Source organism: Zea mays, chromosome 1, assembly GCF_902167145.1.
Source record: "Zea mays cultivar B73 chromosome 1, Zm-B73-REFERENCE-NAM-5.0, whole genome shotgun sequence".
In the NCBI taxonomy this organism is placed as follows: domain Eukaryota; kingdom Viridiplantae; phylum Streptophyta; class Magnoliopsida; order Poales; family Poaceae; genus Zea; species Zea mays.
Genome location: NC_050096.1, coordinates 258,471,447 through 258,615,625, shown reverse-complemented (window position 1 = coordinate 258,615,625; position 144,179 = coordinate 258,471,447). Strand labels below are relative to the sequence as shown.

Here is a 144,179-nt window from a genome sequence, read left to right as displayed (position 1 = left end):
AGCTTCGGAGTCAAACTGTGTTCCATTGTCCACAGTGATAGCCTTTGGCACCCCGAAACGACAAACAATATTTTGCCAGAAAAACTTTTGGACGGTAGCCGAAGTTATTGTGGCTAAAGGCTTCGCCTCAATCCATTTAGAAAAATATTCCACAGCTACTACAACATACCTCAGGTTCCCTTGGGCCGGTGGTAACGGACCTAACAAGTCAAGGCCCCACCTTTGCAATGGCCAAGTGGGTTGTAGGAGCTGTGTTAAGGACGAAGGTTGTTTTTGATCTCTTGCACATTTCTGACAACCTTCGCACTTTTGAACCAATTCTGCTGCATCCGAAGCTGCCTTCGGCCAGTAAAACCCTTGACGGAAAACTTTTCCAAGTAACGGCCTAGATCCGATGTGAGATCCACACAGGCCTGCATGTATTTCTTTCATTAACTCTATACCTTCGGTTCTGGATAAACATTTGAGCAGCGGAGCACAAACTCCATGTTTGTACAACTCCCCTTCTATCATGACATATGGACGAGCTCTTGCCTCTATCCTCTTGTTATAAGCTTCGTCATCTGAAAGAAATTTACCCTGAAGGTAAGAGATGATCTCGGTTCTCCAATCTTCGCTAAAAACAGGAGATATATTAAGAACTGCTCTTTCAAGAAGTTCCACCGAAGGTGCTTTTATTGTTTCGAAGAACACATCCGAAGGTAAAGGCAGCCCCTGTGCTGCTGACTTAGCTAGCAGATCAGCATGCTCATTTTGTCCTCGAGGGATATTCTTGACAGAAAACCCTTCGAAGGAAGCTTCGACTCTTCGAATCATATCCAGATATTTTTCAAGCTTCGGATCCTTAGCCTTACAACTTTTGTCAATATGACCCGAAACAACCTGGGAATCAGTTTTAAGTATGGCCCTTCTGATTCCCATTGCTTTTAACTTCCGAAGACCTAGAACCAATGCTTCGTACTCAGCAATGTTATTTGTGCAATTAAAATCAAGCTTTGCCGCATAACAAATTTTGACTTTGGAAGGTGAAACCAACACAGCAGCTGCTCCTGCTCCGAAGGTTCCCCAAGATCCATCACAAAACACTGTCCAGGCTTCGTTGTCTTTATTCGTTTCCTCCTCCTGAGTCCCTGGCGTCCAATCAGCAATAAAGTCTGCCAGCGCCTGTGACTGAATCGAAGATCTATGAACATATTCAATACAAAATTCATTGAGCTCTGCAGCCCATTTTCCAATCCTTCCAGTAGCTTCTCGATTCCTCATAATATCCTTCAGAGGTTGTGATGAAGGAACAATTATGTTGTAAGCTTGGAAATAGTGCCGAAGCTTCCTGGAGGCCATCAAGACAGCATACAATACCTTCTCCAGCTCTGTATAATTTTTCTTTGACAAACTAAGAACCTCGGATACAAAATATATTGGGGCCTGCCTCTTGACTTGACCATCAAGCTTCTCCTGGACAAGCGCTGCACTTACCGCTGAGTGCGAAGCTGCCACATACAATAACAAAGGAGCCCCTGGCATTGGTGGAGTCAATGTTGTTAGATCTATTAAATACTGTTTTAGCTCTTCAAAGGCCTTCTGTTGGATTGGTCCCCATTGAAAGACTTCGGCTGACTTCAGTACTTCGAAGAATGGTAAGTTTCTCTCTGCTGATCTGGATATGAATCTATTGAGAGATGCCAATCTTCCTGTCAATCTTTGAGCCCCCTTCTTTGTAGTTGGTGGCTCCATCCGAAGTATAGCTTCAATTTTACTTGGATTAGCTTCAATCCCCTTTGTTGAAACCAAGCATCCAAGAAATTTCCCCTTCTTCACTCCGAAGACGCATTTTTCTGGATTTAACTTTAAGCCAGCTTGCCTAAAACTGGCGAAGGTCTCCTGCAGATCAGCAATATGATTCTCCTGCTTCGTGCTTTTGACAATGATGTCATCAACATAAGTTAGCACGTTTCTACCTATTTGAGATTGGAGAACCTTCGCAGTCATTCGGCTGAAACTTCCTCCAGCGTTTTTGAGCCCCTCAGGCATCCGAAGATAGCAATATGTGCCACTTGGAGTTATGAAGCTAGTCTTCGGCTCATCTTCCTGCTTCATCCAAATTTGGTGATAGCCTGAATAACAGTCTAACAGACTCATGAGCTCTGAAGAAGCTGCTGCATCAACTAAAGAATCTATCCTTGGTAGTGGGAATTCATCCTTCGGGCAAGCTTTGTTAAGATCTGTAAAATCGATGCACATTCGCCACTTGCCATTGGCCTTTTTTACCATAACAGTGTTAGCCAGCCATTCTGGGTATTTCACTTCTCTGATAACTCCTGCACTGAGGAGTCTTTTGACTTCGTTGCGAGCACCTTCGGCCTTATCATCTGACATTTTCCGAAGCCTTTGCTTTCTGGGTCTGAAGGATGGATCGACATTGAGTGAGTGCTCGATAACATCTCTATTAACTCCGCAGAGATCATTAGCTGACCATGCAAAAACATCCTTGTTATTGAACAAAAACCTTATTAAGGTTTTCTCCTGCTCTTCGGATAACTGAGAGCCTAACAGCACCTTCTGCTCTGCTATGTCCTCACATAAGAGCATAGGCTTCGGCTGGTCTGCTGAAGCTGCTTTCTCCCTTCTGAATTTGTACTGTTCACAAGCTTCAGCTCCATCGATGTTATGGATTGCTTTTGAGTCGGTCCAATTACCTTCGGCCTTTCTTGCAGCTTCCTGACTCCCATGGATAGCGATGGGTCCCTGATCCGAAGGTATCTTCATGCAAAGATAGGCAGGATGAAGGATTGCTTCGAAGGCATTGAGAGTACCACGACCAATAATTGCATTGTAAGGGTATTCCATGTCGACAATGTCAAACACAACTTGCTCAGTTCTAGTGTTGTTGATGAACCCGAAGGTCACTGACATGGTGATCTTGCCCAATGCTACAATCTGTCTTCCTCCGAAGCCACAGAGAGGATGTGTAGCATCATGAATCTTATCTTCTGGCTCTTGCATTTGTCTGAAGGCCTTAGCAAATATGATGTCAGCTGCACTGCCTGTGTCAACCAAGACATTGTGGACCAGAAATCCTTTGATAACACAAGAGATAACCATGGCATCGTTGTGTGGGTAATCTTTGAGCTGAAGGTCCTCTTGGGAGAAGGTAATAGGAATGTGAGACCATCTTGACTTGATGAAGGGTCCTTGCACCCCAACATGCTGTACCCTTCTCTGTGCTTCCTTCTTCTGTTTCTTGTTAGCTGGCTCTGAGGACGAGCCACCTGTGATCGGGAGCACCAGCTTCGGGTCCGAAGCAGCTCCAGCTTGGTCGTTGAACGAAGCCATCAGCTTCAAAAGTGGAAGTGAGTTCACCGGAGGTGGGCGCCAATGTTGGGGACTTGTTCTCAAATGCTATGAGTTAAGAACAAGGCAACACAGAGAATGTTAAACGATAAAGTCCTTCGTCCTTTGAAGCATTATTTCCCTTAGGATATAACGATCTTCGGACGAAGGTCATGAAGGACGAACCTTCATCATTACAGTATACATTAATGAAAGACGAAGCATATGAAACATAAAAGATAGCATGAATAATCATATAACATTATCCATTTAATTTTATTATATCATCATAGAGAAATAGAAACAATATCGAATCATAAATGTACCTTCGGCTTGGAAGGAGATGAAAATACAAGTGTGACGCAAAAGCAAATGCCAGGTCCACGTGAACAGTACGGGGGTACTGTTCACCTATTTATAGGCACGGGGTACAACACATACAAAATTACATATATGCCCTTTACATTGGTGATAATTCTATAGCACTCTATCGAGGTCTAAATGGCCTTTTCATCTTTAAGTCGGTTCCCTTTTCTGCGAACATGCCGAAGCTTTCCTGCTTCACAGCTTCGGCGCTGTGTCAATCTTTGTAGCTTTTCCCTTTCTGATACGAGTCCGAAGATACCTGCTCACACATTTTAAGCCGCTTCTCCCTTGAAGACCTTCGGCGACGAAGCATAGACCCAACATCAGTAATGGCTTCAAAGTCGGAAAAGCCGATCCTACTCTCTTTACTAAAACTATTGCAAATGATTTGTTTGTATGCCAAATTTATGTTGATGATATCATATTTGGGTCTACTAACAAATCTACTTGTGAAGATTTTAGTAGGATCATGATTCAAAAATTTGAGATGTCAATGATGGGGGGTTGAAGTATTTCTTAGGATTTCAAGTGAAGCAACTCCAAGAGGGCACCTTCATCAGTCAAACTAAGTACATTCAAGACATACTCACCAAGTTTGGAATGAAGGATGCCAAGCCCATCAAGACACCCATGGGAACAAATGGGCATCTCGACCTCGACACGGGAGGTAAATTCGTAGATCAAAAGGTATACCGGTCGATGATAGGATCTCTACTCTATTTATGTGCATCTCGACCGAATATTATGCTTTCTGTATGCATGTGTGCAAGATTCCAAGCCGATCCTAAGGAAGTTCACCTTAGGGCCGTGAAAAGAATCTTGAGACATTTAGTTCACACACCTAAGTTTGGTCTTTGGTACCCCAAGGGATCCACTTTTGATTTAATAGGTTATTCAGATGTTGATTGGGCAGGGTGTAAAATTTATAGAAAGAGCACATCAGGGACTTGTCAGTTCTTGGGAAGATCCCTGGTGTCTTGGGCTTCAAAGAAACAAAATTCAGTAGCTCTTTCTACCGCCGAAGCCGAGTACATTATCGCAGGCCATTGTTGCACGCAATTGCTTTGGATGAGGCAAACCCTCAGGGACTATGGCTACAAATTAACCAAAGTCCCTCTCCTATGTGATAATGAGAGTGCAATCCGCATGGCGGATAATCCTGTTGAGCACAGCCGCACTAAGCACATAGCCATTCGGTATCACTTTTTGAGGAATCACCAACAAAGGGGGGATATAGAGATTGCTTATGTTAGCACCAAAGAACAATTAGCCGATATCTTTACCAAACCACTAGATGAGAAAACCTTTACCAAACTTAGGAATGAGCTAAACATTCTTGATTCTCAGAATTTTGAATGATATTTTGCACACATAGCTCATTTCTATACCTTTGATCATATCTCTTTCATGTGCTATGACTAATGTGGTTTTCAAGTATATTTCATGCTAAGTCATAGATTGAAAGGGAAATAGAGTCGTCGGTGAAGACAAGGCTTCCACTCCACTCTATTGATATCATTTAACCTTCGCCGTCACTCCGCATCGCTCTCCACATTGGTATAATCCTTCACTCATATTGTTTGCCAAAAGGGGAGAGAATTTAAAAAGAGCTCTAAAAACTTCGTTTTTAGCGATTAATGTCAAAGGGGGAGAGAGTATTAGCCCAAAGCAAAAGGACCGCACCACCACGCCAATTTCAAAAATTTTCCAAACAAAGTTGTTTTCAATTGATATATTTGAAATTAGTATTCCTCTAAGAAATTCTATCTCATTTGATATCTATATTTTAAGGAGGAGTTTTTCCAAATTAGTATCTAAGATATTTGATCCTCTTTCAAATTGTAAAAACCCTCTTGATCACTAAGTGGAGAATTTCATTAAGGGGGAGTTTTGTTTAGTCAAAGGAAAAGCATTTGAAACAGGGGGAGAAAAGTTCAAATCTTGAAAATGCTTCTCAAAATCTTATTCATATACCTTTGACTATTTGCAAAAAGACTTTGAAAAAGAATTACCAAAAACATTTGCAAAAACAAAACTAGTGGTGCAAGCGTGGTCCAAAATGTTAAAAGAAAGAAAGCAATCCATGCATATCTTATGAAAGTTTAAATTGGTTTAATTTCAAGAAACCTTTGCACTTATCTTAAGCAAACTAGTTCAATTCTGCACTTATATATTTGCTTTGGTTTGTGTTGGCATCAATCACCAAAAAGGGGGAGATTGAAAGGGAAATAGGGTCAAACCTTTTCCTAAATGATTTTGGTGTTGATATGCCCAGCACAAATAATTGGACTAACTACTTTGCTCTAGATTATAAGTTCTACAGGTGCCAAAGGTTCAACACAAACCAATATAAAGTCCAAGATAGGGTTCAAAAGAAAGGAGCAAAAGAAAACCGAAGGCTGCCCTGGTCTGGTGCACCGGACTGTCCGGTGTGCCATCGGACTGTGTCCGGTGCACCAGGGTGGATCAACTTTAACTCACCACCTTCGGGTTTCTGGGAAAGCCACTCCACTATAATTCCCCGGACTGTGTGGTGTGCCAGCGGAGCAACGGCTACAGCGCAACGGTCGACTCCAACGGAAACCTGTAAAAGCGCTACAGTACGCGGACAGTGCGCGTAGAGTCAGAGTAGGCGCCAGAAGGCGCACCGGATAGTGAACAGTGACTGTCCGGTGGCCCCAGCTGACAGAGCTCCAACGGTCGAACCCTAACGGTTGGGTGACATGGCTGGCGCACTGGACAGTGTCCGGTGCGCCCATCGACAGACAGCCTCCCCAACGGCCATTTTGGTGGTTGGGTCTATAAATACCACCCCCCAACCACCAAACTTTAAGGCATCCAAGTTTTTAGCCATTGCATTCAATACAAGAGCTCTAGACTTCACTCCAAGACACAAAACAAAAGATCAAATCCTCTCCAAGTCCCAATCTCATTCCAAAGACTTAGTGGCTTGTGAGAGAGAGGCATTTGTGTTCATTTGAGTTCTTGTCGCTTGGATCGCTTTTCTTCTTCCCCATTCTTGTTCTCAAGACATTTGTAATCAAGGCAAGAGACACCAAGTTGTGGTGGTCCTTGTAAAGGGTCTAAGTGACCCGTTGATTAAGGAGAAAAGCTCACTCGGTCTAGGTGACCATTTGAGAGAGGGAAAGGGTTGAAAGAGACCCGATCTTTGTGACCACCTCAACGGGGAGTAGGTTTGCAAGAACCGAACCTCGGTAAAACAAATCACCGTGTCACACTCTTCATTTGCTTGTGATTTGTTTTTGCCCTCTCTTTCGCACTCGACTTTATTTCTAACGCTAACCCCGGCTTGTAGTTGTGCTTAAAGTTTGTAAATTTCAGATTTGCCTATTCACCCCCCCTCTAGGCGACTTTCACCAACACCACAAGACGAAGAGTTGGATCAAGAGATCAGGGATCTAGAAGCTATTCATCAATAAGTGGAAAGAAGATGGGAGAAAATCCTTCGGTTGGCTGAGCTATAGAAAATATTGATGAAGCAGCCGAAGAGATGCGACACATCACACAAGACAATGAACAAAGGCATAAGCCACAACAGAGAGTGTTTCGCCAAGAAAGCCCTGGCCATGATGACATATGGTATGATGACTTTCATCATGATAACATTGCTTTTGATGATGCTTCCCCCTAGCTACAGAATTGCAGGCTACCCCATGGCCACTTTCATACAAACCACCCCAACTTTCCATGTATGACGGGCACTCGGACCCGATGCAATTTCTCATGAGCTATGAAGCAACCATATCATCATATGGTAGCAACACCGCTGTCATGGCAAAATCCTTCGTCATGGCAGTCAAAAGTGTTGCTCAAACCTGGTATTCTTCTCTTAAGCTAGGAATAATCACATCATAGCAGAAGTTGAAGGATATGTTAGTCACCAGCTTTCAGGGGTTTCAGACGAAGCAAGTGACCGATCAAGCCTTATTTCAATGCACACAAGACCACGAAGAGTATCTGCAGGCATACGTACGAAGGTTTCTACGTCTCAGAGCTTAAGCTCCAACGGTGCCAAATGAGATTGTCATTGAATCCATGATCAAGGGACTTCGTCCAGGACCAACAAAACAATATTTCGCTAGAAAGCCCCCACAAACCCTCGAGAAGCTTCTTTAGAAGATGGATGAGTACATCAGAGCCGACAACAATTTCCAGCAAAGAAGGGAGGAAGCTTACAGATATTCTGAGATGACCAGGGGCTTCGGAGGAAGGCTCCACCCAAGGCATGTCAGAACAATACACAATCCCAGTCAAAGTGAAGACAGAGGCAATCACAGCCAAGGGCACCAGCACAGTTCCCAGATAAGTGGGACGCAACAAAGTTCCTTCAGATCGCCAGCCCCAAGAGGCAGAGGGGGACGAAGCTTCAGAGGAAGATTCAACTCACAACCAAGAAGGTTATTTTGCTTGTTGTGGAGAGGATAAGGGGCACACAACTAGAACCTGCCAAGTTACAATACAGAAGCAAAAGAATATAGCTGAGGCCGAAGCACGACAGAACCAGCCGAAGCAAGTCCTACATATTGCTTTGTGTTATTCCCCGTACATTCTAGAGTATGTGGGCAATCAATAGACATTTTTATAACCCACAGTTTCAGTGGCTTCGACAAGTCACTCTCCAGCTGCGTGGGCCTTACCACAACCACAGGTACTAGCTCCAACTTTGTCCCACAACCAGCAGCCTGATGGACAGCGCCAAATTCAGCAGCAACGCGATGCAAGAGAAGAGTCCAAAGCTCGAACAGTTAACAGTACTGTTCCAGAGTCTAGGCACATTTACTGAAACTACAGAGGGGCTGGACTAAGAACTTCATATACACCTATTGTAATTTTCATTTCTCTTGCTTCATGTTCTTGCCTCATAAACAATTTGAGAAGGTGCAACCTTCAATATGTTGTAATAAATCCGTGGTTACACCATCAAGTGTAACAACAAAGGTAAAAAAACCACAAAGTCGTTCCTACGGGGATGCAGAGCTAAAATAACACCTAAGTAAAAGGTAGAGATGGCAATGGGTAAAAACTCGTTGGGTATTACTTGACCAAACCCATACCCGCGAAGAAAAAATACGCCCGCTAAAAAACCCATACCCATGACAGGTATAAAATTTTGCCCAAACCCATGTGTTAGCGGGTATGGGTAGTGGAAGAACAAACCCATGCCCACGTACCCATTGGGTTTCCATTTGAACCCATTAACAAACCCATGGGTAGAGAAATTGACCCAAACCCAGACCCTAATAGAGCAAAAACCCACCGGATTTCGGGTAGTGGGTACCCATTGCCATCTCTAGTAAAAGGTGAAGAAGCTCCAAAGTCGTTCCTAAGGAGATGCGGAGCTTAGCTCCAAAGTCGTTCCTACAGGGATGTAGAGCTTAAATGCCACCTAAGTAAAAGGTGAAGAGACTCCAAAGTCGTTCCTAAGGGGATGCAGAGTCTTATTTTTATGAAGTGTTTTATATTAACATTTCTCGCATCATGTCAACACATCATTCTGCATCATAACATCGCATCATTCATCATTTTGCATCATTCAAAGAGGGGAAAAGAAGAAAAATTGCTGCTTCGTCCGCAAATATGGTTGACCTACGAAGCTAAGTGTTTTTAGTAAAGGAATTATGAAAGGATATTACATCTCTGTCGGTTGCTATTAAACGGTACATAATTCCTTATATAAGACATGCGGCAAGACCTTCGAGTCTAATACTGTCACTTCGGCAATGATATTCCTTATGCAAGACCTGCGACAAGACCTTCGGGTCTAATAGTGTTGCTTCGGCAAAAAAGGGATTTTCTTTATTGTCAGAGAAGGAATTCTCCGGCCGGGTGGCGCAGTGCATCCACCCTAAATCCTAAGATGAGGAAGGGGCTTAAGCGTTTTGTCGGTCCTGCTAAGCAAACATCAAGCACATGAACACGCGAGAGTTTAGAGTGGTTCGGGCCACCGGAGCATAACACCCTACTCCACTGTGTGTTGGATTGTTGTGGAAACTTGAGGGTCTAAGCCTCCAGATTGAGCTTGTGTTGTAACGTTGCATGCCTCCCCTTTTATAGCTAAAGGGGGACATGTACAAGAGTACTGAGCCCCGACATGTGGGCCCAGGAACATAGCGGATGTAGCTACTAATATCTTCTGGTGGAGCAATCTTCTTGTGCCCTGACACCCGAGATCTGCATAGTCTCGGCGTGCAGGGGGAAGCTTCTCGCATAAGGGATGAGTACAGTGCACCACGCAGCACGGGCGTACTATTCTGGCGACGGACTGGACAGGTGTGCCGTCTGCAGGGTGGCCCTGGTGCCGCCTGCCAGCGGAATGGACATGACGCAATAAATGTCGTGGGGGCACATCACCTGTCAGAAGTGTGGACAGGCGGTGTGTTCCCTCCGTAATAAATGCGGAGGTCGTGTGGCTCAGAGCCCTTATGTCATGCTCCGCCCGCTGGCCTACGTCACGGACAATCAGCCATGAGACCTTCAGCCGAGCGGGGAGAGGAGGCGCTCTAGATAGAGCCTGGACACGTGTCAATACCGGACCTATGCCTATGTCACGGCATTTCTTCTCCCGGGACCTTGTTATGGGTGGTCCGGTGCCCACTTGATGGGGTCCGAACCCTATCCAATGGCTCTGGGCTGCTTTACTTTGGGGTCCGGGTTATGCGCATAGGGGTCCCGCGCCTTCTGGGCCTGACGGTGTTGTCTACAAGAGAGCCACCTTAACTGCTCACGAGATACCCCTAGGGTTGTTCTCTGCGCGGTTAAGGGTAGCCGCGCAGGCATCATGCCTTTATACCGTAGTAAGGGGTACCCCTAATCCAGGGTACTGACAGTGGCCCCCGGGCCCACCTCAGGGGAGGATGCGAGCCTACAGGTGGGGCCAGAGTTTGACTAGTGATCGGCTCGCTGCTCCTGCGCACCCGTTGATGCAGTTACTACCGGCCCACCTATGGTCACGCCGACTGCCATGCTTGCCCCTGCGATTGACTGGCCCGTGACCTCCGTACTTAATGTCTTTGTTGGGCCATGCGCGGGGTGCCTCGAGTCGCTGCATCGGTTTTGAAAATTTATCTCCTTAGCCTTCTGTGACGGCCTCGAGAAGGCACGGTATTGGCACGAGCGGCGGTGCGGTTTTCCTGCACCCAAGAACCGGCGCGCCGGATGTATGACATGTGGGCCCGGGCCCCCATGCCAGAGGTTGGGCCACCGGTTGCAGCGAAGCTGAGGGGGCGCGCAACCGCGGGGCGGTTGCATGCTTCTTGTGCGGCGGTTCATCTCCTTGACCGCTGGTTGTGGTGAAGATGGAAGGTCGAGTAACCGCAGGACGGTTGCGCGCTCCTTGTGCGGCGGTTCGCCTTCTTGACCGCTGGCTACGGCGAAGGTGGAAAGACGTGTAACCGCAGGGCGGTTGCACGCTCCCTGTGTGACGATTCGCCCTCTTCGCGCTTCGGGCCAGCGCCGGATGTATGACATGTGGGGCCTAGCCCCATGTCATAGAATGGGAACCCTGGCGCACGTCGGGGGAGACCTTGCCCGTGACGCTTCGGGGCACGAGCAAGGAAATCTGCCTTTAAAAAGGAGTTCATCCCTCGGTTAGTAGCCATGCCTCGCTTTCCTTGCATTCACCGTGCCCTTCCGCCTTCCGTGCCTCTGGATGGGGCGCGCCGGTGTTTGCTAGAGGGATCCGCGTCAGGGCCACCCCCCAGCGGTCTTTCCACCGGGGAGCTCGCGCTTCTCGTTTCCTGCGCGGTGGTGATGTCGATCTTGTCTTGTTCTTGCTGTTGTTGGAGGAGCACGACCTCATGGGAGTTGGCGCTCTTCTGCCATCGCTCGGCTTCAAGGATTTTCATCATGCAGCCCGGCTGCAATATCCTGCCAGTGGTCATCTACAAGGATGACCACCAGCCTCATGGTGGAGAGAAGCGAGCCGGGCTACGGCCTCCCCCCTGCCCTCATCTTCAAGGATGTTCATCATCCTCGCTGGGGTGGAAGGCAAGCCGAGTTGGGGTCCTGCTTTCCGCATGGGTTGGTGACTCGCTTCTTCCTCCAGCATTTTGGGGAGAAGGATGTTCACCAGCCTTGTGGAGGAGGCGAACTTCGGCTACGCGGGGTCGGCCAGCTGCGGGCGCCGTCAGCTGCCGCGTGCCTGGCTCCTTGGCTTGGATGGCTTTGGCGCCACCTCCAGTGCCACCTGCCACCGCCAAGCAGGGCGCAGTTGTTCGTCCACCGCACGGGCGACGGTCGCGCTGTGCGCAGGTCTGCCGCATCCGTGGCGCACTACTCTGACGCCGTCCGGAGGGTCGTACAAGACGTCGTACGCCATGGAGGTGGCGGCCACGTTCTTGGATGGTCTTGTCCTCACTCCGTAGGAGGGAGGGAGCAAGGACCTCTTCGTGCGCGGTGAGGCGGTCGCCGTCGCCGGTAAGCCACTGGTGTGGAGGTCGCTGTTGTCGGTGCTGAGGTGGTCGCCGCCGCTGGTGAGGCTACCCACTACAGAGGTGGTTGCCTCCGCTGGCGAGACCACCAGTGCCACTTGCCGTCGAGCCTCCAACTCTTTGGCTTTAATGGCCTTGTTGTCGCCCCCCGTAGGAGGACGGGGGCGAGGACCTCTTCGCAATGGTGCACGCATTGAGGCAGCCAACACTGTTGTCACGCCGTCTTGGAGGATCTACCAGGATAGTGGCCACGGGCTTTCTATCGCGACTCCATCGGCATCTAGTAGTTTATACCTGCAGAGTAGAGGTGGAACTAGGATTCCGCTTGAAGGCGGATGTAATACTTTTGCTTTTTGTAATGTACTTTTGAGTACTATTTATCAAGCAGTATTAGCACTTATCTGTGTACCACTTGTCCCTGTTGTGTGTGGTGTAACCGATTCTTCCTCGGTACCTAGCCCCCCTAGGGTGTAGGCTCGATTTGTCGAGGCTGCAGACCAGCATACCTGAGAAAGAGTTTGGCGGTGGCCCCCAGGAGGTAGCCTCGACTGGGACCCGGGCCTGCACACAGCTTCGGCTAGGGAGCATTAGTAGTACACCCACAGGACCCGTCATCTGACACTAGCCATCCTTTGATACATGCTCGGGACCTGCAGGGTCTAGTCTGGGAGGCCAAGTTGTGCGTCCGGACCCCCTGGATGGTGGTTCTAGGTACTAGCACATTTGTTGCAGAGTGGTGGAGTGTTTAGGCCCACGGTACGGAACCAGGCTGAGCGGCTACACGGGCTCCGGACCACCCCAGGAGACAAATGTCCATTCTCTAGTTCTGGACCCCAGGTTGTCGGACCCACAGGACTTATAGCTCCAAATACTAGGTACCCGTCACGGAGTGGTGGAGTGTGCAGGCTTTTGGGTATGGAACCAGGCTAAGCGGCCACATAGGCTCCGGACCACCCCATGGAACAGGGTCCCGTTCTCCAAAGCCGGCTCCCAGGCTGTCGGGCCATCCTGCTTTTGTAGAGAGGTCCTAGACTGCAATCCTGGTTGTTCAATTCAGAAGTCATTATGTCTGATGGAAAGGGAACTATTTGGGTGGGTTAGATAAAATAATATCTGAAAAACTGCAAGGTAGGACCATGGAGCAGTAAGATGAAACTATCATAGGAGCACATCTGAGGGGGTAATTCTTTTCCTTATAACTTATCATGCATGGGTGCAGACCAATAGGCCGGGTTTATGGGGACGGACCTTACCGGGTTGGCGTACACGTATGCATTACCTAGTTACAAAAAGGGAAACAAATTCGACCCCTCAGACTTGCTCCTATGGATAGAACTTACAGAGATGCTCCAGCACCAGGGCGAGGCACTCCTTCAGTCGTAGCTAGACGGTCACCCTCGGGTCAGCGTATTCCCGTTACCTTGAAGGGTCCTTCCCAGCTGGGGGAGAGTTGCGGAGCCCTTCTTGGTTCGGTACTTGCCGTAGGACTAGGTCCTGACCCTGGGTTCCCATCTGTGTTTGACGAGGGAGCCCTCGTCTTCGGCTGTGGCCATTTCTGCATGAACCTGTCGGAAGTCTGGACCCGTGGGGAGTCTAGAAGGGTTTCCCGAGGAAGGCAGGCTTCGGCCCCGTAGACCGGGGGCACGGGGTCCCCCTGGGGGTCCATCTAGTTATCTCCACCGGAGTAGGAGCCTCCGACGAAGACATCCTTTAGGTCCCCCTCGAGTTACTGATACCCGAGGTCCAGTTCAGCCGCGGCCACCTCGCCGTCGTTGGCCTTTTCTTTGCCAGGTCGGTGACGAGGTGGGGAGCCGTCCTTGGAAGACTGCTCGCGCCGCTCGCTAACGCGTTTTGCGAGGTCAATGATCTCGTGACACTCCACGGCGTTGTGGCGACCGTTGGGGTGCACAGGGCATGTACCGCTGTTACCCCTCTGCGGTCGTGGGCGTTTGTTGCGGTCGCCCCGGCCCCCGGTCGTGGCTGCAACGACTAGAGCGGTAGACCGCGCTTCTGGTAGTCACGGTCCTTCTTCTTTTTCTTCTTACCGTCCTGGGGGACGGCACCCGAGCCACCCGACTGGGCAGCCCCGGTTTGTGGGGCCGAGTGCCATGCGCGGCTCTCGGCGGCTCTGGCACATTTGTCGGCCAAAGCAAAGAGCGTGGGGACAGTCTCCACGTCATGCGTGGCCAACTTTTCCAACATTTTCTCATCACGTACTCCCTGATGGAAGGTCGTGATGATAGAAGCGTCGGAAATGCGAGGTATAGTACCTCGCACCTTGGTGAAGCGGGAGATGAACGTCTAGAGAGTCTCCCCGGGCTCCTGCCTCACTGCATGGAGGTGGGCCTCCACACCGTGCTGCTGGTAAGCACTAGCGAACTTCGCAACGAACTGCGCGCAGAGCTCTTCCCAGGAGTAGATTGATCCTGGGGCGAGGTTCATGAGACAAGTCCGGGCTGGCCCAAACAAGGCGACATGAAAATATGTCACCATCACAGCGGTGTTTCCACCTGCTGCTGTGATGGCGGTGACGTACACCTGCAGGAACTCTGACGGATTTGACGTTCCATCGTACTTTTCCGGTAGGTGTGGCCGAAACTTGGGTGGCCATGATGCCGCGCGGAGATGATCCGCGAGAGCGACGCAGCCCACGCCGGCCAAGGGGACACCCGCTTGGGATCGAGTGCCCATTGGGGCCTGCGGTGCTACCGCAGCGAAGTCTTGATCGAGGTTGCGGCCCTTGATGTTTTGGCGGCGCTCGCGCGCCCTTTCCAAAGAGATCCGGGCGTCCTCTCCCGCGTGCATGCGGTTGAGTTCGGCCCGGAGGTCGTTGGTCTGTGCGTCCCTTACTGAGGGTGAGCGCACAGACACCGACGCCTCATGTTGGCGCCGGGATGACCGTGACCTCGACTTGGTCGAGGTAGAATGCGCCATGCCGAGAAGTCGGTCGACGTCGTCTCGCCACTGCTTCATGGCCCCTGGTGAGGCCGTGGAGCTTGGAGGGTGTCGCAGCAACTCCCTGGCTGCTGACAATGCTCCCGGAGCCACCCTTGACGGTGTCCGAGATGTTTGTGCAGCTGTATGCTGCCGTGCTGCATGCACAGCAACAGTGCCCGGCACTGGGCGATTGGGAACCTGTGGCGTGGAAGAAACAGCTTCTTCCTCCACCAGGAAATCCGTGGAAGTCTCGGCACGGTGCTCAACGATTTGCACCATCATGCTGAGCGAGAAAACCGGCAAAAACCTAATGCCTAGCCCCCTACCTGGCGCGCCAAATGTCGGAGAGGAAATTCTCCAGCCGGGTGGCGGAGTGCACCCGCCCTAAATCCTAAGATGAGGAAGGGGCTTAAGCGTTTTGCCGGTCCTGCTAAGCAAACATCAAGCACATGAACACACGAGAGTTTAGAGTGGTTCGGGCCTCCGGAGCGTAACACCCTACTCCACTGTGTGTTGGATTGTTGTGGAAACTTGAGGGTCTAAGCCTCCAGATTGAGCTTGTGTTGTAACGTTGCATGCCTCCCCTTTTATAGCTAAAGGGGGACATGTACAAGAGTACTGAGCCCCGACATGTGGGCCTAGGAACATAGTGGATGTAGCTACTAATATCTTCTGCTGGAGCAATCTTCTTGCGCCCTGACACCCGAGATCTGCATAGTCTCGGCGTGCAGGGTTAAGCTTCTCACATAAGGGATGAGTACAGTGCACTGCGCAGCACGGGCGTACTGTTCTGGCGACGGACTGGACATGTGCGCCGTCTGCAGGGTGGCCCTGGCGCCGCCTGCCAGCGGAATGGACAGGACGCAATAAATGCCGTGGGGGCACATCACCTGTTAGAAGGGTGGACAGGCGGCGTGTTCCCTCCGCAATAAATGCGGAGGCCGCGCGGCTCAGAGCCCTTATGTCATGCTCCGCCCGCTGGCCTACGTCACGGACAGTCAACCATGAGACCTTCAGCCGAGCGGGGAGCGGAGGCGCTCTGGATAGAGCCTGGACACGCGTCAATACCGGACCTATGCCTATGTCACGACATTTCTTCTCTCGGGACCTTGTTATGGGTGGTCTGGTGCCTACTTGATGGGGTCCGAACCCTATCCAATGGCTCCGGGCTGCTTTACTTCGGGGGTCCGGGTTGTGCGCATAGGGGTCCCGCACCTTCTGGGCCTGACGGCGTTGTCTCCGATAGCACCACCTTAACTGCTCACGAGATACCCCTGGGGTTGTTCTCTACGTGGTTAAGGGTAGCCGTGCAGGCATCATGCCTTTATACCGTAGTAAGGGGTACCCCTAATCTAGGGTACTGACATTTATGAAGCGTGAAAAGAAGGGAAGGTGTTTTTTCGCCTTCGGCTCAAAAACGGTATGTATGACACTTTCACGCTACACAAAGAAATATATTACATAATGAATCACATAGTTTGCAATTGTTTCTTACATAAAGGCAGCATACAAATTTTACAAATGTTTTTTACATATAGTTTAATCATCATCCTTCAGGACTCTCTCAACAGCTTCGTTTTGCATTCACTATTTTGATTTCATCGAAGGTACCCTTTAGGGCTGGATCGGTGTTAGGATCGTATGCCTCCGGAGGAAGAGAAAGTTCAACTGAACCAAAATATAAGTTTTTGTCAGATACGAAGCTAAAGTATTTACGAAGCTAAAATATGACAAATGGCCTTCCGCGCTCTGTGGCTTCTTCAGCTTTTCTCGCTTCTTCTAAGGCAAGATGAGATTCTTCTTCGATTTGCGTGATAGCTTGGTTTGCTATCTCTCGGCCATTGTTCATCCACACTTTAGAATAAAATTTCCCACCAAGGGCGGTAGCTTCGGCTGAAGGTTCTTTAATGTCATTCACTAAAACTAAGAATTCTAGTTGAATTACAGCCTTCGCATGTTCACAGCCAGCTTTTTCAAGCAGCGACACAACCCCCGAGCGCCTACGCAGGCACAAAAATCCCCCTGAAAGTTAGAACTTCGTTAAATGCTTCGATTTCACCCTCAATTTATTTAACCACACCCTCGGGATCACCACGAATAAAATTTCGCTCAACCAAGAATGTGCCAACACTAGTATAAGTATTTTTTAGCTTGTGAGGGCATTGCATAGCAACGACGTAGCATTCCTCCTTCGTTTGACGAAGCTCTTCAACATTCTTTTGAACCCTGGACCGCTCAGTGTCGGATATCTCACGCTTCGATTGCTCAACATTGAAGTTTTTAGTAACTTCATCAAGTTTCTTTTCAGTCCTGCCACTTCAGATTTGTGCAATCCCACTTGGATAGATAAAGCATATTCTAGGTCAGCCATACGTTTTGCATCCGCTTCTTTTTCCTTCTCAAATTTGAAATCTTTTGGTCCACTTCAGAGAGTCTGGCCAAATTAGTTTTTCTCATCTTTAACCTTCGACTAAACAAAGCAGAATTTTATCTTTCTCAAGGGCCTCATTCCGAAGTGTTATAACCTCCGAGCGTAGATTCCCGAAGGCTATTTTAGTGCTCTCATCCTCACATTCTTTTTTGCCTTCAAAGCTTTACTTAAAATAAGACCCTAATAATAAAAGAAGTTTTTATTAAAATAATCAAATAATATACTCAAAATGATTATCAAAAGATCGAGGGAAAGAGTAAGCACAAACCTTCAAACTATTGTATGCCAAGCAGTCTGCCAAATGGTCCTTCGGCATTAAGGACACCCCGAGCTCAAGCTTCGGGTAACCCATGTTATCCATCATTTCTCGGGAGACATCAATTTCCTTGCTATCAGGAAGGCAGTATAGGAAATCATTTACTTCATCACCTTTGTACACTAGGGATCCTCGAGGATACTTCAGATCCTTAGCATAATGCTGAGCTTTGGCAATTTGCTTCTGTGTCAGTTGTTTTCTCGAAGCGTGACAAATGACGAATTCAAGATCTCCGATCGACACCGCTTCGGGAATCGGCAGTGATATTTTCTCTAACAGTCTCTCGTTTACTTACTCTGTTGGCCTAATTTCCGATGGTTTAGCCTTAGTGCAATCAGGAACAACACTTACGTTGATAGTTTTTTCCAATTCTCCAGCTTTGTCTTTGGAAATCCTATTAGGAGTAGGAGTAGACATTTTCGAAGGCCTCAGAACAGCGTCTAGAATGCTGGCCATCCTTCTCCCTTTCTTATGTGTTGTTATAAAAGTGGATGTTATCCTTGACAGCCCTTGCACCACCACAGAACTCTACAACTTCGGCTGCTGCTCGGTCATAGAACTCTCTGTTTTTTATTTCTCCAGTTGAATAGTGGGAACTTCGGCTGCTGCAGCGGGTGTTTTGATCATCTATTCAAAATTCCGAAAGCAGCATTAGATTAAATTTTCTTCAATTTAAAGCAAGGAAAAAGAAAAAGTATTACCTTTGAAGCTGAGAGGGTATCTTCGGCAGATTCAATAACTTCTGTCTTTGAAACCCCTGCAGCAGGCAGTATAGCAGCCCTTTCTAAAAATATGACTTCGGTCGTTGAGTTACAACTTTTGTTCTCTTTGGCTTCGGCGCGGCAGAAGAGGTCGTTGATGCAATTTTCCTTTTCGTCCCTTGTTTCCGAGCCAGAAACAGTAGTCAAGATAGACAAAACCAATAACATCAAATACTCTATTCAGTCTTTTCTTTCCACGGGCACCAAAGGCAATATTCATGGCTTCATCTTCAGCTTTCGTATAAGCCCCCAACAAATCATCACTAGTCGCTTCAATGGCCTCAAGTCATTCATCATCTGGCTCGCCGATCTGACTTTTGCAGCGGTATCTATACTTCAAATAAACCAGACCACCATCGCTTGAACTATCAGTGGTTTCCTTCGGCATTTCCCAATCATTAACAAGGGACCACACTTTGAAAGCTATGTGCTCTTGGACCAAGTCTCTGGTACCAATGTAGCTGCACATAGTGTTGAAGGCCACTAGGCATGCTTGAACCTTATCACTGTTCACGATAGAGGGCCTTCTGATGTTGAACCTTGATTTTATGGGGCGTTGATTTATATCTTTTACATCCTCCCTCTCAACCAAATCATTCTTAACATAGAACCATTGCCTCATCCAGGATCCTAGCCACTTCTTCCAAAATGTTGGGATAGGGTGTCTCGCATCAGAGCAGTATACGAAGGAATAACAACCAAAGTTGTTATGATATTGTTCCTTCCCAATTGCCTTCGCCTGTTAAGATAATTCGTGTATATTACAGAAGCAGTTGACATCTAGGTCCAGCCCTTGGCTCCTCATCGCCCAAATAAAAACCTCGATTCTAATTAAAGCTTTGGGAGTAAGCTGATGAAGGTATATCTCGAATCTTTTTAGCACTTCGACCAGCATCTTATGCAACGGAAACCGAAGACCAGCCTTCATAAAACCCTTGAATAGCACCACTCCGTCAGATTTAGGAAGAGGAGCGGTGTTCTCTCCTCCGGCCCTCACTATGGATATATCACGAAAATATTTACCCTTCATCGCTTCAATCTGCCCTTTTTTAACAGTGGACTTTCCCAATACAACATGACTCGGCCTCCACGGCCGATCTTCGGCATCATCATTATCACTCTCAATATCAAAATCTTCGTTGTCACCAGAATCTTCAGACAGTTCATCTAAAATATCATAAGTTATTTTTTCAACATTGTCCTCTCCATAGCTTCATAAAACCCAGCCAGTGCGGGATTTTCACTCTTTTTATCTTCGGCCATATCAGCTTTGGTTGAAGCAAAAAAATGAAGCTCGAAAGAAATCATGGTTACAGAATCAATAAGCTAAACAAAAAAACCAACACAAGCTTGATAGCACGAAAAATATTTTCATCGCAACCCTCATATATATACGCAAAGCACCACCGCACGATGGGCCCCATGATACAGAAGGTTTCGCTATTCTAGTGAAGGTAAGATGGTTTTTCGGACCTTCGGCTAAAGGCCTTCGTTCATTTCGCAATCTGAATTTGTTACAAAGAAACTGAAAGTCACCTAGAGGGGGTGAATAAGCGAAACTTGAAAATTAGAAACATTGAACATGCACTACACCCAGGGTTAGTGTTAGAATAATTCAGAGTGCGGAAGATAGTTCTTCTTGCTATGAGTTGCTCAATCAATGCAGATAACTTTGGGAGCAAACTCAAACCAATGTGAGCAAGAGAACTAGAGAGAGAGAGGAGAGGGAAGAAACAAATCAAATAGTGAAGATCAACACAAGTGAACACAGTGATTTGTTTCCAAAGGTTCGGTTCCAAAGAACCTACTCCCCGTTGAGGAGGTCACAAAGGCTAGGTCTATTTCAACCCTTTCCCTCTCTCATTCGGTCACTTAGACTAGTCGAGTGCTTCTTCTTAATCACATGGGTCACTAAGACCCCGCAAAGATCACCACATAATTAGGTGTCTCTTGCTAGCTTTACAAAGCACTTGGAAAGATTAGAGTGAGAAGAAGAAAGCAACCAAGCAACAAGAGCAACAAAAGAGACACAAATCACCCTCTCTCAAGTCACTAAGCACTTTTGAACACTTGACTTGATTTTGGAGCTTGGAGAGGATTTGATGCTTTGATTATGGTTTTGGAGTATATTCTTTTGCTCTAGTATTGAATTAAGAAGTTGGGAGGCTTTGGTTGCTTGAATGGTGGTGGTTGGGGGGTATTTATAGCCCCAACCACTATTCTAGCCGTTGGTTAACTTTGTTGTCGACGGGCACACCGGACAGCCTGGTGGTGCACCAGACACTCCACTATTCACTGTGCAGTGAGTGCCACGTCAGCCGACCGTTGGGGTTTGGAGTTGTCATTGAAGTCTTCTTGATGAGGACATCACTTCTATACATACAATGAATGGACCGATAACACGATCTCGTGCACGACAGCTAAATCTCCAGGTACATTCTACCCTAGTCAATTGTGTTTCAGAGCTTACGCTTGGGGCCATGGATGTTTTGATGATTAGGTACCTTGGAGAGGACCAGCAAGGACTTGGGAAAGGCCAAGGTGTTGAGGAGGAGCAGCAAGGGCGTCCACAACAGAAAGGAGATCAAGTCCGAGTCGGCTGCGACTCCATCTCGGGTTCCAGGACCAGTCTGCACTAAAATGGATGCCCAAGATGCATCCGGACTCCGATTGCAACGGACTGGATATGGTTGGAAAGATAACGAGATTCTAACCAACCCAACTGGTTCCACCCTAAAATTCATCCGGAGTCAACGGGAATCGTCGAAACAAGTCAGCGTTCAGATTCTGTTTTGGTGCTGCGACACCGTCTGTTGGGCCGTTGGGCCGTGTATCGCGTCGGAGCCCATTAGGGGCGAGTCCAGGGGTCATGCACGTCCTAATACACTATTTATTCAGCAGCCACCGCCACATTTAGGTTTGGGTTTTGCTTAGATCAATTCTGTCATCGAACAGTGTCGCCGTCATCGGTTTGTGAGACCCCATCCCGTAATCAATACAATTTTGGTTGCGTTTCTTTCCTGTTTTTGCTTGTGTTCTTGATTGCGCTTGCAGGGATAAGCCTTCGTGGTGAGGTCATTCGTGTGTCATGGGTGATAACCAACGGAGCCGTGGTGTAGTGATTGCGAGGAACCGTTCGCTCGGAGCCTTGGATCATCAACGTCGAGATCTCCACTCAATCAAGTTATCGTATCTCACGGAAGATCGGGTCGCGTCTACTATCAATTGGTATCAGATTTCCATGTTGCCCGTGAGGTATAATTCTACCTTTAGATTAGTTTTGTTTCGTCCCATAGTCCACAAAAAAGGCAAAAAAATACGATCAGTTTATTCCGACCTAAAACCATCGCCTTAGCCTTTGCACAATTCAGTTTTAGAGTTCGCATTTCAGAGTTCGTGTTCTAGTTGAGTTTGGTTGCTCGATTAAATTTGTCTGGGTTCAGTTTAATTCTGTCCATCCGCTTCCATCCTACAAAACCGACCCTATCTACAAAATAAATCCTATCTCTAAAACCGACCCTATCCACAAAACAGATCCTATCTCTAAAACCGACCCTATCCACAAAACAGATCCTATCTCTAAAACCGACCATATCCACAAAACAAATCCTATCTCTAAAACCGACCCTATCCACAAAATAGACATATCTCTACAACCGACCCTATCCACAAAATAGATCATATCTCTAAAACCCACCCTTTCCGCAAAACCGAACTCCCACCCTTCCAACACCTCGCCAGAAATCCTGATTCGGAGTCCAAACTTAAAACAGTCGTAACTTTCGCCTCGGAACTCGAATCGGGCCCATTTTTTTTCAAATCGCACAGAATTAAATTTCGTATCCGATTCTTTCCGGCTTTGCCGGATTCGCTGTTTTTAAAATTTCCAAATTCAGCTTGGAAATAGGACTTCTCATTTTCCAAACATTTATTTTGATTTTAGGGCAAACTTGTAGAAATTCCAGAGGACGCGTCATTGCACAAAAAAATATGAAACTTGGTGTGTTTTCTTCTTATGTGCTGCTGCAAAAGAGAAAAATATAAAAAAATTATTTGAAAAAAATCGCAAAAAATAGAGAGAAAAAAAAAGAAAAGAGTAGCACATAAACAGAAACGCCAGTGTTCTGTGCACCTCTGTGATTATTTTGCCCCAAGCCTATTTTCTTGATGCACCTAGATACTTGTACCTCCTTTCTTGTGCTTTGGTCCAACTGTTCTATTACATTTTCTAGGCCAGCAACTAGGACGAGTACTTGGAACACTTATTCAGCATTGCTATCTGTTGCTGGCTTGTGTGCCACATATATATAATTAGTCAGCCTTCCCATAGATCCAATTTCCTCTCGAGCAGAACAGGTACTCCTTTGCAATCACACTCACGCTCGTTGGACAGTCACACCGGTCACCGTTTGCCACCTGCAGTGCTGGTAAGAACATTGTAAGAGTGGGGTAAGACGCTTCATAATTTGTATTCCACCACCTCCACCACCACCCTAAGAGATAGTTGTAGGGTTCACATTGTTTGTTGCCTTTTTGTCTCTGTTTTGTGTTAACAATGACAGGACCAAAGAATCAAATGGACAAGGACAAGGGGCCTAAACTTAACGACAATGAGTGTGTCTCTCAGATGGAATTGAAGGAGATGATGCGCGCGATGACTGAAGCTTTTAAAAAATACCAGGACTCTGCCTCGACATCCTATGAGCAGCTTGATCGACGAGTTGATGAACTTGTTACACGCATGAACGTACTGGAGGCTCGTCCCCCACCACCAACTCCAGCCCCATCTCACTCTCCTGTGGACGATGACGACGATGACGACAATGTTTATGCACTGCTGCCACAACGCTTCGTACATAATCGACAAGGTATGAGAGGTAATGGTAGACGTCGTCATCATAATCCTCAACCAGACCATGATCCATTTGCTAAGATTAAGTTCTATATTCCACCGTTCATGGGTTCTTATGATGCTGAAGCTTACTTAGACTGGGAGATGACGGTAGAACAAAAATTTAATTCCCATCTTGTTCCTGAGCAGCATAGGGTTAGACAAGCCACTAGTGAATTTAGAGATTTTGCTATCATTTGGTGGAATGAACTAGTTAACACACGTGTTGCACCACAAACATGGAATGCGTTAAAAGAGGAGATGCGAGCTCGCTTTGTTCCCCCTTCTTATAGACGTGATCTTCGAAAAAAATTGCAACGCTTAGATCAGGAAGACATGTCAGTACAGGAATACTACCAAGAGCTTCAGAAAGGTATGCTACGATGTGGGGTAGTTGAGGATCCGGAGGATCAAATGGTTAGGTTTTATGGGGGATTGAGGCAGGAGATTCAGGATATTGTTGATTATAAAGAATATCATTCTATACAACGCTTGTTCCATCTTTCTATGTTGGCAGAAAAAGAATTGCAGGGTCGTCAACAACGGAGGAGCAGCACTTTCGCGCGACACCAGCCACCGGTGCCAGCCAAGGTGTCATCCTCTTCGGGCGTACGGACGTCCACATCTTCCTCCACCAGCAGCACACGCAGCACCGCACCTTCGGCATCACAGGGACACGACAACAACAAGTCCTTGGTGCCTTCGGGTGTTGCAGCAAAACCTGCTACGACCACCTCTTCCACAGGCCGCTCCTCCGACATCAAGTGCCATCGCTGCCAGGGACTTGGCCATATTCAGCGAGATTGCCCCAGCAAACGGGCATACATTGCTACTGGTGATGGTGGGTATGTTAGTGCTCCTGATGTTGAAGATGAAGATACTGTTGGAGCTAACATTGCAGAGACTTATGATGGTGATGAAGAGGTTCTTGGTACAACAGCGACCGAGATCTATAAGGCCCTGATTGTGCAACGAGCTTTGAGTGCCACGGCTAGTGACGACGACAACATACAGCGCCACAACCTCTTCAACATGTTCCTCATCGTCAAGGACTGCTGTGTACATACCATCATTGACGGTGGTAGCTGCAATAACTTGGTGAATGTTGAGTTGGTCAAGAAGCTTGGCTTGACCACACGAGAGCATCCCCACCCTTATCACATTCAATGGTTTAACAACAGCGGTAAGTTCAAGGTAACAAAAACAGCAAGGGTGCATTTTTCTATTGCCTTTTACCATGACTTTGTTGATTTCGATGAGGTGAGTATGGATGCATGCTCTCTTTTACTGGGACGTCCTTGGGAGTTTGATACTGATGCTATTCACCATGGTAGATCTAATAAATATACTTTTATGTATAAGGGAAATAAAATTGTGTTGCTCCCTATGACTCCCACTGAAATGGTCCACTTAGAACATGAGAAAAAGATTAATGCTAAGAAAAAAGGTGTTTTGAACTCTGAAAATCAGCAACCTATTAAGTTAAAAACTCCTACTTTGCTAGCCACTAAATCTGATCTTGATGAGCAACCTATTGCTAACCTTTTGCAAGAGTAAATGGATGTGTTTCCCTCTCAGATACCCCTTGGATTACCACCTGAGTTGCCTCCAGATTTTCGGGTTAGTTCCACCTTTAACATTTCAGATTTGAAGCCATATATGGGTGACGAAGATGAGATCGAGTCGAGGATGACTCCAATTCAAGAGGAGGAGGAGGAGGAGGAGGACATCACTTCTATACATACAATGAATGGACTGATAACATGATCTCGTGCACGACAGCTAAATCTCCAGGTACATTCTACCCTAGTCAATTGTGTTTCAGAGCTTACGCTTGGGGCCATGGATGTTTTGATGATTAGGTATCTTGGAGAGGACCAGCAAGGACTTGGGAAAGGCCAAGGTGTTGAGGAGGAGCAGCAAGGGCGTCCACAACAGGAAGGAGATCAAGTCCGAGTCGGCTGCGACTCCATCTCGGGTTCCAGGACCAGTCTGCACTAAAATGGACGCCCAAGATGCATCCGGACTCCGATTGTGACGGACTGGATATGGTTGGAAAGATAACGAGATTATCTAACCAACCCAACTGGTTCCACCCTAAAATTCATCTGGAGTCAACGGGAATCGTCGAAACAAGTCAGCGTTCAGATTCTATTTTGGTGCTGCGACACCGTCTGTTGGGCCGTTGGGCCGTGTATCGCGTCGGAGCCCATTAGGGGCGAGCCCAGGGGTCATGCATGCACTAATACACTATTTATTCAGCAGCCGCTGCCACATTTAGGTTTGAGTTTTGCTTAGATCAATTCTGTCATCGAACAGTGTCGCCGTCATCGGTTTGTGAGACCCTATCCCGTAATCAATACAATTTTGGTTGCGTTTCTTTCCTGTTCTTGCTTGTGTTCTTGATTGCGCTTGCAGGGATAAGCCTTCGTGGCGAGGTCATTCGTGTGTCACGGGTGATAACCAACGGAGCCGTGGTGTAGTGATTGCGAGGAACCGTTCGCTCGGAGCCTTGAATCATCAACGTCGAGATCTCCACTCAATCAAGTTATCGTATCTCATGGAAGATCGGGCCGCGTCTACTATCACTTCTGTCCTCTTGCGGCACTGGACCCGGTGCGACATGTCGTTGTAGACTGTCTTCTGACTTCTGGTACTGCAGACTGCACGCGCAGTCGTGCAGTCGACTGTTGGACGAAGTTGACCGTTGCTCTGTTGTCTCACTAGACAGTCCGGTGATTTTTAGTGGACGCGCGCTGAGAAATCCCGAGAGCGACCAGTTCGTGGAGAGCTCAGCCAGGGCACCGGATAGTGTCCGGTGCGCCACTGGCTACACCAAATCTTGTTTGCTCCAAACTTTGTAGAATTTCCCCAAGGTCATTTTCTTTGTATGTGTATGTGAACTTTATGCACCTGAGAAAATATTGACTAGGCAAACTAGTTAGTCCAAATGGTTTGTGATGGACGTCAAACACCAAAATGGATTATAGGAAATGTTGAGGTCATTTCCCTTTCAATCTCCCCCTTTTTGTGATTGATGTCAACACAAAGCAAAGCAAATATAAAGTGTAGAAATGTAACTAGTTTGCATTTTGTCAGATGTGCATAAGTTTCTTTGAAATGAAAGCATTTATAAGCATACATGGTTGTTTTGATATGTTTAATATTTTGGACCACATTTGTATGACTTAACTTGTTTTTGCAAATCTTTTGTAAAAGACTTTTTAAATTCTTTTGCAAATAGCCAATGGTATAAGAGTATTATTTCTAAAAGCATTTTCAAATTTGAAAATTCTCCCCTGTTTCAAATGCTTTTCCTTTGGCTAAATAAAAGGTCCCCCTGAAGAAATTCTCCCCTTACCTGTCAAGAGGGTTTTGCAAATGCCTATTAATTTTGTTGGTGCGGTCCTTTTGCTTTGGGCCTATATAAATTTCTCCCCCTTTGGCATTAAGCGCCAAAAATGAAGAATTAGAGGCCTTGATGAATTTTCCCCCTTTGAAAAAGATATGAATGAAAGTTCATGAGTAGGGCAAAGGATATATGATACCGACAGAGTCATAGTGGAAGCCTTGCCTTTGCCAAATACTTCATTTCCCTTTCAATCTAAGACTAAGCATAGAAATACTCTTGGAAACACATTAGTCTTAGCTGAGGCACAAGAAGAATAAGAAATATGCATTTGTACCAAATGAAAGAGACATGATCAAAGATATATAAATGAGCAATGTGTGCAAGATTTCAATCAAAGTTCCGAGAATCGAGGATATTGAGTTCATTCCTAAGCTTGCTAAAAGTCTTTTCATCTAGGGGCTTGGTGAAGATATCAGCTAATTGGTTGTGGGTGCTAACATAAGCAATTTTGATATCCCCCTTTTGTTGGTGATCTCTTAAAAAGTGATACCAGATATCTATGTGCTTAGTGCGCCTGTGTTCAACGGGATTATCCGCCATGCGGATTGCACTCTCATTATCACATAGGAGAGGGACTTTGCTCAACTTGTAGCCATAGTCCCTGAGGGTTTGCCTCATCTAGAGTAATTGTGCACAACAATGTACTGCAGCAATATACTTGGCTTCGGTGGTGGATAGAGCTACTAAGTTTTGATTCTTTGAAGCCCAAGACACCAGGGATCTCCCTAGAAACTGACAAGTCCCTAATGTGCTCTTCCTGTCAATTTTACACCCGGCATAACCGGCATCAGAATACCCGATTAGATCAAAGGTAGATCCCTTGGGGTACCATAGCCCAAACTTTGGAGTAAAAACTAAATATCTCATGATTCTTTTCATGGCCCTAAGGTGAACTTCCTTAGGATTTGCCTGGAACCTTGCACACATGCATACGGAAAGCATAATATCTAGTCGTGAAGCACATAAATAGAGTAAAGAATCTATCATCGACCGGTATACCTTTTGATCTACAGACTTACCTCCTGTGTCGAGGTCAAGATGCCCATTTGTTCCCATGGGTGTCTTGATGAGTTTGGCATTCTTCATTCCAAACTTCTTGCGTATATCTTGAATGTACTTTGTTTAGGAGATGAAGGTGTCGTCTTGGAGTTGCTTGATTTGGAATCCAAGGAAATACTTCAACTCCCCCATCATAGACATCTCGAATTTCGGTATCATAATTCTACTAAACTCTTCACAAGATGACTTGTTAGTAGACCCAAAGATAATATCATCAACATAAATTTGGCATATAAACAAGTCTTTATCAATTGTTTTAGTGAAGAGAGTAGGGTTAGCTTTTCCGACTTTACAACCATTAGTGAGAAGAAAGCCTCTTAGGCATTCATACCATGCTCTTGGGGCTTGTTTGAGCCCATAAAGCACCTTTGAGAGCTTATAAACATGTGTAGGATACTCACTATCTTTAAAGCTAGGAGGTTGCTCAACATACACCTCTTCCTTTATAGGACCATTGAGGAAGGCACTCTTCACGTCTATTTGATATAACTTGAAGCCATGGTAAGTAGCATAGGCAAGTAATATACGAATTGACTCAAGCCTTGCTACGGGTGCATAGGTTTCATCAAAATCCAAACCTTCAACTTCTGAATATTCTTTGGCAACAAGTCAGGCTTTGTTCCTAGTCACCACACCATGCTCATTTTGTTTGTTGCGGAATACCCACTTGGTACCTACAACATTTTGATTAGGACGTGGAACTAAATGCCATACCTCATTCCTCGTGAAGTTGTTGAGCTCCTCTTGCAATGCCACCACCCAGTCCGAATCCCTTAGTGCATCATCTATCCTGTATGGCTCAATATAAGACACAAAAGAGTAATGTTCACAAAAATGAGCAACACAAGATCGAGTGGTTACCCCCTTGTGGATGTCACCAAGAATGGAGTTGACGGGGTGATCTCTTTGAATTGCTTGGTGGACTCTTGGGTGCGGTAGTCTTTGATCTTGAATATCTTGATCATCTTCCCTGTCTTGTTCATCTTCATCTCCCCCTTGATCAATGTCCTCCTCTTGAGGTGTCTCTTCGTCTTGATCTTGATCTTCTTCCTCTTGAGCCATTTCCTCATCTTGAGTTGGTGGAGATGCTTGTATGGAAGATGATGGCTGATCTTATGCTTGTGAAGACTCTTCAGATTCTTTTGGACACACATCTCCAATGGACATGTTCCTTAGCGCAACGCATGGAGCCTCTTCATCATCTACTTCATCAAGATCAACTTGCTCCACTTGGGAGCCATTAGTCTCATCAAACACAATGTCACAAGAAACTTCAACTAATCCAGTGGACTTGTTGAAGACTCTATATGCCCTTGTGTTTGAGTCATAACCAAGTAAAAAGCCTTCTACTACTTTAGGATCAAAATTAGAATTTTTCTACCTCTTTTAATAAGAATAAAGCATTTGCTCCCAAAGACTCTAAAATAAGAAATATTGGGCTTTTACCAGTGAGGAGTTCATACGATGTTTTCTTGAGGATTCGGTGAAGGTAGAGACGGTTGATGGAGTAGCAGGCGGTGTTAATCGCCTCCGTCCAAAACCGATCTGGTGTCTTGTACTCGTCAAGCATGGTCCTCGCCATATCCAAGAGAGTTCTATTCTTTCTCTCCACAACACCGTTTTGTTGAGGTGTTTAGTGAGAAGAGAACACATGCTTGATGTCCTCCTCCTTAAGAAATCCTTCAATTTGAGAATTCCTGAACTTCGTTCCATTGTCACTTCTAATATTCTTGATTCTCAATCCAAACTCATTTTGAGCCCGTCTCAAGAATCTCTTTAAGGTCTCTTGGGTTTGAGATTTTTCCTGCAAAAAGAACACCCAAGTGAAGCTGGAATAATCGTCCACAATTGCAAGACAATACTTACTCCCGCCGATGCTTATGTAAGGAATCAGGCCGAATAGATCCATGTGGAGTAGCTCAAGTGGCCTCTCGGTCGTCATGATGTTCTTGTGTGGATGATGAACTCCAACCTTCTTCCCTGCTTGACATGCGCTACAAATCATGTCTTTCTCAAAATGAACATTTGTTAGTCCTAAAATATGCTCCCCCTTTAGAAGTTTGTGAAGATTCTACATCCTAACATGAGCAATTCAGCGATGCCAGATCCAGCCCATATTAGTCTTAGCAATTAAACAAGTGTCTAGTTCAGCATGGTTATCATTGAAATCAACTAAATATAGATGACCATATAACACTCCCTTAAAGACTATTGAATCATCACTTCTTCTAAAGACGGTAACACCAACATCAGTAAAAAGACAGTTGTAACCCATTTTGCTTAATTGAGAAACAGAAAGCAAGTTGTAATCTAAAGAATCTACATGTGAAACATTAGAAATTGAATGGCAGGAGATATAGCAATTTTACCCAAACCTTTGACCAAATCTTGATTTTCATCCCCGAATGTGATTGCTCTTTGGGGTATCATCATTTTTCTCATATAAGGAGAACATCCTTTTCTCCCCTGTCATGTGGTTTGTGCACCCGCTATCGATTATCCAACTTGTCCCACCGGATGCATAAACCTACAAAACAAATTTAGGCCTTGCCCTTTGGTACTTAAACGGTCTTGGGTCCTTTCACATTAGAAACAAGCACCTTGAGTACCCAAACACAAGTGTTTGGACTCTTGTGTTTGCCCCCAACATATTTGGCAACTACCTTGCCTGATTTGTTAGTAAGCACAAAAGATGCATCAAGAGTTTTGAATGAAATGCTATGTTCATTTGATGCATTAGCAATCTTCTTTTTAGGCATTTTGATCTGAGTTGTATGCCTAGAGCTAGAAGCCTCATTACTATATATATAAGCATGATGAGAAACAAAATGAGATTTTCTAGCATGAATTCTTCTAATTTTGTGCTCAGGATAGTTCTCATGGTATAAAATGTAACCTTCCCTATCTTGAACCATTGGAGCCTTTCCCTTAACAAAGTTAGAAAGTCTGTTCTTAGGGGCATTAAGCTTGATGTTGCTTTGGCTCCCTTGTTGGAAGCCAATGCCATCCTTCATGTCAGGGTGTCTCCCATTATAGAGCATACTATGAGCAAATTAAAAAATTCATTATCTAGCTCATGCTCGACAATTTTGGCATTTAATTTAGCTATATGATCATTTTGTTCTTTAATCATAGCAAGGTGATCATTCATAGCATCAATATTAACAGCTCTACATCTAGTGCAAATAGCGACATGCTCAACAGTAGATGTAGAAACATTGCAAGCATTCAATTCTTCAATCTTAGCAATTAAACTAGCATTTTTAGTTCTGAGACAAGAAATTGAATCATTGCAAATTTTAAGCTCTTTAGACAGGTTTTCACATTTTTCTACTTCAAGATCATAAGCATCTTTGAGCTTAACAAACTTCTTATTTTCCTTAACGAGCAAGTCCTCCTGGTTCCAAGATATCATCCTTCTCGTTAATGATTTCTATTAATTCATTAATTTTCTTCTTTTGCTCTTTGGTAAGGTTTGCAAAAAGAGAAGTCAAATCATCATCATTATCACTAGAGCTACCCTCATCATCAAAAGTAGTGTATTTGGGGGTATATCTAGAATGTACCTTCTTCTTTTGCCATCCTTAGCCATGAGGCATTTGTGGCCGATGTTGGGGAAGAGAAGGCCTTTGTTGACGACGATGTTGGCGGCGTCCTCATCGGAGGAGGAGTCGGTGGAGCTCTCGTCGGAGTCCCATTCCCGCCCCATGTGTGCCTCGCCGCCCTTCTTCTTGTTGTAGTATCTTTTCTTTTCCATCTTCTTCTTCCCTTTCTTGTCGTCGTCCCTATCACTATCACTTGTATATGGACATTTAGCGATAAAATGACCAGACTTACCATACCTGTAGTAAACCCTCTTGGAGTGGGGTTTGTAGTCCTTCCCCTTCCTTTGTTTGAGGATTTGTCGGAAGCTCTTGATAATAAGAGCCATCTCCTCGTTGTCGAGCTTGGAGGCGTCGATTGGGAGTCTATTTGTTAGTGTAGACTCTTCCTTCTTTTCTTCCGTTGCTTTGAATGCAACAGGTTGTACCTCGGGTGTGGAGGTGGCACATTGCTCCAAGTTGACAATATGTTTGGAGTCTTTGTTCATAAGTTCAAAGCTCATAAACTTGCCAATGACCTCCTCGGCAGACATATGTTTATATCTAGGATCTCCATGGATTAGTTGCATTTGAGTGGGATTACAAAAAACAAGAGATCTTAGAATAACATTGACCATTTCATGGTCATCCTACTTGGTGCTCCCGAGGTTGTGGACTTGGATGACCATCGTCTTGTGCCGGTTGTACATTGCTTGTGGCTCTTCTCCCTTGTTGAGGACGAATAGACCGAGTTCTCCCTCAATTATTTTGCGCTTGGTGATTTTGGTCACCTCGTCCCCTTCATGCGTCGTTTTGAGAAATGTCCCAAATTTCTTTGGCACTCTTCAACCCTTGCACTTTGTTATTCTCCTCTCGACATAAGGAAGCGAGGAGTATAGAGGTAGCTTGGGAATTGAAGTGCCTTATTTGGGCGGCCTCATCGGAGTCATAGTCCTCGTCGCCCACCTATGGTGTCTGGGCTCCAAACTCAACAATATCCCATATACTTTCGTGGAGTGAGGTTAGATGGTGCCTCATTTTATCACTCCACATACAATAATCCTCACCATCAAAATATGGTGGTTTGTCTAGGGGTACAGAAAGTAGAGGAGCGCGTTTAGGAATGCGAGGATAGCGAAGAGGCATGTTACTATACTTCTTACGCTCTTGGCGCTTCGAAGATGTGGACTCGACGCCGAATGTGGAAGTTGAGGAAGAATCGGTCTCATAGTAGACCACCTTCTTTATTTTCTTTTTCTTCTTGTCATCTTTCCTATGTGACTTGATGGAGCCGGCGGATTCCTCCTTGTGCTCTTTATGCTTGTCGCCGACCTCCTTCGACTGAGTCCTTTCTTCATTCTTCTTTCCCAAAGATCCGAGATTTTCCCCGGTCACCATCTCTCTTTTGGCATGTTCTCCCGGCATCACTTTGAGTTGTTAAACTCTAATGAAGAACATGCCTCTGATACCAATTGAAAGTCGCCTAGAGGGGGTGAATAGGCGAAACCTGAAAAATTATAAACTTTGAACACGCACTACACCCGGGGTTAGTGTTAGAAATAATTCAGAGTGCGGAAGATAGTTCTTCTTGCTATGAGTTGCTCAATCAATACGGATAACTTTGGGAGCAAACTCAAACCAATGTGAGCAAGAGAACTTTAGAGAGAGAGGAGAGGGAAGAAACAAATTAAATAGTGAAGATCTACAAAAGTGAACATGGTGATTTGTTTCCCGAGGTTCGATTCCAAAGAACCTACTCCCCGTTGAGGAGGCCACAAAGGTCGGGTCTATTTCAACCCTTTCCCTCTCTCAATCGGTCACTTAGACTGGTCGAGTGCTTCTTCTTAATCACATGGGTCACTAAGACCCCGCAAGGATCACCACACAATTAGGTGTCTCTTTCTAGCTTTACAAAGCACTTGGAAAGATTACAGTGAGAAGAAGAAAGCAACCAAGCATCAAGAGCAACAAAAGATACACAGATCACCCTCTCTCAAGTCACTAAGCACTTTTGAACACTTGACTTGATTTTGGAGCTTGGAGAGGATTTGATGCTTTGATTGTGTCTTTGGAGTGTATTCTTTTGCTCTAGTATTGAATAAATAAGTTGGGAGGCTTTGATTGCTTGAATGGCGGTGGTTGGGGCTATTTATAGTCCCAACCACTATTCTAGCCGTCGGCTAACTTTGCTGTCGACGGGCACACCGAACAATCTGGTGGTGCACCAGACACTCCACCGTTCAGTGTCCGGTGAGTGCCACGTCACCCGACCGTTGGGGTTTGGAACTATTGACCGTTGAAGTCTTCTGTCCACTGGCTGCACCAAATCTTGTTTGCTCCAAACTTTGTAGAATTGCCCCAAGGTCATTTTCTTTGTATGTATATGTGAACTTTATGCACCTGAGAAAATATTGACTAGGCAAACTAGTTAGTCCACACGGTTTGTGATGGACGTCAAACACCAAAATCGATTATAGAAAATGTTGAGGCCATTTCCTTTTCAGAAACAAACTAATACTGCGATGGGCTGCTGTTGGGGGCCTTCGTCTTCCGAAGGTCCTCAAAAACACGACTAACTACTTGTTTTTTATATATTATTAAGTGTTACAGGAGCTTCGGTACCAGAAAAGCTTCGGTTTTGATCAATGGAAGTGTGACGAAGCAAGCTTCGTTACGATGACGCGGAAAGGTGGCGTAGGAAGAAGGTGTTGATTCAAACTGCTAGGTGCAAATGACAAAATTGTCCCCATGACATTTGTAAACCTTGTATGTAATCTTCGATGATATGAATATAATATCGTACGAAGTTGTACGATTGCCTATAAATAGGTGAACAGTAGCCCCGTACTGTTCACGCTGGATTGTAACTGCATTCACGCCTTTACCTTCATGCAAGCCGAAGCTATCAATACAATGTGTATCTAGATATTGTTTGTACATTCAATACGAAATTAATAAATGGCATGATATTACATTTGAAATTATGTTTTTATATTTGTCGATGATAAATATATGTTCTTCATGACCTTCACCCATCTATGTAATTAGTTTTATAATTAGACTATATTTTATACTTGTAACTAGGATCAAACAATCATATGTGACGGGACTAAAATTTAGTTCTGTACAATGAAACGGAGCCTTAATCGAAACTAGATCACACAAATGGCAACCCGCCTATTCTGGCAGCTTATCTGTGTATATGACTGGTGCTGGGAATTGGGTTGGGCTAGCCCGGCCCAAGCCCATCATGCTTCGTGCCAAACAGGTTTGGGTCAGAAAAACCCAAAAAACTTTTAGGTCGTGTCGTGCCAGCTCAAAGTGTAAAAACAGTGGCCCGACCCGGCCCTAAACCATGTCGTGCCTTTATTGGGCCGTGCTGGCCCAAGCCCGGCCCATATATTTGACCACATAAAATCAAAATATTACAACCACATAAAGTGCATAACCTACTAAATTAAAGATATTAAACAATCCTAACATCATTTTACCATATAAACTCTAAATATCACAACAATATAAAGTCTCTAGCTTACCAAATTAAAGTAATTAAATAACTTGGGTTTTATTGGGCCGTGCCGGTCCAAGTCTGGTCCGTCTGTGCGGGCCGTGCTGGGACGACGAGCTGGAATTTAAGGCCCGACTCAAGTCTGTCTTCGGGCTGTGCTAGTCGGCCCATATTATTTCATGTTGGACTGTGTTTTGGGCTTCTGTTTTCAGACCGTGCTCGTGCTGGCAAAAAAAAAAAGTCTTGACTATATTCGCAGCACTATATATGACTGGTGGCAACAATGCTTTCTCTTTGCCGGGAGAAAACGGAGAGCAGGGGCGGGAGAGATTAACGAGGTGGAATGCCACATCCTACGTCAGTACTGGAGCAGGCAACAACCGAGAGCTGAGCTGTGCCTTCTCTAGCAGCAGTCGTCGTCAGCACAGGCGCGAGGCGAAGCACCGGCAAGGCAGAGCCGCAGATACGGTGGCCGCGCCCGACAGCAGCAGCTACCAGCGTAGACGTAGCAGCGTCCGCTCGTAGCTAGCTAGCACACAGGCCCCGTTGACCAACTCCAGCAGACTCCCTCTCCGTATCCCTAAAACGCGCGGCCAACACATTCTCTCTCCTCTCCGTATCCGTCTCCGTTTCCAGCAACACTCCCCATCCCACTCCGCATGCAGTCTATGACACCTGGGGCCCGCCAGCAGGCGCGCGCGCACGCAGAGAGCTGCGGAGAGAAGAGAGAAAGCGTGGAAATGGGGAGTCAGGGTACAGGCCGTGCGTTTTACGGAGCCGGATGCGGAGCCTGCTGGACTGATGAATAGTGTGCTAGACTCCGCAAAATACGGATACGGAGCCGCATGCGGAGTGCTGCTGGAGTTGGTCTTAGTTACTCGAAATGGTAAGTCCCGTAGTGTACCTGCGCGGTGTCGGCGCATGCGCAAAACGGCATGCACGGGCACGGCACGCGCACACCGCCTCCCGATCGTCCTCTTCTCTACTACTAAAGGATTAGTAAGGGAAGGACCGAAGGAGTACTCTTCTGGTCCGCATCATCCACATGCCGCCGCCGCCGCCGCTACGCTACGCTAGCTGCCGCTCTGCAAGGGCCCCCCGCGCGGGGCCCCCGCGGCCCTGGCTCTGCCGGCTCGATCGCCTAATCATTCGCCCCGGGCGCGGCCGGACCCCTACACCTCCTCTACCACACCGTAGCATCAGCCCATCTCGCTCCCGCTTTCCCATCGCTCTCGCGCGTCCCTGTCCGCGGGAATCCACCTCAGTCCAGCCACACCGCAATGCTGCTGCGTCTGCCTCTGCGTGCTCAACACCTCCGCTGCATAAAAGCAACCCTCCCTTCTCTCCCTCACTTCCCCGTCGCGCTGTCTACCTCTCTCTCTCTCTCATCACAGCACAGCTCCAGCTCTAGGCTGTAGAGGGTGGAAGAAGCGAGGTCGAGTCACAGAGGCCTGCAGCAACCGTCTGCGCTGAGCATCGAGGCCGCGCTCTGCAGTCTGCTGTCTGCTCTCCCTCGATAAGCCGGGTTCCAAGCTAGCTCTGCAGAGGTACTTGGTCTTTTCTGATTCTTGCTTCTCTTTCTCCCTCGAATTCTTTCTCTTCTATAATACATACTGCGCAGCTGTTCTTCTTCTCCGTCTTTTTTTTCTTACGAAATCTGATATGATACTTTCACCGTCATCCGTCCATTCTCACCGTGCAATCTCAACTTTACACTTCTTGACAGAAAGGTCCTCTGCTAAAAATTCAACGAAGCATCTGCTCTCCTCTCCTCTCCGCTGTTCTTGCTATATATCGATCGCGATTCCATTACTACGATACATAATAATAACAAAAAGAAAGAACCTTTCCGCGTGTTTGGTTGCTGCTCCTGAGCAGGCAGGTGCTTCTCCCCTCGCGAGTATGTGGGTGTCCACACCACACGCCTATCCTCCTTTTTTTTCCGCTTCTTCTCTGTTTTCTTCCCTCTTAATATATCCATCAAATCACTGTGTTAGCGTGTTATGTTCTTGCACCCCCACTGTTCACATGCCCTGCTTTCCCCCCGATCCGTGTACCCTGTTGTGGGGCCTGCGGATTTATCGTATTCCCGCGTCCTATCTCTTTTTCTTGTTGGAACAGAGCTGCCAGTCATAGCAGATAGTAGATAGAGAACAAGCATAGATTAAGTGACACACCGCTTGCTCCATCTGGGGTCAAACAGAGGCTTTTGTGTGGTGCAAGCAAGATCCTGGACAGGAGACGTCATTGTTTACTGTTTTTTTTCTCCTCCATTGACAGTTGCATAAAGGCTGGCAGCAATTTTTAAGATCATGCTTTGAGTTCCCATGCACGTTCCCCCTGCTTCTTGCAGTGTGAGCTCTGACTGAACACGAAGTGATTGGCGGCTTCTCATCGATCGATGGTTGTGTTGTGCTGGCCATCTGAGCGATGAACCAGTTCGTCCCTGATTGGAGCAACATGGGAGACACCTCCAGGCCGCTCGGGTGAGCACTACTCTGATCCCCCCCTAATTGATGATCCATGGAGACCGTGACGCGGAGAGGGAGGAAGGATAACGAAGATTCTGCTGTGTTCTTGCGTTGGTGCAGCGAAGAAGACGACCTCATCGAGCTGCTATGGTGCAACGGCCATGTCGTCATGCAGAGCCAGAGCCACCGGAAGGTGCCGCCGAGGCCGGAGAAGGCGGCGGCAGTGGCGGCTCCACCAGCCCCCGCGTCCGTGCCGCAGGAAGACGAGGGCGGCCTGTGGTTCCCCTTCGCGCTGGCCGACTCGCTGGACAAGGACATCTTCTCGGAGTTCTTCTGCGAGGCACCGACGCCGGCACCGGCGGCGGCGGATGCGGCGCCGGCGGCCTCTGGTGGTGGAACCGGCACCGAAGCCGGCGGCAAGTCGTGCGGCGGGGACGTCCCAGTCCCAGCAGAGGACGACAGGCGCGGCGGCGGCGGGGCGTGCGCGGTGTCGGCGGGGGACCCGTGCGACCTGATGCCGCCTCCCAAGTCGACGCCCGCGTCCTGCTCCAGGCAGCAGACGACGATGAGCCTGGCCAACGGCGGCGACAATGCCGGAGGGGACCTGCCGGGCCTCGTCCGTGCGGGGGCGGAGGCCGGCGCGTCGTCGATGCTGAGCGCGATCGGGTCCAGCATCTGCGGGAGCAACCAGGTCCTGGTGCAGCGCGCGGCGTGCGCGCCGGGGCGCGCGTCCGCGTCCGGCTCCGGAACCGCCCGCGGCGACGGGTCCGGGTCCGCCGCGCTGCCGTCGGCGGTGGGCAGCGCGAACGCGAACGCCGTGGGCGGCGGCAGGGGCCACGAGGCGTCCTCGTCGGGGCGGTCCAACTACTGCTGCTTCGGCGCCGCCACCACCACAACCACAACCACCACCACGGAGCCCGCGAGCACCAGCAACCGGAGCAGCAAGCGCAAGCGGCTCGACACCGAGGACTCGGAGAGTCCCAGCGAGGTCTCGCCCTTTGAACTTTACGATCAGTGCCTCGTCGATCCGTCTATCACTGTTGTTTAATACTAGCAATAACGGGCCTGGGCCGCCGGCAATGCTACGGTGGTGCAGGACGCGGAGTCGGGGTCCGCCGCGATGTTGGCGCGCAAGCCGCCGCAGAAGATGACGACGGCGCGGAGGAGCCGCGCCGCCGAAGTGCACAACCTGTCGGAGCGGGTGCGTGTGACTCTGACGACGACAACTTGTTGCTAGCTGTTGCCTCGTTGAACAGTCGACGACGGTCTCTGACATGGGTGTTTTTGTTTGGTCCCAACAATGTTGCAGAGGAGACGAGACAGGATAAACGAGAAGATGAGAGCCCTGCAAGAGCTCATACCTCACTGCAACAAGGTTCCTTAGACTGCACTGGACAAGAGCTCTCCCTTTACATATATAGTAAACTAAACAGTATAGTAACAAGAATCTTGTTATTGCATTACGTGAGCAGACGGACAAGGCGTCAATGCTTGACGAGGCGATCGAGTACCTCAAGTCGCTGCAGCTGCAAGTGCAGGTCAGTGAGACCGCGACCACGTCCTTCCTCCTCGCCGTGCAAGTCGATCACTGGCATTAACCGTGGGCAACAGACACGAATACTGCCTACTGGCCACGACCTGCACAGCACGGTTCAGGTTAACCGACCCAAACCAAACGTTTGCCGCGCATGCAGATGATGTGGATGGGCAGCGCCGGCATCGCGGCGCCGCCGGCGGTGATGTTCCCCGGCGTACACCAGTACCTGCCTCGGATGGGCGTCGGGATGGGCGCGGCAGCGGCGGCGGCGCTGCCGTCCATGCCGCGGCTGCCGTTCATGGCCCCGCAACCGGTGGTGCCCAGCGCGCCGGTGAGCGTGGGCCCGGTGCCGGCCTACCGGGGCCACATGCCCGCGGTGGGCATCACGGAGCCGTACGGGCACTACATCGGCGTCAACCACCTGCAGCCGGCGCCGCCGCCACCGCAGGTCCAGGTCCGGCCGCGCGTCCCCTGCTGGCTGCTTCATTTTTTTTTTCTTTTCTACTTTTTGTGTGCTGTGTGGCTGACAAGTCTGGGCAGCACTACGCGCAGGGCGTGAGCTACTACCCGCCGCCGCTGGGGGCGACGGCGAAGGCCGTGCAGCAGGCTGCAGAGCTTCACCACGTGCCGGGGCCCGGCGGCAGCATCATGCCCGCCGGCGCCGCACCCGGAGTGCTGCTCCCGGAGAGCGCGCAAGGCAGAGGGCCAGGTACGGTGCCATGCGCTCCGCCCTTCTCATCCTCCGCTTCAGTTTTTGGGCTACAAATGGGAGCACTACGATGAGATGACAACTGCGGCCCTGTACAAGAATCTACTGTTCGCTTCAGTTTCTACGGGTTTGCATCTCGATCGACGAGTTCGGTTCTTGCCGAATAAAGTTGGGTAGCGTGTAAAGCGAGGGGACAAGTACGATACGGTTTGACTGTTTCAAGCCTTCCATCACTTACCATCGGCATCTCTGCTGTCAACGAAATCGGAGGAGTTAGAGCTGGATTACGTGCCTCAAGGTTTGCCACATGGGCCACATTTAGTGCTAGATCGTTTTGGGGGACCCATGCGCTAGTAAAGAATCCTTTTATTTTTGTGCCTCCTCACGGTCTAAACGATCTTATAAACCAGGGGAAATATTCAAAACTTATAAATTTTTATCAATAATTAGTGAAATTGTTAGAGCATAGAACTTATATCAATAGGTTTGTGTTAAAAATAACTCTAAAATGGTATTGATTTTTTATCCTCTGGCTTTATATTATAAAATAAAATAATGATTAAAAAATAGTTTACATGACTTTTCTTTCTCTAGTTTAATATCATTACTATTTTTAGATGGAGGGTAGATGGGAGTGGCTTTTTGTTTGTAGCTCAAGCTCCTTAGCTCTATGATACACTAACTTTTGTGAGGAACACATGGAAATTGATAAGAGTGATTATGACTGGAATTGAATAGAAAGCAGTGAGAAACATATTTTTAGCTCCTATATCTTCCAGTTTATATGGTGAAGTACTTCTTGACTAATCCACACTAACATATATGTGCAATTGCTGTTTGGCTAGCCGGAAATGATTTTTAATCGATAATCCGCTCCATGGAGCGCTACCAAGTGGCCTCTAATTCTTAGCTCCTGCTCCTTAATCTCTGATGGAGTGATTCTAGTTAGAGAGAGATTAATAAGGTGGGACAGTACGTGTGGAAAGCGATTTAGGTGACATTTGTAACTGGAGTAGTGAAAAGGAGTTATTTCTCCTAGGTTCTAGTGTAAATAAAGAAGTATTTTATTTTGTCAATTCCTTGAAAAAATATGTGAATTTGTTCCTCTTTATTTTTATTGAGCAGCGGTAATTTGCATAAATAAACCTCTTCCACACACCACGTCAAATTCCAATGCCGATTTCTTATTAATCTGACAAACAATAAAAACATAGACACACTCACTCATAAATGCATGGATATAATATCCCCATGTGCGCCTCTAAAAGACCGAGTCCAGATCGAGAGATCTGGAGACTGTCGAAATTGCCACAAAAACACCTTGCTATCGACGAGCACATCGTCTACTATACTAGAAAACAACATTGTTTAATCTTAAAAAAATAAATCTAAAAAATATAAGTATTTGTGTTAGCTCAATGACTTGAACACGAGTAAACAAGTTTCACCATAATTTAAAGAACACCTAACTAGTAACCAGTTAAGCTACACTCAAGTTTGCGATTCAGATTTGCGACCACAACGAAGCCGCTCGTATTAATTGTTGTGCACTTGTGTTATATTCTTTAGGACAAAGTTACATAGCTTTTTAAAAGTAAAAGTCACAGAGCTGCTTACAGAAGAGAGGAGGGGAATGCATATAAGAAAGAAAAAAAAATGATGGGCTAGAAAGGAAACTAGCCTTTTGGAGTTCAGGTTCTGCCCAATCATTGCCAGCACAATGGAGAAGAAGGTTCTGTGCTCCGAACCTTTTGTTTAGTGGAGCAGCAGCACCTAAAGTAAAGTCAGCTCACTTTTCAGTCATTATTAACACAGGGCCCTGAAAAGCCGCCCTGAGAAGTGAACATTGCAGTGAGGTAAGGTAGTACTCCCTAGTCTCTACCCAGTGGCATCGATCTCACGAAAACTACGTAACGTCTGACCATTCTGCCATGCCAATACTGTTAGAATCTATACTGTGTAGGATCGATTCCTAAGTCCTTAGAAAACCAATCCGTAACTGGAAGTGAAATCTTTATGACGAGTACATCTCTTCTACTAAGAGGAATAGGAAAACATACCTTATTGTTGGAGAGTTGTAGTTGCTGTCTTCATATTGTTGTCCTGCAGAGAAACAGCACGCATCGAATCCGAGCTGCCGTTGGTTGTAGCGTTTCCGGACACTCCGACACTTAGGCGATGGGGGCCTCTGGTAGCTAGGGTTTTGGGGCGAGGTACTTGCGTTAGTTTTTCCTGCGACCCCTTAGTCCTATATATATAGCGTCGTGTGCCTGGGGGCTCCAACCGAGGTTAGCGTGGGCCCTCCCGATCAAGGGCCCGATTAAAGGAACGATAGTTGGGTTAAGCCCAATCCAGTCTCTATTGACCGGCTGTAGAGGACACACCCAACAATCTCCCCTTTGTTCTCTACATTCCTTGTACTCAACTTTTCTGGATTCCATCCCTCGACAAGTTTACACATAGAGACCAATGCGTGACAATAACCGATTAAGTATCATCGCACTCATTGACTACAACATGCTCTCCTGCTTCAGAACGAAAAGAGACTTCATTTGGTTGCAATCTGTAGCCCCTTTGATTCAAGATCATAGGTACTCCCTTAAAACCCATGCCGGATGCGTGCTTACTAAACACGCTGGGTAGAAGACCTTTTGTGAGCGGATCCGCTAGCATCTGCTATCTTCTGTTATGCTCATCTTTTATGATTTGATCCTGAATCTACTCCTTAACAACATAATACTAAAAGTCAATGAACTTGGCAGCGCCACTTGACTTGCTGTTATAGGAGTACGGTACCGCTGGCTCATTATCGCAGTAAATTCTCAGTGGTCGCTCTATGCTATCAACCACTCTTAATCCGGGTACAAATTTCTTTATCTTTATTGCCTGCCCATTTGCCTCATGCATGGTTACAAACTCAGTGTGCATTGTCGACGATGCTCTCGCTGTCTGTTTGCAACTTTTATAAGAAATAACTCCCCCAGATATAGTAAATTTATACCTCGAAATAGGGAACTAGATCTTATATTTGTTAGCATGAGGCCATTTTCGTACCTTAGAGGTACATTAGAGCCTTCTTAACTGCTTAACAGTGTTCTATGCTTGGGTTGATCTGATATCTCCCAAGCATCCCGGTAGTAAATTCTAAGTCAGGGCGAATATATATTTGAGCATACAAAATGCTTCTGATAGTAGAAGCATATGATACTGACTTTATCTGATCTTTCTGACACTGAATCTGGGGACACTGATGATTCCCAAACTTATCACCCTTGACTTTTGGCGCAGGCGCGGCCTTACACTGATGCATACTGTACTTCTTTAGTACTTTTCTATGTATGACTTCTGTGAGAGTTCTAATACTTCATTATGTCAATCTCTGTGAAATTCTATTTTAAAACATAAGAGGCTTCTCCTATGTCTTTTTATATCGAAGTTCGAGGAACAAAAACTTTCTGTTTCCGCCAGTAGATCTTTATCACTACTAGCTAAACATATGTCATCGACATACAGAACAAGGAAGATATACTTTATTTTTCCTTAGATTTCGCATAAATGCAATTGTCTTCCTTGTTATCCTCGAAACTAAACTTTCTGATAGTCTGATCAGACTTGACGTACCACTATCTGGAGGAATGTTTTAATCCATAAATGGACCTCCTTAAGTGACATCTCTTGTTTTTCTTTTACTGCTCACAACAAAGCCCTTTGGTTGTGTCATGAACACGTTTTTCTGTTAACTCTCCATTTAGTGATGTTGTCTTTACATCTATCTGATGGAGCTCTAGATCAAAATGAGCAACTAGTGCCATTATGACTCTGAATGAATCTTTTGTTGAAACATGTGAGAAGGTTTCAAGGTAGTCAATGCCTTCTCACTATGTGAACGCCTTGGCCACATGTTCTTGTATCTTTCTATATTCCCTTTGAAGTCACGCTTGGTCTTCTAGACCCACTAATTTGCGCTTCTCATAGCTATTTCATATGTAGTGGGATCACCTTCTGCATCGATGTCCTCACACATATAAAACTCATCGCTTTCTATGTCTACACTTGTGTAAACTCGATAATCATCAGGAGTCGCAGATCGTATAGACCTTTGAGACCTTCATAAACTTGTTTCTAGTTCTGGTTCGTTCTGGGGCTCCTGCATTGGTGCATCACTTGGCGCAACACTACTACTGTCATGTGGACTCTCCTGTGCAACCGACTCAGAAGAGCCAGAATGTGCAGAAGGTGAAGTGACTTGCTCTGTAGTAGTTGCACTTGGTGATACAATATTTGCAGCAGGGGTTTCACCTCGAGTCGTTACAACCGTTGGTGGAACCACAGCGGGTATCGAGAAGTATGGTTCTTCAACCATCGGAATTGGGACATACGTCCTCTTTTCCTGAAGGTCAACCTCTCTGAGTACCTTACTCCCCTTGATCATGTCATCTTGTAGGAAAATGGCATGTCTGGTTTCAGACAAACTTGGTTTGTCTGCCTGGGCAGTAGAATCTGTAACCCTTCGATCTCTCAGGATAGCCAATAAAATGGTAGCTAGTGGTTCTCTCATCTAGCTTTTTCTGCCCAGGATTAAATATTCTAGCTTCTGCTGGACAACCCCATATGTGGAAGTAGTTGAGCGTGAGCTTTCTGCCAGTTCACAACTCATATGGAGTTTTAGCCACTGATTTGCTAGGAACTTTGTTGAGTATTTGCATAGCGGTTTTTAAAACCTCCATCCATAAACCCAATGGTAAGTTAGAGTAACTAAGCATACTCATTACCATGTCCATCAGTGTTCTTCTTACGCCTTTAGGCAACCACATTCTGTTGCGGTTCACCAGGTGTAAAATACTGAGCTACAATACTGTTTTCACTTAGGAACCTCGCGAAAGGATCCTGGGACCTGTCCATACTCAGTATGGTGCCCACAGTACTCCCCCACACGATTTGATATGACAATCTTTGTGTTCAAATCATGTTGTTTTTCTACATCAGCATTGAACTATTTAAACTTGTCTAAATCTTATGATCTGTCCCTTAAAAAAAAGGTAAATAATCGTACCGAGAGTAGTCATTTGTGAAGGTTATGAACAAGTCAAACTGTCCTAACTGGAAAAGGACCACATATATCTATACGAATAATTTCTAACACTCTCGTACTGTGGATGCAATCTCTGCATTGCTCTAAGTCTGTGAAGTCTAGGTGATGGAGAATCCGTCCCTTAACGAGACTTCTTTTCTCCCCCTCGAAATATGGCCCAAACAATAGTGCCATAATTTCGACGAGGTTTCTCCATCACATTGTTTTCTTACTCCTGCCAATGTTGGCTGGTTTGTTTTCTGGTGTATCTAGCACCACTGTGCAAAGATAAATAAAGCATGTCTCGTCAGATGGCGAGACCAACATCTTTATTATCAAAACTGAATAACACACAGTCTCTGTCACCGAAGTGATAGTGGATGTGCTGATTGTCTAATCACGAAACTGAAGTTAAGTGTCTGCTTGCTTTCCGTTAACCACTGTAACTGTTTCAGCCCTCTGGGAGCCTTAGGTTTGTACGGAATTGCATTCTGTAGCATCTATTGCAGGAATTCTGGACACTTTCTATTGTATACCCTGTCTTCTTGCAATAGAGGCAGGTCTCAGGGGAATCTGAGAAACAGTCTGATTGTTGCATATAGAAAACATCGTGATCATGTTTGATCTTATTCTTGAACCTTTCTTAGAGGTATTGTTCTGTTTGAGGATTCTTAGCTTGGAAAGATTGATAGAATCACTTATTTGACTTATCAACCTTTCCTCCTTCTAGACACACTGTGTCGTGAATTTATCTATATAGCACTTGTCCATTTAGACATGTGTTTTACTGATCATGAAATGTCTCATATTCTGGAATAGCACCCTCAATAGGATCCTGGATGAGACTCTTATTGTGATCAAGTACATTACACTTGGATCTTTTTCAGTTGACCTTATAGATGCTGTATTGCGCCATCTTAAGGTCATTCTAAGGTGAGCCTACTGTAGGCTTAGTGGGTTTCTTAAGCCACAGTGAGGAATCTATTTCATTCACTGTAGTTATCATTTCAATCTTTGCCCGCCATAAGTGACAATAAATACCACATAGCGGTTTAATCTACCTTATCTCACCAACTAGTAGGCCAATATGTGCACTTTTGCAAAGTAAAACAGAAAATATTTAGGACATCTGAAGTAAATACTGAAACATAGAACTTGCATGAATTAAATATTCGACGTTGGTCAAATAATAACCATGTCCGATCTATAAAATTTCTTGTTCTAAAGTTCTAAACCATCGTTGGATGATCTAGAAAACTTAATTCTTGTATAAAATGTGGCAACAATATTCGACGTTGGTCAAAATATTCAATCACCACAAAAAAATCTGAATTTCTATGCACTTAAAGAGAATTAATCCACGTAGGCTTCATAATAAACAATAGTGCATAGAAAAACAAATAATAAACTTGTTCTAAAATTCTAAAACCATCGTTTGATGATCTAGAATATGTATACTTCTGTTCAAAAATGTGGTAACAATATCTAACGTTGGTTAGAATATTCAATTACCGCAAATTTTCTGAATTCTATGCAATTTAAACAATAAATTAATCCACGTTGGTTTCATAATCAAACTGGAAAAATTGCATAAAATACTGAAAAATACCAAAGTACGCAGCGGAATAATATATAGTCCAAAAATATCTCTGTAATTTTCTTCATAAAAAAAATCTACAATTTCCTGTATTTTCTTTACTATTTAACTGATTTTTTTTCTGTTCACTAATTCCAGGAAATAAATAAAATAATTAAAATTCGCTGGAAAAAGTAAGGCCGTTATGGCCTGAAAACGGCCTTTCGGCCTGGTCACTGGCGACCCAAATCAGCCTCTAGGGGAGGGCAGTGTGCGTCCAAGCCGCAACCTGGGCCTGGGCTGCGCATTCAGCCCATGCGGCGTGGCTGCGGGAGGGCGCTCGCTGGCCTCAACGTGGGCCTGGGTCGCCAATTTGGCCCAGCCGCACGGACGCCTCTTTCCCTATCTTTCTGCGCGCCGTAGGATGAGATCCTACCGTCCAAATTTAGTTGCATACTGTCGCAGTTTCTATTTAAGGCTGAAAAATCGGAGAAGGATTCAAACCCTAATTATTTCTCTTCCTCTCCCAGCCGCACAACACATCCGGCCGCCACGGGGCCATGGCCGACCGTGCCCTGCTGCTTTGGCCGTCAGCCAAAATCCGGCCGCCGCCGTTCTACACTCCCTCTCTGTTTCTTGCCTCGGCCAAAACATCTATTGGCAAACGGCTTGGCAAACAGCTCTCTGCTGGCTTCTTGCCTCAGCCAAATGAAGCTCCTATGCCTCACGACCTCTCTCTCTGTTTTCTTGGTGCTGTTTTTCTTCTAGCCGCATGAAGCCGTGGCCAGTTGCTCTACTCTCACTTTTTTTTTCTCCCTACTGTTGGCCGCATGCAGCCTCGACTGATTTCTGTTTTTCTCAATCTCTCTTTCTAGCAGCTGGCTGCTATTTAATCTTCTCTGTTTTCTTTCCCAACCGCGCAGCTCACGCTCTGGGTTATGCCGAGGCGAGCAGCGCGGTTCTCCCTGCTGGCGGCTAAGCTCCCACTTGGTCAAGCTCACTGTTGAAGCTCATGGTTCCCTCTGTCTTTACCGCCGGTCAACGCGTCCTCTAGGGAGGGCGCGTCGCCTTCGGTGGAGCACCGAAGGTGATCTGAATGGCGCGAGATAAAACCCGGTCATCTGGCCCTTTCTCTATGAGTTCTATACACCCGGATCTAGTCCTTTTTTTTTCGATTCCCATACTGTGTGTATGACTGTATGAAATGGATCTTATGTATGTTTTTGGGATCGAGTTTTGAGTTGAAAAAAAAAACACGTAGATCTGGGTATCCCCGATGACATATCTGTTTTTCTATTGACAGATTTAATCCTGGGACGATTTGTGGAAACTAGGGTCACGAACCCTAATGCGTTCTATCTCTATTTCTTTTTGATCTTGTGTTTTGGTCGTGGATTTAAAATCCCGAACCCTTTGAGGTCTCTGTTGTCTCGATCTGGTAACTAGTGTTAGGTAAGAAAACCCTAACCCTAGACCGTCGATGAACTATTACTCTGGCATGGGTATGGCCGAGACCCTGTCTCTTTACATTGGCCTAAGACCCAAGAACTCGGGTTAGGTTAAACTCTAACCCAAGAGTAACTACCTTTTCTCTGGATTTAATCTTTCTGTTCTTGGGTGATGAACAATGATTAAAAAAAAAATGAGTTCAATCATATTGATCTGAGATCTTTCTGTGATCTCATAAAATCGAATGTGGATTAGGAGATCTAGGTTCTTAGGACGCCTTTGATACCATTGTTAGAATCTATACTGTGTAGGATCGATTCCTAAGTCCTTAGAAAACCAATCCGTAACTGGAAGTGAAATCTTTATGACGAGTACATCTCTTCTACTAAGAGGAATAGGAAAACATACCTTATTGTTGGAGAGTTGTAGTTGCTGTCTTCATATTGTTGTCCTGCAGAGAAACAGCACGCATCGAATCCGAGCTGCCGTTGGTTGTAGCGTTTCCGGACACTCCGACACTTAGGCGATGGGGGCCTCTGGTAGCTAGGGTTTTGGGGCGAGGTACTTGCGTTAGTTTTTCCTGCGACCCCTTAGTCCTATATATATAGCGTCGTGTGCCTGGGGGCTCCAACCGAGGTTAGCGTGGGCCCTCCCGATCAAGGGCCCGATTAAAGGAACGATAGTTGGGTTAAGCCCAATCCAGTCTCTATTGACCGGCTGTAGAGGACACACCCAACAAATACAATTCCGGCGATGACGAAAAGAAGAAGAAAATAAAATTCTGATTCAATTCGACGAGATAAGGCTGCGATGTTACAGTAGGGTCCCTTCCACACTTTGTTCCACACGCTTGAAGAAAAATATAGCTCGACCGGGTGCTTCAAGAATATGTTTTTTTAGATATATACTACGTATATGCCAAAGTTAGGTCGTCGTCGTTCTACTTTAGAATTGGTCGCCTGGAACGTCAGTCGTGTCTTTGCATGGTACCTAGCTTATCGTACCTATCAATTGGTGCATATATCTTTTTTTTACGTCCACACGTGTCTATGGATGACGATTCCTTCTTCTTCTTCTTTGCAGGGTGACTAACGACCAAAAAGGACGTATCACATGGCTGGGCCGATGTTTAATCTGACAAGTATGGAAGAAAAGAAAAGAAAATGGACTGCACAGAAGGCAAAGACGATGAAATAACAGGGGGAGCATTTTTCTTTAGCAGCCCCATTTATTAGGGATGTGCAAAGATTTAGCAAGGGATTGATCTCTTAACAGATTGTACTTAGCAATTAGCATGACCTTTTTTAGTTGGAAACATGCTAGCTATAGTTTTTAAGGAATGTTTAGATCCACCCTACTAAAGTTTTAGTCCCTGTCACATCGAATGTTTGAATGATAATTTAATTACGAGTATTAATTATAGTCTAGGCAGCTACTACTATTGTCCAGGTATCACACGCTTCTCCCAACCTCAGAAAGGACTCCAAGCAGAGCTACTGAGTGTTTCTTCAAAGTACAGTCACATGGATGGTGACGTGCTGAATACAGTCCAACAACCACCGAAACTACAGACTACTGAGTGTTTCTTCCTCGTGTTCCCAGGGGACATCAACCAAAAAGGGAATCGGCGACCCAGTGCTCTGCCATTCTTCAGCTCCATTGCCTCCCTGCAAGGTTTGTCGATAGTTAGCGGGAAAAGCAACCAAATAGACAACAACACAGTGCTAGTTACAGCAGTCCTTCTGCAGTAAGTAACTGGAATCGAACATAAGAAGCGATAGGTCTCTTTTACCAATACAATTTCTCGAGCTCGTCACACATAGGGTCCAGCTCTAAGCCTTCAGAGAGAGTGTCACAAGCCTTTTCATACTCCTATGGAATACGATTTGAAAGCGCGTGACCAGTTAAAGTACACGGGAGATTAAAGAGATCAAGTGTCAAATCCATTACGCGCTACTAGAGCTAGACCGTGGGTTTTCTGTCGCACCTTGAGAAGCATCAGAGCTTGTCCATGCCGGTAGTAGCCCTTTGCCCACTTTGGACGGAGCATCTTGCATCTAGCTGCATCTTGCAAAGCCCTTTTCCCATCACCTGCGTGGAGCCAGCAAAGACTCCTGCTCGAGAATAATCCAGCATCGTAAGGATCTACCTTCACTGCCTGCGGTAATAAGATAAAGTGTTTCAGTTAGTATATCACTGTTGCCACATTCCAGATGTTTCGCATACAGAATCTCCTTGAAAATAGACGCAAGAGGCCATCCAGGGTATCAGTATCACTCAACTTCCTCCTCACGACCCCAACCCCAACTTAACTCAAAGGATTCCATCACTAACAGTACCAAACCAAAAGGCCTATCCAAGCTAAATTAATTGCTGCTGGTTTTCATATCAGAATGTTTTACTAGTACATACTAATAGACCATGAAATATGGAAGGAAACAAATGCAACCAGTTCGACCATGTTTTTGCAAACCTAAGTGTACGTGTTGCAGGTGTGTGGCCCCATTTGTTTCTTAATATAAAGATACACAACTCTTGTTCGTGTTTGAGAAAAATAAACATGTTTTGCAAACAAATGCAGGTGGTGTTCAAATCAGCTGCTGTGCCTCAGGCTGCGGCTGCGGCTGCACAGTGCTAGTATATGTGTGTGCAGCTTTAACAAAAGCTGCAGCCACAGCCTTCGCTTTATCACAAGCAAATAGGGTCGCAATTTCTAGAGACATATTTTGGTGTTTGCCATGTATCAGGACATAGGTTACTCATAATTTAAAATATGCTGGTGATTAACAAATAAATGATATTTTAGGGACCTAGTTTTTTTTAAATGTAGGTCTAATACAATTACGAAAATCAATTTACAAAAGAGAAAAAAAATCATAAAATTGAATAGTCATACCCTACCATAACTTGCACACATCTTGTTCTACCATCAAAATAAAGTTAATGAACGGATATCATTATTTCCAAGCAGCATTAACTTGACCAAGTGTTCCCTGTCTTTCTTAAGAGAGAGGAATGAACATCTTTAGGGCTTGTTTGGGAGCAAGTGTAATGAAGGGAATTGAAAAGATCAAAATCTCTTACTATTCAATTGATTTTGGTCCCCTCGATCCCCTTCATTACTTTAGTCCCAAACGAGCCCTTACTCCTTTAGGAAAGGACCTGTGAGCATCAGGTTCAAGCCGGGCACAGCCTCTCGAATAGAGACGGTTAAACAAAGAAGTGTGTAATCTATATTTGGGAGGAGATCATCTATATTTGGAGATGTGTCTCCTGTGTACCGTGCACCATTGATCACGGTTGTAAGCTTCCATGTATACAATCCTCTATATAAAGAGAGAGCCTAGTCCGTAGAGGGATTTCAGCGCCAATCATTTCAACATGGTATCAGAGCCGATAATTCGATCATGTCTATAAACTCTTCATCCTCCTCCACCACCTCCGCCACCAATTTCAGCCTCTCCTCTAGCGCTATGTCTGCGTTTTCACCTATCCCGATCCATCATGCTGTCACCATTAGGCTCAACAAGAACAACTACACGTTGTGGCGCGCCCAGCTGCTCCCGTACCTTCGGACCACTGCTGCGGGCGCCGAGCCCGTGCCTAACCCCGCCTATGGCGCGTGGTATGATCAAGATCAGCAGCTTCTCAGTGGTCTTCTTTCCTCCATGACTGAAGACATTCTCCAAGATGTTGTGGAGGCCACCACCTCTCAAGAGGCTTGGGATATCCTCAAGCGGATGTTCTCCTCTGCTATCCGCGCACGTGCTGTCCAAGTGCGCGTTGATTTGGCCACCACAAAGAAGCGCGATCTCTCTGCTGCCGATTATTTTCGCAAGATCAAAAGTCTCGCTGCCGAATTGGCTGCCGCTGATGCGCCTCTTCGTACTGACGAGATCATTGCATACCTCCTGGCTGGCTTGCCTTCGTATTACGATCCGTTTGTTACTTCGATCACCATGAAGACCGAGTCCCTCACGCTCGATGATTTCTACGCCCATCTCCTGGCCTTTGAGGCGCGTCAGCAGCAGTCTCAGGCGGAGACGCGTCTCAACATTGGCGCGCAAGCCAACTTCGCTGGCCGTGGTGGTCCACAGCGTGGTCGCGGCCGGGGGACTCCACCTGCTGGTCGTGGTGCGCGTGGCCGAGGTGGGCCGCCGTTCCAGGGCCGTGGCCGTGGTCCTTCTTCCTCGACATCCAATCGCCCACAGTGTCAGATATGCGGACGTACGGGCCACACTGCCATCAAGTGTTGGTACCGTATGGATGAGTCATACCAGGAGGAACATCCATCTGCTGCAGTGGCTACAACTTCATACCAGGTTGATCCCAATTGGTATACTGACACAGGGGCTACCGATCACATAACAAGTGATCTGGATCGACTAGCTCTCCGTGAACAGTATCATGGTGGAGAAACAGTACAAGTCGGCAATGGGACAGGTTTGGAAATTATGCATATTGGTTCATGTTCTTTTAATACTGCTACACGTCCTCTTGCTCTAAAAAATGTTCTCCACGTTCCTCATATATCCAAACATCTCTTGTCAGTACATAAATTAGCTCGTGACAATAACATATACTTTGAATTTCACCCATATTATTTTCTTATAAAGGACAAGGTCACGCAGCAAGTTCTTCTGGAAGGCAGGTGTGAGTCCGGCCTTTATCCCATCAAGCCCTCCGATGTTGAGTTTCTCAAACAAGCTCTAATAAGTGTCAAGGCGTCCTCGAGTCAGTGGCATGCTCGGTTTGGCCACCCCTCCACCCCAGTCGTGCGGTCTATTTTGACCTTGAATAAACTCCCTTATGTCAAGGAGTCGAGTCTCTCAGTTTGTAATGCATGTCAATTAGGCAAAAGTCATCAACTACCTTATAGTTCTGCTATTCATCGTTCTACTGCTCCGTTGCAGCTTATTTTTTCTGATGTTTGGGGCCCTGCTCCCATATCTGTTGGTGGTTACAAGTACTATATAAGTTTTATTGATGACTTTACTAAATTTACGTGGATATATTTGATGCATGATAGAACAGAGGCTCAACACATCTTCTTACAATTCCAAGCTCATGTTGAACGTCTCCTTGACACTAAAATTAAGTGTGTCCAATCTGACTGGGGGGGAGAGTACCAGAAACTTCATAACCAATTTTTTAGATCCATTGGTATAGCTCATCATGTGTCGTGTCCTCATACACACCAACAAAATGGGTCAGCAGAACGCAAGCACCGCCACATTGTTGAAACGGGTCTTGCCCTCCTTGCTCATGCATCAGTCCCAATTAAATTTTGGGATGAAGCTTTTCTCACTGCCACATATCTAATTAATAGAATGCCTACTCGGGTCATTGATAATATGTGCCCACTAGAACGTCTCCTCAAAACTCCACCAAATTATTCCATGCTCCGTATATTTGGCTGTGCTTGTTGGCCCAATTTGAGACCTTATAACAAACACAAACTCTCTTTCCGATCTAAAGCTTGTGTGTTCTTGGGTTACAGTGGGCTTCATAAGGGGTACAAGTGCCTTGACACAGACTCCGGACGCGTTTATATCTCTCGCGATGTCATATTCGATGAAACAAGTTTTCCCTTTGCTAACTGTCCTTCATCCAGCGTTGCACCTGACCAGGATAGTAGCAGTTTTAATTTGAACTATAACCATATGCATATATTTCCTGCTAACTCTGTTCACGCAGCAACACAACATGTAGCAGTTGCGCCGGGTGCGGCGCATGACGCAGGGCTGCCTGTTTCCATACAGCAGCGCACCCCGGGCTCCCTGGCAACTCCCACACGACAACCTGCAGCGTCGACAACTCACGCGGTGTCGACACCTTCCATGCCACAACCTGCGGCGTCGTCTGATCCCGTGTCCCCTGCGGGTACTGGGGCTGCGATGGAGATATCGCCTACCAGCCCCTCATCATCACCTAGTGTACTGGCTGCTGCTGCGGACCAATCAGCAACACCTGAAGCAGCTCCTCCCACCCATGCGTACAGAACACGCTTGAGTCACAATCTCAGGCAACCAAAAATTCGTACTGACGGTACAGTTACTTATACTGCTGTCAAGTCTTCTAATGCAGAGCCTACATCACATGTGGCTGCTATGGAACATCCACTTTGGCGCTCTGCAATGCATGAAGAATTTCAAGCTCTTGTCAAGAACAAGACGTGGCATTTGATTCCTCCACAACCTGGCCTTAATATTATTGATTGCAAGTGGATTTTCAAACTCAAGCACAAAGCTGATGGGTCCATTGATCGCTATAAAGCTCGATTGGTAGCCAAGGGTTTCAAGCAACAATATGGAGTTGATTATGATGATACATTCAGCCCGGTAGTCAAACCAACAACTATTCGGGTCTTATTATCTCTTGCAGTCTCTCGTGGTTGGTCTCTTCGCCAGATTGATATACAGAATGCCTTTTTACATGGCCACCTTCACGAAGATGTCTATATGAAGCAGCCACCTGGTTTTGTGGACTCGGCTCATCCGACATATATTTGCAAGTTAGACAAGTCATTATATGGCCTCAAGCAAGCCCCTCGTGCATGGTTTTCTCGGCTTAGCAACAAATTATTACAATTGGGATTTCAAGCTTCAAAGGCTGATGTCTCTCTGTTCATCTTCAACAAAGGTGGTGTTCAGATGTACATTCTCATTTATGTGGATGATATTATTATTATGAGCTCCTCCACATCAGCCACAGATCGTCTCATCAATCAACTTAAGACGGAGTTTGCGGTCAAGGATCTTGGCACTCTTGGATACTTTCTTGGCATTGAGGTCCATCACACATCCACTGGTCTGGTATTGACACAACACAAATACATTCAAGACTTGTTGCAGCGCACCAACATGACTTCTTGCAATGGTGTTCCGACCCCTATGCTTCCTAGTGACAAGCTGCTGTTAAAAAGTGGTGATCCTCTCTCAGCCGAAGACACTACACGCTACCGTAGTGTTGTTGGGGCCCTTCAATATCTCTCCTTGACACGACCAGATATATCATTCTCTGTCAATCGGGTTTGTCAATTTCTGTCCGCCCCTACGTCTCTTCATTGGGCGGCTGTGAAACGCATCTTGCGTTATCTTCACTCCACGTTGGATTTGGGGCTGTGCATCACCAAATCTGGGTCCTCTCTACTCAGTGCATTCTCGGATGCCGATTGGGCCGGGAATCCCGATGACAGGCGCAGCACCGGTGGCTATGCCATCTTCTTTGGTGGCAATCTTGTTTCTTGGAGCTCTCGCAAGCAACCCACTGTTTCTCGCTCAAGCACCGAAGCGGAATACAAAGCTGTCGCCAATACTACTGCCGAGGTAATATGGATACAGGTGCTACTTCGGGAACTTGGAATTTCTGAGCTTCGACCACCCTCTCTTTGGTGTGATAATATTGGTGCCACTTACCTATCTGCCAACCCCATCTTTCATCGCCGCACGAAGCATGTGGAGGTTGATTACCACTTTGTTCGTGAACGTGTTGCATCAAGACAGCTTGACGTTCGATTCATATCATCCAAAGACCAGGTTGCCGACATTATGACAAAGCCTTTGCCGATTACTCCATATTGCAACTTGCGGCGCAATCTGAACCTGGTGTCCCACCGTCCAGATTGAGGGGGGGTGTTAAACAAAGAAGTGTGTAATCTATATTTGGGAGGAGATCATCTATATTTGGAGATGTGTCTCCTGTGTACCGTGCACCATTGATCACGGTTGTAAGCTTCCATGTATACAATCCTCTATATAAAGAGAGAGCCTGGTCCGTAGAGGGATTTCAGCGCCAATCATTTCAACAGAGACTACCAACCGAGCTATTGCTTGATTTTTTTTACTCTCAAGCGTTATAGGAAGTCCATAGTGTTACTCATTTGTTACTGAAAGTTCTAGGTAATAAAAGTTTGCAATCATGTTAAGATGTTCGCAAAGGGGATGAGGACACTAATCATTCGAAATTAAACATTTTTTAATTTTCACCATGCTGATGTCAATGCATTTTAATGCAACATACCTGTGTGTAGAATGCTGAGGAATTTATATAATCTTGCTTTTTAAATGCATCGCCGCCCTGTCTTTTCAGATCAGACTTTCTCGTTTCAACAAAATTATCATCCTAAACGTTTTAAAACAATTTGAATCAGAAAATTCGAGCATATTATAAGCAAACGTGCAGCCTAGAAAAGGATTTAAAAGATTCTCAGAAATCCTCGTATGTATGAGGTGTATAAAAACTAGGCATATGTCAGCGATCCCGAGATATCTGTATCCAGACTTGGTGATGGCAAACACATGCTAACGACATTGAGATTTAATGGTTGAACAGATATGGGCTTCGTTTTCTACATTTTTTTTTTCAAAAACCTTAACTGGCAACCACTGATCTTTACAAATTTTCGTGGAAAACAGGCAGCTGATACCAGTCCAGATGTAAAGTTCTTCCCATGACCAGTTTCTGTAATTTCAATGAAAAATAACTGTAAATTAACACTGTACATGACTAGTAAAATAGCATGTCTGTCCCAAAGTTTACTAGTACCTTTTTGTAACTGAAATTAATCAGTGCATGACAATTAAACGTGGAAATTAGTTCATTACTGAAATAGCCTATTTCTAAAGAATTTAAATAAAATCTCTTCAATAAAATCTCGGAAATTGAATTGGTTACCTGTTCTCTTCAATAAAATCAAACTTATGAACGATCCAGCAATACAAGGTATTGACGAAAGAATTTAAATTAAACAAGTTTTTTCTAGAAGAAATCAAGCTTTGGCATCAAATGCAAAAGTGCAGGCACACTAGCATTTGGCATCTCTGGGAATGCTTACAGAGAAAAGGATCAAGCAGAAGTTACCTTTTGGTTTCTTTTCAACTTGACAACTTCAAAACAAAATTATTTGCACAGCCAAGTATTTGTGGCAGTGGCATACCTCTTGTTGCTTTCTTTCTAGTTCCATATGATTGATTATTCCATCAACGCTCCAGTTTGTCACAGTTGGAATTGGGGAAGTGAAAGGAAACAGAATCTCAACATCTTCCCTTGTACCATACACAGCAGCCAACTCTATTGGAAATCTACCACACTGTTGAGAGCATCACAAATAAAGTATTTAATATATAAGAAAGGACAGGAGGACACTTCCAAAAAAATATACCAATTTCAGGATAATTATGCTCTCCAAGAGGTTTAATGAAACAATGTAATACTAATACCACAAAATAGATGCCTAATAAAATCACTTGTTCATATTTTGATGAGTAATTATAGTCTACCCCAAACTTCCTTGATCACAAAGCAACAAAATGGGCAAATAGATCCAGACCAACAAACTGTGCATGGCAAGGGGTGGGACAGGCAAAGTTTCAAAAGCTTGTTCATATTTCGATGATACTTTTGTTGGAATTTGGCCCACTTGTGTGTGGCCCAATTCAAATAAGATAGCCAAGGTTTCACGTGTTTCACGTTTTTTCGCAATATTATCGCGTGACTAGTGACTTGCGAGGATGCGTGATCGCGCCGTGACGTGTTATAAACAACAGTTTATTTTTTCCTTTTGTTTATTTGGTTATCAAATATCACACCTTAACTGCCACGTCAACCGGGAGTAATGGGCGCGCACGTTACTGCGAGATCTCCGATGGGGCGATTTCTGGAATTTAGCAAATCGAATCGTTATCTAGTCAAGGCTGGCCCTCTATTTAGCTGAGGCGTCCGATAAACCAGGTGCAAACGCAAAACAGAACCGCCTTGTCTTCTCCATCTCTGTCTCTGCGCTGCCGCTTCTCTGCCCTACCGTCCCCGTGTCTGCCATGCAGCAGATCAAGAGAGAGCGGTGTATCCGAACCGACACCGACGATTTGACAACCTGCACAGGTGCCGGCGAATCAGGTTTCCGGGAAGTGCTTCGCGCGCGTCCGCTCGTGTTCATCACCATCACTCGCGGAAAACACTTCTAGATCTGTTATGTTCTAACGTCATAGTGCCAATAGATCTAGGTTTTACGTTTTAAACTGCATTTTCAAATTAATTTTAGGCCCTTTGAATTTTACAACAACTTTTACTAGTTTTACCACACAATAGACCACATGCATCCAAACAATAGATCAGACTTTTATATCTAAATATAGACCTTTGGAGGACGAAGGCCCCCAACAGTAGTCCCTCGCAGTATTAATTTGTTTTAGGATAACGAATTCAGACTGCGACATGGACGAAAGCCTTAAGCCGAAGGTCCAAAAAAACATCTTCCTTTTGCTAGAATAGCAACAGTCAATGACAGTCGAGACCCTCCAATTTAGAACGCGCCGAGCATATAAATAAGAACTCACCCTGACCACATTTGGTAAGCTGTTTTTGCCACTTGCTTTGTTTGCTCAATTTTATAGCTCTTGCTCACCAACGCTTATTTAGTTTCTCAAGTTTTCTAAGCTTCGGTTTGGAGGATACATTTTCGCCATTTCCGAAGAAAAGATGTCTCAAGACAAGAAGACAGTTGCTGAGACGAAACTAACCGAAGAGGAGAAGCTCCTTGAGGAAAAGACTGCAGGATTTGTTGAGTCAATAGCAAAAACAAATACAGAGAAGATTACTAAAGAGAAACTGGAAGGCTTGTCTGAAGATACTGATGATAGCGACAGTTATGATGTGGAGAGTGGAGGCGAAGACTCTGAAGATCGGCCCTGGCGACCAAGTCATGCAGTTTTCGGGAAATCAACTATCAAACAAAGTCATCTTGATAATATGAGAGGAAGGTATTTTCGAGATATGTCTATTGTGAGGGCTGACGTAGACAGGGCCGTTCCTGCTCCCGAAGAAAACGAAGTTGTGATCTTCCGAAGCTTTTTCAAAGCTGGACTTCGGTTCCCGTTGAGCAGATTTGTGGTTGAAGTTTTAAAGACATACCAGATTTTCCTTCACCAGATCACTCCCGAAGCAGTTATTAGAATGGGGATCTTTGTCTGGGCTGTGAGAAGTCAAGGTTTAGAGCCAAGTGCAAGATGTTTTTGCAGTATGCATGAACTTTTGTATGAGACGAAGGCCTGGGGTAAAGAACAATATCATAACAATTTTGGTTGCTATAGCTTCGTTGCTCGCTCTGGCGCAAGCTACCCAGTGCCAACGTTTCAGAATAGATGGTCCGGGGCCTGGATGGAAGAGTGGTTTTATGTGAAAAATGATTTGAAGGCGAGAGAAGACATTAAAGAGATCATCATGCGCCCCATTTGGTCCCGCTTCGGCCTCCGAAAGCCGAAGGTAGATATTGATGTGGCAGCCAAAGCATGTCGAAGGGCCTTCAACAGAGTTTGCTCTTTTATTGGGACAAGAGACTTACTTCAAGAACATATAGCCTACAAGATATGGCCACTTATAGACAACTGGGAAATGCCGAAAGAGACCATCACTAATCCTAGCGAAGGCGGCCTGGTTCGATTGAAATACACCTTCAGGTTTGGGGACAAGTTTGTCGAACCAGATGATGACTGGCTGAAGTGTATTGAAAATACTAGCGATGAGTTACTTGTAGCATATTCCAAGTCCGAAGATAATGCACTATCTGCGGCCTTCGGAAGCCGAAAAAAGAAAAGATTAAACAGGGTTTTTGATGCTATTGGATTTGTGTACCCTGACTATCGCTACCCGCCATGGGGGCAGAAAAGAAAGGGTGCAACTTCTGGAAAGGTTGTGGCTTCGGCTGCTCCAAGCGAGCCTGCGCCGAAGAGTAAAAAGTTGAAGGTCCTTACCCACTGGCTGCGTTATATTGAACCGGCCGTGGTACCTGAGCTTGGCGAGAAGATTTCTTCAGCTGCTGAAACAAAGGAGCTCATTCCTCCTACGCAGAAAACTGAAGAACCGGCTACCATGCCGAAGGCACCTTCAGCCGAGCAAGCTGAGGCAAAGACTGGTAAAGATAAGGCCGAAGAGCCAAAAACTGAAAAAATGTTAGGAATTTTAAGCCCTTCGGCGGAAGTAACAGTGCCGAAGATACAAAAAGATCTTGCGGCAACTCCCAAAAGAAAAAGAATGGCAAATGTACTAGATGTGCTAGAATCAGTAAAGGCTTCAAGCTCTACTCCTTCAGGGAAAATTGTCGAGGCTTCGAAAATACACATCGAAGCCAAAACAAAACCGGCCGAAGTTGAAACTGCTGTGAGCCAGGCTAGTGCCGAAGCTGGGCCTTCAGAGCCTGCTGAGAAAAAACCCTCGGAAATTGAAGAGAAGGCAGCAGAGGAAGAGACTATAGAACAGACTTTGCCCCGAAGCTTTAAAAGAAAGTATTGAATATATCATCTGTCATGCTTCGAGAAAAGACTCTCTAAAGAAGAAGAACGAGAAGCTCAACACTATGCCCAGAAGCTAAAATATCCGAAGGGGGCATTAGTGTTTAACGGCAGCGGAGAAGAAGATTTTTTGTACTGTCTCCCGGTTAGCAAAGAGATATCTGTTTGCCGGGAGATGGGTAGAAGCTTCGGGTTCCCAACGTTAGAAGATGGCCTCTCAGTACTATCGAATGATGAATTGGCCGACAGTGTGGCATATAATAGTATAAAGGTGCGAAAATCAATTTTTGTATTTAAAAACGAATTATTTCACTTGTTTATACTTTAACACTATACTCCTTTTGCAGGGCTTGATCCTTAGCAATGCCCTCAGGGCACAGAAAAATATCGAAGATGAAGGGTGCACAATGGCTCTGAACAACCTTCGTTTAGAGGTGATTGAACTAAGATACGAAGACCTTGAAAAGGATAAAATATTAATTTCATTAGTAAACAAGATAAAAGAAGACAAAGCTAGGTCCAAAGTTCAAGCTAAGGCCCAGAAAAGTGAAATTGAAGACCTTCGAAAACAGTTAGCCGAGGCTAAATTAAAATGCGTTGTTGCCGAAGCTGATCGAGATGCCAGCGAATACTGGAAAAATTATTTTGAAAAAACAGTTGCAGAGCTTCGCGCATCCAAAGAAAAATGTTTTGAAAAATCTATGGAGTGTGTGAAAAAGATAAAGACTAACTTCGCCAACGTGGGCGCCTACTCAAATGAAGACAACTTCATACGGGGCGACCCTGAGGGCGTCATCGAGTGGATCATTAGTGAAGTCGAAGCTTTTGAGGAGATTTTGAGTGACCGTGGGGACGTCTGCGCATTCTCTGGCGCGAGAGAGTTGCAGCCATCCTGGAGAAGGGGGGTTGCGAACATGTTAAAACCTTGGCCCAGGCCGAAGCTGCCTTTTCTGTTGACGACACGAAGGACCCTTCGGCCGAAGCAAGTTTATTGGGCGACAAATTTTTTACTGATATCTGGGAAAATGGCGGCCGAGGGATGGCTCATGAAATAATGAAGAAGAGCGAAAAAGATATTCATGACGTTCAAGAAACAACAAAAGAAGCTGAAAAAGCTACGAAACTCGAAAGACGGATAGATATTACTTAATGGCTTTTAGTTTTGTTGTTTATTTTGTGACTTCGAACTAATTTATGTCTTCTACCGTAGCTGAACTATCTCCTCCCCCAGAGCCATTTGACCCACTGGCCGACCTAGAGACAAAGAAAGTAATAGAAATTATTAATATGGCCGAAGCTATTGTAGACGAAGTTGTTACCAAACTGCTAACCGAAGCTGCAGAAAAAGTTCTGAAGGAAGAAGAGTAGCTATTGTAAAAACATTTCTAGAATATTAATGTAACATTTGCTGAACTAAGTTTGTAATATTTTATGTTTACAATTTTGAATCTAATATGTAAGTTGTTTGTAATTTAATTCTTTGCGAGACATGAAATTTTACATACATACCATTTTTGAGCTTTCGGTGAAAAAACACCTTCCCTTCTTTTCATGCTTCATAAAGAACTTTTTATGCCTCGTAAGAACATCCACACTTCGTAAAAACATCAATGCTTCGTAAACAACAGGTCCCTTCTTACACATCGGAAATTGATGAAGCTGTAATCGTCAGTTCACTTTGTGCCTTAGCACTTTTTCATTTCTGTAAAGCATTCTCCGAAGATCGGCTTCGTTTCCAACTCATGTCATTGATATGATATGAAGTATAATGTGATGCTATGTGATATGATGCGATGACATGATGCAAGGAATGATGCTAATGCCGAAGATACAACCTGTGTGTTTCTTTAGGAACGATCAAAATCTTTTTGCCGTTTATTTTTCGGCTTTACCGCTTATTTTTCGGTGTAAGTTCTGCATCCCCTTAGGAACGTCTTTTAAACTTCTTCGCCTTCTATTTCGGCGGTATTCGAGTTGACTTTTCGTGCTTCGCCTTATATTTCGGCGATATTCGCGTTGACTTTTCGCGCTTCGCCTTATATTTCGATGGTATTTGGCTCTGCATTCCTTTTGTAACGACTTTTGAGCAGAAAACTTACACTGCGCTCCCTTAGGAACGACTTTTTGTAGCTTCGGCAACTTACACTGCGCTCCTTAGGAACAACTTTTTGTAGCTTCGGTGAGACTTGCAATGCGATTTTTAACTCTGCATTCCCTTAAGAACGACTTTTGAACTTCAGTATTCAACATTTTTTAAGCTTCGTGAGTCTGTGGAGAAGATATATTTCACTATGACAAGAACGAAGCTATTACAAGAAATTAAAAATGGTAAGGAACTGAGTTTACATCGATTGTTCCTTATTAAAAAGAAAATAACAATGAATATAAAAATGCTTCGGAGGTAGGATATCTCTTAATAGATGTATTTTGATTCCGGCACAGTACTGTTAACTGTACGGGCTTCGGATTCCTCCCTGAAATCTCGCTGCTTATGAATCTGCTGGCTCCCTTCTGGTTGCTGACCTCATGAATAAGCAGGTTGTAGTAGTGATGGAGGTGGAAGCTGTAGCCAAGGAGCATGTGGCTGATTACCCACATATTCTGGTATGTAGGGTGAATGACACGAAGCAGTGTACAGGACCTGCTTCGGTTGACTTTGCCTAGCTTCGGCTTCTGTGATTTCGTTCTGCTTTTGGATGGTGATTTGGCACATTCTTGTAGTATGACCCTTGTCTTCACCACAAAATAGGCAGTAGATCTTCCTGGACTGATCCCCATATCTTCCTCCGAAGCCCTTGGCGTCTCTGCCTCTTGGAGCTGGCGGCCGGAAAGAGCTTTGCTGCTGCGCCAAAGATTGTGAAGTATATTGAGGCTTCTACAGCTGACTCCCTCTGTCATCACTCTGAGTGGAGTGAATTGACCTAACATGCCTCGGGTGGATTCTTCCTCCGAAGCCCCTGTTCATCTCAGAGAACCTGTAGGCTTCCTCCCTTCTTTGGCGAAAGTCATTGTCAGCCCGGATGTATTCATCCATCTTTTGAAGCAGCTTCTCCAGAGTCTGTGGAGGCTTTCTAGCAAAATACTGGGCAGTGGATCCTGGACGAAGCCCCTTGATCATGGCCTCAATGACAATTTCATTGGGTACTGTAGGCGCTTGTGCTCTCATACGCAAGAACCTTCGGACATACGCCTGGAGATACTCCTCATGATCTTGCGTGCATTGTTCTCAAATACTTCGGCTTAAGAACACTCCAGGAGGAGGCAACACAATACTTCGGCTTAAGAACAAGGCAACACAAGATGTTAAATGTTAATGTCATTCGTCCTTCGAAGCATTGTTTCCCTTAGGATATAATGATCTTCAGACGAGTGTTATGAAGGACATACCTTCATCATCGCAATATACGTTAAATAAAAGAAAGCTTTGGCGCCCACCTCCGGTGAACCCTTTTTCGACCACCTTCGGCAAGCACCGACTTTCGTCATGCCGCCGAAGAAAGCTTTAGCGCCAGGGGCTGCTGCACTTCAGCCACTGGACCCAAATCAGGAGACCCTCTCTCTTTGAGAGGCCCGAAGCCAGAAAAGAAAAGTCACCAGTCCAACACTCCAGGAGGAGTTGGACCAGGAGATCAGAAACATGGAGATAATCCATCAGCAGGTACAACGGAAGAAAGATAAGATGGCCCGACTAGCTGATCTTCAAAGGCAGATCGATGAAGCTACTGAAGAAGTACGCCATCTTGCTCAAGACGAACAAGAATGAAGGCCCCAGCATAGGGAGCTTCACCAAGAAGGCTTATTCAACGAGGATGGATGGTATGATGATTTTAATCATGATACCTTTACCTTTGATGATGCTTCTCCCTTGGCAGCAGAACTGCAGGCTATCCCATGGCCTCCATCATACAAGTCACCTCAGCTCCTCATGTATGATGGACATTCAGATCCGAAGCAGTTCTTGATGAGTTATGAAGCGACTATATCTTCATACGGAGACAATGCAGCTATCATGGCCAAGTCTTTCGTCATGGCAGTTAAGAATGTGGCACAAACATGGTATTCTTCTCTTCGGCCAGGGACTATTACTTCATGGCAGAAGCTTAAGGATATGCTAGTGACAAGTTTTCAAGGCTTTCAGACGAAGCTAGTCACAGCTCAGGCACTGTTTCAATGCACGCAAGATCATGAGGAGTATCTCCAGGCGTATGTCCGAAGGTTCTTGCGTCTGAGAGCACAAGCGCCTACAGTACCCAATGAAATTGTCATTGAGGCCATGATCAAGGGGCTTCGTCGAGGACCCACTGCCCAGTATTTTGCTAGAAAGCCTCCACAGAATCTGGAGAAGCTGCTTCAAAAGATGGATGAATACATCCGGGCTAACAATGACTTTCGCCAAATAAGGGAGGAAGCCTACAGGTTCTCTGAGATGATCAAGGGCTTCGGAGGAAGAGTCCACCCGAGGCATGTTAGGTCAATTCACTCCACTCAGAGTGATGACAAAGGAAGTCAGATGCAGAAGCCACAATATACTTCACAATCTTCGGGGCAACAGCAAAGCTCTTTCTGGCCGCCAGCTCCAAGAGGCAGAGGCGCCAAGGCCTTCGGAGGAAGATATGGGGATCAGCCCAGGAAGATCTACTGCCTATTTTGTGGTGAAGACAAGGGCCATACTACAAGAATGTGTCAAATCACCATCCAAAAGCATAAGGAAATTGCAGAAGCCGAAGCTAGGCAAAGTCAACCGAAGCAGGTCCTGCACACTGCTTCGTGTCAACAAACCTTACATATCAGAATATGTGGGTAATCATCCTGCAGCTTCGATTGCTTCGGCTAGTCAGCCACAGGCTCCTTGGCCACAGCTTCCACCTCCACCACTACTACAACCTGCTTATTCACGAGGTCAGCAATCAAAAGGGAGCCAGCAGACTCATCAGCAGCGAGATTTCAGGGAGGAATCCGAATCCCGCACAGTTAACAGTACTGTGCCGGAATCAAAACACATCTATTAAGAGATATCCTACCTCCGAAACATTTTTATATTGATTGTTATTTTCTTTTTAATAAGGAACAATCGATGTAAACTCAGTTTCCTTACCATTTTTAATTTCTTATAATAGCTTCGTTCTTGTCATAGTGAAATATATCTTCTCCACAGACTCACGAAGCTTAAAAATTGTTGAATACTGAAGTTCAAAAGTCGTTCTTAAGTGAATGCAGAGTTAAAAATCGCATTGCAAGTCTCACCGAAGCTACAAAAAGTCGTTCCTAAGGAGCGCAGTGTAAGTTGCCGAAGCTACAAAAAGTCGTTATTAAGGGAGCGCAATGTAAGTTTTTTGCTCAAAAGTCATTGCAAAGGGAATGCAGAGCCAAACACCGCCGAAATATAAGGCGAAGCGCGAAAAGTCAACGCGAATACCGCCGAAATAGAAGGCGAAGAAGTTCAAAAGACGTTCTTAAGGGGATGCAGAACTTACACCGAAAAATAAGCGGTGAAACCGAAAAATAAACGGCAAAGAGATTTTGATCGTTCCTAAGGAAACGCACAGGTTGTATCTTCGGCATTAGCATCATTCCTTGCATTATGTCATCGCATCATATCGCATAGCATCACATCATACTTCATATCATATCAATGACATGAGTTAGAAACGAAGCTGATCTTCGGAGAATGTTTTACAGAAATGAAAAAGTGCTAAGGCACAAAGTGAACTGACGATTACAGCTTCATCAGTTCCGATATGGAAGAAGGGACCTGTTGTTTACGAAGCATTGATGTTTTTACGAAGTGTGGATGTTCTTACGAAGCATAAAAAGTTCTTCTTTACGAATCATGAAAAGAAAGAAAGGTGTTTTTTCGCCGAAAGCTCAAAAACGCTATGTATGTAAAATTTCATGCATCGCAAAGAATTAAATTACAAACAACTTACATATTAGATTCAAAATTGTAAACATAAAATATTACAAACTTAGTTCAGCAAATGTTACATTAATATTTTAGAAATGTTTTTACAATAGCTACTCTTCCTTCAGAACTTTTTTTGCAGTTTCGGTTAGCAGTTTGGTAACAACTTCGTCCACAATAGCTTCGGCCATATTAATAATTTTGATTGCTTTCTTTGTCTCTGGGTCGGCCAGTGGGTCAAATGGCTCTAGGGGAGGAGATAGTTCAGCTGCGGTAGAAGACATAAATTAGTTCGAAGTCACAAAAATAAACAACAAAGCTAAAAGCCATTAAGTAATATCTATCCGTCTTTCGAGTTTCGCAGCTTTTTTAGCTTCTTTTGCTGCTTTTCGAGCGTCATGAATATCTTTTTCGCTCTTCTTCATTATTTCATGAGCCATCCCTCGGCCGCCATTTTTCCAGATATCAGTAAAAAATTTGCCGTCTAATAAACTTGCTTCGGCTGAAGGGTCCTTCGTGTCGTCAACAGAAAAGGCAGCTTCGGCCTGGGCCAAGGTTTTAACATGTTCGCAACCCCCCTTCTCCAGAATGGCTGCAACTCCTCTCGCGCCAGAGAATGCGCAGACGTCACCACGGTCACTCAAAATCTCCTCAAAAGCTTCGACTTCACTAATGATCCACTCGATGACGCCCTCAGGGTCGCCCCGTATGAAGTTGTCTTCATTTGAGTAGGCGCCCACGTTGGCGAAGTTAGTCTTTATCTTTTTCACACACTCCATAGATTTTTCAAAACATTTTTCTTTGGATGTGCGAAGCTCTGCAACTGTTTTTTCAAAATAATTTTTCCAGTATTCGCTGGCATCTCGATCAGCTTCGGCAACAACGCATTTTAATTTAGCCTTGGCTAACTGTTTTCGAAGGTCTTCAATTTCACTTTTCTGGGCCTCAGCTTGAACTTTGGACCTAGCTTCGTCTTCTTTTATCTTGTTTACTAATGAAATTAATATTTTATCCTTTTAAAGGTCTTCGTTTCTTAGTTCAATCACCTCTGAACGAAGGTTGTTCAGAGCCATTGTGCACCCTTCATCTTCGATATTTTTCTGTGCCCTGAGGGCATTGCTAAGGATCAATCCCTGCAAAAGGAGTATAGTGTTAAAGTATAAACAAGTGAAATAATTCGTTTTTAAATACAAAAATTGATTTTCGCACCTTTATACTATTATATGTCAAACTGCCGGCCAATTCATCATTCGACAGTACTGAGAGACCATCTTCTAACGTTGGGAACCCGAAGCTTCTACCCATCTCCCGGCAAACAGATATCTCTTTGCTATCCGGGAGACAGTACAAAAAATCTTCTTCTCCGCTGTCGTTAAACACTAATGCCCCCTTCGGATATTTCAGCTTCTGGGCATAGTGTTGAGCTTTTCGTTCTTCTTCTTTAGAGAGTCTTTTTCCCGAAGTATGACAGATGATATATTCAATACTTTCTTTTAAAGCTTCGGGAGCAGGAGCGGCAACTTTTTCAGGCAAAGTCTGTTCTATAGTCTCTTCCTCTGCTGCCTTCTCTTCAATTTCCGAGGGTTTTTTCTCAGCAGGCTCTGAAGGCCCAGCTTCGGCACTAGCCTGGCTCACAGCAGTTTCAACTTCGGCCGGTTTTGTTTCAGTTTCGATGTGTATTTTCGAAGCCTCGGCAATTTTCCCTGAAGGAGTAGAGCTTAAAGCCTTCACTGATTCTAGCACATCTAGTACATTTGCCATTCTTTTTCTTTTGGGAGTTGCCGCAAGACCTTTTTGTATCTTCGGTACTGTTACTTCCGCCGAAGGGCTTAAAATTCCTAACATTTTTTCAGTTTTTGGCTCTTCGGCCTTATCTTTACCAGTCTTTGCCTCAGCTTGCTTGGCTGAGGGTGCCTTCGGCATGGTAGCCGGTTCTTCAGTTTTCTGTGTACGAGGAATGGGCTCCTTTGATTCAGCAGCTGAAGAAATCTTCTCGCCAAGCTCAGGTACCACGGCCGGTTCAATATAACGCGGCCGGTGGGTAAGGACCTTCAACTTTTTACTCTTCGGCGCAGGCTCGCTTGGAGCAGCCGAAGCAGCAACCTTTCCAGAAGTTGCACCCTTTCTTTTCTGCCCCCGTGGCGGGTAGCGATAGTCAGGGTACACAAATCCAATAGCATCAAAAACCCTGTTTAATCTTTTCTTTTTTCGGCTCCCGAAGGCCGCAGATAATGCATTATCTTCGGACTTGGAATATGCTACAAGTAACTCATCGCTAGTATTTTCAATACACTTCAGCCAGTCATCATCTGGTTCGACAAACTTGTCCTCAAACCCGAAGGTGTATTTCAATCGAACCAGGCCGCCTTCGCTAGGATTAGTGATGGTCTCTTTCGGCATTTCCCAGCTGTCTATAAGTGGTCATATCTTGTAGGCTATATGTTCTTGAAGTAAGTCTCTTGTCCCAATAAAAGAGCAAACTGTGCTGAAGGCCCTTCGGCATGCTTCGGCTGCCACATCAATATCTACCTTCGGCTTTCGGAGGCCGAAACGGGACCAAATGGAGTGCATGATGATCTCTTTAATGTCTTCTCTCGCCTTCAAATTATTTTTCACATAAAACCATTCTTCCATCCAGGCCCTGGGCCATCTCTTCCGAAACGTTGGCACTGGGTAGCTTGTGCCAGAGCGAGCAACGAAGCTATAGCAACCGAAATTGTTATGATATTGTTCTTTACCCCAGACCTTCGTCTCATACGAAAGTTCATGCATACTGCAAAAACATCTTGCACTTGGCTCTAAACCTTGACTTCTCATAGCCCAGACGAAGATCCTCATTCTAATAACTGCTTCGGAAGTAATCTGGTGAAGGAAAATCTGGTATGTCTTTAAAACTTCAACCACAAATCTGCTCAACGGGAACCGAAGTCCAGCTTTGAAGAAGCTTCGGAAGATCACAACTTCGTTTTCTTCGGGTGCAGGAACGGTCCTGTCTACGTCAGCCCTCACAATAGACATATCTCAAAAATACCTTCCTCTCATATTATCAAAATGACTTTGTTTGATAGTTCATTTCCCGAAGACTGCATGACTTGGTCGCCATGGCCGATCTTCAGAGTCTTCGCCTCCACTCTCCACATCATAGTTGTCGCTATCATCAGTATCTTCAGACAAACCTTCTAGTATCTCTTTAGTAATCTTCTCTGTATTTGTTTTTGCTATTGACTCAACAAATCCTGCAGTCTTCTCCTCAAGGAGCTTCTCCTCTTCGGTTAGTTTCGTCTCAGCAACTGCGTTCTTGTCTTGAGACATCTTTTCTTCGAAAATGGCGAAAATGTATCCTCCAAACCGAAGCTTAGAAAACTTGAGAAACTAAACAAGCGTTGGTGAGCAAGAGCTATAAAATTGAGCAAACAAAGCAAGTGGCAAAAACAGCGTACCAAATGTGGTCAGGGTGAGTTCTTATTTATATGCTCGGCGCATTCCAAATTGGAGGGTCCCGACTGTCATTGACTGTTGTTATTCTAGCAAAAGGAAGGTGTTTTTTCGGACCTTCGGATTAAGGCCTTCGTCCATGTTGCAGTCTGAATTCGTTATCCTAAAACAAATTAATACTGCGAGGGGCTACGGTTGGGGGCCTTCGTCCTCCGAAGGTCCTCAAAAACGTAATTTAACAGTGTTTGTCAAGTTTGATTTATAAACAGGTACCTTCGGATTCAGGATTAAAAGGCATATAGGATGAGGACATGATCGTGACGAAGGTTGTCGCCGCTCCGAAGCTATGCACAAGGAGCTTCGGCTCAATCACGGAAAAAGGAACCGACTTAAAGGGGAAAAGGATATCCAGTCCTCATAGATTTTTCTATAAGCCAATAGTAAATGTAAAGGGCATGACTGTAATTTCTCATAGGCTGTGTCCTGCACCTATAAATAGGTGAACAGTACCCCCGTACTGTTCACGCTGACTTGTACCTGCTTTTGCGTCACGCTTGTGCTTTTTTGCCTTCTGACAAGCCGAAGGTACCTTTGTAATTCAATATTGTTCCTGCTTTTACATGATGATATAATGATTAATAATGAGTTAATAATGTTATATGACAGTTTATGCTGCTTCATATGTCATATGCTCCTTTTATTTAACGTATATTGCGATGATGAAGGTATGTCCTTCATAACCTTCGTCTGAAGATCATTATATCCGAAGGGAAATAATGCTTCGAAGGACGAAGGGCATTAACATTTAACATCTTGTGTTGCCTTGTTTTTAATTCATAGTATTTGAGAACAAGTCCCCAACAGAATGTGCATTGTGCAATACCCCTATTGGGAAGTATCTAAAACTGCTGCAGAACCAGAATACTGTAAACTATGGGCATCTATTTCGAACCAGTGTCATGAACCTACTCGTAAAAGGTGAGAAATGTTCATAGTGTGCCTGAATCAGATCAGTGACTCAATTGGTGGTCAGATGTTCAAAACTAATTCCCTTTTTCTTTTGGAAGAAAACAAACTTCTACGCCACTTCCAATTTCCCTTCATGAACAGACTTCTAATGAGCATTTTTTCCAGGAGACAGGAGCTATGTTATACAACTAGTGTTAAAAGGCAGTATGGCCAGGACTATTAGAAGTTAAGCAGCTCACAGTGATAGTGTGAACAAGATAGAAGGCTAACCCAGTCAGTAGTGTTGGGGTTTGCACCAGCTTCTAACAAGCACTTGATAGCTTCGGTTAAGCCTTCCTGTGCAGCCGTTGCCAAAGGATTACCAATGCCATTCACTTCAGCTCCAGCCTACCAGTTTATGTATCAAAGATGAGATGTTTTCTTCATAATATATAACTTTGACAGTTTAGAAATATTACCACAAGACTCATAATAGAGAATCAATACCTGAATCAATAGCTTCAAACAAGACAAGGAAGGAGTGCATAATGCTTTGTGCAAAGGTGTTGACAGATTTACTTCCTTGTTGGACTAGGTAGGAAAACAGAAGGTAAATTAAAAAAATATAGAATACATCACGATTTTTCAATATCTGATATGCATGTTCAATTTGATTTCTCAGGAACTGTTGTTGTGTTGGCCATTGCTCACATATGCTCAAGCTTAGCTTGGTCACACATTCGGATCATTCTTTGCCACCACTTGGTTTGTTTTTTGCAAATCAAATTCATTTTCCTATCTCTAAGTCAAACACACTTGTTTAGGCACAAAGAGAGATATTCCAATGGAAAAATTGATCAAGTACCAAAAACTCCCCCTTTTGCCATAATAAAAAATTCTCCCCCACAAGAGGCCAAATTTTGCAATAAGAGTATTTTGGACAAATAAAAAAAAAATCCTAAATCTACTATTTTCAAAATTCTCAAGTGGTAGCTGATCCATTTGCTTTGGCCTTAATTTCTCCCCCTTTGGCATCAAGCACCAAAACGGGATCATTCTTGGCCCTTTAACCCCGTTGCCTCACCAAAAATATCAATTAAGAGCAAAAAGGCAACTAGAGCATAAGAATGAACTTGGAGGTGAGTACACTAATACCGGAGTGCAGTGGAAGTCTTTGCATGGTCCAAGTTCACCTTTCCCTTTCAATTCACCTTTGAGACTACATCAAGTACACTCAAACACAAATGTTAGTCTCAATGGATCAAGTTGTAGCACTTCTCCCCCTAAATATGTGCATCATTCACACATGGACTGTTGAGGTCCGGGGATCCCTTGCACAACTTGAGCACCATAATTAAGCAACAAATTACATAAATGCATGAAGTAACATGATCAAAGGCATAAAACACATGTATGCTATAGATCAATCCAAGTTACGCGAATCTAAGACATTTAGCTCACTACGCAGCCTGCAAAAGGTTTTCTCATCTAATGGCTTGGTAAAGATATCGGCTAGCTGGTTCTCGGTGCTAATATGGAACACCTCGATATCTCCCTTTTGCTGGTGGTCTCTCAGAAAGTGATGTCGGATGTCTATGTGCTTAGTGCGGCTGTGTTCAACGGGATTATCCGTCATGCAGATTTCACTCTCATTATCACATAGGAGTGGGACTTTGCTTAGATTGTAGCCAAAGTCCCGGAGGGTTTGCCTCATCCAAAGTAGTTGCGCGTAACACTGTCCTGCGGCAATATACTCGGCCTCAGTGGTGGATAGGGCAACGAAGGTTTGTTTCTTTGAACTCCAAGACACCAGGGACCTTCCTAGGAATTGACACATCCCTGATGTACTCTTCCTATCAACCTTGCATCCAGCATAATCAGAGTCTGAATATCCAATCAAGTCAAAGGTAGACCCCTTTGGATACCAGATCCCGAAGCAAGGCGTAGAAACTAAATATCTAAGAATCCGCTTAACGGCAACAAGGTGACATTCCCTTGGGTCGGATTGATATCTAGCACACATGCATACGCTAAGCATAATATCCGGTCTACTAGCACATAAATAAAGTAATGACCCTATCATAGACCGGTATGCCTTTTGATCAATGGACTTACCTCCTTTGTTGAGGTCGACATGTCCGTCGGTACCCATCGGTGTCTTTGCGGGCTTGGCGTCCTTCATCCCAAACCGCTTGAGAAGATCTTAAGTGTACTTCGTTTGGGAGATGAAGGTGCTGTCCTTGAGTTGCTTCACTTGGAACCCAAGGAAGTAGTTCAACTCGCCCATCATTGACATCTCAAATTTTTGAGTCATCACCCTGCTAAACTCCTCACAAGACTTTTGGTTAGTAGAACCAAATATTATGTCATCGACATAAATTTGGCACACAAAAAGGTCACCATCACAAGTCTTAGTGAAAAGAGTGGGATCGGCTTTCCCAACCTTGAAAGCATTTGTAATTAAGAAATCTCTAAGGCATTCATACCATGCTCTTGGGGCTTGCTTAAGTCCATAGAGTGCCTTAGAGAGTTTAAACACATGGTCGGGGTACCTGTCATCCTCAAAGCTAGGGGGTTGTTCCACGTACACCTCCTCCTTTATTGGCCCGTTGAGGAAAGTGCTCTTCACATCCATTTGAAACAACCTGAAAGAGTGGTGAGCGACATAGGCTAATAATATTCTAATAGACTCTAGCCTAGCCACAGGAGCAAAAGTCTCCTCGAAATCCAAACCTGCGACTTGGGCATAACCTTTTGCCACAAGTCGAGCCTTGTTTCTTGTCACCACCCCGTGCTCGTCTTGTTTGTTGCGGAACACCCACTTGGTTCCCACAACATTTTGCTTTGGACGTGGCACCAGGCTCCAAACTTCGTTCCTCTTGAAGTTGTTGAGCTCTTCCTGCATGGCCAACACCCAGTCCGGATCTTGCAAGGCCTCTTCTACCCTGAAAGGCTCAATAGAAGAGACAAACGAGTAATGCTCACAAAAATTAGCTAAACGTGAGCGAGTTGTTACTCCCTTGCTTATGTCACCCAGAATCTGATTGACGGGGTGATTTCTTTGGATCATCGCTCGGACTTGAGTTGGAGGGGTCAGTGGTGCTTCTTCCTCCAAAACTTGTTCTCCTTGTGCTCCCCCTTGATCACGCACCTCTTCTTGAGGAACCTGTCCATCATCTTGAGTGGGGAATGCACCATTGTTGAGGAAGAAGGTTGATCTTGCTCTTGTTGTTCCTATGGTCGCACATCTCCAATCGCCATGGTGCGTATTGCGGCCGTTGGAACATCATCTTCATCTATGTCATCAAGATCAACTTGCTCTCTTGGAGAACCATTAGTCTCATGAAATACAACGTCGCTAGAGACTTCAACCAAACCCGATGATTTGTTGAAGACTCTATACGCCTTTGTATTTGAGTCATACCCTAGTAAAAACCCTTCTACAACTTTGGGAGCAAATTTGGAATGTCTGCCTTTCTTCACCAAAATGTAGCATTTGCTCCCAAATACACGAAAGTAAGAGACATTGGGTTTGTTACCGGTAAGGAGTTCGTAGGAGGTCTTCTTGAGGAGACGATGCAGATAGAGCCGGTTTATGGTGTGGCAAGTTGTGTTCACAGCTTCCGACAAAAACCGCTCGGGCGTCTTGAACTCTCCAAGCATCGTCCTCGCCATGTCGATAAGTGTCCTGTTCTTCCTCTCTACCACACCGTTTTGCTGTGGTGTGTAGGGAGCAGAGAACTCATGTTTGACACCTTCCTCCTCAAGATACTCCTCAACTTGTAAGTTCTTGTATTCGGACCCGTTGTCGCTCCTTATCTTTTTCACCTTGAGCTCAAATTCGTTTTGAGCCCTCCTTAGAAATCGCTTTAGGGTCCCTTGGGTTTCTGATTTGTCCTGCAAAAAGAACACTCAAGTGAAGCGGGAAAAGTCATCTACAATTACAAGACTATACTTACTTCCCCCGATGCTAAGGTAGGCGATGGGTCCGAAGAGGTCCATGTGAAGAAGCTCCAGTGGTCTTGACGTTGTCATCACATTCTTGCAGTGATGAGTGCTTCCCACCTGTTTCCCTGCCTGACAAGCTGCATAAGGTCTATCTTTTTTGAAGCAGACATTGGTTAGTCCTAACACATGTTCTCCCTTTAGAAGTTTATGAAGGTTCTTCATCCCAACATGTGCTAGACAGCGATGCCACAGCCAGCCCATACTAGTCTTGGCTATTAAGCATGCATCTAGATCGGCCTCTAAAAGGGAATTTAGGCTTACACCTATTTCCTAATTGATTTTGGTGGTTGAATCGCCCAACACAAATAATTGGACTAACTAGTTTGCTCTAGTGTATAAGTTATACAGGTGTCAAAGGTTCACACTTAGCCAATAAAAAGACCAAGAATCGGGTTCAACAAAGAGAGCATGGGATAACCGAAGGCAGCCCTGGTCTGGCGCACCGGACTGTCCGGTGTGTCACCGGACAGTGTCCGATGCACCACCGGACAGTGTCCGGTGCACCAGGGGACTTCAACGCTGAACTCTTCACCTTCGGGAAAATCTAGAGGCGCTCCACTATAATTCACAGGACTGTCCGGTGTACACCGGACAATGTCCAGTGCCCCAGGGGAGAGCAACTCTGGAACTCGCCAGCTTCGGGAATTTGCTCCGCTATAATTCACCGGACGTGTCCGGTGTACACCGGACTGTTCGGTGAGCCTGCGGAGCAACGACTACTTCGCGCCAACGGTCACCTTCAGAAGCATTAAATGTGCGCCAGAGCGCGCAGAAGTCAGGCACGTGCGAAGTGGCGCACCGGACACTCTACAGTACATGTCCGGTGTGCCACCAGACATCCAGGCGGGCCCAGCAGTCAGAGCTCCAACGGTCGGAACCCAACGGCCTGGTGACGTGGCTGGCGCACCGGACACTGTCCGGTGTGCACCGGACTGTGCGGTGCACCATGCGACAGACAACCTCCACCAAACGGCTAGTTTGGTGGTTGGGGTTATAAATACCCCCAACCACCCCACATTCAAGTCATCCAAGTTTTCAACCTTTCAACCACTTACAAGAGCTAGACATTCAATACAAGACACACCCAAGTGATCAAATCCTCTCCCAATTCCACAAAAGCTTTAGTGACTAGTGAGAGTGATTTGTTGTGTTCTTTTGAGCTCTTGCGCTTGGATCGCTTTCTTCTTTCTCATTCTTTCTTAAGACGAATACTCACTTGTAACCGAGGCAAGAGACACCAATTGTGTGGTGGTCCTTGCGTGGAAGTTTTGTTCTCGGTTGATTTGAGAAGAGAAAGCTCACTCGGTCCGAGGGACCGTTTGAGAGAGGGAAGGGGTTGAAAAAGACCCGGCCTTTGTGGCCTCCTCAACGGGGAGTAGGTTTGCAAGAACCGAACCTCGGTAAAACAAATCCGCGTGTCACACTTCTTATTTGCTTGCGATTTGTTTTTCCACCCTCTCTCGCGGACTCGATTATATTTCTAACGCTAACTCGCTTGTAGTTGTGATTAACTTTGCAAATTTCAGTTTCGCCCTATTCACCCCCCTCTAGGTGACTTTCAATTGGTATCAAAGCATGGTGCTTCATTAGAGCCTAACCGCTCGAAGTGATGTCGGGAGATCACGCCAAGAAGGAGATGGAGACCGGCGACAAGCCCACTACAAGCCACGGGAAGGCTTCATCGGAAGAGTCCTGCAAAAAGGGGAAGGGGAAGGAGAAGAAAGCCTCTTCTCACAAGTCGCATCGGAGTGGCGACAAGAAAAAGAAGATGAGGAAGGTGGTCTACTACGAGACCGATACTTCATCACCTTCCACCTCCGGCTCCGACGCGCCCTCCTTAACTTCTAAGCGCCATGAGCGCAAGAAGTTTAGTAAGATTCCCCTATGCTACCCTCGAATTCCTAAACATACGCCTTTACTTTCCGTCCCATTAGGCAAACCACCAACTTTTGATGGTGAAGATTATGCTAGGTGGAGTGATTTAATGCGGTTTCACCTAACCTCACTCCACAAAAGTATATGGGATGTTGTTGAGTTTGGTGTACAGGTACCATCCGTAGGGGATGAGGATCACGATGAGGACAAGGTGGCCCAAGTTGAGCACTTCAACTCCCAAGCCACAACAATACTCCTTGCCTCTTTAAGTAGAGAGGAGTACAACAAGGTGCAAGGATTAAAGAGCGCCAAGGAAGTTTGGGACGTGCTCAAAACCGCGCACGAGGGAGATGAGCTAACCAAGATCACCAAGCGGGAAACGATCGAGGGGGAGCTCGGTCGCTTCCAGCTTCGCAAAGGGGAAGAGCCACAAGACATGTACAACCGGCTCAAAACCTTCGTGAACCAAGTGCGCAACATCGGGAGCAAAAAGTGGGATGATCACGAGATGGTTAAGGTTATTCTTAGATCACTTATTTTCCTTAACCCTACTCAAGTTCAATTAATTCGTGGTAATCCTAGATATACACTAATGACTCCCGAGGAAGTAATCGGGAATTTGTGAGCTTTGAGTATATGATCAAGGGCTCAAAGAAAATCAACGAGCTAGATGATCCCTCCACGTCCGAAGCACAACCGGTCGCATTCAAGGCGACGAAGGAGAAAAAGGAGGAGTCTACACCGAGTAGACAACCAATCGACGCCTCAAAGCTCGACAACGAGGAAATGGCGCTCGTCATCAAGAGCTTCCGCCAAATCCTCAAGCAAAGGAGGGGGAACGATTACAAGCCCCGCTCCAAGAAGGTTTGCTACAAATGTGGTAAGCCCGGTCATTTTATTGCAAAATGTCCTATATCTAGTGATAGTGACAGGGGCGACGACAAGAAGGGGAGAAGAAAGGAGAAGAAGAGGTACTACAAGAAGAAGGGCGGTGATGCCCATGTTTGTCGCGAGTGGGACTCCGACGAAAGCTCTAGCGACTCCTCCTCCGACGAGGACGCCGCCAACATCGCCGTCACTAAGGGACTTCTCTTCCCCAACGTCGGCCACAAGTGCCTCATGGCAAAGGACGGCAAAAAGAAGATGGTTAAATCTAAATCCTCCACTAGATATGAGTCTTCTAGCGATGATAATGCTAGTGACGAGGAAGATAATTTGCGTACTCTTTTTGCCAACTTAAACATGCAACAAAAAGAGAAATTAAATGAATTAATTAGTGCCATCCATGAGAAGGATGATCTCTTGGACTCCCAAGAGGACTTCCTAATCAAGGAAAACAAAAAGCATGTTAAAGTTAAAAATGCTTATGCTCTAGAAGTTGAAAAATGTGAAAAATTATCTAGTGAACTAAGCACTTTCCATGAGACTATAGACAACCTTAGAAATGAGAATGATAATTTGTTAGCTAAGGTTGATTCTAATGCTTGTAATGTTTCAATTCCCAATCTTAGAAATGATAATGATGATTTGCTTGCTAGGATTGAAGAATTGAACATATCTCTTGCTAGCCTTAGAGATGAAAATGAAAAATTGCTTGCTAAGGCTAAAGATTTTGATGTTTGCAATGCTACCACTTCCGACCTTAGAAGTAAAAATGATATATTGCATGCTAAGGTTGTATAATTAAAATCTTGCAAACCATCTACATCTATCGTTGAGGACACTACTATTTGCACTAGATGTAGTGTTGGGACCATGCTTCGTCGCCGAAGGTCCTGCAGGAAGAAACAGCTTCGGCTGATGCTGTCTGTACGTGATGCCGAAGGGTGCCGTTCATGAAGCTTCGGAATTACAAACCGACTTAAAGATAGAATGACCTTTTAGTCCATAAGAGTTTGAGTCATTGTTGTAAACTTTTATGAGGGGTATGATTGTAATTGCTCACAGGCTGTGTCCTGTGCCTATAAATAGTGAACAGTATTCCCTTACTGTTCACGCTTTCCTGTAATTGCAATCACATCACTCGGAAATTATTCTTTGCCAAGGCAGAGGTATTAATGTACCTAAACATTATATTTGAATATCTTAAGTTTATATAATATGTAAATGATGTTGTTTACTTCTAATTTATTTGTCTTTAATACTTTATGTCTCGCGTTATTTTATATTATCTTTGAGAATTCAATTACGAAGATATAACCTTCGTAATTGTGTCATTATAACCTTCGTCCGAAGTTCATTAAATCCTTGGGGAAATAATGTTTCAGCGGACGAAGGACATTAATATTTAACATTTTGTGTTGCCTTGTTCTTAATTCATAGCATTTGAGAACAAGTCCCCAACATTGGCGCCCACCTCCGGTGAACTCACTTCCACTTTTTTGAGTTGATGGCTTCGTTCAACAATCAAGCTGGAGCTGCTTCGGCTCCGAAGCTGGTACTCCCGATAACAGGCGGTTCAAGCTCAGAACCAGCCAATAAGAGGCAGAAGAAGGAAGCACAGAGAAGGGTACAGCATGTCGGGGTGCAAGGACCCTTCATCAAGTCAAGATGGTCTCACATTCCAATCACCTTCTCTCAAGAGGATCTCCAACTCAAGGATTACCCACACAATGATGCTATGGTTATCTCTTGTGTGATCAAAGGATTTCTGGTCCACAATGTTTTGGTTGATACAGGCAGCGCAACTGATATCATATTTGCTAAGGCCTTCAGGCAGATGCAAGAGCCCGAAGACAAAATTCATGATGCCACACATCCCCTTTGTGGCTTCGGTGGAAGGCAGATCGTAGCACTTGGAAAAATCACAATGCCAATAACCTTCGGATTCATTAACAACACAAGGACTGAACAAGTTGTATTTGATATTGTTGACATGGAATACCCTTACAATGCAATCATTGGTCGTGGTACTCTCAATGCCTTCGAAGCAATTCTTCACCCAGCTTATCTTTGCATGAAGATACCTTCGGACCAAGGGCCCATTGCTATTCATGGAAGTCAGGAAGCTGCCAGAAGGGCCAAAGGAAATTGGACAGACTCGAAAGCAATCCATAACATAGATGGAGCTGAAGCTTGTGAGCAATACAAGTTCAGAAGGGAAAAAGCTGCTTCGGCTGATTAGCCGAAGCCCATGCTCTTATGTGAGGATATAGCAGAACAGAAGGTGCTACTGGGATCTCAACTGTCCGAAGAGCAGGAGAAAACCTTGATAAGGTTTTTGTTCAACAACAAAGATGTTTTTGCTTGGTCAGCTAATGATCTTTGCGGAGTAAACAGGGATGTCATTGAGCACTCGCTCAATGTTGATCCATCCTTCAGGCCAAGAAAGCAAAGGCTTCGGAAGATGTCTGACGACAAGGCCGAAGGGGCTCGCAACGAAGTGAAAAGACTTCTCAGTGCTGGAGTTATCAGAGAGGTAAAATATCCAGAATGGCTGGCTAACACTGTTATGGTAAAGAAGGTCAATGGTAAATGGAGAATGTGTATCGATTTTACTGATCTCAACAAGGCCTGTCCGAAGGACGAGTTTCCATTGCCAAGGATAGATTCCTTAGTCGATGCAGCAGCTTCATCAGAGCTTATGAGTCTGCTGGATTGCTATTCAGGCTATCATCAAATCTGGATGAAGAAGGAGGATGAACCAAACACCAGCTTCATAACCCCCAGTGGAACATATTGTTACCTCCGGATGCCTGAGGGGCTTAAGAATGCCAGAGGAAGTTTCAGCAGAATGACAGCGAAGGTCCTCCATTCTCAGATAGGCAGGAATGTGCTAACTTATGTTGATGATATCATTGTAAAAAGCACGAAGCAAGATAATCACATTGCTGATTTACAGGAGACCTTCGCTAATTTTAGACAGGCTGGTTTAAAGCTGAATCCAGAAAAATGTGTCTTCGGAGTAAAGAAGGGGAAATTTCTTGGTTGCCTAGTTTCAACAAAGGGAATTGAGGCTAATCCAAGCAAAATCAAAGCTATACTTCGAATCGAACCACCAAGTACAAAAAGGGGGCTCAAAGATTGACAGGAAGGCTGGCATCTCTCAACAGATTCATATCCAGATCAGCAGAGAGAAACTTACTATTCTTCGAAGTGCTGAAGTCAGCCGAAGTCTTTCAATGGGGACCAATCCAACAGAAAGCCTTCGAAGAGCTGAAGCAATATTTGATAGATCTAACAACATTAAGTCCACCAACGCCAGGGGCTCCTTTGTTATTATATGTGGCAGCTTCGCACTCAGCGGTAAGCGCAGCACTTGTCCAGGAGAAGCTTCAAGGCCAAGTCAAGAAACAGGCTCCAATATATTTCATATCCGAAGTTCTTAGTTTATCAAAGAAAAATTATACAGAATTGGAGAAAGTACTGTATGCTGTTTTGATGGCCTCCAGGAAGCTTCGACATTATTTTCAAGCTTATAACATAATTGTTCCTTCTTCACAACCTTTGAAGGATATTATGAGAAATCGAGAAGCTACTGGAAGGATTGGAAAATGGGCTGCAGAGCTCAATGAATTTTGTATTGATTATGTTCATAGATCTTCGATTCAGTCTCAAGCGTTAGCAGACTTCATTGCTGACTGGACGCCAGGGGCTCAGGAGGAAGAAACGAATAAAGATGCCGAAACATGGACAGTGTTTTGCGATGGGTCTTGGGGAACCTTCGGAGCAGGAGCAGCTGCTGTGTTGGTTTCACCTTCTAAAGTTAAAACCTGTTATGCGGCAAGACTCAATTTCAGTTGCACAAATAATATTGCTGAGTACGAAGCTCTGCTCTTGGGTCTTCGGAAGTTAAAGACAATGAGAATCAGAAGGGCCATTCTTAAAACTGATTCCCAAGTTATTTCTGGTCATGTTGACAAGAGCTATAAAGCAAGAGACCCGAAGATTGAAAAATATCTAGATACAGTCCGAAGGATTGAGGCTTCCTTCGAAGGTTTCTCTGTCAAAAATATTCCTCGTGGAGAAAATGAATATGCTGATCTATTGGCCAAGGCAGCAGCCCAGGGGCTGCCTATACCTTCGAAAGTATTTTTCGAAACAATAAAAGCACCTTCGGTCGAGCTTCTTGAAAGAGCAATCCTTAATATATCCCTGTTTATAGCGAAGATTGGAGAACTGAGATCATCTCTTTCCTTCAGGGTAATTTTCTTTCAGACGACGAAGCTTATAACAGGAGGATAGAAGCAAGAGCTCGACCATATGTCATAATAGAAGGGGAGTTATACAAGCGTGGGGTCTGTTCCCCATTGCTCAAGTGTTTATCCAGATCCGAAGGTATAGAATTAATGAAGGAAATACATGCAGGCCTGTGTGGATCTCACATTGGATCTAGGCCTTTGCTTGGGAAAGTTTTTCGACAAGGATTTTATTGGCCAAAGGCAGCTTCGGATGCAGCGGATCTGGTCCAAAAGTGCGAAGGTTGTCAGAAATGTGCAAAAGATCAAAAACAACCTTCGTCTTTAACCCAATTAATACAACCCACTTGGCCGTTGCAAAGGTGGGGCCTCGATTTACTAGGCCCATTACCACCAGCACAGGGGAACCTAAGATATGTAGTAGTGGCAGTGGAATATTTTTCCAAGTGGATTGAGGCAAAGCCCCTAGCCACAATCACTTCATTTACTATTCAAAAGTTTTTCTGGCAAAACATTGTTTGTTGCTTCGGCGTGCCGAAGGCTATTACTGTAGACAATGGGACACAGTTTGATTCTGAAGCCTTTAGAGAATTTTGTGATCAAATCGGCACGAAGATTCATTTTGCATCAGTCCGACACCCAGAGTCAAATGGACTTATCGAAAGAGCTAATGGGATCATAATGACATGAGTAATGAAGTCAATCTTCAATCAGCCCAGGGGAAAGTGGCCAGACGAGTTAATCAAAGTGGTGTGGAGCCATAACACAACCATGTAAAGGTCAACAGGCTTTACGCCCTTTAAACTATTGTTCGGTGACAAAGCAATAACCCCGGAAGAGGCCAAAGCAGGATCAATAAGGACAGTAGCTTCGGCAGAAGGCGAAGACGAAGCTGATTGCTCTGTAGAAAAAGATGCTATTGAAGGGTTCAGACTTCAAGCCGTGGAAAACATTAATAAGTATCAAGCCGAAACAATAAAATGGCGTGACAAAAAAGTTAAGCTGAAAAACATTGAACCAGGACATTTGGTGCTTCGAAGAGTAGCCAACCCTGAGACAGTAGGCAAATTACAGCTGAAGTGGGAAGGCCCCTTTTTGGTAGTATCTTCGTCAAGACCCGGTTCCTATAGATTGAAGGATATGGACGGCAACGACATTCCAAGATCATGGAATGCAGATGAGCTTCGGCGATATTATGTTTAGCTTGATGTAATTTTTTCTATTCTTTTTTGTGGCACCCTTTTCCTTTCCAAAGGGGGAGAAAGGTTTTTAATGGGGCCATAACATGTAATTTTCTTTATTTCAATCCTATGAGAGTGATATCCCCCAAAAATGTAAATGTAAATGCTAAGAAAAAAAAGAAAAGAAAAGAAAACAGGAAGAAGCTCAAAAGTCGTTCCTAAGGGAATGCAGAGCTTACAGCGAAAAATAAGCGCTGATTCCGCCGAAAGTAAAAGGCGAAGAAGCTCCTAAGGGAGGCTTACATCGAAAAATAAGCGATGATTCCGCCGAAAGTAAAAGGCGAAGAAGCTCCTAAGGGAGGCTTATAGCGAAAAATAAGCGCTGATTCCGCTGAAAGTAAAAGGCGAAGAAGCTCCTAAGGGAGGCTTACAGCGAAAAGTCAACGCTGAAGGGCTATGATTATGGTTTTTTGAATATGTGTTTTGATATTCATTTGCACAATACATTTCATCATGTCATTCGCATTCATAAACATGCATTTAGACATATATAGAATCATCATTATACCGCACAAAAAACACAGATGCTTCGGCAATGAGGAAAAACTCGAAGGAAAAAATTTTTATGCTTCGTTATGAACGAAAAGAAGGGAAGGTGTTTTTCGCCTCCGGCTCAAAAGAGAAGTTTCGTCCACAACAAAGCAGATTGTGCACGTATAGCAGAAACAAAATATATTACAAGGTATGTACAAATTTACATGAGTTGTTCCATAACTATACTACAAAGGTTTCTTCAGAATTTTTGCAGGAAATTATATTACAGCAACTGTCAAGCTTCAGGCTAAGCTTCGTCAAACTTCAGCTTCGTCATTCTTCAGCTTCGTCATCCTACGAATATCAAAGAGCAGAATAAGAAAAGTACAAATTTCAAGGGGAAGGTGAAAGTAACAAATATAAGCTTCTTACCGGTTTAAGATGACTTCGAGCTTCGTCACCCGCCATTTTTCGCCCGCCATTTACCCAGATTTGAGTCATGAATCTATTTCCAATGCTTCGGACCAGGCTTGGGATGTCTATCAGATCTGATGCTGACAAGCTGAAGTTTGGTCTATTCACAATATTTCCATGCGTGCAGCCAGCCTTCAGAAAAGCAGTAGTTGTGCCCCGAGAAGCTACCAGGGCGCAGAAGTCGGCGTGTCCACCAATAACTTCGTCAAGAGCATCAACTTCGCCTTCAATATATTCTAATGTACTGGGCAGGTTGTCAGCTGAAGGTGTAAACTTTTCAGAGCTAGCTCCGATAGAATGAAACACATCCTTCAGCCGCTGCACGCATCGGCTGCCGAAGCTTAGGCATTTCTCTTGAAGTTCTTTTAAGGATTTCTGCAAATTTGAATTTTTATCCACCTCAGTTTTCAGGCTTGCTTCAAGATATTTCTTTTCTTGCTCAAAATTTTCTAACTGTTGGAGCAATTCATTCTTTAAACTGTTATTCTCAGTTTGGACTTCAGCCAAAGAACCCTCCATAGTCTGAATAACAAAATCTTTCTTTTCTAATGCACCCTCGTGCTCTTTAACCATGATTTCAAGGTCCTGGATGGTGAAGTCTTTCTTTTTCAGATTAGCTTCGTAATTTTCAACTTTTTCAGCCAAATCTTGGATGACGGCTTTGTTCTTCTCTTCTTCGAGATCTTGTTGTATTTTTAGAACCTTACTTAATAATATGCTCTGTCGAAACAATCTTCGTTAGAAAACAACCTAAAAGATAATAATAATAATAATAATAATAAAATAACAAAAATATTTGTTACCTTGAAGTTAGCATAAAGCAAGCTTCCGGCGATATGGTGTCGTTGGTAACGGCAGAGGTCCACTTCTAGCTTCGGCAAGCCAATGTTTTTGCAGAGAGTTCTAACAATTTTAGCTTCGCTGCGGTTTTGAAGGCACCTCAGCTTTCCTTCATTAACCCCACCGAACAGTGTAGCCCCTGGCTTATATCCGCAGGCTATGGCACATTCTTTAAGCTCTGCTTTTTCAGCGTCTGTCAGTTCTTGCCCAAGTAAATCTTGAAATTCAAAATTTTCTTCCTCCAAAATGTTTTCAGCTTGCTTTTTCCCCTTTTCAGTAGCTGTGCTCGCCGCGGCCACAACAGATTCTTCCTCAGTCATTTTTAGGAGTATGTTATCAATAACTTCAAGTGTGTCTTCCAGGTTCGGATCTTCTGTGGCCCCGGTTTCAGCCCCGGCAGCTTCGGCTGCGCCAGTTTCAGCTTCGAAGGTTTCCGCTCTGGTGGCTTCGGCTATGGCGCCTTTAGCTTCGGCGGTTTCGGCAGTCTGATCAATAGCAATTCTTGATGCCGGTGTCGGTGACGGTGTCCCATGAATTACATCTGCTATTTGAATAATCCTTCGTTTTTTCGGCAGTGCAGGACCTTCTTCTGCCGAAGCTGCCTTGTCCTTCTAAAAAAACTTCGTCAGTTCCAGCGCCAGCGGACTTAGCTTGATAGGCAAGGGTTCAGTCATTACCTTCATAATCTCTTCAACTTCAACAGCAGAAGGCGTTGCAGGAGTACCTTCTTCTCGAACCAACGTTTTTGGTTCTGGAGATGCAGTTCTCCCCTTTCTTGTAGTACCCATCTTCGGCCCAGGGTTCAACTCTTCAGGGCTAAGTTTTTCAGAATCTTCCCTTTTCTTTTTGGCTACCTTGGCGACCTCTTCGTCAGCAGCGCTGGCAATTCTTTTTCGCTTCGGGCCTCCAGCATCTCCGCCCAGTCGACCATAATCAGCATATTCAAATCCTATAGCATCAAGCACCCTGTTCAGCATTCGCTTTGGCCGAGTGCCGAAGGCTGCTGTCATCAGCTGGTCCTCTTTTTTGGAGTAATTTCCAAGAATTTCATTACTCATTACTTCGATTGTATCGAGCCATTCTTGGCAGGGTGCTTTAAAGTATTTCTTAAACTTATAATAATAGGGTAGTCGGATAAGCTCTCCCTCTTTCTTTTCTCCTTTAAGCTTCGGCATAGTCCACTCTTTCATAGTTGGGAATACTCTGATGGCCAGAAATTCCTGCAATAAATCTCTAGTGCCAATGTGTTCTGCAATAATTTTGAATTCAGCCAGTGCGGTCCAAGTTGGACCTTCCGCTGTCATATTGCATCGGGGTCTGGTTTCTCCGAAGATCAGTTCAAGAGGGCTCTGTACCAGCTTCTCTTTGTCATCATCAACTTTGACATAAAACCATTCTGACTTCCAGCCTGCCGGCCATTTGCTTCGGTAGCTAATCACAGGAAATTTTGTGGTTTTCCGATAGGCAAAATTATAACAACCAAAATTTTCATGCAACCCATCCTTTCTGGCCTTAGTCTGGTAATGCAGCTCATGTACTCGACAGAAGCTGTCGGCAAACGGCTCCACCGCTTGGCTTCGGAGAGCCCAGATATAAACGCTAAGCCTGACAATGGCGTTAGGAGTCAGTTGGTGAAAATAGATCCCAAACTTTTGCAGCACATCAGAAATCATTCTATTTAAAGGAAATCTCAACCCAGCTTTTAGAAAACTCTTGAAAATAACTATTTCATTCTTTTCTGGCTTCGGGGTAGTTTCCTCTCCCCCGAAGCGAATCAGCTTCTTCTCATTTTCACTGAAATAGCCCGACTTCACCATTTTGGAAAAATCAGCCTTGGAGATAGTCGACTTTCCGAAGTCCAAATGGCTAGGCTTGCTCGGTACTGCGATATGGTAATCACCGTCAGAATCAGCTTCCTCAATATCTCCTTGTTCCGCTTCGGCAGCAGCTTGTTCTGTTTCGGCAGTGGGGATTCTTTCCGAGATCACCAATCCGGATCGCTGCATTGCTTCGGAGATAGGAACAGTCTCCGCTCCTTCGGCTTCGTCTCCCTCACGCTCAACTCTAGCAGTAGAGCGCACTCTGGCCATTTAATTTTGAATTTCTTGAAAGATTTCTTGGGAATTAAATAACCTTTTCTCCCGAAGCTTTTCTTCTGACGAAGTAGGCACCAAACTGGAGCTTCGTCTGAATGCGAGAGTTGAGCTTCGGCTATGGTTAAAATTTTTGGCAGCAAAACAGTGCAATAGCAATGAATGTTGTGGTAACTTCACACCTATCTATCTGTTTATATAGTGCTGCAGGTAAGAAGGTGAATCGTCAGGATTTTTACACCAGGCAAACAGCTGCTCGCACCCGCTGCGCGGTGGACCGCAAAGACCAAAATAGTGAACCTGCATGGTGGGACCGCTACGCGCTCGGAAACTGTATCGTTTCTCGACAACGAGCTCAGGGAAGGTGTTTTTCGGACCTTCGGCTTCCTGAAGCCTAAGAGACTTTTTTCACGGATCAAGCTCGTTACGAAAAACGATCTAGCACCGTGAAGGGGCTACTGTTGGGACCATGCTTCGTCGCCGAAGGTCCTGCAGGAAGAAACAACTTCGGCTGATGCTGTCTGTACGTGATGCCGAAGGGTGCCGTTCATGAAGCTTCGGAATTACAAACCGACTTAAAGATAGAATGACCTTTTAGTCCATAAGAGTTTGAGTCGTTGTTGTAAACTTTTATGAGTGGTATGATTGTAATTGCTCACAGGCTGTGTCCTGTGCCTATAAATAGTGAACAGTATTCCCTTACTGTTCACGCTTTCCTGTAATTGCAATCACATCACTCGGAAATTATTCTTTGCCAAGGCAGAGGTATTAATGTACCTAAACATTATATTTGAATACCTTAAGTTTATATAATATGTAAATGATGTTGTTTACTTCTAATTTATTTGTCTTTAATACTTTATGTCTCGCGTTATTTTATATTATCTTTGAGAATTCAATTACGAAGATATAACCTTCGTAATTGTGTCATTATAACCTTCGTCCGAAGTTCATTAAATCCTTGGGGAAATAATGTTTCAGCGGACGAAGGACATTAATATTTAACATTTTGTGTTGCCTTGTTCTTAAGTCATAGCATTTGAGAACAAGTCCCCAACATGTAGAGATGTTGATATTAATGCTATACATGATCATATGGCTTTAATTAAACAACAAAATGATCATATAGCTAAACTAGATGCAAAAATTGCCGAGCATGAAATTGAAAATGAAAAATTTAAATTTGCTCGTAGTATGCTTTATAGTGGGAGACGCCCTGGCATTAAGGATGGCATTGGCTTCCAACAGGGAGGCAATGTCAAACTTAATGCCCCTCCTAAGAAATTGTCTAATTTTGTTAAGGGCAAGGCTCCCATGCCTCAGGGTAACGAGGGTTACATTTCGTACTCTGTCGGTTATCCCGAGAGCAAAATTAGAAGAATTCGCTCTAGGAAGTCTCACTCTGGCCCTAATCATGCTTTTATGTATAAGGGTGAGACATCTAGTTCTAGGCAACCAACCCGTGATAAGTTGCCTAAAAATAAAACTCCTAGTGCATCAAATGATCATAACATTTCATTTAAAACTTTTGATGCATCCTATGTTTTAACTAACAAATCCGGCAAGGTAGTTGCCAAGTATGTTGGGGGCAAACACAAGGGATCAAAGACTTGTGTTTGGGTACCCAAAGTTCTTGTATCTAATGTCAAAGGACCCAAAACCATTTGGGTACCTAAAGTGAAGAACTAAACTTGTTTTGTAGGTTTATGCATCCGGGGGCTCAAGCTGGGTAATCGACAGCGGGTGCACAAACCACATGACAGGGGAGAAGAAGATGTTCTCCTCCTACGAGAAAAATCAAGACCCCCAACGAGCTATCACATTCAGGGATGGAAATCAAGGTTTGGTCAGAGGATTGGGTAAAATTGCTATATCTCCTGACCATTCTATTTCCAATGTCTTTCTTGTAGATTCATTAGATTACAATTTGCTTTCCGTTTCTCAATTATGCAAAATGGGCTACAATTGTCTTTTTACTGATGTAGGTGTCACTATCTTTAGAAGAAGTGATGATTCAATAGCATTTAAGGGAGTGTTAGAGGGTCAGCTATACTTAGTAAATTTTGATAGAGCTGAACTCGACACTTGCTTAATTGCTAAGACTAACATGGGCTAGCTCTGGCATCGCCGACTAGCACATGTTGGGATGAAGAATCTTCATAAGCTTTTAAAGGGAGAGCACATTTTTAGGATTAACAAATGTTCATTTCGAGAAAGACAGGATTTGTAGCGCATGCCAAGTAGGAAATCAAGTTGGTGCTCACCATCCACACAAGAACATCATGACGACCGACAGGCCACTAGAGCTCCTACACATGGATCTATTCGGCCCGATAGCTTACATAAGCATCGGCAGGAGTAAGTACTGTCTAGTTATTGTGGATGATTATTCTCGCTTCACTTGGGTGTTCTTTTTGGAGGAAAAATCTCACACCCAAGAGACTCTAAAGGGATTCTTGAGACGGGCTCAAAATGAGTTTGGCTTGAGGATCAAGAAAATTAGAAGTGACAACGGGACGGAGTTCAAGAACTCACAAATCGAAGGCTTCCTTGAGGAGGAGGGCATCAAGCATGAGTTCTCTTCTCCCTACACACCACAACAAAATGGTGTAGTGGAGAGGAAGAATTGAACTCTATTGGACATGGCAAGAACCATGCTTGATGAGTACAAGACTTCGAATCGGTTTTGGGCCGAGGCGGTCAACACCGCTTGCTACGCCATCAACCGGTTATATCTACATCGAATCCTCAAGAAGACATCATACGAACTCCTAACCGGTAAAAAGCCCAATATTTCATATTTTAGAGTCTTTGGTAGCAAATGCTTTATTCTTGTTAAAAGAGGTAGAAAATCTAAATTTGCTCCTAAGACTCTAGAAGGCTTTTTACTAGGATATGATTCAAACACAAGGGCATATAGAGTCTTTAACAAGTCCTCTGGACAAGTTGAAGTTTCTTGTGACGTTGTGTTTGATGAGACTAACGGCTCTCAAGTAGAGCAAGTTGATCTTGATGAGATAGGTGATGAAGAGGCTCTATGCATCGCGATAAGGAACATGTCCATTGGGGATGTGTGTCCTAAGGAATCCGAAGAGCCTCCAAATGCACAAGATCAACCATCCTCCTCCACGCAAGCATCTCCACCAACTCAAAATAAGGATGAGGCTCAAGTTGATGAAGGAGAAGATCAAAGAGATGAGCCACCTCAAGATGACGACAATGATCAAGGGGGAGATGCAAATAATCAAGACAAGGAGGATGAAGAACCAAGGCCGCCACACCCAAGAGTCCACCAAGCAATCCAACGAGATCACCCCGTCGACACCATCCTCGGCGACATTCATAAGGGGGTAACCACTAGATCTCGTGTTGCACATTTTTGTGAGCATTACTCTTTTGTTTCCTCTATTGAGCCACACAGGATAGAGGAAGCACTACAAGATTCGGATTGGGTGGTGGCGATGCAAGAGGAGCTCAACAACTTCACTAGGAACGAGGTATGGCATTTGGTTACACGTCCTAATCAAAATGTTGTAGGAACCAAGTGGGTTTTCCGCAACAAGCAAGATGAGCATGGTGTGGTGACAAGGAACAAAGCCTGACTTGTGGCCAAGGGATACTCCCAAGTCGAAGGTTTGGATTTTGGTGAAACCTATGCACCCGTAGCTAGGCTTGAGTCAATTCGTATATTATTGGCCTATGCTACTTACCATGGCTTCAAGCTTTACCAAATGGACGTGAAAAGTGCCTTCCTCAATGGACCAATCAAGGAAGAAGTCTATGTTGAGCAACCTCCCGGCTTTGAAGATAGTGAGTACCCTAACCATGTCTATAAACTCTCTAAGGCGCTCTATGGGCTCAAGCAAGCCCCAAGAGCATGGTATGAATGCCTTAGAGATTTCCTTATCACTAATGGATTCAAAGTCGGAAAGGCCGATCCCACACTCTTCACTAAAACTCTTGAAAATGACTTGTTTGTATGCCAAATTTATGTTGACGATATTATATTTGGGTCCACTAACGAGTCTACATGTGAAGAATTTAGTAGGATCATGACTCAAAAATTCGAGATGTCAATGATGGGGGAGTTGAAGTACTTCTTAGGATTTCTAGTGAAGCAACTCCAAGAGGGCACCTTCATTAGCCAAACGAAGTATACTCAAGATATTCTAAGCAACTTTGGGATGAAGGATGCCAAACCCATCAAGACACCCCATGGGAACCAATGGGCATCTCGACCTCGACGAGGGAGGTAAATCCGTCGATCAAAAGGTATACCGGTCAATGATAGGATCACTACTCTATTTATGTGCATCTCGACCGGATATTATGCTTTCCGTATGCATGTGTGCAAGATTCCAAGCCGACCCTAAGGAAGCTCACCTTACGGCCGTAAAACGAATCTTGAGATATTTAGTTTATACTCCTAAGTTTGGGCTTTGGTATCCTAGGGGATCCACTTTTGATTTAATTGGTTATTCCGATGCCGATTGGGCGGGGTGTAAAATCAATAGAAAGAGCACATCGGGGACTTGCCAGTTCTTGGGAAGATCCTTGGTGTCTTGGGCTTCAAAGAAGCAAAATTCCGTAGCTCTTTCTACCGCCAAAGCCGAGTACATTGCCACAGGACATTGTTGCGCGCAACTACTTTGGATGAGGCAAACCCTTAGGGACTACGGTTACAAATCAACCAAAGTTCCTCTTCTATGTGATAATGCGAGTGCAATCCGCATGGCGGATAATCCAGTTGAGCATAGCCGCACTAAGCACATAGCCATTCGGTATCATTTTCTAAGGGATCACCAACAAAAGGGAGATATCGAGATTGCATATATTAATACTAAAGATCAATTAGCTGATATCTTTACCAAGCCTCTTGATGAACAAACCTTTAACAAACTTAGGCATGAGCTAAATATTCTTGATTCTAGGAACTTCTTTTGTTGGTTTGCACACATAGCTCATTCATATACCTTTGATCATGCCTCTTTCATATGCTATGACTAATGAGTTTTCAAGTCTATTTCAAATCAAGTCATAGATGTATTGAAAGGAAATTGGAGTCTTCGGCGAAGACAAAGGCTTCCACTCCGTAACTCATCCTTCGCCGTCGCTCCGGGCAACTCTCCATCTTTGGGGGAGAGAGTATGAGCCCAAAGCAAAAGGACTCCGTCTTTGGTACAATCTTCACTCTTGTTTTATTTGACAAAGGGGAGAAAGTAATGTTCGAAGGGCTCTAATGATTCTGTTTTTGGCGATTTATGCCAAAGGGGGAGAAAGCATGAGCCCAAAGCAAAAGGACCGCACCACCACCTAATTTTAAAACTAAGGTTTTTCAATTGGTAAATTTCAAATTGGTATCTCATTGTGTGCACCATGGGGAGAGAGTAGTTTTTCAAAATTTATATGTCAAAACCCTCTTGAACACTAAGAGGAGAATTTCATTTAGGGGGAGTTTTGTTTAGTCAAAGGAAAAGCATTTGAAACAGGGGGAGAAAATTTCAAATCTTGAAAATGCTTCGCAAAATCTTATTCATCTACCTTTGACTATTTGCAAAAGGACTTTGAAAAGAATTTACAAAAGAATTTGCAAAAACAAAACATGTGGTGCAAGCGTGGTCCAAAATGTCAAAATTGAAGAAACAATCCACGCATATCTTATAAGTATTTATATTGGCTCAATTCCAAGCAACCTTTGCACTTACATTATGCAAACTAGTTCAATTATGTATTTCTATACTTGCTTTGGTTTGTGTTGGCATCAATCACCAAAAAGGGGGAGATTGAAAGGGAATTAGGCTTACACCTATTTCCTAATTGATTTTGGTGGTTGAATCGCCCAACACAAATAATTGGACTAACTAGTTTGCTCTAGTGTATAAGTTATATAGGTGTCAAAGGTTCACACTTAGCCAATAAAAAGACCAAGAATCGGGTTCGACAAAGAGAGCATGGGATAACCGAAGGCAGCCCTGGTCTGGCGCACCGGACTGTCCGGTGCACCACCGGACAGTGTCTGGTGCACCAGGGGACTTCACGCTGAACTCTTCACCTTCGGGAAAATCTAGAGGCGCTCCACTATAATTCACCGGACTGTCCGGTGAGCCTGCGGAGCAACGGCTACTTCGCGCCAACGGTCACCTGCAGAAGCATTAAATGCGCGCCAGAGCGCGCAGAAGGCAGGCACGCGCGAAGTGGCGCACCGGACACTCTACAGTACATGTCCGGTGTGCCACCGGACATCCAGGCGGGCCCAGCAGTCAGAGCTCCAACGGTCGGAACCTAACGGCCTGGTGACGTGGCTGGTGCACCGGACACTGTTCGGTGTGCACCGGACTGTCCGGTGCACCATGCGACAGACAGCCTCCACCAAACGGCTAGTTTGGTGGTTGGGGTTATAAATACCCCCAACCACCCCACATTCAAGTCATCCAAGTTTTCAACCTTCCAACCACTTACAAGAGCTAGACATTCAATACAAGACACACCCAAGTGATCAAATCATCTCTCAATTCCACAAAAGCTTTAGTGACTAGTGAGAGTGATTTGTTGTGTTCTTTTGAGCTCTTGCACTTGGATCGCTTTCTTCTTTCTCATTCTTTCTTAAGATCAATACTCACTTGTAACCGAGGCAAGAGACACCAATTGTGTGGTGGTCCTTGCGGGGAAGTTTTGTTCCCGGTTGATTTGAGAAGAGAAAGCTCACTCGGTCCGAGGGACCGTTTGAGAGAGGGAAGGGGTTGAAAAAGACTCGGCCTTTGTGGCCTCCTCAATGGGGAGTAGGTTTGCAAGAACCGAACCTCGGCAAAACAAATCCGCGTGTCACACTTCTTATTTGCTTGCGATTTGTTTTTCCACCCTCTCTCGCGGACTCGATTATATTTCTAACGCTAACCCGGCTTGTAGTTGTGATTAACTTTGCAAATTTCAGTTTCGCCCTATTCACCCCCCCTCTAGGCGACTTTCAGCCTCCTCTTTCGAAAAATCAACTAAGTAGAGTTTGTCGTCTAATACACCCTTAAATGCTAATGAACCATCGCTCCATCTAAAGACAGAAACATCAACATTTGTAAACAAACAATTGTAGCCCATGTGGCACAATTGACTTACAGACAGGAGGTTATAACCAAGCGACTCTACTAGAAATACGTTTGAAATGGAGTGCTCGTTGGTGATGGCTATCTTGCCCAAGCCTTTGACCTTACCTTGGTTCCCATCTCCAAAGATGATCGTATCCTGGGAATCCTTGTTCTTGACGTAGGAGGTGAACATCTTCTTCTCCCCCATCATGTGGTTTGTGCATCCGCTGTCGATAATCCAGCTTGAGCCCCCGGATGCATAAACCTGCAAGACAATTTACGCTTGGGTTTTAGGTACCCAACTCTTGTCGGGTCCTACAAGGTTAGTTACAATAGCCTTTGGAATCCAAATACAAGTCTTGTCTCCCTTGCATTTGGATCCCAACTTTCTAGCAACTACTTTTTCATTCTTACATACAAGCGCAAATGAAGTATTGCAAGCATGGTAAATAGTGGAAGGTTCATTACACACTCTCCTAGGCACATGATGCACAACATGATTTCTCCTAGGCTTACTATACACAAAAGTAGAGCTAGAGGCAAACATAGCATGTGAATTAAAGGCATCATGATCATAACTCCTATTATAATGACCATTTATAGAAAATTTTCTATCATTATAAATGAAAGCATGATTCCTTTGAGCACTATTAGCCATAGGGGCCTTCCCTTTCTCCTTGTTGGAAATGGGAGCCCTTTGGCTTATTAAGTTCTTGGCTTCCTTTCGAAAGCCAAGTCCATCCTTAATTGAGGGGTGTTTACCAACGGTGTAGGCATCCCTAGCAAATTTTAATTTATCAAAATCAACCTTGCAAGTCTTAAGTTGAGCATTAAGACTTGTCACCTCATCATTTAATTTAGTAATGGACGCAAGATGTTCATCACAAGCATCAATATCAAAATCCTTGCATCTATTGCAAATTACAACATGTTCTACACATGAACTAGATTTATTAGCTACCTCTAGCTTAGCATTTAAATCATCATTCAAAGTCCTTAAACTAGAGATAGATTCATGGCAAGCAGATAACTCAGAAGATAGCATTTCATTTCTCTTAGTTTCTAATGCAAGAGATTTTTGCACACTAACAAATTTATCATGCTCCTCATATAAAATATCCTCTTGTTTTTCTAACAATCTATCCTTTGCATTTAGAGCATCAATTAATTCATTGATCTTTTCTACCTTAGCTCTATCTAAACCTTTGAATAAGCTAGAGTAATCTACTTATCATCACTAGAATCATCATCGCTAGAAGTAGTGTATTTAGAGGAATCACGAACACTTACCTTCTTTTCCTTGGCCATGAGGCAAGTGTGTTGTTCGTTGGGAAAGAGAGAGGACTTGTTGAAGGCCGAGGCTGCCAGTCCTTCATCGTCGGAGTCGGATGAGGAGCAATTCGAATCCCATTCTTTGCCAAGGTGAGCCTCGCCTTTCGCCTTCCTATAGCTTTTCTTATTCTCCTTCCCATGTCTTTCTTCCCCCTAGTCATTTTCATTATAGGGACATTGAGTAATAAAATGACCAGTCTTACCGCATTTGAAGCAGGAGCGCTTTCCCCTTGTCTTATTCTTGTTGGGGTACTCCTTGCGTACTTTTAATGCGGTCTTGAAGTGCTTGATGATAAGCGCCATTTCATCTTCGTTGAGGCCAGCGGCCTCCACTTGTGCCACCTTGCTTGGTAGCGTCTCCCTGCTGCTGGTTGGTTTGAGGGCAACAGTTTGAGGCTCGTGGACGGTTAGTGGACCATTTAGAGCATCGTCCACATATCGAGCCTCCTTCACCATCATGCGCCCACTCACAAACTTCCCAAGAATCTCCTCGGATGTCATCTTGGTGTACCTGGGATTCTCACGAATAAGGTTGACAACATGGGGGTCAATTACCGTAAATGACCTTAGCATTAGTCGGACGACGTCGTGGTCTGTCCATCTTGTGCTTCCATAGCTTCTAATCTTGTTGACTAGGGTCTTGAGCCTATTGTATATTTGTGTTGGCTCCTCTCCCCTGATCATCGCGAACCTTCCCAGCTTGCCTTCCACCAACTCCATTTTGGTGATCATGGTGGCGTCGTTTCCCTCATGCGATATCTTGAGGGTGTCCCATATTTGCTTGGCGTTGTCCAAGCCGCTCACCTTGTTGTATTCATCCTTGCACAAGGATGCTAGCAAAACAGTGGTAGCTTGTGCATTCTTATGAATTTGTTCATTAATAAACACCGGGTTATCCGTACTATCGAAATGCATTCCATTTTTAACTATCTCCCAAATACTAGGATGGAGAGAAAATAAGTGACTACGCATTTTGTGACTCCAAAAAGATTAGTCTTTTCCATCAAAGTGTGGAGGTTTACCAAGTGGAATTGAAAGAAAATAAGCATTGGAATTGAACGGAATACGAGAATAATCAAATGAATAGTTTTGATTAACCGATTTCTTTTTAGACAAGTCATCGTCGTCGTCGTCTCATGGTGAAGAAGAGGAGGCATCGCTGTCGTAGTAGATGATCTTCTTGATGCGCCTCTTCTTCTTCCCGTCCCTCTTCTTGTGACTCGATCCTGAGTCAGTGGGCTTGTCATCCCTTGGCTCGTTGAAGAGGGACTCCTTCTCCTTGTCGTTGACCACCATCCCCTTTCCCTTAGGATCCATCTCTTCGGGTGATTAGTCTCTTAGATGAAGAGAACGGTTCTGATACCAATTGAGAGCACCTAGAGGGGGGTGAATAGGTGATCCTATAAAATTCAACACTAATAGCCACAAAACTTAGTTATGAAAGTTAGAACGGCTAAGTAGCTTGAAGCGAGTTCTTGTGAACACAGATAATCAAAGGTAAAGCACACAAGAGACACACGATTTTTATCCCGTGGTTCGGCCAAGTAATACTTGCTTACTTCCACGTTGTGGCGTCCCAATGGACGAGGGTTGCACTCAACCCCTTTCAAGTGATCCAATGATCAACTTGAATACCACGGTTTTTCCTTTCTTTCTTTCTCCCATTTGCGAGGAATCTCCACAACTTGGAGCCTCTCGCCCTTACAATGATGATCACAAAAGATGTACGGAAGTAAGGGAGGGGAGAGCAACACACACAAGACTCAAATCGCAGCACAATCACGCACACAAGTCACAACTTGAGCTCAAAACACAACACACGGAGTTCACAACTCAAATGGAGCTCAAGTCACTATCTCAAAGAATCAAATGCACAAAGTTGGAGTCTAGAAGTCTTAGAATGTTTATTGAATGCTTGGGTGACTCCTCCATGCGCCTTGGGGTCCCTTTTATAGCCCCAAGGCAGCTAGGAGCCATTGGAGGCCAACAAGAAAGGCTATCCTTGCCTTCTGTCGGGTGGCGCACCGGACAGTCACTGTAGACGGTCCGGTGCTGATCTCCTTCCTATTCTGGCGCAGATGACCATTGCACTCCGAGCCGGTTGGCGCACCGGACAGTCCGGTGCCCCCTGTCGACCATTGGCGTGGGCCACACGTCGCCTGCGGATTGCGCGACCGACCGTTGCGCTGGCGACCGTTGGCTCATCGGACAGTCCGGTGCACCACCGGATAGTCTGGTGAATTATATACGTACGCCGCCGAATTTTCCCGAGAGTGACCTGTTCACCGGAAGCCAGCCTGGCGCACCGGACAGTCCGGTGTGCCAGACTGAGCTGGACTTCGGCTGCACACAGCCAAGTCTTTGCAATTCTTTTCTTTTCTTTTCTTCTTTTCTCTGTTTCTAGCACTTAGACAAAATATGTTAGTACTCAAAACAATGTACTAAGTCTAGAAACGTACCTTGTTACATGATTTGCATTTTTTGCTTGTTTGGCACATAATATCTCACTCACTATGTGTTGGACACTTAATCACCAAAACATTATAGAAATGGCCCAAGGGCACATTTCCCTTTCAATAATCCTGTTGAACACAGCCGCACTAAGCATATAGGCATTCGATATCACTTTCTGAGGGATCACCAACAAAGGGGGGATATTGAGATTGCTTATGTTAGCAACAAAGAACAATTAGTCGATATCTTTACCAAGCTGTTAGATGAGAAAACCTTTAGCAAACTTAGGAATGAGCTAAATATTCTTGATTCTCGGAATTTTGATTGAAACATTGCACACATAGCTCATTTGTATACCTTTGATCATATCTCTTTCATGTCTACGACTAATGTGTTTTCAAGTGTATTTCTATGCTAAGTCATAGATTGAAAGGGAAATGGAGTACTCGACGAAGACAAGGCTTCCACTCTACTCTACCGGTATCTTTTATCCTTCGTCGTCACTCCACACCACTCTTCGATTGGTATATTATTTTCACTCATATTTCATGTACCAATGGGGGAGAAACTAAAAAGGGCTCACAAAGTCTCTGGTTTTTGTTATTAATGCCAAAGGGGGAGAAAGTATAAAGCCCAAAGCAAAAGGACTGCACCACCACCTAATTTTAATTGTGTTTTCAAAAAAATTTAATTGGTATATTTCAAATTGGTATCTAATTGAAATATTTAAAGGAAGATTTTCAAAATTAGTATATATTAAAACCCTCTTGAACACTAAGAGGAGAATTTCATTCAGGAGGAGTTTTGTTTAGTAAAAGGAAAAGCATTTGAAACAGGGAAAGAAAATTTCAAATCTTGAAAATGTTTTTTGCAATCTTATTTCTATACCTTTGACTATTTGCAAAAGACTTTGAAAAGATTTTTCGAAAAGATTTGCAAAAACAAAACAAGTGGTGCAAACATGGTCCAAAATGTTAAATATATCAAATCAAACTTATCTGCTTAGAAATGCCTTCATCTCAAAATAACTTATGCACATCTGTCAAAATGCAAACTAGTTACATTTCTATACTTTGTATTTGCTTTGGTTTGTGTTGGCATCAATCACCAAAAAGGGGGAGATTGAAAGGGAAATAGTCTCAAACATTTCCTATAATCGATTTTGGTGTTTGACGACCATCACAAACCTTGTGGACTAACCAGTTTGCCTAGTTGATCATTTCACAGGTGCATAAGTTCATCTACAATCATTCTAAGTCGACTGTCCGGAATACCGTAGATTATTCCAGACAGGAGAAGTTTTTTTTTTGGAAAAACACCTAAGCGCGGACCGTCCAAGCCCTTGCGATCGACCGTCCGCAACACCAGGGTGACCCTCGGACAGGAACATTGCATAAATGCAAGTCAACACTATGGACCGTCCGATGGAGAAGCGAGCACCGTCCGAGACCAAGCGCGGACCGTCTGGCCTCAGGCGTGGACCGTCCGGTTGGTGAAGAACCAGAAAAACCCGAAGGTGAGGGTTCTGAGAAATGAATTTTAAGTGTCCTCGCGGACCGTTCGGTGTGCACGGCTGGACCATCCACGACTGCGGTACCTGACATCTGACGACACATTTAATGCACGGTAGCCGTTGATATAGCCGTTACTGCTGACCGTTGCGATTTCAGCCGCTGATGTGCAGGGGCAGACCGTCCGGACCAGGGGCGCGGACCGTCCGCGGTCGGCAGAAAGGGAGCAACAGCTAGGAAGTGGTTGGTGGCTATAAATACAACACCAACCATCTCCATTCATAATTTGCAAGCACTCCAATCTCTCACATTCAATACAAGAGCTAGCAATCCATTCCAAGACACAATCAAAGCTTCCAATCTCTCCAAGTTCCACAATTAAGACAAGTGATTATTAGTGATTAGTGCCTTAAGAGAGAGTGATCAGTGTGTTATTTGTCGCTCTTGTTGCTTGGTTTTCGCAATCATGCTTTCTTCATCTCTTTCTTAATCTTCTAAGTGAATTGTAAAGCTTGCAAGAGACACCTAATTGTGTGGCGATCCTTGCGGGGTCTTAGTGACCCGTGAGATTAAGAAGAAGCACTCAACCGATCTAAGTGACCGATTGAGAGAGGGAAAGGGTTGAAATAGACCCGGTCTTTGTGACCTCCTCAACGGGGACTAGGTTCTTTGGAACCGAACCTCGGTAAAACAAATCACTATGTTCATTCGCTTGATTCTCATTTGATTTGTTTTCCCCCCTCTCTCCCGGACTTGTTTTTAGTTCTAACACTAACCCCGGCTTGTAGTGTGTGTTTAAAGTTGTAAATTTCAGATTACGCCTATTCACCCCTCCCTCTAGGCGACTTTCAATGATGATGTTATCCCGATGTTGATCTTGTGATATTTTAGGGGACTCAGGCCATTTTCCTGAGTACCTCTCCGTAAGGACCTGTTCATTGAGTAATCACCCGGGATAACAGTGCAATGATGAGGGTGGAATGGTACACCCTTATCTGACTAATTTGATGAACCTAGGGGTGTAGTTAGCTTTGCCTGAGGGTCGTCAATGGGGGTCGGGCGTAGTGCTCGCTCTACCAAGTCCATTATTATTGTTGGTTTAATTATTGTTCATATAAGATTATTGTGATAATTGGAACATGGAGAACCACCTGAAAAAAATAGTGCTACCACAAGGGTGGTATGGGACGCCCTTTGCTGACTAATAAGGAAAGCTAGTGGAGGACCTTACTTAAAAAGGGAAAGGGCAGTAGAGGTGTTGCCGGTGTAGGGAGGTTCTCGGGTTGATCATGTTATGATGGATTTTCGAATGAGGAATTCCTATATCGCTCTCTCAAAAAATCGTAGCGGGTTTTCTGAAGCTAGTGGAACTTTGTAAAGACCTCGTAGTGCTACCCTACCTCGTCTCCTCGGTAGAGGTGTATGGGATTCATGGTGTCATGGCAGATGGGTATCACGGCTTGTAGCTAAAGATGTGCAACCTTTGTAGAGTGTAAAACTGGTATATCAGTCGTGCTCACAGTCAAGATCGGCTCAGACCCTCACATGAGTAATTTATGGAATTAAATTTAATCTGTCACTTTACATTTCATTGTGGGAATTTGTTATTAATTGTGATCAATTATTTAATTAGGTTGCTATCTACTTATACTTAGTAATTATTAATAATTTTTTACCAACTCTAAAAGCTATGCTCAGCCTTAACCATTTTTTGGTAAGCCTTACACTTCACATGAGCCCCTACCATAAGTGATCTCATGCACATTATTCTCCACAACTTGTTGAACGATAAACGTATGTGAGCTCATCCTTGCTATACTCACCCACAGGTCAAGAACAGGTACCACAAGATGAGGAGTATGAAAGATGTCGTGATGAGTTCGTGGGAGGTTTGGGTCGTGTCTCCCAGTCAACTAGGATTACGAAGGATCATTGTCGTCATAAGATATAATTATTTAGCTATTTTGTACAGAACCCATATTATACAATAAAGATGTGACATTCATTTATGTACCCTAAGTCATCGTATGTGTGAGACGTGATCCTAGCACATATTTGATTCGCGTCCGGGTTTGCCCTTAAATCCGGGTGTGACAACAAGGGACTTGGGAGCCTCCTCCCTCTCTCGTCCGCTTGTAAGCCCTATTACGAGCATTGAGCAACAAGGTGCCGATAGTGTGAGCCACCAAAGACTAGATGTAAGGACGTTATGCTCAAACCTGTATAAATCCCGCGCCCACTGAGCACTCCATCCAGACCCCAGAACGCGCACAAACAAATTTACTTGTCAAAGCTGATTCAAAACACCGACAGGTGGCACGCCAGGTAGGAGCCTTGTGCGTTCTCGACGACTTCTCTAGGCTCTGAGCGTAGTTTGGGCCCTTAGAACGACCATTCGTTTTGAAAGCCTCGATTTCGTCGTCGACAACGAGGGAACAATTTTCAGGGCCCTGAAAGCCCAATCCCCCTCGACGAAGGACTTGATCAATATTGCTAGGGGCCTCGATGGCCTCCATCTTAGCTCCCCTTAGGGGAATGACGGACGACGGTGCATGACATGACCTACTTGTGTTGAGTTCGTGGGAGTGATGGACCCCATCAGGGGTTCATTCTATGACCTCCTCCTATCGGGATCAGAATACAGACATAGCTCCTTGTCCAAGCAAGTCACGACCCGGCCAAAAGTGCTTCATAGCCAGCACCTCGAAAGCCCACTCCCCACTCACAGGAAGCCCCGAGGGAACTCGTGCGGCGGCGTCCGCTCCGCCTCGGCTCGACCTACCCTACCAAAAGTTCCTGCTAGGGCCAAGTCCTTCCCAGAGCAGCGAGTGCTTCCCAACTGATAGACAAGGGACACCATGGTAGTGGTCGGGACGGTCGCGACGAGATGTTGGGCGAGCGCATGCTACAACAGCAAGCGTCCGACGCCGCATAATCCGTGATGGGAGCAGACCATCGCGATTCCTCTAGGAAAGCGAGAATGTTGCGGCCACTGTGGCGCTCCTTGACAAGCTCCCCGAGGCCGAGACTCCGAGCGAATGGAGGACCCACCGCGAGATCCAAGGTCTTCTCGACCTTGCTGCGCAACAGCAGGCCAAGAGTTTCATGTCGCGACACCGGGAGCTAGAGGTCGACTAGCATATATATCCGAATTTTTTGCATTTTAGTCCTTCATCGGAAAAAAATCACGTTTGGACCCTAAAAAATTTTAATGTCATTTGTGGACCCTTTACTCGGCGCCGTAGCCTATGGCGCCGAGTTAACACAGCTCGGCGCCATAGGCTATGGCGCCGAGGTACGTGCTGCGTTGGCACAAACGGACGTCGTGGACGACGTGGTCCATCGGTATAATCAGCGGCTTGATCACGATGAGGACCGAAGTTTGAGCCCCCCTCCACCGTGACCTCAGGCCTTCGGTCGCCACAAGGTTTTCGTACTATTATGCATATCTCTTTTTTTATATGGTTTTCATACCTCCTATTAACAAGTTATTCAAGTTCCTATTTCAGAAATGGAAACTCCCTGCTGCATGACATGTGAAAAACTCGTATGTACTAGATATTTTGTGTATCCGTCCAAAACTTTAATTTGGACTTGAAATTGAACAACTTTGCTGGTTTTTTTTGTTCCATAGGAGCAACGAACATCATGATCTTTGATAATGCAGATGGAAACACATATTGGAGTACTCCTGATTAATCCATATGGAACTATCCCTGTTTTTTCGATAATGAAAAAGAATATGCGTCTTCAGCCTCATGCATAGACGAGGAATCGAAGCACACTCATTACTTACAAAAGAAGAATCACGGTGTAACCTGTAAGCCTCAGCAAACATGGAAGTTCGAAAAACGTGACCCTAGGAGAAAAAGGCCATGCGGCGTGAGAGAGGCGAAAAAGGCAAGTTTCTCTCCTAATAGACATATATTAGCTGTCATCACCGACTGTTCGGCGCGCTAGTGACTTGCGATGCCTATCCGATCGATCTCACGGCTTACTCGTTATCGCCGCGCGCTGACAGAGAGAGAAAAAATGGTTATAGTTAACAAGAAGACACTAATAAAATGCTAGTTTGGCATGACGATCCATCGGCGGCGCGCGGCATATAAACCGTGACGCGCTAAGGGCCACGCTGAGCATGCATGTTCCACTGCGAGCCTCGGCCCTTTGGAGAAGCCGAGACGCGTCCTAGCTACGGCCGAACTCGTGAAATGAAAAGGCGGACGTGTGGAGGACACGCTAGCTTTGCAAGACAAGCGAAAACAAGCGGACAAACCACACAACACACACAGCAGTATCCGCGCTGCTCGATCGTCTCTCCTCGTATAAAAAAGGCTGCTTTTTTTCTAACAAGATGCACAAAGAGGCACCCCTAAATTCAGGGCGAACGTAAAAGTGAGCAGAAACATGTAAAAAAAAAAGACTAGTAGCAACAAAGCGAAGAGTACTGCACTGCCACTACCATGTTGGACGGGGATGCAAATATGCCAAGGACGTGTGTTTTTGGCAGGCACGTAAATGGCTCCGCCGCCGCCGCCGCACCACCACCACTACGTACTAAACGCCATTATTTTAATGGAGGTTTACTACCGCTAAAGATAATCGGCACGGCAGCATGGAGCGCGGATTCGACGCGCTAGCTGCCTGCGCTGCAGCTAGATGTCGATCCATCTCTCTCTTGCAGATAGCGTGCGTACTACCACCCACCGGCCGCCGACGTCACAGCAGCTAGGAGACAGGACAAACGACACCGGCCGCGGACGCCATCTCTAGTCTAGCCGCGCCGCGCGCGCCTTGCATGGCACTGTGCATGCCTGCATGCAAAAAGATGACGGCGGCTAGATTTGACTTTAATGCCTGCAGCGGCGTCGTCCGTCCGTCCTCACTCGCCATCGCCGCCAGCTCTCGCTCATGGCGGCCATGGCGTTTGCAAGCTCTCGATCGTCATGGCGACTGCAAGAAAATTGAACTACCTAGCTAGTGCGCATACCTGCAACCATACGAGTACGGATCGAGATTTGGAAAATCAAAGAGTAGTCATACAAATACAAGCAAATGAAATTGTCATTAGGGGTAATCCAAACATTACAACATACGGTCCAGGTTATTGAAACGGGAACTACACGGACGGTTTCTCCGCCGGGGAATTGAAATGCCAGTACAACAAACATGTAAAAAGATACAACAACGCAATAATAAGGAACGAACACGGCAGTAAACAAACTGCTGGACGAACGCCCCTTCTGCGTTTTTTGACGACGATCGACGAGCCTGCTAGCTGCTGTGTCAACGGAACCTGGCCAGGTCCAGGGTGACCTCGTCCTCCGACGGCGTCAGGAACTCCCTGGAGGCCATCTGGACGACGTCGACGTCGTCCGCCGGAACGGCGACGACGTTGCTCGGGCCGGCACCTGCCGCGTCGGCGCCACCGCCGTAGGCGGCGCTGCCATGGGCGGCGTACGGCGCCTGCTGCCACATGACGCTGTTGTCGATGAAGGGGTACGTGAGCAGCTGGTTGGCGGTGGCGTAGGAAGCCTGCTGGTGCTGGTAGTGATCGTGCTCCATCATCTGCGGCACAGGCGCCGCCATTCCCCCCATCGGAGCCATAAGCCGCATCGTCGCCGCCGGCGCGCCGCCGTAGTAGGCGTTGAGGTCCAGGTGCAGGAACGGCGCCACGATGTCGGAGCTCATGCCCCCCTGCAGCTCGGCCGGCGCGGGCGACGACGACGACGCGCCCAGGTACAGCCCCATGGCGGTCATCTGGTCAAAGCTGCCGGGCGGCGCGGCGGCGGACGCTGGGCTGCTGATCACCTCGCCGTACGAGTACGACCCGAGGTTGTAGGACGACGGGGGGGAGTCCTCGGCCGCCGGCGGGGTCTGGTCGGCGCCGGCGCCGTCGGCGAGGTCAGGGTACAGGCTGCGGATGTACTCCTCCAGGACGGACCACTGCCCGGCCGGCACCTGCTGCGCGTTGCTCTTCTTCTTCAGCCGGCGCTTGGCCTTGAGGCTCCGCTTGGTGGCGTTCCAGTGGTTCTTCACGGCGTTCTCGGAACGCCCGGGCAGGAACGTGGCGATGGTCGACCAGTGGTTGCCGCACCGCTTGTGCGCCTTGATCAGCGCCATGTCGTCTTCTTCAGTCCACACGCTCTTCTGTTAATTATTTTTGTTGCATTGCATGTCAGAGAAGAAAAGCAAGCAAACGGTGCGCAGCAGCAGCTCAAAAGATCCAAATAAAGCACACTAGGTTGGTTAATCGACGATCAGAATGCCCCATCGGTGGTCACAAACTTGGCATGTATATGCGCATACATATATAACCACAGATAAGCTAGAAAAAATGAATAATATTCTCCACGGCAATCAATCCGGCCGTGGCTAATTATATTGCCACAGTTAGTGGGCAGAGTAAAAACACATGCAACTCCCACTAATTCTTACCGAGTTAATGCCCCCACTTTCGAATCTAGACCAAAATTTAGCAGGATTTGTTTACGTAGGAATTAAAGGCAAAGAAAAATCCCCCCCCTCGCGAATCATGTGTGGGGAGAGCGAGGGGATATCGCTCCCCCAAGCCACAGCTACACTACACTGCACACAGATCGAATTCAAAGCTTCCATCCACGCATCAAGATCTGAGAGATCGAATGAGAAGATGGATCGATCGAAAAAAGAGAATACGCACCTTGAGGTCGGGGCGCAGGTGGTTGGTCCATCTCTCGCGGCACTGCTTGCCCACCCTGCCGGGGAGCGACTGCGCTATCACCGCCCACTTCCGGTCGCCGTGCTTCATCACCATCTCCCTGAGGACTCTGCAAAGCGAGCAACCACGGATCGAGCAAGCGCGCGGCCGGCCGCCGGCACACGTTCAGCAGCCACGACCAAACACTCTCCTTACTTGCACCGAATCGAAACAAAAGGGAACGAGAAAAAAAAAGGAGCAGAAGAATGAGAACTCAGGGGAGCAAGTACTCACACGTCCTCCGCCTCGGTCCAGGGGCCCTTGTGGTGCTGCGCCCTATGCCCGCCGATGCCACCGCCCGCGTGGGGCGGCAGCTGCTGCTGAGCCCCGCTCCAGGCGGCGCGCAGGGCGCTGGACATGATGCCGCCGTACCCGGCGGACGCCGCCGCCAGGGCTCCTCCGGGCAGCACCATGCCAGGCGGCGCCTGCATCCCGAGGCGGCCGACCAGGAGGGAGGCCATGCCGGCGGGCATCGTCATGCCCGTGCCCGGGATCACCTGCTGATGAGAAGAAGCAGCGCCGGCGTTACCTGCGTGCACGCCGCCAGCAGCCGTCACGTCCTGGTGGCCGAAACGCACCGAGCTCCCGGACTCCATTCCCGGCTCGCGTCTTGGTCGAGGTTACGGACAATGGCGAGCGAGGGGGAATTGCAGAGAGGCCCCCCAGCTAGAATTTCTCTGCTGGGGAGAGAAGAATGTGGACAGGAGGAAGAAGCAGCGGGGAAGGGAGAAGAAAGGGCCACTGGGCACCGGGCTTGCAAGTTAGGAGTGTGGGCCGATCCGGGGAGGAAGTTATATAGCGGGCCCGCGCGGCCACTGCCGTCCATCCTCGCCGCATCCAACGGTCAGCGTCCAGGGCTCTGGGTGACCTTCCAACTCTCCATCAATATTCGTGCGGTAGAGGACAAGGGGAGTTGAGGTGGCTCCTTGTCACCACTCCACATCACTGCGCCTACCATACGAGTGCAGCGTGGTAAGCGCAGGAGCGGGATGGGCCCCACTTGTCAGCACTGCTACAGATGTCTTGGACCGGCTGGTTTTTATTACTGTGGATGGATATATAGATGCAATATGGATATACTGTCGATCCAATAGCGCGTGGGAGCAGAAGCAGATTTTGTGCATCCTGTTCTTGGACACACAGTTTGCACCCCCAGAGTGAGGTACCAATACTACCATTGCAAGGGTTGTTGATCCAATGGCTTGGGGAGAAAAAAAACACTGCATGTGAAATGTAATCTTGATGCATTTGAGTCGTGTAAACAATCTCTTGCAAATGCAGGGAAAAGCTACATACCAAAGACCCAAATGGTTCCGACTCTTCCCCGGATCCCGCGCAAGTGGGAGCACATGCAACGGGCTCTATTTGGCGCGAAATTCAGTTTTTTCATGTCACGACAACACGTAGATTCGGCGAATTTAAAGGAAAAAGCGACCGTTAAGCCTACATATGGGGAAACGTCATCCATCGGTACGGATGAGAGGCGTGGAACGACAATTGATTTGCGGTTACTTGATAAAACCGCAACGTATTTGTAAAATATTCGTGCCCGCCTTATGTATAACACTATTATATAAGATAGAGCGGCTAGTCGCTCCTATTTATTTTAGCAAAAGTTGTATTTTGTCGGTTTGGCCCTAACGATTGCCATGTGGCCATATGTGGATGAAGAAAGGTATATATGGGAGCTATAGCTCATTAATGATATATCTATGGGGTAATATAAATGTGGATATTGTTTGCAAAATTTTGAATTACATGTCATAAAGTTCTGAATTAAGACTTAACCAGACTTATAGGGTATGGTGGTGCAAAGCAAAATATTGATATAATATAGTAAGTAAAGCCAAGGATTTTCTCTCTCAAAACTCATCATCTTTTCATCCATTAAAACTGTAGAAGTTCTCTTGTCGTTTTTAAATGGGAAAGGGCCACCTAGATATTACTCAAATGTTTCCTTTTGATGTTGTCATCATGGAATTTTAGATCAAGAGTTGGGGAACAACTAATTAATCAAATGCGTTTTTATGCAAACACCGTCGAGATTGACTTTATTCTTTTTCTGGACCACAATCTAAGTTTTTCCTTTGTTTTCAGTGACAATAACACTCATTGACATTTTGTTGCATTACAACCATTTCTTCTTTAGCAGTATCAAAGAAAGACATCAAAAGGATTGATTGGATAGCTAGAGGTGTGAATAGCCTTTTAAAAATTCTACAAGCCACAACACTAATAAACTTGTTAGACATAAAGATGGCCTAAGTAAACAATACTCAATTCTGATCTATCAAGAACACCCTACTCAAAAGCAAAACTAAGCAACTACAAAGCCAAACAAGTAAGATCCTGCACAACTCTAGTGACCGCAAATAACAAGCTAAGTCCTAGAGCACTAAAACTAGTTGAAAATAGCTACTACTCAACTAGTCGACCTACATAAGGCAAGCAACACTACTATAGGAAGTTTTATTCTAGTTAGACTTTCATCATTAGTTATGTCACAACCGGTAGTGATACGCATCACCCGCAGTTCATAGTTTGTGGGGTCCTAGAAAGGTGCCTTACGACAATGTTAAACACTTTCACCGCTGGCCCGATGTATGATCTGGTGTTATAGACAGTGTCAGTCTTTGCCACCATATCATACACTGAACCAGTGATGTAAATATTTAGAATTATCAGCTAGTAATCCAATGCACAATGAACATATAAACGGGTAGATAAGACATTTTCCCACTGGTTTGAAGATGGAAGGACACACCACCTGTTAGAGCTGGTGGTAGAGATCATTCTCACCATTTTTGCTTTATAATTTTGTGATACAAATCAGAATGGTTCAATCCATCGCATATTATTTATCTGATGCACACAATACATTAGAGTGGTGTCATAATTCTTGTCACCCTTTCATCTAGTGATGGATGCTTCTCATTTACTTGTCTCGGTGCATCACTATAAAGTAATGGCAATGCATATCTATTTGGAGTATGGTATAAATTTTGCTGATTAGACTCTGCAATTCAACCTTATTTGTATGAGGAACCATCATCATAACGGCATAGTTACTTTTGGTGTCCGATCTTGATCCCTCGCTCATGCACCATGAAACCAAGGAACTACCGCACGGTCACACTGAATGTGCACTTCTTGGGGTTTATCCTTAAACTATGAAGCCTGGTCCTCTCGAGCACTTAGCAAAGATCAACTAAATTTGTTGCTTATAGAGCCAATTTCACCACAACATCGCAATGTATACTTCTACCAATTGGCATATGAGGTTGTGGGAGATGTAGTTCATCGCTCTCTTGTAAGTGCCTCTTGCATTCTTGAGGCCAAAAGTCATCACTACCCATTCAAACAATTCGATTGATATAGGGCACCAAAAGGTGGTCTTGTACATATTTTCTTTAGCCATGAATATATGATTATATCTATCGTTGTTTGATAGGCAGGGATATAGGATAATTCCCCCGTTTGGGTTCGGCAAGGGTTTGGTGCTACCTCAACATCAACACCTATGGCCAGTTGGCCCCTATTGGGTTAACTCAGGAGAGAACACAGTGAGAATATGGGCAATGCTAATGAGAACACTGATGTAAAGAGGTTCGGGCTACTGGAGCGTAATACACTACATCCTCTTTGTGGGTGATTTGTATTTATTAGAAATGGCTAAGTGTCGAGAGAGAAGAAAGTCCAAAAGGAGTCTAAGAGCAGGGTCTAAAAAAGGGAACCCCCTACACAGAGCCATCCTCTCCCTAATACAGTGCAATGGAGAGGGGGTTATAGATGATTGGTGGGGCCAAGCTGGTGGCCTAACCCAGTTTATCTTAAAGGTGAAGTTGTAGACATCAGTCTATAGTTCTGTTGTAGACATCAGTCTCCTTTGCCATGAGGCACTTGTGGTCGACCTTGGGGAAGAGGTATGACTTGTTGAAGGCAAGGGTGGCGACACCTTCATTGTCGGAGAAGCTTTCATCATCCAAATCCCACTCCTTCCTGATATGGGCTTCAACTCCCTTCATTTTGAAGAACATTTTGTTCTTCTCATATTTCTTTTCCTTCTTCTCTTTCTTCTCTTCCCTATCATGATCCTTAGAATATGGACAATTAGCAATAAAATGATCGGTCTTACTACAATTGAAGCAACTTATTTTGCCTTGTGGCTTGTAGTCCTTGTCCTTCAGGGTACTCAAGATTTGTCAGAAGCTTTTGATGATGATGGCCATTTCCTCATCATTAGGTCTGGATGGATCAATTTGTCCATCATTGATTGGGGCCTCTTCCTTCTTATCGCTTGCCACCTTCAAGGCGATCCGCTTGTGGCTAAGTGGAGGTGTTGCCTTAAGCGATATTGTCAATGAGTTTGGAGTCCTTTACCATCATCTCATGGCTTAGGAACTTTCCAAACAACTCCTCAAGTGTCATCTTCTTGTACCTAGAATTTTCACGAATTAATGTACAAGAGTAGCATTACGAGCCATGAATGACCTTAGCATCGATTTGATAACTTCATGCTCATTCCACCTCTTGCTTATATAGTTGCAGAACTTATTGACCATTGTCTTGAGTCGGTTGTTCTTTTCTTGTGGCCTTCTCCCTTGAGCATGGCAAACCTTTAGATCTCTCCTTCGAGGATCTGCATCTTGGCGATCTTGGTGATCTTGTCACCTTCGTGCACGATATTGAGGGTATCCCAAATACCATTCTCACTCTCCAAGCACTTCACCTTATTGTACTCCTCCTTACACAAAGAAGCAATGAGTACCTTGCTAGCTTGGGCGTTGCGATGGATGATTTGTTCCACCTCCACTCAATTGTAGTCCTTATCATCGAAATCTGGTATCTCAATTCCTACCTCAACAACATACCAAATGCTTGGATGGAGTGAGTACAAATGTCCCGTCATGCTATGGCTCCACCAAGAATAATCCTTACCATAAAATGTGGTGGTTTACCAAGTGAAATCAAAAGAAAGGGAGTAGTTGTATTTGGAGGAATGTGAGAATAATTGAAAGACATTCGAGAATAGTTTGATTTAACTGTCTTTCGTTGATGTCCTCTTATAGGTGGGTTTCTCGCTACTAGAGATTGATGTCAATGTAGCGCTCTCATAGTATACCACCTTCATCGTCTTCTTCTTTTTCCCCTTCCTCTTGTAGGACTTGGAACCCGAGCTAACTGATTCCTTGCCCTTCTCCTTGTGCTTGTCTCTTGATGGTGTCCTCTCTCTCTTGTGGGATCCTTTCTCCAACATCACTTCGGGTTGTTAGACCCAAAATGAAGTGGCGGGCTCTAATACCAATTGATAGTCGCCTAGATGGGGTGAATAGGTGAAACCTAAAATGTAATCACTTAAAACAAACTTGATCCCAGGATTTTGAGGTTAGAGCAATAAGTAACTTGAAGTAGAGAGGAGAGTTCTTGCAATGCGTAGCTTATAAATGAGTGGAATAAACTTTGGAGCAACATAAGTAATTTGAATGAAGATCAACGCAAAAGAACTTAGGCAAGAAGGAGGAAAACAAATTGCAAACAATCAAACACAAAGACACGACGATTTATTTACCGGAGTTCAGTTTCCAAATAAAACATATGTCTCCATTGAGGTGTCCCGAAGTACAGGGTCTCTTTCAACTCTCTTAAGTGATTCCAAAGAATAAACTTGATCGCTTTCTCTTTTCTCAACTCAATTGAGAGAGTAGAGTCTTCGCAAGACACTCCACACGCTTGGAGGCTCTTGCTAGCTTTACAATCTTATTGGGTGCCTTCCACTAAAGCTCAAAGATCACAAGAACACAACACACACTCTTCTTTATTTCACTCTCTGAAGGCACTATCTCGAATCACATGCACATGGGTATCTCTTTGCTCGATGTGCTCTTTTGTGGCACTTGGGAGGCTTTGATCACTTGGAAGTGTTGCTCTAGTGTATTGGAGTTATTTCTCAGGTCTTATATATTGAATGGGCTTGCTGGAAGTGTACTTATACCCCCAACACCCAATATCCATTGGGATCCAATCCCAAAATCTGTAATCTGCGGGTGCGCCGGACCTCCTACAGTACTGGTATGGTGCACACCAGACCTCTGCCACATATGTTGCTCTAGTGACTGTTCTGACCAAGGTGTCTGATGTCAGGGGGCACCAGATCAGTTCGATGCACCACCGAACCCTGCCACATGTGCTGCCACATCATCTAGACATTGGAACATGAAGCCGACTATTGAAACCTGACAGGTCCGGTGCACATCGGACTAGTCCGGTGTGCCAGGACCCTCTTTCTCTAGAAAACAGATTTCTCTATATAAGTGGTTTGGTGCTCCGTCTGTTGCACATCGGGCCGGTGTGATAAGGCTCAGCTGCCCAGAAAATACCTCCTGACATAACCAGTTCGGTGTACCATCGGATAGGTCCGGTGCACATCAGAGTCGGTCTGGTGCGCTGTAGACCTGTTGAACTTAAGTGATTTTGGGCCTTTCTTCTTTGACTAAGTTTGTCTGCCTTCTTGAGTACTTCTATGACTGAGATAAACAAATCTAGAGTCTATCCAACTAGTCTAATCCATAGTTCCATATGTGTTTGGTCAATCCAACTTATTTTCTCATTCTAGCTGAAACTGAGTTGTCTTTCCAACATCTCTTAGGCGCTTAATTATGTTCCTAAGGACATTTAGAACTTATCCAAACACTTGAACTACTCATGATTCATATTATCTAGGATATGCCCTTTTTAGCCTAGTTTTGAGCTATTGATTGCAATAGATGCTAGAAAGTCGCCTAGAGGGGGGGTGAATAGGCGGAATCTGAAAATTATAAACTTAAGCACACACTGCAAGCTGGTGTTAGCGTTAGAAATGAATTCGAGTCCAAAAGGGAGGGGAAAACAAATCAACCAAGAAATAAAGCGGATGAACACGGTGATTTGTTTTACCGAGGTTCGGTTCTAAAGAACCTAGTCCCCGTTGAGGTGGTCACAAAGACCGGTCTCTTTCAACCATTTCCCTCTCTCAAACGGTCACTTAGACCGAGTAAGCTTTCTTCTTTACTTCTCATGGGTCACTTAGACCCCGCAAGGACCACCACACAATTGGTGTCTCTTGCCTTGCTTACAAAGCACTTGAGAGTAACAAGGAAAAGAAAAGAAAGCCAACCAAGCAAACAAGAGCAACAAGAAACACAAGTGATCCTCTCACAAGCCCTAATGCGCTAGAGTTGAATTTGGGACTTTGAGTGGATCGATCGCTTTGATTTGTGTCTTGGAGTGAAGTCTATTGCTCTTGTATTGAATGCAATGTGTGGAATGCTTGGGTGGTTGGAGTGGTGGTGGTTGGGGGGTATTTATAGCCCTCAACCACCAAACAACCGTTGGGGATGACTGCTGTCGATGGACGCACCGGATAGTCTGGTGTGCCAGCCACGTCACCCAACCGTTAGGGTTTTGGAGCTTGTGACCGTTGGAGGCTTTGTCTTCTAGTGGCACCGGACAGTCCAGTTCAGCACCGGACAGGTACTGTTCAGTGGCTGGTGCGCCTCTGACGGGCGGCTCTGACTCTGCATGCACTGTTCATAACTGTAGCTCCGGCGCCCGCGCTTTTGCAGTCGACCGTTGCATTGGATAGCCGTTACTCCGCTGTCACACCGGACAGTCCAGTGGCACACCAGACAATCCGGTGAATTATAGAGGAGCGCGCCCTAAGAAACCCGAGAGTGGCGAGTTTGAGACTGTACGGTCCTGGTGCACCGGACACTGTCCGGTGTCACACCGGACAGTCCGGTGCGCCAAACCAGGGCACACTCGATTTCTTTGCTCCTTTGTATTTGAACCTTCAATCTTTTATTGGTTTGTGTTGAACCTTTATGTACCTGTAGATCATATACTCTAGAGCAAACTAGTTAGTCCATTATTTCCCTTTCAATCTCTCCCTTTTTGGTGATTGATGCCAACACAAACCAAAGCAAATATATAAGTGCAGAAATAAACTAATTTGCATAATGTAAGTGCATAGGTTACTTGGAATTATACCAATTTATAGTTTCACTGGATATGCATGGATTGCTTTCTTTTATTTAACATTTTGGTCCACATTTGCACCACGTGTTTTGTTTTTGCAAATCTTTTTGGAAAATCTTTTAAGTCTTTTGCAAATAGTCAAAGGTATATGAATAAGATTGCAAGAAGCATTTTCAAGTTTTGAAATTTCTCCCCCTATTTCAAATGCTTTTCCTTTGACTTAACAAAACTCCCTCTGAATGAAATTCTCCTCTTAGCTTTCAAGAGGGTTTTAATAGATACCAATTGGAAATATGTAATTTAGATGCCAATTTTGAAAATATATCAATTGAGGAAATTTCTTATCACAAGATACCAATTGGAAAAACAAACTTTTGAGAAAACCAAATAAATCATCATTTCGAAATTTTTTAACTCGGTGGTGCGGTCCTTTTGCTTTGGGCTTAATACTTTCTCCCCCTTTGGCATTAATCACCGAAACGGAGACCTGTTAGCCCTTCTTTATTTTCTCCCCCATTGGTACAAGTAAATATGAGTGAAAGATTATACCAATTTGAGAGTGATGTGGAGTGACAGCGAAGGATAAATGATACCGTTAGAGTGGAGTGGAAGCCTTGTCTTCGTCGAAGACTCCATTTCCCTTTCAATCTATGACTTAGTATAGAAATGTACTTGGAAACACATTAGTCATAGCCTTGGTACATAAGAAATATGCATTTGTACCAAACTGAAAGAGATATGATCAAAGATATATAAATGAGCTATGTGTGCAATGTTTTAATCAAAATTCCGAGAATCAAGTTTATTTAGCTCATTCCTAAGTTTGCTAAAGGTTTTCTCATCTAATGGCTTGGTAAAGGTATCGACTAATTGTTCTTTGGTGCTAACATAAGCTATCTCAATATCCCCCCTTTGTTGGTGATCCTTCAAAAAGTGATACCGAATGTCTATGTGCTTAGTGCAGCTGTGTTCAACGGGATTATCCACCATGCGGATTGCACTCTCATTATCACATAGGAGAGGGACTCTTCTCAATTTGTAGTCATAGTTCCTGAGGGTTTGCCTCATCCAAAGTAATTGCGCACAACAATGGCCTGCGGCAATGTACTCGGCTTTGGCGGTAGAAAGAACGACTGAGTTTTGTTTCTTTGAAGTCCAAGACACCAGGGATCTCCCCAGAAACTGACAAGTCCCTGATGTGCTCTTCCTATCAATTTTACACCCTGCCCAATCGGCATCGGAATATCCTATTAAATCAAAGGTGGATCCCTTGGGGTACCAAAGTCCAAACTTAGGAGTGTAAACTAAATATCTCATGATTCTTTTCACGGCCCTAAGGCGAACTTCCTTAGGATCGGCTTGGAACTTTGCACACATGCATACGGAAAGCATAATGCTCGGTCGAGATGCACATAAATAGAGTAAAGATCCTATCATCGACCGATATACCTTTTGATCTATGGACTTACCTCCCGTGTCGAGGTCGAGATGCCCATTTGTTACCATGGGTGTCTTGATGGGCTTGGCATCCTTCATTCCAAACTTGTTAAGTATGTCTTGAATGTACTTGGTTTGGCTGATGAAGGTGCCATCTTGGAGTTGCTTGACTTAAAATCCTAGGAAATACTTCAACTCCCCCATCATTGACATCTCGAATTTTTAAATCATGATCCTACTAAACTCTTCATAAGTAGATTTTTTAGTAGACCCAAATATGATATCATACACATAAATTTGGCATACAAACACATCTTTTGCAATAGTTTTAGTAAAGAGAGTAGGATCGGCTTTTCCGACTTTGAAGCCATTAGTGATAAGGAAATCTCTTAGGCATTCATACCATGCTCTTGGGCTTGCTTGAGCCCATAAAGCGCCTTAGAGAGTTTATACACATGATTAGGGTACTCACTATCTTCAAAGCCGAGAGGTTGCTCAACATAGACCCCTTCCTTGATTGGTCCATTGAGGAAGGCACTTTTCACGTCCATTTGATAAAGCTTGAAGCGATGGTAAGTAGCATAGGCAAGTAATATGCGAATTGACTCGAGCCTAGCTACGGGTGCATAAGTTTCATCAAAATCCAAACCTTCGACTTGTGAATAACCCTTGGCCACAAGTCGGGCTTTGTTCCTTGTCACCACACCATGCTCATCTTGCTTGTTGTGGAATACTCATTTGGTACCTACAACATTTTGATTAGGACGTGGAACTAAATGCCATACATCATTCCTCGTGAAGTTGTTGAGTTCCTCTTGCATAGCCAGCACCCAATCCGAATCTCTTAGTGCATCCTCCACCCTGTATGGCTCAATAGAGGACACAAAGGAGTAATGCTCACAAAAATGTGCAACTCGAGATCTAGTAGTTACCCCCTTATGAATGTCACCGAGAATGGAGTTGACGGGGTGATCTCGTTGAATTGCTTGGTGGACTCTTGGGTGTGGCGGCCTTTGTCCCTGATCATCTTCCTTGTCTTCATCTCCCCCTTGATCATTGTCCTCCTCTTGAGGTGGCTCATCCTCTTGATCCTTATCATCTTGAGCCTGTTCCTCATCTTGATTTAGTGGAGATGCTTGCATGGAAGATGATGGTTGATCTTGTGCTTGTGTGGGCTCTTCCGATTCCTTAGGACACACATCCCCAATGGACATGTTCCTTAGCGCGACACGCGGAGCCTCTTCATCATCTAGTTCATCAAGATCAACTTGCTTTACTTGGGAGCCATTAGTCTCATCAAACACAATGTCACAAGAAACCTCAACTAATCCAGTGGATTTGTTGAAGACTCTATATGCCCTTGTGTTTGAGTCATATCCTAGTAAAAAGCCTTCTACAGCCTTAGGAGCAAATTTAGATTTTCTACCTCTTTTAATAAGAATAAAACATTTGCTAACAAAGACTCTAAAATATGAAACATTAGGCTTTACCGAGAGGGGAAAACAAATCAACCAAGAAATAAAGCAGATGAACACGGTGATTCGTTTTACCGAGGTTCGGTTCTAAAGAACCTAGTCCCCGTTGAGGTGGTCACAAAGACCGGGTCTCTTTCAACCCTTTCCCTCTCTCAAACGGTCACTTAGACCGAGTGAGCTTTCTTCTTTACTTCTCACGGGTCACTTAGACCCCACAAGGACCACTACACAATTGGTGTCTCTTGCCTTGCTTACAAATCACTTGAGAGTAACAAGGAAAAGAAAAGAAAGCCAACCAAGCAAACAAGAGCAACAAGAAACACAAGTGATCCTCTCACAAGCCCTAATGCGCTAGAGTTGAATTTGGGACTTTGAGTGGATCGATCGCTTTGATTTGTGTCTTGGAGTGAAGTCTATTGCTCTTGTATTGAATGCAATGTGTGGAATGCTTGGGTGGTTGGAGTGGTGGTGGTTGGGGAGTATTTATAGCCCTCAACCACTAAACAACCGTTGGGGATGACTGCTGTCGATGGACGCACTACACAGTCCGATGCGCCAGCCACGTCACCCAACTGTTAGGGTTCTGGAGCTTGTGACCGTTGGAGGCTTTGTCTTCTAGTGGCACCAGACAGTCCGGTGCGCCTCTGACGGGTGGCTCTGACTCTACACGCACTGTTCATCACTGTAGCTCTGGTGCCCGCGCTTTTGCAGTCGACCGTTGCGTTGGATAGCCGTTACTCCGCTGTCACACTGGACACACCGGACAGTCCGGTGAATTATAGCGGAGCGCGCCCTGAGAAACCCGAGAGTGGCAAGTTTGAGATTGTCCGGTGCGCCAAACTAGGATACACTCAGTTTCTTTGCTTCTTTGTATTTGAACCCTATCTTCAATCTTTTTATTGGTTTGTGTTGAACCTTTATGCACCTGTATATCATATGCTCTAGAGCAAACTAGTTAGTCCATTATTTGTGTTGGGCATTCAACCACCAAAATTAATACTGGGAAAAGGTTAACCTTATTTCCCTTTCAATGCTTCAGTTTCATTCTTATGAATCTACAATCGTTCACTTAGCAAACTAGTTAGTCCATAATATTTTGATGGACATCAAACAACAAAACCAATATAGAAATGGCTGAAAGCCCATTTCCCTTTTCAACTATGCGACTACAGTCGTGCATGTTCCATTAGACAAGTGCAACATGTCTTCTGACTCCACCAACTCCTTCCACAGAGTGGTTGACTGGCAGACATGACACTCATTGATCATACGCAACATGGACGGTTGGCACACATGGTGCGTCATGAGCCCTCCCACTCAAGGCATCGGGAGCCCCCTTTTACTAGGGACATCGTGGGGCCTAGGGGGAATGTGGTGCGCTTAGACCCCACAACATTATGGGGTTTGCTAGAGCTCACGGTGTGTGGCGCTTTCGGGCCCCACACTTTAGTTGGTGGAGCAGGCGAATGAGGGAAGACTTCTAAGGGGCTAGTGCCCTTAGTGGGAGCCTAAGGACACGTGGTGCTGCCAGACCCTGCTAGGGACACGTGGCGCAATAGGACCCTACCAACGGGTTGGCAAGGGAAGTTGTAGGATGGTAGCTATAGGTGTACATTTGGGCCGGGCCTAATGGGCCGGCCTAAAGCATAGAAAAAACACGGTCTAGGCATGGCACGACCCGAAATATTTTAGTGCCGGGCCGGCACGACACGATATATCGGGCCGGGTTTGGGTCGAGGTCGCGGCCCATGGGCGGGCATGAGCACGACCCGTTTAAGGCAGGCACGAAATGGCCCATATAGAGGCACGAAAAGGCCCATATATTTATTAAAATCACACTTCATTCCACACTTTCATGTACTTGATAAAGAACACAAAGCTAGAGATAATGTTAGTTAGATGTTTTTTGTAGCTTTGAATTAGAGTATGTGATGTAATTTTATTTTTGTTATGAACATTAGATAATGAACTGAACTTACGAACTTTATATAGAGCTGATTATACTCTTTTTCTTTCTAACAAAATGATTTGTAAACGAGGTAGTCATTGTATAGCTCTGGTAACTTAATACAAATATTAAGTTTGCTTTTGGTCAAATTTATTTGTCTTATCTTTTATTTGTTTTATTAAATTTGTTTTGAATTTCGGGCTCTGATGTGAATTTCGAGCCCTGATGTGAATTTCGGGCTAAAAACTGAATTTCGGGCCCTAATGTGAATTTCGGGCTTTTAAAATTTTGGGCCGCCCGAAATGAGCCCGGCACGTTTAAGCAATTACGGGCCGGGCCGTGGGCCGAGGGCTAGGCCCATGGGCCGACCCGGCATGGCCCGAAATTCAAACGGGCCGGGCCGGCCCGAAGTTGAAACAATACGGGCCTTTTTGGGCTTAGGCCGGGCCGGGCTGGGTGGCACGAATGTACACCTATAATGGTAGCCTAACAGATACTTGCGTGGCAAGGGGGCCCTTATGCTATCGTGTGGCAGCGGTCCTAGACATGCATTTTCTAGTCTCTACAAGTGGGTCATGCCGACTTGTCCTAACTTGAAGGTGGACCTCGTAGCCTATCCTCCCGCGTAGGCCTAGTTTGTTTGTAGCGCCTAGGGTACCCGTACCTTGGACGATAATATCCAGCGTAATCACCGAGCAAACTCATTATTCTATGTCTGACTACCACGTCAATAAGCATGTCAGCGCTTGACATTGGGTACACATCCTTCGGAATGGCTTTATTGAGATTCTGAAGTCAATGAAGACGTGCAGGTGCTCATTCTTATTTTTGAATGGCACAATAGTAGAAATCCATGTGGCATACCTGCACGACCTAATGAAACCTGCCTTGGTCATCTTCAAGTCATCTTCTTGATTTCGTCCTTGATGTCCCTAAGGACCATGGGGTTGAACTTTCGTGGTGCTTGAACAAATGGCCGGAAACTAGGCTTCATCGATAGTTGAGGCCGGTTGCACGAACTGGCTAGTTCCCCTCTTTTTGCACAGAGATCATGTTGATATCAGCTGATTGAGTCGACTCTCTGTCGGCATCTTTCTGAGGCCTCCGTCTAGGGGTTGGTGACATGCATAGAGTGTCCATGGGGCGGTGGATGGCACTGACCTTCACGACAAGGCAGACATACTCTCCTCACCCGCCTGCTCTAGGATGCGTAGCCATTGCACTCGATCGACGCTTCTGTGACCGTGATAGGACATCGGCATCGATGTTGCCGTCTTTCGGAGCGACGTGCCCCTTGGTGGTGCGCCTCCTCCTCGCTGTATGGAACAATTGAATAAGTGAGATATAAACAAGATTAAAGAAACACGGCAACACTTTGTGCATGTGTATTTGGGGTTGGAGTAGTAGTATATGTTGATCATAATAGAAATTCATGGTTTAAATTATGATTATTTCAAGCAGCAACGCTAATTCGTCCTAGTAAACCAACACTGAGTATACAAATTTGTATATGAAAAATTGTTGTGGTACACCGTATATAAAAACCTAGATCTGCCACTGCACTCAGGCCATTATATTGTGGACGTACAACATAGGTGACCATACTAGTCATCCGCCCCTTGCCAGTCTATCCGCCTCGTCTCTTCTATTCATGGTCAATCCTTAGCATGCGAATGTCAATTTACACATAGTTCTTGGTTCACTAAGCTAAAAATGCTCTGTCTAGATCTCTGCGGGCTCGGTAGACAAAAAAAGGCCCAGAAGCCGTGGACTCGTTATTAACAATGCCCAGCGGCCCAGCCCAATTCGTCATTAAGCAAAACAAAAAAAAGGAAACCACAAAAAGATGGCGTCGCCCGGACTCGAACCGGAGACCTTCAGTGTGTTAGACTGACGTGATAACCAACTACACCACGACACCAAGGTATGCTTATTAGTTCTTTGTTTGTTGGTGAAGTTTGTACGTAACCTAAGACCGTGTTTAGTTGTTACTCGCTATAGATTGATCGGTGGATGTTTAGAGACTACTGTAACTCTTTTTTCGTTGTATTGTTTACTGTATTTTTATTGTTTTAGATTTATTTAGTATCATAAAATAAATATTCATTTGGTTGTTATCTTTAATATTATCGTGTATATATTTTATCATGTATGATCATTGTAAATCACGAGTCTGCAACCTGGCTGAAAATGAATGTTACTAAGGACACGAGGTACGGAACACAGAATCAGTCCCATCGGCAGGTTCAACGGCGAGGCCGCCAAGTGCTCCAAATAAGAATCAGTGATGGCACTGGCTTAGCTGATAAGTTGGCAAATAGAGCTGTATTTAAGCATTCATGTTGCTCATTATTTAATTATTTATATATACGCATGATACAAAAGCCACAATGGACATGAAATCTAATAGTTGGAAGCTGATTTTTTTTACATCTAACTAAAAATAGATAGATATACCACTCTATTAAAAATAGATAGATAGATATACCACTCTATTATTTAATAGTTGGAAGATGATTTTTTTACATAGCAAAAGGACGGACATATATAGCCCTCATGACAAAAGCAGGTTATATCTATATCTATACCACTCTATTGAAAATCTAATGTGGACGTCTGGTGCTACATGACTTCACCTTCCATGTTGACACTCTGGATCTGCCCCACGCGTTCTGCCTCGGCGCTGCACCCGCGTAGCTAGCTACCCAGCACTCGACCCACCCATGTAGCTACCAAACCGCTTAAAAATAGTACAGAGTGAGCACTTGAACCCATATCTCCATGCTCCAGAAATTTGGGGTTAACCATCAAATCACACTACCTTAGTGTTTAGAATAAACAATAATTATATTTGAATAAATATCTCAATACATATTTATATGATATATAACAATCGTAGCAAACCACGGGTAACTGACTAGTATACTCAGTGGCATATCGAGGATTAATCCAAGAGGGGGCTACTAAGCTAAGGCCTAAGGCTATAAATTTTTTGAACCAAACAAAAAAAATATAATTGATGTTTAATATGACACAAGAAGCAAGATATAATTTAAATATTTAAGAAATATTTAGTCCAAAAATAAATCGATACAAATTCTAGAAATAGAATAATCTTGCACATACCGTTCATGAGTTGATGCTGCGAGGTAAATTTATCTTCCGAGTTCTTAAGCCTTGAAAATGCTTCAAAATCTTTTCATCATGAATATCTACAAACATATCCCGCTCAATATAGCATAGCATGATGTTATTCATCCATTCATCACCCATTTTATTTTTTCTTTCAGTCTTGATAATGTTCATTGTAGAAAAAGCCCTTTCAACAGTTGCAGTTGCCACTGTCAAGATTAATGCAAGCTCAACAAGACGATACACTAAACTGAAACATATGTATACTCGCTTGATAACTAGTATCTTCGCTAAGTTGTCCATCTTATTCCTATAAACATGGGATTACTACCAAATAAATAATCAAATCAAAACTTCAAATCAAACTCAAAGCAAACAATAGCACACGTTTCACCATCACTACTTGTCTGCTTCACAAATCACAGCTAGGGTTTAGCGCACGGTCACAAATCACAAATCATTGCTTGTCTGCTTCACAAACCCCTGCTAAGGGCATGTTGCCGCTCGCGACGGTGCTCCGGGTGGGGTGAGCGGCGCTGCGGTGGTGCTCCGGCGGTCCGGCCTCCGGGCGAGCGGCGCTGCGGGCTGCGGCGGTGCTTCGGCCTCCGGGCATGGGTGGCTCAGCGGCCGGCGGGCGGCGGCTGGAGCTGCCGAGCTAGAGGGTAGAGCCGTAGAGGGAGGCTGGTGCGTCTGGTGCCTGGTAGTCTCGGTAGAGGGCGGGTATAGGGCATCTGTGTCTCGGTGGCTCAACGGCTGGTAGCGTGGACGCGACAGGCCGGCAGTGATGGGCCTCTTCGCTTTACTGGGCCACGGCCGGGGCTACAGTCCAGGCAGCCTCGGTCAGAGATCCGCCCCTGAGTATACTCATAACCATCATCGTCCATTCCTCTTTCTGGCAGTGAGGTCGTGGAGATAGGGATCAACAACCTTAGAGCTTGTTCGGTTAGAGGTAAATTGAGAGGTAATCCCCTTCTATCCCCTTCAATCCACCTCTAACCAAAGAAGCCTTTAATTGGTGGCGAAGCACCTCGACATTAGTGCACCAATGTAAAATACAAGGATGAATACATGAAGGGCATGTGTTAATTCAAAATAAGTTAGATTATATAATCTGAACAGATTAAAAGTATCAAACAAACACCCTGAGAGCACCTAGAGGGGGTGAATAGGTGATCCTATAAAAACAACACTAAATAGCACAAACTTGGTTGATGATATGTTAGCAAGATTCAAACCAAGATGCTATAGAGAGAACTCTTCACTTGATTGTTCCTTTAAAATGAGTATTGAACTTAGGAACAATAGCACAAGTGATTAAGTGAGAACTCAAGGAGAGAAACCAATCACAATGAAAAGTAACACAAGAGACACGACGATTTTATCCCGTGGTTTGGCCAATGCCTACTCCACGTTGTGGTGACCTCCTTCGGTCAAGGATTGCACTCAATCCCTCTCAAGTGATCCAATGATCAACCTTGAGTACCACAGTTAGGAAACATTGGGTTTGTTACCGGTTAGGAGTTCGTAAGATGTCTTCTTGAGGAGGTGATGCAAATAGAGCTGGTTTATGGCATGGCAAGCTGTATTCACAACTTCCGACCAAAACCGCTCAAGCGTCTTGTATTCTCCAAGCATAGTCCTCGCCATGTCAATTAGCGTCATGTTCTTCCTTTCTACCACACCATTTTGCTATGGTGTGTAGGGAGCGGAGAACTCGTGCTTGATGCCTTCCTCCTCAAGATATTCTTCGACTTGAAGGTTCTTGAACTCAGATCCATTATCGCTTCTTATCTTTTTCACTTTTAGCTTAAATTCGTTTTGAGCTCTCCTTAAGAAGCGCTTTAGAGTTCCTTGGGTTTCAGATTTATCCTGCAAAAAGAACACCCAAGTGAAGCGGGAAAAATCATCAACTATAACAAGACCATACTTACTTCCCTCGATGCTGAGATAGGCAACGGGCCCAAAGAGATCCATGTGTAGGAGTTCCAGTGGTCTTAATGTTGTCATCACATTCTTACTTTGATGAGTACTTCCCACCTGCTTTCCTGCCTGGCACGCTGCACAAGGTCTGTCTTTCTCAAAACAGACATCGGTTAGTCCTAACACATGTTCTCCCTTTAAAAGTTTATGAAGGTTCTTCATTCCAACATGTGCTAGACGGCGGTGCCAAAGCCAGTCCATATTAGTCTTAGCTATTAAGCATGCATCTAGATCGACATTCTCTTTTGAAAAATCAACTAAGTAGAGCTTGCCGTCTAATACACCCTTAAAAGCTAATGACCATAACTCCTTCTAAAGACAAATACATCAATATTTGTAAATAAACAATTATAGCCCATATGACATAATTGACCTACATGCAACAAATTGTACCCGAGCGATTCTACTAGAAACACATTAGAGATCGAATGCTCGGTTGTGATGGCTATTTTGTCTAAGCCTTTAACCTTGCCTTGGTTCCCATCTCCAAAGATGATAGTGTCTTGGAAATCCCTGTTCTTGACGTAGGAGGTAAACATTTTCATCTCTCCCGTCATGTGGTTTGTGCATCCGCTATCAATAATCTAGCTTGAGCCCCCAGATGCATAAACCTGCAAGGTAATTAAGCTTGGGTTTTAGGTACCCAACTCTTGTTGGGTCCTACAAGGTTAGTTACAACAGATTTTGGAACCCAAATGCAAGTTTTGTCTCTCTTGCATTTAGATCCCAACTTTCTAGCAACTACTTTAGCATTTCTACATGACAGTACAAATGAAGCATCACATGTTTGGTAAATAGTAGTTGGACCAGTGGATACTTTCCTAGCCGTATGAGAAACAACATGATTATGCCTAGGCCTATTTCTACCATGAACATAAGAGGAGCTAGTTGCAAACATGGCATAAGAACTAAATACATCATCATGACATACATGAAAAACAGAATGATTATGATACTTATCATGATGAGTAACCTCAGTAACTTTCTTATAAAGATAGGCATGGTTCTTTTGAGAACTACTAGCCATAGGAGCCTTCCCTTTCTCCTTGTTGAGATTGAAAGTCCTATGGCTTGTCGAGTTCTTCGTTCCCTTTTGGAAACCAAGTCCATCCTTAATTGAGGGGTGTCTACCAATGGTGTAGGCATCCCTAGCAAATTTTAGTTTCTCATAGTTATCCTTGCAAGTCTTAAGTTGAGCATTAAGACTTGCAACATCATTGTTTAATTTAAGAATAGTACAGGCATGTTCATTACAAGCATCAATTTTAAAATCTTTATACCTATTGCAGATAACAACATGCTCTACACATGAACTAGTCACATTAACTTTTTCTAGCTTAGTATTTAAATCAACGTTCAAATTTTTTAGACTAGAAATAGAATCATGACAGGTAGACAACTCAGAAGACAATTCATTTTTCTTAACTTCTAGTGCAAGAGATTTTTGAACACTAATAAACTTATCATGTTCTTCATAGAGAATATCTTCTTGTTTTTCTAGAAGCTTGTCTTTTTCATTAAGTGCATCAATCAATTCATTTATTTTATCTACCTTAGTTCTATCTAATCCTTTAAATAAATCACTATAGTCTACTTCATCATCAGAAGATTCCTCATCACTAGAAGAAGTATACTTAGGTGTATCTCGTATGTGTACCTTCTTCTCCTTAGCCATGAGGCACGTGTGTCATTTGTTAGGGAAGAGGGAGGACTTGTTGAAGGCCGAGGCAGCTAGTCCTTCATCATCGGAGTCGGATAAGAACAGTCGGAGTCCCATTCCTTTCCAATGTGCGCCTCGCCCTTCGCCTTCCTGTAGTTCTTCTTCCTCTCCTTCTTCCCTTTCTTTTCTTGTGCCTGGTCATTGTCATTATCGGGACATTGTGCTATGAAATGACCAAACTTACCACACTTGAAACAGGAGCGCTTTCCCCTTGACTTGTTCTTGTTGGGATACTCCTTGCGTCCCTTCAAGACGGTCTTGAAACACTTGATGATGAGCGCCATTTCGTCCTCGTTGAGTCTAGCAGCCTCCACTTGTGCTACCTTGCTAGGTAGCGCCTCCTTGCTGCTGGTTGCTTTGAGAGCAACGGGCTGCTGCTCGTAGAGAGGTAGCGGTCCGTTCAAAGCATCGTCCACATACCTCGCTTCCTTCACCATCATGTGCCCGCTCACGAAATTTCCGAGGATTTCCTCAGGTGTCATCTTGGTGTACCTAGGGTTCTCACGAATAAGGTTTACAAGGTGAGGATCAATAACAGTAAATGACCTTAGCATGAGTCGAACGATGTCATGATTCGTCCATCTTGTGCTCCCATAGCTTCAAATTTTGTTGACAAGGGTCTTGAGCCTGTTGTATGTTTGAGTGGGCTCCTCTCCCCTTATCATGGCGAACCTCCCTAGCTCGCCTTCCACCAGTTCCATCTTGGTGATCATGGTGGCATCATTACCCTCGTGAGAGATCTTGAGGGTATCCCATATTTGCTTGGCATTGTCCAAGCCACTCACTTTGTTGTATTCATCCCTGCATAGAGATGCTAGCAAAATAGTAGTGGCTTGGGCATTTTTATGTATTTGCTCATTTATGAATATAGGATTATCAGTGCTATCGAAATGCATTCCGTTTTCAACAATTTCCCAAATACCAGGATGGAGACAAAATAAGTGACTACATATTTTATGACTCTAAAATGAATAGTCCTCTCCATCAAAGTGTGGGGGTTTTCCAAGTGGCATAGATAGTAAATGGGCATTCAAATTATAAGGGATGCGAGAATAATCAAAAGAATAGTTTTGATTATCCATTTTCTTTTTCGATGAAGAGTCTTTGTCGTCGTCATCCCTTGGTGAAGAAGAGGAGGCGTCACTGTCATAGTAGATGATCTTCTTTATGCGCCTCTTCTTCTTTCCATCCCTCTTCTTGTGACTCGAGCCTGAGTTAGTGGGCTTGTCATCTCTTGGCTCGTTGACGAAGAAGGTCTCCTTCTCCTTGTCGTTAATCACCATCCCCTTACCCTTAGGATCCATCTCTTCGAGCGGTTAGTCCCTGAATGAAGAGTACGACTCTGATACCAATTGAGAGCACCTAGAGGGGGGGTGAATAGGTGATCCTATAAAAACAACACTAAATAGCACAAACTTGGTTGATGATATGTTAGCAAGATTCAAACCAAGATGCTATAGAGAGAACTCTTCACTTGATTGTTCCTTTAAAATGAGTATTGAACTTAGGAACAATAGCACAAGTGATTAAGTGAGAACTCAAGGAGAGAAACCAATCACAATGAAAAGTAACACAAGAGACATGGTGATTTTATCCCGTGGTTCGGCCAATGCCTACTCCACGTTGTGGTGACCTCCTTCAGTCAAGGATTGCACTCAATCCCTCTCAAGTGATCCAATGATCAACCTTGAGTACCATAGTTTTCTTCCTTAGAGTCGTTTCCAGTTTGTGAGGAATCTCCACAAGTTGGAGCCTCTCAACCTTACAATGTTGATCGCAATAAAAGCTACAAGAGTAAGGGCGGGAAAGAAACACACTCAAGAACTAGAGTCGCAACAACGACACGCACACAAGTCAAGAAAAGAGCATACAAACACAGCGCAGGGAGTTTACAACTCAAGAAGTGCTCAAATCTCAAACACTAAGATTCGGATGCGCGCTTGCGGAGTCTAGGCGTCTTAGGATGTTCAATGGAGGCTTGGTGTGCTGCTCCATGTGCCTAGGGGTCCCTTTTAGGAGCCGTTGGTTCTCCATTTGGTAGGCTATTCTTGTCTTCTGCCGGTTGGGGCACCGGACAGTCTGGTGCACCACCGGACATGAACAGTGCTTGATCTCTTTCCTTTTCTAGCGAAGCCGGCCGTTGAGCCCTTGGTCCACTTGGCACACCGGACACTGTCCGGTGCACACCAGACAGTCCAGTGCGACCAAATGACCGTTGGCCCTGGCCACGTGTCGTCCGCTGATCGCGCTGCCGACCGTTGGCTTGGGCGCTATTGGCTCACCGGACAGTCCGGTGCACCACCTGACAGTCCGGTGATTTTTAGCCACGGCGCCCTCGCTAATTCACGAGAGCATCGAGTTCGCTGTTGGACCAGCCTGTGCACCGGACACTGTTCGGTGCACACCGGACAGTCCGGTGCACATCGGACAGTCCGGTGCACCGAAGGCTGGTGCAAGTTTGGCTGGACTTAGCCAAACTTCTCCAATCCAATTTCATTTGATTTAACAAGGTTCCTAGCACTTAGAGAAATATGTTAGTTCAAAAAACAATTCACTAAGGCTAGAGTCATACCTTGATTCTTTTGCATCTCTCAACCAAAAACATGTGTTGGACATCTAATCACCAAAACATTTATAGAAATGGTCCAAAGGCACATTTCCCTTTCACACCCCCGGAGTTGTGAACAGGGCAAAAACTAAGAAAAGGGAGAGGAAAACTCCCAAGTTAAGTATCAGCGTATAGTGGCCTCACCAAGTGCTCCTGGGCTCCTCAAAGGGAAATCGTACACATGTAATCATCTCTACCAGTCATGTTTATGTTGTCCTGGGACACCTTGTATTTATATGAATAGATCTTGGTCGTTAGGCTATCCACAACGGGAATCTAGACGACTCCTGTCGGTCAAAGTAATCCCCGTCGGCGTTTTTTTAAACCGATGGGGATAACTTAATCCTCGTTGGCCAGCCCGTAGCTGATGGGAGTTAAAATAATCCCTGTCAGCCCAAACCCTAGCCAACGGGAGTAAGCTAAATGTCGTCAGCCACATTAAAAGCCAATGGGAGTTAAGTTAATCTTCGTCGGTCTCAAGGACACCGACATGAGTTAACCTTTTATGACCACGCGTTGACCTTTCTTTCTCCTGCTCGACTTTCTCTCCTTTCTCTCTTAGTCGGCGCATCCGTTCAACCATCGCTGCCTCGAGCTCGCGTCATCGTTGTCGTCGAGGCACGAGGGAGCGCGCCATCGCCAAGGGCCCGCATCGCCGCCCACTCGCTCGGGTTCGCGTTGCCCTAAGCCGCCTCACCATCGTCGCTAGTCCAGGCACCACCGTCGTCGGCCTGGAGCCGCTCCATTGACTCCCCGCGACACTCCAGACTCTCCCTGCGATGCTTCGAATTCTCCCCGCTGCTTCCCCGCGCCGCCCTAGTGCCTCCTCACGCCACTCCGAGAGAACGTGTCGCACCGCCACTCGGAGCGCACCACGACACCCCGACACCTTCCCGCTGCCTCCCCACTCCTCCCTGGAGCAGCCCCATCGCCTCCCCATGATGCCTCGGTGCTTTCCCGTTGCCTCCCCGAAGCTGCCCCGCTGCCTCCATGCGCAGGTGCCTCCTCTCGTTCGTGTATTTGCAAATTATTTGATTATCATTTATTTAGTAGTATGCCTAGTTGTTTAGTATGCTTATTTGCTTAGTTTACTAATTTTCATCTAAATGGTCGGCAGGAGTTAACTCTCTTTTCATTAGAGGTAGTTTAATATTATGAATTAACAATGTAATTTGGATTAATATGAATTTGTGTATGGTACTAGGTACTTCTAAGTTATAGTTGTGAATTTGAATTGATGAATTTAATGTTATTTATTTATTTAGTAATATAATTTAATTCTATTATGTTAGGATTAAATTATGCAATTGTTGCATAATTTTATGTTAGGGTTAATTTAAATCTATTATGTTAGGTTTAGCTTATGTCATTGAATTGATGTCCGCTCCATTGACTCCCCGCGACACTCCAGACTCTCCCTGCGATGCTTCGAATTCTCCCCGCTGCTTCCCCGCGCCGCCCTAGTGCCTCCTCACGCCACTCCGAGAGAACGTGTCGCACCGCCACTCGGAGCGCACCACGACACCCCGACACCTTCCCGCTGCCTCCCCACTCCTCCCTGGAGCAGCCCCATCGCCTCCCCATGATGCCTCGGTGCTTTCCCGTTGCCTCCCCGAAGCTGCCCCGCTGCCTCCATGCGCAGGTGCCTCCTCTCGTTCGTGTATTTGCAAATTATTTGATTATCATTTATTTAGTAGTATGCCTAGTTGTTTAGTATGCTTATTTGCTTAGTTTACTAATTTTCATCTGAATGGTCGGCAGGAGTTAACTCTCTTTTCATTAGAGGTAGTTTAATATTATGAATTAACAATGTAATTTGGATTAATATGAATTTGTGTATGGTACTAGGTACTTCTAAGTTATAGTTGTGAATTTGAATTGATGAATTTAATGTTATTTATTTATTTAGTAATATAATTTAATTCTATTATGTTAGGATTAAATTATGCAATTGTTGCATAATTTTATGTTAGGGTTAATTTAAATCTATTATGTTAGGTTTAGCTTATGTCATTGAATTGATGAATTTGATTTAATTTATTGATTAGAGTTAACTTATAATCTTCTATTACTCAGTTAGGGTTAACTTGCAATCTCCACCCTATAATCTTGTGTTACATGGTTAGGGTTTTAAAAAATGTGTGTCACTCGTTTCGGACTGCTATGCATCGCATGCATCGCTCGTGTGATGTGTAGCGTTCCGAAATTGTCCCATTTACGGACAACCTTGGGATGGTCGATGTAGTGTGATATTTGTGACCACCATGACATGCTCGTATGGAATTTTGGTTGCATAACTTTGTTGTTCTCATGGTGGATCGTGTACAATGTGAACCCCTGGCGAACGTCTATACACTCCTGGTGAGAATGAATATCAACTTGAGCACCTTGAGCACGTTGATGAGGTGTTTCAAGAAAATGATTTGCCAACTACTTTTTGTATTGACCCTGTTCTAGCATTAGATTCACTAGTTACTGACATTAATGATTTAACCTTTCCTGATAGAAGAGAAGACAATTTGTTAGGAGAAAAGTTACATGGCGACCTCTTCCTAGATGAGAACAAATAGATCCTGATTTTGATGATATTTGACAAGTAAAGTACTTTGTTCATTCATCTTTGTATTTGATAAGTATTATGTATTTGTTCATTCATTTATTTATATTTAAACATTGTACAAATGAAACATTATTTGATGTAGGATGTCGTCAAAGTCGAATAAGTCAGTTAAGGGGTTGTTCAAGGGCCTTTTTAGGGTAGTTTTTTGAGCAGCAACAACTGATGTTAAGAGTTGTTGAGCACTACACATGGAGACGAGGTAACATATTTCTTACTAATGAATTTGTTTACATATTTACATATATATAAATCTTGAGTTTGATGTACCAGGAGGAGGTGCAGCACGTGGCATGGGACCAGGCCATGCAGTGGCACCATCCTCGAACCAATGGGAGCACCAGAGACAACAGCACGTACCATGGGACTAGTGGGAGTAGTAGCATGAGTCCCCTCCCGCCCGAGCAGGATGAAAACCCTATGTATGATGCCTCAGGAGGCTCTAATGTGCCATGCACATGTCGCTCTAGAAAGAGCCACTCAGTAAAGCCTCCTCTCATGATAGACCAAGAAGCCTATAGGACCTTAATCATGCCCCTTGGAGATCGGTGAGTGTAATATATTAACTTGTTGTGTATAAGTAATATGTGCAATGTTATTTTTTTTGTGTAATACATGCACTAGGAGGACCTATCCTTTATAGACCAAAGACACCATATGCAGGTTAACCTTACGTTGGGTTTCCCTTGAAACCTTCTCTACCCTAGTCTAGTGAATGTGTTAGACGAAGATGGTGTGGATGAGGTGCTTGTCAGCAACTAGGATGAGTACAAGTTGAAAAGGAACGGGACCATACCGATAGACATGGACTGGTGTGGCATGACTTTTGGGTATGAATTCTCTATTATTTTTGTTATGTTTCTTAATATTCTTATCTATGACTTATAACATTGCATTTGTATTTTTTATGTTGTAGCTTCGTTATCGGTTGCCTGACGACATGGATTACATGGGGTACACTAAACATGTGTTCCAATGGAATGCAAAGAAGCGGGTGAAGGATGTAATATACTATGTGAGAATTTAGACCACAAATCTTTATTTTCAATTGAATCCAGAAGAAGCAGCTCCCTTGAACAAAAAGGAAGGATCATCAAAAATATACCTGATTGAGGAACAATATCGTGAGGTCAGTATTCAATTTGTTTTACGCTTTTGTTAATTGTTGTGGTTGATATAATATGTAACCTTATGTGTTTAGGTGATGGTTCCATGGATGGCACTCGTTCCAGATGCGTACCATGTTTGGTGCCGACGGTAGGCTTACAAAGGCTTTCAGAAAGCGTCGGCGCATCACATGCAATGTCGGGGCATCGATCCTAACCACAACTTCGATGGCGATGACTACCTCCAAAAAGCTAAACGATTGGTAAGAGTGATGTAACTATGTCGGTCATCAGTTAGTATGTTTACTTATGAATTTTTTTGTCTATACAGGAAGCTACGAGTGGCCAGAAGCCTAGCGACATTGAGGTGTTTATGGCAGGCCAGAAAGAACCAGATCCTAGTAACCCCGAGCAGATGTGCAACCAGACGGCCATGGATCGGCTGGTGAGTTTTGTCTCAAAATTATATAAAGTTGGAGTATAAAGCTATGTAACATATTTTCTCAATAGTCAATGCAGTAATAGGGCATGACACTAGTGACATTCCACTGCCACCACCACCACAATGGAGCCATTTTGCATCCACACCAGCTCGAATACACTAATCTTAGCAAATTCCCTTATAAAATTGTTGGATCTAGCATTTCATCTAGTTATTATAGAAAAATATGAACTATATCTAATGTTAATAAAATATCCATTAAATAGGGACCGAGCAACATTTCAGCACACCCCCCCACACACATATACCTGCACCTGGAAACATGGTACATTTTGTAACTCTCGAAATATTCTTGTGATGGTTTTGTACGTTTGTATACTTAACCTGTTGTTATTTGATCTTTACATAAGTACACCAGGAGTGGGTGAAAGTGGGACTAAATCAGCAAGAACGGATTTTGTTAACTCCCTCTTCGTGTACCCTCCTCCTGGTGGCGGTGGCGGCCAAAGTTCCAACCATCCCTGAATGATTGCGGTTTGAACTTGCCGTTTGAACTTGTGGTTTGTCTTTGGTTATGGATCATGAATGATATGTGTTAAACTAAGCTTGATGTGGTTTGGTGAACAAAACACATGTCTCGTCTTTAGTTATGGATGATGAAATGGACATGTAGTCTATGTTTTTATTTGGAGACTTGGTAATGTGAACTAATTGATGATGTGAAACTTGTTTGTGATGTGTGTGAATGGATAATATATTATGTGCTTGTTTGTGTAAATTGGATGAGAATTAGCAAAATGGGTTGTTGGTTTGCTGCAACACAGGTTAACTCTCGTTGGCTATGGTCAAGCTGACGAGAGTTACTGGTTGCGGGTTAATTCCCATCGGCTAGAGTAGCCGACGGGATTACCTGTTTATTGTTGTCGGCTGAGGGCGAAGCCGACGGGGATTATAACTCCTGTTGGCCAGAGTAGATGCCGACGGGAGTTAACAATTTCTGGCAATAACTGTCATCGGCTACCCGAAGCCAACAAGAATCAATTAATTCTCGACCACCAATCCTTATCGGTCGGGAACCGACGGGAATAAGCCTTATACTAAAAGGAATTACTAATTCTCGTCGTTAACAGTCTTATTCCCGTCAGTACCTAGCCGATGGGAATTTTCTAGATTTCTGTTGTGATCAGATAGGGCCTGAGGATCGTGGAGATTACATGCGAAGAAACATAAATGGTCCATATGGTTTAGGATCTTAGAAGTAACAGATTTCTTCGTAATGTTTTGGTCGATTATGTGTTCACGCTGATTTTGGACGATTTTCACCAAAACGATTTTTACAAAACGGACTGAAAAGCTGAATTTTAACAGTCCTCAACAGCTTATGGCTGCCAGAATTGTAACGATTTACAACAACACTTTGATCATTTATTCATGTGGTGTGTATGGTCTTTTAAATAACACTTTAATCATTTCTTTAATCGATATTATATTGTTTATGTTTATGGCATTATGATTATCAGATAGTACAATTGTTGATAAATCTAACCTATATTAAATTTGTAGCATAATAATTAAAAATTATTAGTTAATATTTTTAAAGTTTAAAAAACTTGATATACATGTGCACTTCATAAAAACAACAAAGGTAATGATAGTTTAGCATGTTTTAGGATTTTTTACTCGATTTCCTCCTAAACACGCGTGATGTCACGGTTGCAAAAAATAAAATTCTGTGGAAATCGAACTGCAATCCCGTTTCTAATTCAACATTACATACAAACAACAGCAAAATGAGAAGACTTGATATGTACCGAGTTATATTCGGTACTGGGGGTGGCCCGATCTTCACGATAGTAGGTTGATAAATAGGATGGTTGGTTATAAAAGTAATGGAATAACAAGGTAAATTTGCTGAAGAACAATAGGAAACTGACTTTATAACTGATCAAGGTTGGAGGTGACCAAGCAACGGGGAGAGAGACACCGAAACCGTGTAGACTTCGACTCGATCTCCGAACGACCGCAGAACCACAACCGGAGCTAATCCACACAATGCGAGGCAGCCGTACTAGAACTCACAAGGCATGAACTAGTGGGTCCTAGAGGAATCTCTTCACAAGTCCAGGAGAAAAAGGAAGAACAGGGGTAGAGTAAACACTCAGCAGCTCGGTTGCGGTAATCACTTGGATTATCAAATCATCAAGGGTTATCTAAAGTTGTTTTACATCATAGACATAGGGGGATATTTATACTAGATACAACCAGCCTTAGATAGGTATAAACACGAAAAGAAAGTATTTTAACGTGCTAATGTGAAGGGGTCTCTTCGGGAGATGTCCAGAGCTGGATTTCGCGTGGCTGTTTGACTTCTGTGCAGCCTTCAGTATTTTGATAATAAATTCTCCTAGGAATCTTCAAATGGCGTCGGGCTAAATGCATTGGAAAGCTAACTTGATAAGATTTCTCACCATGTATAGCGTGTCTAATGAAACTTCGTAGAATGATGCAGTTTAATACTGAAACTTGGCCATCAAGTAGTTTGTTGACTTTCTGACCAGTCAACACTAAAGTAGGTCGGCTGCCTTGCTGGGAGATCCGATTAAGTCGGTCTTAGAAGCATTGGAAACTATACTTCAATAGCTTTCCAAATTGTACTTATATTCCTTCATAGCTTTTGGGAATCAAAAGATATGACTGTTTCTTCTGGACGCTTCTGTCACGCTGGACTGACTCGAACATAGTTCTTCTCTCTGATTCGCCGTTGATATGTTTTGTCCTTCCTCTTTGGTGAACCTAAGCAAAATCAACATACACGACTTAGGTAGCATAAAGTTATCATTAGTGTTTAATGTAAATTCGTAAAGTAGCGCGTACACGTCTTGTTGTATTGGTTTTGCTCAGCTTCGAGTGATATGTCCAGTAGGAATGTCCGACAAGGTTGACGATGCTGGTATGGTCACATCATCCTCCCCCTTGAAAAAGAGTCATCCTCGACTCCTCCAATCCAAAGAAATGAGAGATGTCTGGCAGATCAATTTCATAAGCATTGTCGTTGATCTTGCGAAGCACTTTGAATGGACCATCAGCTCGTGGTTGTAATTTGCTTTTGCGTTGTTCGGAAAATCTTTCTTTGCGTAGATGTACCCAAACCATGTCTCTTTGTTCGAACAACATCTTTCTTCGACCCTTGTTCGCTTTTCATATTTCTTGGTCATTTTCTCAATATTTGCTCGAGCTTTTTCATGAAGGTTCTTGATTAACTTGGCTCACTTGCTAGCGTCAAAGTTGACTCGTTCCTGCACAGGCAATGACAAAAGATCTATGGGAGCAGTGGGTTTGAAGCCATATACAATTTCAAATGGACAAAATTTAGTAGTCATGTGTACAGCTCTGTTGTATGTAATCTCGACATGTGGTAGACTTTCTTCCCAAAGTTTTAATTTTTTCTTGAGGATATCTCGCATCAGCATTGATAATGTTCGGTTCACAACTTCGATCTGTCCATGTGTTTGTGGATAACATGTTGTAGAGAACAGAAGTCATGTTCCAAGTTTTCCCCACAAAGTTTTCCAAAAGTAACTCAAAAATTTAGTATCACGATCAGAAACAATGGTTCGTGGAATCCCATGTAAACGAACAACTTCTTTGAAAAACAATTCAGCAATATATGAAGCGTCATCACTCTTGTGGCATGGAATAAAATGTGCCATTTTGCTAAATCGATCAGCCACAACAAAAATGGAATCCCTTCCCTGCTTTGTTCGTGGTAAACCAAGAACAAAATCCATGGATATGTCTTCCCAAGGTACACTAGGAATAGGTAGTGGAGTGTATAAGCCATGAGAGTTTAAACAAGACTTAGCTTTACGACATGATTCGCATCGAAGGACATGTCGCTCCACATCCCTTCTCATTTTAGGCCAAAAGAAATGATCGGCAAGTACTTGCTCCATCTTTTTGGCGCCAAAATGACCCACAAGTCCTCCTGCATGAGCTTCCTGCAAAAGTAAAGTTCGAACAAAACACTCTGGAATGCAGAGTTTGTTAGCTCAGAACAAAAAACCATCATTAACATGAAATATTACCCATCCTCTGCCATCACAACACTTATAATATGGTTCAACAAAGTATAAGTCAATTGGATATAATTCCTTTATACTTTCTAATCCAAGAATTTTAGCATCAAGTTGCGTCAACAAAGCATGTCGTCAAGACAAAGCATCTGCTACAACATTACCTTTTCCTCTCTTGTATTTGACAATATAAGGAAATGATTCAATAAATTCACACCATTTTGCATGCCTTCTATTTAGTTTTAGTTGTCCTTTAAGATGTTTTAATGATTCATGGTCTAAATGTATCACAAATTCCTTAGGAAAAAGATAGTCTTGCCAAGTTTCCAAACTCCAAACAAGAGCATATAATTCTTTATCTTAAACTAAATAATTTAGAGTTGGACCGCTTAGCTTTTCACTGAAGTAGGCAATTGGTCTTCGTTCTTGCATGAGCACGCCTCCGATCCCAATTCCACTGGCATCACATTCAATTTCAAATGTGTTACCAAATCTTGGAGTGCAAAAACTGGGGCTGTTGTTAACTTCGTTTTCAATTCTTCAAATGCCCTTTGTTGTGCTTCTCCCCATTTGAAAGGTACTTCTTTTTTGGTCAATTCATTGATGGGAGCAGCAATAATACTAAAGTCTTTTACAAACCACCGGTAGAACCCAGCGAGCCCAATGAAGCTTCTCACTTGGCTCACATTTTGTGGAGGCATCCAGTCGCGTATAGCTTTGATCTTTTCTTCATCTACCTCCACATCTTGTCCTGATACAACAAATCCAAGAAACACTACCTTGTCGGTGCAAAAGGTGCACTTCTCAAGGTTAGCATACAATTTTTGTTCTCGAAGGGCAGCAAGTACATATCGAATATGTTCAATATGTTCATCAAGGGATTTACTATAAATTAGTATGTCATCAAAATAGACAACAACAAATTTGCCAATGAAAGTTCTAAGAACATGATTCGTTAATCTCATAAATGTACTAGGTGCATTTGTTAACCCGAAGGGCATCACCAACCATTCATACAATCCAAATTTTGTTTTCAAGGTTGTTTTCCATTCATCTCCCTCTTTTAGACGAATCTGATGATAGCCACTTCTTAAGTCAATTTTAGTGAAAAGAAAAAGCACCACTAAGTTCATCAAGCATATCATCTAATCTAGGAATTGGATGTCTATACCTTACGATGATGTTATTGATAGCTCGACAATCCACACACATTCTCCAAGATTCATCTTTCTTAGGAACTAGAAGGATAGGGACAGCACAAGGGGAAAGACTTTCTTGTACGTACCTTTTTTAATCAATTCTTCCACTTGTTGCTGAATCTCCTTTGTTTCTTCAGGGTTGGTGCGGTAGGCAGCGTGATTTGGGAGGGAAGCGCCAAACACAAGGTCTATTTGATGTTCAATCCCTCTCTTAGGTGGTAGCCCTGGTGGCACTTCATCAGGGAACACATCCTCATATTCCTGTAATGCATCAAAGACAATACTTGGCAAAGTAGAGGGTAAGTCGTTAGTAGAAAGAAGGTTGTCCTTGTATAGGAGCACAAAGAACATGGCATTAGGTTCACTCAATTCTTTTAGACCCCCTTTCCTAGTCATCATGACTAATCCCTCTTTTCCCGGTGTCTTGGTTATTGGAGGCTGTGGAGTTTTATTTGGCTTTGGAAACTCTTCCTTACTATTTTTGTGGATCACTCTCAAGTGCTTCTCGCTCTCTCGTTGTTTCTTCTTTAGATCATCCTTCATAATTTCCTCCGATGTCAAAGGAAGCAAAGAGATTCGCTCTCTTTTGTACAAGAAAGACAACTTGTTGGTTCTTCCAAAAATTTGGACATCACGATCATATAACCAAGGTCGACCTAGAAGTAATTGACATGCTTGCATAGGGACCACATCACATTCCACATGATTATTGTACTTCCCAACAGAAAAAGGAACATTCACCATGTGGCTAACACGCAACGCTCCACAATCATTAAGCCACTGCATCTTATATGGACTAGGATGACGTCTTGGTTTTAATTCCAATCTATCCACCAATTCTTGACCAGCAATGTTGTTGCAGCTACCATTATCAACAATGATGCTGAAAGTCGCCTAGAGGGGGTGGATAGGCGGAATATGAAAATTATAAACTTAAGCACACACTATAAGCCGGGGTTAGCGTTAGAACAAATATCAAGTCTGGGAGAGAAGGGAAAAACAAATCAACCAAGAAATAAAGTGGATGAACACGATGATTTGTTTTACCGAGGTTCGGTTCTAAAGAATCTAGTCCCCGTTGAGGTGGTCACAAAGATCGGGTCTCTTTCAACCTTTTCCCTCTCTCAAATGGTCACCTAGACCGAGTGAGCTTTCTCCTTAATCAAACGGGTCACTTAGACCCCGCAAGGACCACCACACACTTGGTGTATCTTGCTTTGATTATAAGTCACTTGAGAACAAGAATGAGGAAGGAAGAAAGCGATCCAAGAAACAAGAGCGCAAAGAACACGAACAAAACACTCTCTCAAGTCACTAGGTGTTTGGAGTGGATTTGGAACTTGGAGAGGCTTTGATTCTATTGAATTGTGTCTAGGAGTGAATGCACTAGCTCTTGTATTGAATGTGAAGTGCTGGAAACTTGGATTCTTGGAGTGGTGGTGGTTGGGGGGTATTTATAGCCCTCAACCACCACATAGCCGTTGGGGATGGCTGCTGTCGATGGGTGCACCGGACATTGTCCGGTGCGCCAGCCATGTCACCCAACCGTTAGGGTTCTGGAGCTTCTGACCGTAGGAGGCTTTGTCTTCTAGTGGCACTGGACAGTTCGATGCCGCACTAGACAAGCACTGTTCACTATCAGATGCGCCTCTGATGGGCGGCTCTGCTCTGCCGCGCACTGTTGCGCAATGTTCCTCTGAATCTTCAGCTTTTGCAGGCGACCGTTGCGCGAAGTAGTCGTTGCTTCGCTGGTGCACCGGACAGTCCGGTGGCACACCAGACAGTCCGGTGAATTATAGCGGAGCGCGCTCTGAGAAACCCGAGAGTGGCCAGTTCACTCTGGTATGGACCTGGTGCACCGGACGCTGTCCGGTGGCACACCGGACAATCCGGTGCGCCAGACCAGGGCAATCTTGGTTTATTTGCTCCTTTGCATTTGAACCCTATCTTCGATGTTTTATTGGTTTGTGTTGAACCTTTATGCACCTGTAGAATATATAATCTAGAGCAAACTAGTTAGTCCAATATTTGTGTTGGGCATTCAACCACCAAGATTATTTATAGGAAAAGGTTAAACCTATTTCCCTTTCAATCTCCCCATTTTTGGTGATTGATGCCAACACAAACCAAAGCAAATATATAAGTGCAGAATTTGAACTAGTTTGCATAAGGTAAGTGCATAGGTTACTTGGAATTAAACCAATTTATAATTTCATTAGATATGCATGGATTGCTTTCTTTTATTTAAAATTTTGGACCACATTTGCACCACTTGTTTTGTTTTTGCAAATCCTCTTGGAAAATCTTTTCAATGTCTTTTGCAAATAGTCAAAGGTATATGAATAAGATTTCAAGAAGCATTTTCAAGATTTGAAATTTCTCCCCCTGTTTCAAATGCTTTTCCTTTGACTAAACAAAACTCCCCCTGAATAAAATTCTGCTCTTAGCTTTCAAGAGAGTTTTAATAGATACCAATTGGAAGTATATTTAGATGCTAGTTTTGAAAATCTATCTTTAAATATACTAATTGAAAATATCATATCAATTGAAGAAATTTCTATCATAAGATACCAATTGGAAAAACAAACACAAATCATCATTTCGAAAAATTTTGAAGTTGGTGGTGTGATCCTTTTGGTTTGGGCTTAATATTTCTCCCCCTTTGGCATTAATCGCCAAAAACGGAGACGTTGAGAGCCCTTTTTTATTTTCTCCCCCATTGGTACAAGTAAATATGAGTGAAAGATTATACCAATTTGAGAGTGATGCGGAGTGACGACGAAGGATAAATGATACTGTTAGAGTGGAGTGGAAGCCTTGTCTCCCCCGAAAACTCCATTTCCCTTTCAATCTACGACTTAGCATAGAAATACACTTGAAAACACATTAGTCGTAGTCATGAAAGAGATATGATCAAAGGTATATAAATGAGCTATGTGTGCAATGTTTCAATCAAAAATTCTAGAAATCAAGTATATTTAGCTCATTCCTAAGTTTGCTAAAGGTTTTCTCATCTAATGGTTTGGTAAAGATATCGGCTAATTGTTCTTTGGTGGTAACATAAGCTATCTCGATATCCCCCTTTTGTTGGTGATCCCTCAGAAAGTGATACTGAATGTCTATGTGCTTAGTGCGGCTGTGTTCAACAGAATTATCTACCATGCGGATTGCACTCTCATTGTCACATAGGAGAGGGACTTTGCTCAATTTGTAGCCATAGTCCCTGAGGGTTTGCCTCATCCAAAGTAATTGCGCACAACAATGACCTGCGGCAATATACTCGGCTTTAGCGGTGGAAAGAGCTACTGAGTTTTGTTTCTTTGAAGCCCAAGACACCAGGGATCTCTCTAGAAACTGACAAGTCCCTTATGTGCTCTTTCTATCGATTTTACACCCTGCCCAATCGGCATTGGAATATCCTATCAAATCAAAAGTGTATCCCTTGGGGTACCAAAGTCCAAACTTAGGAGTGTCACTACAGGAAAACACTTAATTCCCATCGGCCAGGAACCGACGGGAATAAGCACTAAACCGACGGGAATAAGTAATTCCCGTCGGTTTAGGTCTTATCCCCGTCGGTTCTCAGCCGACAGGTGTCATGTGTCGGGGATAAGGTTATCCCCGTCGGCGGCTGACGGGAATAATTAATTCCCGTCGGCCATTACCTCACTGACAGGAATTAAGGCTAACGCCCGTCGGCCTGGAGAACCGACGGGAGTTATTTATTAATTCCCGTCGGTTCCCCAGGCCGACGGGAGTTATTAATTAATTCCCGTCGGCCCGACGTGGCCGACGGGAGTTAACTGGGCTGACGAGAGTTATTACTTAATTCCCGTCGGTTCGACCATAGCCGACGGGAATTAACTGGGCCGACGAGAATTACCCTATACTGCTACAAAAATAGCACTAAATTAGGTCACTATTTCTGCACACATAACATATATCACATATAACATACATCACAGATAACAGCCACATTACAAACACATGCATTCATAATTAAATCACGCATTACAAACATAACATCCACCAACATTTCAAATATAAGTTCAAGTACGACATCGAGTCAACGAGTACGACATAGTATTGAAATATAAGTACGACATATGTTCAAGTACGACCAAGAGCCAACAAGTTAAGAAACATGTTCAAGTGTTTAGAGATAACCACCACTTGGGTGGTTAGAGCTTTGACCGCTGCCACCACCACCACCAGGAGGAGGGAACGCGAAGAGCGAGTCAACAAATCCAGTCCTTGCTACTGGCTCAGACCCACTACCACCCGCTTCAGGCGTAACCTATGCAAGTTAGCAAATATCAACACGTTAAATGCAAATATCAAAAAGTATACAAGTGTATAAATTAATCGAGAGTTATCAAACGTACCCTATCTCCAGGTGCAGGTATATGTGTCAGAGGGGTGTTGAACTGTGGTGGTGGAACTGGTGTGTTTGCAAATTGGCTCCATTGTGGTGGCGGTGGAAAATTTGTTGCCATGCCCTGTTGCTGCATTAACTGTTAAACATATGTGTTACTACTGAAGATGTTGTATTGAAATATAATAATTTAGAGTTCGGATTATGTGTACTCACTTGATACATCGCTTGGTTATGTGCATTGCAAGCCTCCATTAATTCGCGTTGTTGTCTCATCTCTTCACGCATCCTCATAATCTCCAACTCCTGCTCGTTCGGTTGACGAGAGCATGAGCTACGGGAAGATGAACCCGTCCTCTGAGATCTCACCGACGACGAGTCAATGAATCCGTCGAAGAGTGCATATCTATAAGTGATTCAAAAAATGTGATTACTGCATAATCAATTTAGTGTCAACCATATAATTTCATAAGTTAGAACTTACCGTCCATGCGCTTTGCCACCACCACTTGCGTACACCACCGAGGGATCCACCGGTTCATGGCGCCAGTCGAAGTCAGGGCCATGGCGACGAACCATCTCCTCCCCATATGCCGCCTATACATCATTCACAACCTTACAAATACAGGAATTTCTATACTTTGAATGTTTGAACTTTTGAGCCAAAACTCACCAAGCGATCCGTGGCTGTCTGGCTGCAGAGCTGGTCAGGGTTGTTTGGGTCTGGTCCTTTGTGGCCCTCCTGGTAGACCTCAATGTCACTAGGCTTTTGGCCACTCGTAGCTTCCTGTATAAACAAAAAACATTCATAAGAAATCGTATTATTTGCTGATCGACATAGCTAGATCAAACTTACCATTCTTTTAGCTTTTCGTATCATGTCGTCACCACCAAACTTGTGGTTAGGATTGGTTCCTCGACATTGTCTGTGATGCGCTGACACTTTCTGGAAGCCTTCAGAAGCCCAATATCGACACCAAGAATAGTACGCATCAGGCACGGGCGCCATCCATGGAACCATCACCTGCACACACAATGTTACATATTATATCAATCACAACAATCAATATAAAGGTTAAAACAAATTGAATACTAACCTCACGATATTGATCCTCAGTCAAATATATCTTTGAGGACCCTTCCTTTTTATTCAAGGGGCATGCTTCTTCCGGATGCTTTTGAAAATACAGGTTTGTAGCCTGAATTCTCGCATATTATATGGCATCCTTCGCCAGCTTCTTTGCATTGTTTTGGAAGACACGTTCAGCGTGCCCCATGTAACCCTCTCCGTCAGGCAACCGATATCGAAGCTACAACATAAAGAATACAAATACAATGGTATAAGTCATAGATTTACAATATTAAGAAACATAACAAAAAGAATAAATAATTCATACCCAAAAGTCATTACGCACAAGTCCCTGTCTGTCGGTGTGGTTTCGTTCCTTTTTAAACCTGTCGGGGACCATAATTAGGGGTACCCCCAAGACTCTTAATCTCACCTGGTAACCTCCATCAGCACAAAGCTGCAAAGGCCTGATGGGTGCGATTAAGGTCAAGGCTCGGTCCACTCAAGGGACACGATCTCGCCTCGCCCGAGCCCAGCCTCGGGCAAGGGCAGCCGACCCCGAAGGATTCACGTCTCGCCCGAGGGCCCCCTCAAGCAACGAACACACCTTCGGCTCGCCCGAGACCCAGTCTTCGCCGAGAAGCAACCTTGGCCAGATCGCCACGCCGACCGACCGTATCGCAGGAGCATTTAATACAAGGATGGCCTGACACCTTATCCTGACGCGCGCTCTTCAGTCGACAGAGCCGAAGTGACCGCAATCACTTCGCCGCTCCACTGACCGACCTGACAAGAAGACAGTGCCGCCTGCGTCGCTCTGACTGCTGTGCCACTCGATAGAGTAAGGCTGACAGCAGCCAAGTCTGGCCTCGGGCGCCATAGGAAGCTCCGCCTCGCCCGACCCCAGGGCTCGGATTCAGCCTCAGCCCCGGAAGACGACGGACTCCGCCTCGCCCGACCCCAGGGTTCAGACTCAGGCTCGACCCCGGAAGATGACGAACTCCGCCTCGCCCGACCCCAGGGCTCGGATTCAGCCTCGGCTCCGTAAGACGACGAACTTCGCCTCGCCCGACCCCAGGGCTCGGACTCAGCCTCGGCTCCGGAAGACGATGAACTCCGCCTCGCCCGACCCCAGGGCTCGGACTCAGCCTTGGCCTCAGACGACGGTCTCCGCCTCGCCTGACCCGGGGCTCAGACTCGACCTCGACCTCGGAGGAGCCTCCGCCTCGCCCGACCCAGGGCTCGGACCGACCACGTCACAGGGGGGCCATCATTACCCTACCCCTAGCTAGCTCAGGCT

At 44.7% G+C, this 144,179-nt stretch overlaps 3 protein-coding genes and 2 non-coding genes across 9 annotated transcripts; 2 read left to right on the top strand and 3 right to left on the bottom strand.

Moving 5' to 3' along the window:
* Window positions 1-36,241: 36,241 nt before the first annotated feature.
* Window positions 36,242-49,286, top strand: LOC100281419 (uncharacterized). 5 transcript variants are annotated; one of them, XM_035966700.1, is made up of 9 exons: window positions 36,242-36,589; window positions 37,396-37,528; window positions 37,634-38,501; window positions 38,610-38,714; window positions 38,823-38,888; window positions 38,986-39,051; window positions 39,208-39,504; window positions 39,591-39,759; window positions 48,939-49,286. In XM_035966700.1, exons 2-9 carry the CDS (start codon window positions 37,473-37,475, stop codon window positions 48,941-48,943), a joined length of 1,632 nt encoding a protein of 543 aa, XP_035822593.1. In that variant the 5' UTR covers window positions 36,242-36,589; window positions 37,396-37,472; the 3' UTR covers window positions 48,944-49,286.
* An 88-nt stretch (window positions 49,287-49,374) lies between these two features.
* On the bottom strand, window positions 49,375-103,839 carry LOC103645469 (ankyrin-2). The gene is made up of 8 exons (XM_020543799.1): window positions 103,693-103,839; window positions 70,935-71,018; window positions 70,719-70,835; window positions 56,794-56,946; window positions 55,878-55,979; window positions 49,843-50,013; window positions 49,648-49,727; window positions 49,375-49,522 (listed from the first exon to the last, which is right to left on the bottom strand). The coding sequence occupies exons 1-8, from the start codon at window positions 103,837-103,839 to the stop codon at window positions 49,375-49,377; spliced, it is 1,002 nt and encodes a 333-aa protein (XP_020399388.1).
* On the top strand, window positions 51,734-51,872 carry LOC111590723 (small nucleolar RNA Z247). The gene has a single exon (XR_004855765.1). It is a non-coding gene; the product is annotated as a small nucleolar RNA Z247 (small nucleolar RNA).
* Window positions 103,840-103,993: 154 nt separating the features above from the next.
* Window positions 103,994-106,429, bottom strand: LOC100193638 (MYB-type transcription factor). The gene is made up of 3 exons (NM_001138737.1): window positions 105,920-106,429; window positions 105,629-105,755; window positions 103,994-105,096 (listed from the first exon to the last, which is right to left on the bottom strand). Exons 1-3 carry the CDS (start codon window positions 106,279-106,281, stop codon window positions 104,233-104,235), a joined length of 1,353 nt encoding a protein of 450 aa, NP_001132209.1. The 5' UTR covers window positions 106,282-106,429; the 3' UTR covers window positions 103,994-104,232.
* A 13,976-nt stretch (window positions 106,430-120,405) lies between these two features.
* On the bottom strand, window positions 120,406-120,479 carry TRNAV-AAC (transfer RNA valine (anticodon AAC)). The gene has a single exon. It is a non-coding gene; the product is annotated as a tRNA-Val (tRNA).
* Window positions 120,480-144,179: the final 23,700 nt, after the last annotated feature.

Coding starts and splice junctions, on each gene's coding strand:
- LOC100281419 (XM_035966697.1), top strand. CDS start 37,473: ATGAACCAGTTCGTCCCTGATTGGAGCAACATGGGAGACACCTCCAGG. Junction 39,052..39,207: donor CGCTGCAGCTGCAAGTGCAG/GTCAGTGAGACC, acceptor CCGCGCATGCAG/ATGATGTGGATGGGCAGCGC. Junction 39,505..39,590: donor CGCCGCCACCGCAGGTCCAG/GTCCGGCCGCGC, acceptor AAGTCTGGGCAG/CACTACGCGCAGGGCGTGAG.
- LOC103645469 (XM_020543799.1), bottom strand. CDS start 103,839: ATGGCGAGTGAGGACGGACGGACGACGCCGCTGCAGGCATTAAAGTCA. Junction 71,019..103,692: donor TGGCGTCCGCGGCCGGTGTC/GTTTGTCCTGTC, acceptor TTTCCTACCTAG/TCCAACAAGGAAGTAAATCT. Junction 70,836..70,934: donor GTTTGAAGCTATTGATTCAG/GTATTGATTCTC, acceptor ATAAACTGGTAG/GCTGGAGCTGAAGTGAATGG.
- LOC100193638 (NM_001138737.1), bottom strand. CDS start 106,281: ATGGAGTCCGGGAGCTCGGTGCGTTTCGGCCACCAGGACGTGACGGCT. Junction 105,756..105,919: donor TGGACCGAGGCGGAGGACGT/GTGAGTACTTGC, acceptor CTCGCTTTGCAG/AGTCCTCAGGGAGATGGTGA. Junction 105,097..105,628: donor ACCTGCGCCCCGACCTCAAG/GTGCGTATTCTC, acceptor AATAATTAACAG/AAGAGCGTGTGGACTGAAGA.